This window comes from Narcine bancroftii, chromosome 1, assembly GCF_036971445.1.
Source record: "Narcine bancroftii isolate sNarBan1 chromosome 1, sNarBan1.hap1, whole genome shotgun sequence".
Classification (NCBI taxonomy): domain Eukaryota; kingdom Metazoa; phylum Chordata; class Chondrichthyes; order Torpediniformes; family Narcinidae; genus Narcine; species Narcine bancroftii.
Window position 1 is genome coordinate 149130732 of NC_091469.1, and position 144179 is coordinate 149274910.

At 45.3% G+C, this 144179-nt stretch overlaps 1 protein-coding gene, 1 long non-coding RNA gene and 1 pseudogene across 7 annotated transcripts; 2 read left to right on the forward strand and 1 right to left on the reverse strand.

The window, feature by feature from the left end:
- Positions 1-48078: 48078 nt before the first annotated feature.
- mfap3l (microfibril associated protein 3 like) lies at positions 48079-106513 on the reverse strand. Of its 5 annotated transcripts, none has more exons than XM_069941365.1 (5): positions 106138-106513; positions 99963-100076; positions 99463-99534; positions 93079-93480; positions 48079-49458 (listed from the first exon to the last, which is right to left on the reverse strand). In XM_069941365.1, the coding sequence occupies exons 4-5, from the start codon at positions 93341-93343 to the stop codon at positions 48539-48541; spliced, it is 1185 nt and encodes a 394-aa protein (XP_069797466.1). In that variant the 5' UTR covers positions 93344-93480; positions 99463-99534; positions 99963-100076; positions 106138-106513; the 3' UTR covers positions 48079-48538. The 5 variants fall into 5 exon arrangements, with proteins under 5 accessions (XP_069797466.1, XP_069797473.1, XP_069797458.1 ...); XM_069941372.1 differs by lacking the exon at positions 99963-100076 and adding an exon at positions 104285-104335; XM_069941357.1 differs by lacking the exon at positions 99963-100076.
- On the forward strand, positions 54206-69454 carry LOC138764933 (uncharacterized). Of its 2 annotated transcripts, none has more exons than XR_011358370.1 (5): positions 54206-54932; positions 56212-56418; positions 59423-59588; positions 66069-66263; positions 66451-69454. It is a non-coding gene; the product is annotated as an uncharacterized lncRNA (long non-coding RNA). The 2 variants fall into 2 exon arrangements; XR_011358371.1 differs by having other exon boundaries at positions 54206-54717.
- A 19045-nt stretch (positions 106514-125558) lies between the features above and the next one.
- LOC138751793 (protein regulator of cytokinesis 1 pseudogene) lies at positions 125559-126461 on the forward strand (annotated as a pseudogene).
- Positions 126462-144179: the final 17718 nt, after the last annotated feature.

Below are 144179 nucleotides of genomic sequence, written 5' to 3' on the forward strand. Positions count from 1 at the left end.
CAGATCATGTGACCCACTTATTGAAAAGACAGTACATAGTTTTCTCAGGAGACCATTTTAAGAAGGCAACACAAGAGTAAAGAGTTCTTTGACCTCCTCCAGCTCCTATTGTCTATTGTGTGATTATAGACAAATTGACAGATTTCCTCCTGTTAGTTATTGAAGAATGAGAAGATAACTTCGTGACCAAAAAGAGTGAAGGTCACTTTTTGTCCGAATGACCCATAAAAAAGGTTCTATTTGCAGAAGAAATACTGTGCTTGGATGGTAACCAGAGTGAGAGTTCCTTGAGTTCGACTGACCCACAAAATGAATTCTAGAAGCTTCGTGAGCATCACTTGCTTCGCATCCCCTACGCCACCTGAACAAGGGTTTTATGAGTTAATCAACATTCTGTCACTCACTTCATGAACTACTCATTTCATCTAAGGCCTGGTTGTCTGATCCATCTAAATCCTAAATGTCGCATTCATCTGAGGCCTGAGTGTCGCATCAATTTCAAACCCATGTGTGATCACTGAATTTCCAAAACTGAACTTTGAACTGCTTTCTGAGAATTGGGCCTTGAGCTGTAGAGACTTGGAGTATTCCACACACACCAGTATATTCGTGCATATCTGGGGTTTAAATGAGATAAGAGTAGATAGATTTTGTTAAGTTTAGGTAAGTGTAAATAAATTGGATGAGTTATAACGTTGTTAATTAATAATTTAAAATATTAGTTTAAATATAACACCATCTGGGCTCATTTTTATCGCTGCTGTCATGCACGTAATACTGCTCCTTTGTCTTCTAACTGACCAAGACTATATTCCATCTCTGCGATCTCTAACCAGACACTGCCTTTTGCTTTCTACTTAAAGGTTCAAAGATTCCTTTTATTGCCACGTAATAATACACTAAAAATGTAATACACGTGACATACTTCAATTTTTTCTGCCATAAGGCAAGCAAAGAGCTGCCATGGGCATTGCCCGGCGCCCCTAACAATACAAGAAAGGTCCATATTAATGGACCAGTTGAATTGCAAGGAGAGAGAGAGAGAGAGGCACTCATAGGTTGGGGATAAGAGTTTAAAAAGGAGCATTTGCAGGGCTCGGCGCTTTAGCAGATGAATCGAATCATGATTCATTAGCAGGAACAAATAAAAGTAAAGCAGGCACAAGCAGAGTGGCCATTGTTGGAGTAGCCAGTGTGTGAGTGGTCCAGTGTGTGAGTGGTCCAATGTGTGAGTGGCCCAGTGTGTGAGTGGCCCAGTGTGTGAGTGGTCCAGTGTGTGAGTGGTCCAGTGTGTGAGTGGTCCAATGTGTGAGAGGTCTAATGTGTGAGTGGCCTAGTGTGTGAGTGGCCCAGTGTGTAAGTGGCCCAGTGTGTGAGTAGCCCAGTGTGAGTGGCCCTGTGTAGGAGTAGAGAGTTAGAGGCTTTGGCTCAAGAGGCTTTGGCAAGCAGAGGCTTCGGATATGCAACAAAGTACAGACAAGGTCAGGCCAAGATCTTTTCATAGCAACCCAGAGTAGGTAATGGAGATGGCAGCTATGGCAATGGAATGCATGTGGGAAATCTGGGATAGCATAAGTGTCCCTGATGACTACACCTGCAAGAGGTGCATCCAGCTGCAGCTCCTTACAGAGCATGTTAGGAAACTGGAGGTGAAGCTGAATGAACTCTGGATCATTCGGGAGGCAGAGGGGGTGATAAATAGAAGCTATAACGAAACAGTTGCACACTAGAGGCAAGAGGGATATAAATGAGTGACTGTTAGGAGAGGGAAGGGGAATAAGCAGTCAGTGCAGAGCACCCCAGTGCCATTCGCCTCTGCAATAAGTATATAGTTTTGGATGCTGTTTGGGGACGGGGATGATTGACCAGGGACAAGTCGAGTGATCAGGCCTCGAGCACAGAGCAGAGTCTGGCCCTTTGGCTGAGAAGGGAAGGAGAAAGGAGAGCTCTAGTGATTGGGGATTCGATAGGGGTACAGACAAGAGGTTCTGTGAACAAGATCAAGACTCCTGGATGGTATGTTGCCAGGGTCAGGAATGTCTCAGATCATGGATAGGAATAGGGATGAGATCCTGAAGATGGAATATAGGGAATTTGGATGGAAGCTAAAAAGCAGGTCCTCAGAGGTGCTGCCTTGTTTAGTAGGGGGATGTTGAGCGCGTTGAAAGAACCAAAGACTTGTTGATCCAAACCAAGGCTTTTACTAACTAGAAGACTGGAGCATATCACATGTAGGTCAACCAGTCCAGAATGACCTGGTCTGGCTCGGAGCAATCCTTGAAGACCTGCCAGTAGGTGTGGCTACGCTCTCAGCCAATCACAGTAATCCTACACTACCATCTGTACACATTGGTGAGAGAATCTGTACTATCACAGGGGATGGGAACTAGATTGAGAGGGCAGTGAATAGGGCCGATGATAGATACACTGTGCAGCGAGATTGTGAGGGAGGATAGGCAGTCATTAGGGCAGAAGTGCAAATGTAAGATTAACGATTTAACTTGGGGTCCCTTGGAAACAAAGTTGATAAGGGTGATGAATACAGCACTGAAGGTCTTATATTTAAATATCTGCAGTATACAAAATAAGGTTAAGGACTGAGTAGGCTGGATGACATTGTGGCCATCACTGAGTCATGGTTGAACGAAGACCACAGCTGGGATCTAAATATCCGTGGACACTTAGTGTATCAGATACTTAGTGTATCAGATACTTAGTGTATCAGATACTTAGTGTATCAGATACTTAGTGTATCAGATACTTAGTGTATCCGCGGACACTTAGTGGATCAGAAGGACAGGAAGGTAGGCAAAGGGCGTGGGATGGTTCTGCTGGTTAAAAATGGCATTTAATTTTTGGAGAGAGGAGACATGGGATATGAAGATAGAGAATTCAAGGCCTTCACTGATCACAAGCCACTGATCTTCACCTTCCAAAATGTATCGGACCCGTGGTCAGCCCAACAACAGGCACTTGGCCTACGTGTCCGAATTTACCATGAACATACAGCACATCACGGGGAAATGCAATGTGGTAGCCAATGCTCTATCATGCCATGCAATCGAGTAGGTGCACGCCCTGTCCAAAGGGGTCGATTACATGGCTCTTGCCAAAACACAGCAGCAGGACCCGGAGATCCCCGGCCTCAGGTTGGAAGAGTCCCCGTCGGCCCAGATAACTTGCCACTGCTGTGCGACGTCTCTATCGGCAGCCCCCTACGTCCTGGCTGCGTGGAAGCGCCAGGTTTTCAACGCCATCCACAACCTGGCACACCCCACAATCTGCGCCACAGTCAAATTAGTGACTAGAAGATTTGTCTGGCATGACCTATGTAGACAGGTCAGCCCAGTGGGCCAAGAACTACAAAATGCAGATTCACACAGACTTTTGAACCAGTGTTGCGCCGGTTCAGCCACGTACACATCAACATAGTGGGGCTGTTACCCGTTTCCCAAGGGTATGAGCTACTTCTTGACCAAAGGTGACCGCTCCACAAGGTAGCCGGAAGCGATCCCGCTGGCTGATACAACCACAGAAACCTGCACCAGGGCACGCATTGACATATGGGCATCCAGATTCAGGGTCACAGACCACCTAACCTCGGACAGGGGGGGCACAATTCACCTCTGAGTCTGGACAGCACTGGCTAAATTTTTTGGGGACACAGCTCCACCACACCGTGTCGTATCACCCTCAGGCCAATGGGTTGGTGGAGTAGTTTCACAGGCACCTCAAGGCAGCCTGATGGCCCAGCTCAAGCGTCCCATCTAGATAGGCAAACTCCCTTGGGTCCTGTTGGGAATTTGTACCGCGCCAAAGGAGAACTTTAATGCCTCGGCAGCGGAGATAGTCTACAGTGCACCTTTGATCATTCCCGGGGAGTTCCTGGCCCCTGATAAATGCCTGGAAGACCCGCAGCAACCCTCGAGAACCTGCGGCGAAAATTGGGGTCCCTGGTCCCGTGGCAACCCCCACCACACAGCCAGTCCAAACATCACATCCCCAGGGACTTAAAGACTTGTCAGTATGTATTTGTGTGAAGAGGTGAACAATGGCCAAAGGAGTTGGGAGTCTTTGTGCAGGATACCTTAAAGGTTAACCTTCAGGTTGAGTCGATGGTGAAGAAGACAGATGCAATGTTGGCATTCATATCTAGAGGAATATGATATTAAAGCAGGGATGTGATGTTGAAACTTTATAAAGCACTGCTGAGGCCTCACTTATTTAAGAAAGGATTGGAGAGGGTTCAGAAAAGATTCACAAGAATGATTCCTGGAATGAAGGGATTATGAGGAATGTTTGACGGCTCTTGGTCTGTACTCCTTGGAGTTCAGAAGAATGAGGGGGGACTTCATAGAAATATTTCAAATGTTGAAAAGCCTGGTAAGAGTAGATGCGGCAAAGATGTTTCCTATGATGGGGGAAGAATTGGACAAGAGGGCACAACTTCAGGGTTGAAGGGTTCCTATTTAAAACAGAGATGCAGAAGAATTTATTTAGTCAGAGAATGGTGAATCTCTGGAATTTGCTACCACGGGTGGTTATGGAGACTGTCATATTTTAAGGCAGGGATTGCTACATTCCAGGATACAGGAGTTCGTGCTGAGGGAACGCACTGAGGCTTGGCTCAGCCAACATGTCTTTATGGGGAAGGAGTGGAGTCCTTCTGCTATTGGGGATTGAGGGGTATGACCGAGGGGAAGTCCCTCTAACAATGGAGGGGGGTGGGGGGCGAAATGACAAGGAAAGTGACAAATGGAGAGTGACAGAAATGTATGGATATGACACTTAGGGTGTAAATAATTTATCATGAATAAAGTTTATTTTTGGGAAAAAAAGATTAATTGCTGGCTCAGCCTGTGAAACCCAGATCGCTTGAATGAATAATAGATCTCAGGAACTGATTCTATTAATGCTTGTGATGTGTCCTAGTTGTCATTACCAGGCATGTTGTGAAGGTGCTGAACTCGTTCATGAAATGCCCTCACCAGCGATGTCCAGGTTCCCCGCCACTCACACGGTCTGATCAACACATTCCGTCATCCCTGACTGTAAATTACAAAGGCGGTGTACTTGTTTACCTTCTCACTGGCACCAGAGGGCTGTTTCACCAGGCGGGGCTGATTGTCAGACCAGTTTTCTCCGGTGTTGTTGCACAAATTAACCAAAATGTGTGGAGGTTTGGCTCTGAATACGGATCCCAGTAGTTGTAGATTCAGGCCTATTCCTGCTGAACCCCAGGAGAGAGCAGGAACAAAGCCTGTAGAATAACATGGTCGGGAAGGGAATCTTGTCACACCAGACCCTGGGGTGAGAGAGCAAGACCTCCAATTATTCATTCTCAATATCGCTGGAGCTTTTTCTCTGTTCAAGTGTCATCTGATTCCCTTTTCAAAGTCTTGGAGCATAGAACATAGAAGCACAGTACAGGCCCTTCAGCCCACAATGTTGTGCAAGCCCATATAAACCTACTTAACATACAAAGCTTTCCCTACCTCACTCTCTATTTTTCTTGCATCTACATCTTGAATTTAAGACTGATTTAAATGTCCCTATAGTTTCAGCTTCCATTGCTACCCTTGGCAATGCATTCCAGACACCCACCATTCTCTGTGTAAAAAACATACCCCTGACACTCCCCTAAACATTCCTCCCCTCACCTGGTACAGATGTCCTCTGGTGTTTTCTTTTGGATTAAGTACCATCTGTCTTTCAAGTTTCTGATCACAACAACTCACTACGAGATAAGTTAACCAGGAACATCTGCGGACACTGGGGTTGAGGGCAATGCCCAAATGTACAGGAGCTGTTTAGCTTCTCCAGTACATTTCTGTATTGCCCCACATGATAAAGCTCTGTTCTCTTTGCTGACTATTGTAAATCTGCTCCATTTGGTTACAAAGCAGTTGGGAGGAACCACTTCTCCCTGCCTGTGGGTGCAGGTCAGTGGGACCAGGCTGAAGAATAGGGTGACCGGATTAGTGTAGCGGTTAGCACAACGCTCCTACAGGGGTCCGAATTGGGCGCTGTCCGTAAGGGGTTTGCACTTTCTCCCTGTCTCCACTTGGGTTTCCGCCGGGTGCTCCGGTTTCTTCCCACCCTTCAAATAAAAAACGTACGTGGATTGTAAGTTAATTGGTGTATCTTGTGGACATGGGCCGACGTTACCACGATAGTGGGTTGTTTAAAGGAAGGAGATGAGTCAGCGTACAGGATGGCGATTGAAAATGGGCTGTACATCTGATAGTTAAGCGCAGACTAGAAGTGCTGAGTGGCCGGTTGTAGTCCACCAAGCCACCCAAGAGCAGCTGGAGGGAGCAAATACTGTCAAACATTCAAACTCCACACAGACAGCTGAACCAGATCTCTGACGCTATGTGAGGCAACGGTTCATCTGGCTTGTTGTGAAATAAGTTGAGATCTTTCGGCCCCAATCCCTCTCATCATGCACCGTACAGGATGTAACTGCCTCACTGCCAGCGACAGCTGATGTGGGCCTTGATACTCCATCCTCCAATGTATATTGATAGGATTCTCCGTGTTGCTGCTTGCAAAAGGACTGGAGGCGAATCTCACATTTATACATACACGCACACACATGTATACATATACGTACACACATGCATACATACATGAACACACATGCATACACGCACACACACATGTATACATATAGGTACACACATGCATACACACACATGTATACATACATGCACACAGATGCATACATACATGCACACACATGAATACATAAACACACATATATATATACATACATGTGCACACATGTATACATACACACACATATACATACACGCACTCAAATGCATACATAGACACACACACATATATACATACACACACACATGCATACATACATGCACACACATGCATACATACACACACATGCATAGATACATGCACACACATGCATACATACATGCACACACATACATACATACACGCACACACATGTATACATACATGCACATGTATGTATACATACACATACGTATATGCATACATACATGCACACACATGCATACATACATGCACACACATGGATACATACACACATGCATACATACATGCACACACATGGATACAAACATACACACACATGCATACATACACACATGCATGTATACATACACGCACACACATGCATACATACATGCACGCACATGCATACATACACACACATGCATGTATACATACACACACATGCATACATACACGCAAACACATGCATACATATACACACATGCATACATACATGCACACACATGGATACGAACACACACACATGCATACATAGACACACATACATATATACATACATGCACACACATGCATACATACATGCACACACATGCATACATACACGCACACACATGCATAGATACATGCACACACATGAATACATACACACATGCATGTATACATACACGCACACACATGCATACATACACGCACACACATGGATACAAACACGCACACACATGCATACACACATGCATGTATACATACACACACACATGCATACATACACGCAAACACATGCATACATATACACACATGCATGCATACATGCACACACATGGATACGAACACACACACATGCATACATAGACACACATACATATATACATACATGCACACACATGCATACATACATGCACACACATGCATACATACACGCACACACATGCATACATACACGCACACACATGGATACAAACACGCACACACATGCATACACACACATGCATGTATACATACACACACATGCATACATACACGCAAACACATGCATACATATACACACATGCATACATACACACATGTATACATACACACACATGCATGCATACATGCACACACATGAATACATACATTAACACACATGCATACAAACACGCACACACATGCATATATACCCACACATGCATACATACATGTGCACACATGCATACAAACACGCACACACATGCATACATACACACACACATGCATACATACATGCTCACACATCCATACATACACACACATGTATACATACAGGCACACACATGCATACATACACACACATGCATACATACATGCACACATGTGAATACATACACACACATGCATACATACATGCATACACATGCATACAAACACACACACATGCATATATACATGCACACACATGCATACAAACACGCACACACATGTATACATACACACATGCATACCTACATGCACACACATGAATACATACACACACATGCATACATACACACACACACTTGTATACATACACACACATGCATATATACATACACACACATGCATAGATACATGCACACACATAGATACAAACACACACACATGTATACATACACACACACATGCATACATACACTTGCATACATACATGTGCACACATGCATACATACACGCACACACATGCGTACATACACTCACACACATGCATACGTACATGCACACACATGCATACATACACGCACATACATGAATACATACACACACATTCATACATACACGCACACATTCATACATACATGCACACACATGTATACATACACACACTCACATGCATACGTACACACACATTTGCATGCATACACGTACACCTTTTCATACATACACGCACACACATGCATACATACACGCACACACATGTATACATACATGCACACACATGTATACATACACACAAATGCATACATACACATGCACATGCATACACGCACACACATGCATACATACATGCACACACATGCATATACACACACTTGCATACATACACACACATGCATACATACACACACATGCATACATACACGCACACACATGCATACATACATGCACACACATGTATACATACACACACACTTACATACATACAAGCACACATATGCATACATACACGCACACACATGCATTCATACACACACATGCATACAAACACACACACACATGCATACATACACACATAGATACATACATGCACACACATGGATATATACATGCACACAATTGTATACATACACGTACACACATGCATACATACACGCACACACATGTATACATACACGCACACATGTATACATACACACACACATTTGCAAATACATACACATACTCACACACACACTCACCAACACACATATATACACATTCATACAGTGTGTGTGTGTGTGTGTGTGTGTGTGTGTGTGTGTGTGTGTGTGTGTGTGTTTGTGTGTGTGTGGGTGCATGCGTTGTATATGGAGAAGGCCGTGTACTGTGTCTGTGTGCGTGCATATGCTTGTCTTGTGTGTGCGCATGAGTGTGTGTCGCTCCGTGGAGATAAACTCCAGGTTAATCTCTGTTTAAATAAATCATTTTTAAATCCTCTCTTCTCCAGTCAAAGAATATACTGGACAATGAAGATTTTGCTTCCTGAACATATTTGGGTATATTATATGGATTTTGGGCTGCTGATCACAAAAATCACCTTAATAATTTCCTATCATGTACTGTTTTTTTAGATATAACCTATATTTGTGATTTGTTATCATACTTTTTTTTAATTTTTTTTACTTTTCACACTATGAACCATACTGACCAAAATACACACAAAAATTTCCTTCTTGAATATACACAGTGTCATTTTCTCCCCTTTTTCCCCCCTCCCTCCTTCACCCCCCCTCCCCACCCACTCAACGTTCAACCTATATGATACATTAAACCCATTAAACAATGTCATCACACAATGAAAACAAACAAGTAATTTGTGCCATCTCCTTTTACACACTGGGTCAGTTCATTTCGTCTTCTTCTCCTTCTGTCATTTTAGGGGGTGGAGGTCCACGGTAGGACTTCTCTGTTGTGTTCCATGTACGGTTCCCAAATTTGTTCAAATACTGTGATATTATTTCTTAAATTATATGTTATTTTTTCCAATGGAATACATTTATTCATTTCTATGTACCATTGCTGTTTTCTCAGGCTCTCTTCTAATTTCCAGGTTGACATATTTTAAGTCCACTTCAATCATACAAAACCATGAAGCGCAACATGTCATTGAAAATTCATTTTCTGCATTCGCACTTGGGCTTCTTCCCTGCTGATCTTGGTGCAGTCAGTGACGAACATGATGAAAGGTTTCACCAGGACATTGTGACCATGGAAAAGCGATATCAGGGCAACTGGAATCCATCAAAGCCGGCCGCCTATTGCTTGACACTGACATGAGAGGCATCAGATGCCGAGTACAAACGAAAATCAGCGGCAAAACATTTTTAGGCTCGAGTTTGGCAGGGCCTGAGGCCATGTTGGAGTGGCCATGGGGCACGGAATTAAAGTAGTTGGCCACTGGGAGGCTTCTGCTGGAGCTCTAGTTTAAAGGGAGCTCCCTGACAACTTGGAACATTCAGACAGCAGGAATGAGATGAGCCAGCCAATACAGCAGGTGTACAAAGTAAAAAGACACTGTATTCCACAGGGAGCCTTGTTCTGCGGATAGGTGACGCATAACCTGCCTGGTTCTGAGGCAACAACCCCCTGCGAGTGTAGCCACTTACCTATCTTGGGAACGGGTGAAGACACTCAATGGCATAAGCATACCTTGCGATATTATCAGCTCATGGCTCTTCCTACTTGGATGACCTCAGTTTCAGTGGTAGAGTGGTGGTTGCATTTTTGCACTCATACTCCAGAGTCATCGAATCATACATCACGGAAACAGGCCCTTCGGTCCAATAGGCCCATGCCAACCAAAATGTCCCACCCTCGATAGTCCCATCTGCCTGGTTATGACCCATATCCCTCTACATCAGTGGTTCTCATCCTTTTTCTTTCCACTCACATCCCACTTTAAGTAATCCTTATGCCATTGGTGCTCTGTGATTAGGAAGGGATTGCTTAAGGTATCCGACCTGGCTAGGGACACAACCCTTTAAGGCCCAGACAATAGGTGTGGCTTAGCTCTCAGCCAATCGCTGTAAGCACAGTCTAGATACAGTAACTATATCCACTATGTACATTGGTGATAGACCTGTACTATCACAGGACCTAATTGTTCCTGAAATATTTTGCTTGAGAAAAATTGTCATTGGCCCATTTCCTTTGGAGTTATGAAACTGTGCACATAACGAGTCAATTAGGGATGATTAAAACAGTATTTTTCTTTCCACCCACATCCCACGTTAAGCAATCCATTACTAATCACAGAACACCGATGGCAGAGAGAATACTGAAAGTGGTATGTGAATGAAAAAAGGTTGAAAATCACTGTTCAACACCCATCTGATCCATGTATCCGCCCCACCTCAGTTGCGCTCTCTTCTCCCTCCAAGGTGCGATTTTCAAAATACAATGAGAAAGGCATTTAATTCAAGAGGAATGGAATATAAATGCAGCCATGTGATGTTGAGACGTTAAACACAAAAGTCCGCAGACTCTGTGATTGAAGCAAAAACTCAGTAGGCCAAACAGAGTACTTTATTATACCTAAGATATCTTGGTGAAAGGCTAAAGCCTGAAAAGCAGGTTTTGTCTGGAAGGCTGGCGGCAAAACTCTGCATGTCAAACTGCATGAGTTTTTCAAGCTTTGTTGGGACCAAGGAAAACTGCCTCAGGACCTTCGTGATGCCACCATCATCACCCTGTACAAAAACAAAGGCGAGAAATCAGACTGCTCAAACTACAGGGGAATCACACTGCTCTCCATTGCAGGCAAAATCTTCGCTAGGATTCTCCTAAATAGAATAATACCTAGTGTCGCCGAGAATATTCTCCCAGAATCACAGTGCGGCTTTCGCGCAAACAGAGGAACTACTGACATGGTCTTTGCCCTCAGACAGCTCCAAGAAAAGTGCAGAGAACAAAACAAAGGACTCTACATCACCTTTGTTGACCTCACCAAAGCCTTCGACACCGTGAGCAGGAAAGGGCTTTGGCAAATACTAGAGCGCATCGGATGCCCCCCAAAGTTCCTCAACATGGTTATCCAACTGCACGAAAACCAACAAGGTCGGGTCAGATACAGCAATGAGCTCTCTGAACCCTTCTCCATTAACAATGGCGTGAAGCAAGGCTGTGTTCTCGCACCAACCCTCTTTTCAATCTTCTTCAGCATGATGCTGAACCAAGCCATGAAAGACCTCAACAATGAAAACGCTGTTTACATCCGGTACCGCACGGATGGCAGTCTCTTCAATCTGAGGTGCCTGCAAGCTCACACCAAGACACAAGAGAAACTTGTCCGTGAACTACTCTTTGCAGACGATGGCGCTTTAGTTGCCCATTCAGAGCCAGCTCTTCAGCGCTTGACGTCCTGTTTTGCGGAAACTACCAAAATGTTTGGCCTGGAAGTCAGCCTGAAGAAAACTGAGGTCCTCCATCAGCCAGCTCCCCACCATGACTACCAGCCCCCCCACATCTCCATCGGGCACACAAAACTCAAAACGGTCAACCAGTTTACCTATCTCGGCTGCACCATATCATCAGATGCAAGGATCGACAATGAGATAGACAACAGACTCGCCAAGGCTACACAAAAGAGTCTGGAAAAACAACCAACTGAAAAACCTCACAAAGATAAGCGTATACAGAGCCGTTGTCATACCCACACTCCTGTTCGGCTCCGAATCATGGGTCCTCTACCGGCATCACCTACGGCTCCTAGAACGCTTCCACCAGCGTTGTCTCCGCTCCATCCTCAACATCCATTGGAGCGCTTTCATCCCTAACGTCAAAGTACTCGAGATGGCAGAGGCCGACAGCATCGAGTCCATGCTGCTGAAGATCCAGCTGCGCTGGGTGGGTCACGTCTCCAGAATGGAGGACCATCGCCTTCCCAAGATCGTGTTATATGGCGAGCTCTCCACTGGCCACCGTGACAGAGGTGCACCAAAGGACTGACTAAAGAAATCTCTTGGTGCCTGCCACATTGACCACCGCCAGTGGGTTGATATCGCCTCAAACCATGCATCTTGGCGCCTCACAGTTCGGCGGGCAGCAACCTCCTTTGAAAAGGACCGCAGAGCCCACCTCACTGACAAAAGACAAAGGAGGAAAAACCCAACACCCAACCCCAACCAACCAATTTTCCCCTGCAACCGCTGCAACCGTGTCTGCCTGTCCCGCATCGGACTTGTCAGCCACAAACGAGCCTGCAGCTGACGTGGACATTTATCCCCTCCATAAATCTTCGTCCGCGAAGCCAAGTCAAAGAAGACAGGTGCTCCCTTACTTACAATGGTACGACTTACAGTTTTTCAAACTTATGGTTCTACAATAGCGAAACTGTCGTTAGTTATTTTTATGTAATTCCTCTCAAATAAATTCTCGGTAACCTCCTTGGTCAATCACTTTTTTTTAACTCAGTTGTAATGCTTGCAGGGACTGATACAGCGCAGTCGGGAGAGAGCGGGGCAGCGGGATCAGTGTGAGGACAGATACAGACCTGTTGGGAGAGAGGGGGGCAGCGGGATCAGTGTGGGGACAGATACAGCCCTGTTGGGAGAGAGCGGGGCAGTGGGATCAGTGTGGGGACTGATTGAGCCCTGTTGGGAGAGAGCATGGCAGTGGGATCAGTGTGGTGACTGATACAGCGCTGTTGGGAGAGAGCATGGCAGCTGGATCAGTGTGGGGACTGATACTGCGCTGTCGGGAGAGAGCATGGCAGTGGGATTAGAGTGGGCAATGATACAGCGCTGTTGGAAGAGAGCGGGGCAGTGTGATCAGTGTGGGGACTGATACAGCCCTGTAGGGAGAGAGCATGGCAGTGGGATGTGGGGACTGATACAGCAGTGTCGGGAAAGAGCGGGGAAGTGGGATCAGTGTGGGGACTGATACAGCCCTGTAGGGAGAGAGCATGGCAGTGGGATGTGGGGACTGATACAGTGGTGTCGGGAAAGAGCGGGGCAGTGGGATCAGTGTGGCGACTGATACAGTGCTGTTGGGAGAGAGTGGGGCAGTGGGATCAATGTGGGGACTGAAACAGCCCTGTTGGCAGAGAGCATTGCAGCGGGATACGTGTGGGGACTGATACTGGGCTGTTGGGAGAGAGCGTGGCAGTGGGATCAGTGTGGGGATGGATACAGCACTGTTGAGAGAGATCGGGATCAGTGTGGGGTCTGATACAGCGCTGTTGGGAGAGAGCGAAGCAGTGGGATCAGTGTGGAGACTGATACAGCGCTGTTGGGAGAGAGCATTGCAGTGGGATACGTGTGGGGACTGATACTATGCTGTTGGGAGAGAGCGGGGGTGTGGGATCACTGTGGGGACTGAAACAGCCCTGTTGGGAGAGAGCATTGCAGCGGGATATGTGTGGGGACTGATACTGCACTGTTGGGAGAGAGCGGGGCAGTGGGATCAGTGTCGAGACTGATACAGCGCTGTTTGGAGAGAGCGGGGCGGTCGGATCAGTGTGGGGACTGATACAGCAATGTCGGTAGAGAGTGAGGCAGTGAGATCAGTATGGTGACTAATACAGCGCTGTTGGGAGAGAGGTGGCAGCGGGATCAGTGTGGTGACTAGTACAGCGTTGTCAGTGTTATACAAGGCATACCTGTCTTTTTTTTTAACTTACAATGGGTTTGCTGGAACACAAGTTGAGGAGCACCTGTATAAAGCACCCGTGTTTGACCTGCTGAGTTTCTCCAGCATTTTTTTCTTTACTTCATTTGCAGTATTGTGGGCAGTTTAGGGCTCTTCATTTAAGAAAGGATGAACTGACGTTGGCGAGGGTTCAGAGGAGGCTCGGAAGGATAATTCCAGGAATGAAAGGGTCATCATTTGAGAAGCATTTGACAGCTCTTGACCTGTACTTGTTGAAATTTCAGGGAATGTGGGGGGGTTGGGGCGGTGGGGGGGTGTTGGAATCTCACTGAAGCATTACAAATGTTGAAAGGCATGGGCAGAAAATTCCGAAAGGTTGTTTCCAATGTTGGGAGAGTAAGGCAAGAGCTCACAATTTCAGGATTGAAGAGCATCCACTTAAAACAGAGATGTGGAAAAATTTCTTCAGCCAGAGGGTGGTAAGTCTTGTGGAATTTATTGCCACAGGCAATTGTGGAGGCCGGGTCATTGGGGGCATTTACAGCAAAGATTGTTAGGCTCTTGATTAGCCAGGGGGTCAAAGATTATGGAGAGAAGGCCAGGCAGAGGGGCTGAGTGGGAAAATGGATCTGCTCATGGTGAGGCAGACTCGATAACTATTTCTGCTCCTCTGTCTTATGGTCTAATCTGCTGGAGAACTCGACGGATTGAATGGGAGAGGAAGAGGAGTTGGGATCTGAAACATTGACCATTCCACTGTTCAACCAGCTGAGTTGCTAAGTTTTAATTTTAGACATACAACACGGTAACAGGCCCTTCCAGCCCACAACCCTCTGCCACCCAATTATACCCAACTGACCTCCAGCCCTCAGTTCATTTTGAAGGGGGGAGGAAACTGGAGCCCCTGGAGGAAGCCCACACAGACACGGGGGAGAACGTACAAATTCCTTATAGACGGTGCCGGATTTGAACCCCAGCCCTGATCGCTGGAGCTAACCGTGCCACCCCCGAGTTCCTCCAGCAGACTGGATTTTTCTGCTCCAGAATTCCATACTCTTCTGGCTCGAGTTATTTTCTTCAATGCATAATTGCTCTACACTTAGCTACTCTTTCATAACCTTTAATTAATCAGCAGGTAGCGGAGTTGTGGAAGGAAGTCAAAGCAGCCACTCATTGTAAAGGTTAGGGATGTGTTTGTTGGTCTCCCAGCGGGCAATCAAGAGAAATGCCCGCTTAAGCAGTGGAAAGCCCCGTGGCCAGCTAATCAGGAGAAATTGGGTGCAAATAAATAAAAGCCTCCTTCACGGTTAACCCATTGAGTTTTTTTAAATTTTTAAATTTTTCACACTATGAACCATACTGACCAAAATACACACAAACATTTCCCTCTTGAATAAACATAGTGTCATTTTCTCCCCTTTTCCCCCTCCCTTCCCTCCCTCCTTCCCACCCCCCTCCCTACCCACTAAACGTTCAACATATCTGATACATTAAACCCATTAAACAATGTCATCACACAATGAAAATAATCAAGAAATTTGTGTCTTCTTTTACACACTGGGTCAGTTCATTTCGTCTTCTTCTCCTTCTGTCATTTTAGGCGGTGGAGGTCCGCGGTAGGCCCTCTCTGTTGTGTTCCATGTACGGTTCCCAAATTTGTTTGAATACTGTGATGTTATTTCTTAAATGATATGTTATTTTTTCCAATGAAATACATTTATTCATTTCCATGTACCATTGCTGTATTCTCAGGCTCTCTTCTGATTTCCAGCTTGACATTATACATTTTTTTGCTAATAAATCTTTTTTGTGCTTCATCAAGTTTGAGGCCAAATTCTTTACTTCTCATATTACTTAAAAGAAAGATCTCTGGATTTTTTGGGATGTTGCTTTTTGTGATTTTATTTAATACCTGATTTAGATCTTCCCAAAACTTTTCCACTTTCTCACATGCCCAAATTGCATGTACTGTTGTTCCCATTTCCTTCTTACAGCGAAAGCATCTGTCTGATACTGTTGGGTCCCATTTATTTAACTTTTGGGGCGTGATATATAGCCTGTGTAACCAATTTTTGCAGAAACTGCCAAAATGTTTGGCCTGGAAGTCAGCCTGAAGAAAACTGAGGTCCTCCATCAGCCAGCTCCCCACCAGGACTACCAGCCCCTCCACATCTCCATTGGGCACACTGAACTCAAAACGGTCAACCAGTTTACCTATCTCGGCTGCACCATTTCATCGGATGCAAGGATTGACAACGAGATAGACAACAGACTCGCCAAGGCAAATAGCGCCTTTGGAAGACTACACAAAAGAGTCTGGAAAAACAACCAACTGAAAAACCTCACAAAGATTAGCGTATACAGAGCCGTTGTCATACCCACACTCCTGTTCGGCTCCGAATCATGGGTCCTCTACCGGCATCACCTACGGCTCCTAGAACGCTTCTACCAGCGCTGTCTCGCTCCATCCTCAACATTCATTGGAGCGACTTCATCACCAACATCGAAGTACTCAAGATGGCAGAGGCTGACAGCATCGAATCCACGCTGTTGAAGATCAAACAGCGCTGGGTAGGTCACGTCTCCAGAATGGAGGGCCATCTCCTTCCCAAAATCGTGTTATATGGCGAGCTCTCCACTGGCCACCGAGACAGAGGTGCACCAAAGAAGAAGTACAAGGACTGCTTAAAGAAATCTCTTGGTGCCTGCCACATTGACCACCGCCAGTGGGCTGATATCGCCTCAAACCGTGCATCTTGACGCCTCACAGTTTGGCGGGCAGCAACCTCCTTTGAAGAAGACCGCAGAGTCCACCTCACTGACAAAAGACAAAGGTGGAAAAACCCAACACCCAACCCCAACCAACCAATTTTCCCTTACAACCGCTGCAACCGTGTCTGCCTGTCCCGCATCGGACTTGTCAGCCACAAACGAGCCTGCAGCAGACGTGGACATTATCCCTCCATAAATCTTCATCTGCGAAGCCAAGCCAAAGAAGAAAAGAAAAGAACCAATTATATTGTATTATGCGTAACCTCGTGTTTATTATATTTCTCATAGTTCCGGAGCATAGCTTTTCCCATGTTTCATTCTTTATGTTTAGATCTTGTTCCCACTTTTGTTTGGGTTTACAGCTTCATTGAGTTTTGAAATGCAGATTGTGAGAGGGTGCAGCTAGCATAAGAGCCGACACGTAGATGGTATTCCATACTCAGGATCCTGTACCAAATCCCGATCCACAGGCTTTGGCCTAATATATAGGCGAATGTTGTACCATTCGTGTGATATGAATTCTTTTGCTCGATCTCTCATCAGGAAGGAGCAACAGCGACTTCATTTCCTGAGAAGACTGAAGCGGGCAAGGCTACCGGCCACCATTATGTCAACCTTCTCCAGGAGCTCTATCGAGAGCGTTCTGGCCGGTTTCATCGCAGTGTGGGACGGCTGCTGCAGAGAAATAGATCAGAGGCTAATCCACAGAACCATAAGACTGCCAGAGAGAGGATCACTGGAGTCTCCCTCCCCGCTTCGGCATGATCTACCGCAATCGTTGTCTGAAGAGGGCGCAGAAAATCACTGAGGGCCCCTTCCACCCTGCGCACAGCATCTTTCAGCTGCTTTCGTCAGGGAAGAGCTGCAGGAGCTATCAGAGCCAGCACCACCAGTCTGAGGATCAGTTTCTTCCCATGGGCAGTGAGAATGCCAAATTGTTAAAGGAACCGCTCACTCACTGACCATCCAAGACTCTCATATTCACAAAGGTATGCTCCGCTTTACGAAGATGGAGTGTTCCTGAGAAACCGTTCGTAAACCGAAGAGCTATTGACTACTCTTGGAGGCAATTTTTATAAAAGGAAAATCCCATGCCCATTATAATTTCTTTGTAAAAGCGAACATGGATTTCTTCATATAAGTGAATTTTCGTAATGTGAGTGTTCGTAAAGTGGGGTTTATCTGTACTTGTCCTGCATATGTCCACAGACATTTTCAACCTCTCAGTGCTCCAGTCAAAGTTTCCCACCTGCTTCAAAAAGGCATCAATCATCCCGGTAGTTGAGAAGAGTCATGTGATCTGCCTCAGTGACTACCGCCCAGTCGCACTAACTTCTACTGTGATGAAATGCTTTGAGAGGCCGGTCATGGCCAAAATTAATGCATACTTAAGCAAAGATCTGAACACACTACATTTCACCCATCGTCACAATCATTCCACAGCAGATGCAATATCGTTGGCTCTCCACTCAGCTCTGGATCACCTCGTAAACAGCATCTCATACATACGGCTGCTCTTCATCGTCTACAGCTCGTTCTTCAATTCTATTACTCCTTTAGTGTTGGTCAAGAAGCTACAAACTCTTGGCCTCTGCACGCCCGCCCCTTGCAACTGGATCCTTGACTTTCTCGGTGGAAGTCCACAGTCAGTACGAATTAAAAACAGCATCTCCTCCTCACTGATTATCAACCCAGGCGCACCCCAAGGATGCGTGCTTAGCCCACTGCTCTACTCATTATACACCCCCGACTGTGTGGCCAGGCACAATTCCAATGCCATCTACAAGATTGCTGTCCATATCACAAACGGCAATGATGAAGTGACCAGGAGGGAGAAAGATCAGCTCGTTGAGCAGAATCACGTCAGCAAACTTGCGCTCAATGTTAGCAAAACCAAAGCGATGATAGTGGACTTTAGAAGGAAGTCAGAGCAACACCAACCCAATCCTCATCGAGGGATGAGTACTGGACAGGGTCAAGAACTTCAAATTTCTGGGGGGGGTGGTCACCATCTCCAAGGATCTGGCCTGGAGCCTCCACATTGATGCAATCACAGGAAGGCTTGCCAGCAGTTATACTTTGTGAAGTGCTTGAGGAGATTCAGTATACCACAGAAGAGTCTCGAAAACTTCCACAGGTGTACAATGGAGAGTATCCCCACTATTCACATCATTGTCTGGTGTGGAGGCGCCAACTCTCAGGACAAGAAAAAAAAATTCAGTGGGTTGTTAATCACAGGCACCAGACTTCACTCTATTGAGGACCTCTACCAAAGGTGGTGTCTTAAAAAAGCAGCCTCTATCCTCAAAGACCCCCACTCCGCTACCATCGGGAAGGAGCTACAGGAACCAAAAGGCGAGCACTCAGCGGCACAAGGACAGCTTCTTCCCCGCTGTCATCAGATTCCTGAATGATCAGTGAACAAAAGACACTGCCTGACTTTTCATGCAACACTCTTTTAATTTTTTTATATATATTATTTTTGTAAGATGATTCATAATATGAATGTTTGCACTGTGATCCTGCCACAAAACAGAATTTTGTGACTTGGTCATGACAATAAATTCTAATTCCAATTCTCATTCTGATTCCTATGAATTGTTTGTCTCTATGCGTGTTATGTTTGGTTGTGTGTTTGCATGTTTTGAACCGAGGACCAGAGAACACCATTTTGTCAGGTTGTATTTAAGCGATCAGATGACAATAAACTTGACTTGACTTATGCATGAAGATGAAAGAGTTTATTGTCATATACATAAATACAGTGTATAAATGGACTGAAATCTTGCTTGACACAGCTACACAGATATGTTAAATATACTAATAATTATGGCTTGGCTTCGCAAACGAAGATTTAGGGAGGGGGCTGTCCACGTCTGGTACAGGCTCGGAAAAGGCTGACAAGGCCAATATGGGGACAGATGTGCCCGGCCACAGCAGCTGCAAGGGAAATTCTGTTCTGAGTTTGGTCGTTTCTTCCTCCGTCTCCTTTTGTCCCCAGGGCCAGCCCTTGGTGCGTTCTCGAAGAGGGTGACAGACTGGTGAATGTTGTGTCGCCAGGCTGCATGATCGGAGGCAAGAGCAAACCACTGGCCATGGTCAACATGATAGGCACCAAGGGATTTCTTCAAAGAGTCTTTGTCCCTGTTATTCAGAGCCCCTCTGTCATGGTGGCCAGTGGAGAGTTCACCATACAGCGCATTCTTGGATAAATGATGATCTTCCATCCTAGAGTGTAGCTGTGTCTTCATCAGCATGGCCTAGATGCTGGTAACCTCTGTGATTGTACAGATTCTATCACCAACGTGTATAGGTATAGATGGTAGTGTAGGATGACTGTGATTGGCTGAGAGCGTAGCCACACCTACTGGCAGGTCTTAAAGGATTGCTCCTGGCCAGGCCAGGTCATTCTGGACTGGTCGACCTACTTGTGATATGCTCCAGTCTTTTAGTTAATAAAAGCCTTGGTTTGGATCAACAAGTCTTTGGTTCTTTCGATGCACTCTACAACCTCTGCCTGTTCACGTACTTCAATGTGGGTGACAAAGCCACTCCAGTGGATGTTGAGTATGGTGCAGAGGGAGCGCTGCTGGAAGCACTCAAGGAGTTGTAAGTAGTGACACATGACTGGGAGGCGTTCAGGAGGGTGGTCAGTGCAACGGCTCTGTGCTCATTGATCTTTGTGCCTTTCTTCAGATGCTTGTTGTTCCAGATTCTTTTGTACAACCTGCCAAATGCACTGCTTGCCTTCGCCAGTCTGTTGTCAACCTCTTTATCGATCTTGGCATCTGACGGGATGGTGCACCCCAGGCAACTGAACTGGTGGACTGTTTTCCCTCAGTCTCGCTAATGGCACCATGGGGAGGGTGGTACTCATCCTGAGGTGTGGGCCGATGAAGTATTTCTGTCTTCTTCAAGCTGACTTCCAGTCCGAAAAGCTCTGCAGCCTTCGCAAAGCAGGATGTTATATGCTGCAAGGCTGTCTCTGTATAGTTGGCGAAGAGTAGCTCTCGAATGAGTTGCTCCATTGGCTTGATATGGAACTGTAGTGGCCTCAGATTGAACAGGCTGCGGTACTGGATGTAGACACTGTCCTCATCATCAAGGTCTTCTATGGCCCTTTGGCGCATTATGGTGAAGAAGATGGTGAAGAGACTTGGCACGAGGATGCAGCCTTGCTTTACCCCCATTGCCTATTGGAAAGGGCTCTGAGAGGTTGTTGTTGCATCTTACTTGGCCATGCAGAGCTTCGTGTAGCTGGATGCCTACGCTGAGGAACTTTGGGGGGCATTCCGGTCATTCCATGATTTGCCACCAGCCTTTCGTGCTCACAGTGTCGAATGCTTTGGTAAGGTCGACAAATGTCAAGTACAGTCCCTTGTTCTGTTCCCTACACTTCTCGGAGCTGGCTGAGAACAAATACCATGTTGATGGTGTTCCTGTTGGCTCTGAAGCTGCACCGACTCTCTGGGCGGTGTTCTTCTACAATGAAGAGGACCAGTCTGCTCAAGATTACTTTTGCGAGAATATTTTGTGAGGGAGCGCAGTTATCCCCCGGTAGTTGGTGATGTCGGAATTTTTTTCCCTTGTTCTTGTACAGGGTGATGATGGCTACATCATGGAGGTCCTGAGGTAGTTTGCCTTGTTCACAGCAGCTGAAAAAGAACTCATGGAATTAAATTACCATGTGAGAGTAGAAGGTTAATGAATATAAAAGGATAGATACATATTCAGAAAAACATTTGAGGGAACTCAGCAGGTCTCGCAGGGTCCATTGGAGGTAAAGGTATATTACCGACATTTTGGGCCAGAGCCCTTCATCAAGGTTCTTACTGCAATCACCAAGTCTGTAGACTTTAGCGTTCCACCCAATAAATATTCAGACTTGCGGTTAGGGCAGAAAAAAAATGTGATGCCATAGTGGTGCAAAAAGATCTTTAGTGGTCTTGGAGTAATGTTCTGCTTAAGGAGCCTTATATCTGTTGGATAAAAGGTGTTCTTAAACCCAGAGGCATCAAACTTCAGGTCTGAAAGCAGCAGCGGGAAGACATCATAACCAGGTGAATGGGGTTTCTTTGTGACAATGGCTGCTTTCTTGAGTCAGCACCTCAGGCACATATTTTTAATGGGCAGGAGGTCATATTTTGAAGGAAGGTTGGACATTGATAAGCAGGCCAACATTTCTCTCCCAAATGATTAATCCATTGCCACTTGCAGGATCTTGCTGTGTTCAAATTGGCTGCTGGTTTTCCCACATTGCAAAAGCGACTGCTCTTCTTTTTGTGCCGAGAGTTCTAGAAACATCCTATGTAATGCACAAAGCTCTCCATGAAATGCAAATCTATTCTTCTTGTTATACAAGCAAGGTTGATAGAGATAGGGCTTTTCTCTTTGGAGCAATGATGAGAGGTGACTTAATTAGGGGGGGGGGGGTGGTATATAAGATTATGAGGGGCTTAGATAGGGAGAACAGCCAGCACATTTTGCCTGGGGGGTGACAATGGTAAATACCAGAAGTATTTGTTTAAGGTAGAGGTTCTCAACCTTTCTTCCACTCACATAGCACCTTAAGTAACCCCTTACTAACCACAGAGCTCCTATGGCAGAGGTATTCTGTGGTTAGTGTGGGATTATTTAAGTTGGGATGTGAGTGGAAAAAAAAGGTTGAGAAAACACTGGTTTAAGGTGAGTGGAGGAAAGTTTAAGGAAGATATTGGGCACTACCAGTTGCCCCAATTATCACAGACTGGGGGTCCAAGCTAGGGAAGTGCAGGGAAGGGAGAGGTGGCCCGACCTTTATGGCCTGGGTCCCAGGGGAGGAGTCCAGGTGAGAGTGTCATCAAGGGGCGGGCCAGCCCGAGCCTTTACTGGCCAATTAGTACATACAATTCATATCATTACAGGAGACATTAGAGGTAAGTTTTTTACACAGAGAGTGGTGGGTGACAGAATTCATTGTCGGGGTCAGGACAGCATTGTGGGCTGAAGGGCTTGGTGTTCTATGTTCTAAATTATCTATCTATCTATCTATCTATCTATCTATCTATCTATCTATCTTTTATGTTTAGTATCCCTTTGGTTATGGGGTGATTTAATGTACACCATTGTAGTTGGGTTTTTTTAATAAAGTACCTTCTTGGCTGCAGCAAATAAGAATTTCAATGAATATGTTCAATGTACTTCTGCATATGACAATAAACTCATCATCCTGATGAGGTTGTTCTTTGGTGGAGAAGACAAATGAGCAGAGAAGTCATATAAGAACTATATAAAATACTGTTATGTCAAGTACATAGTACTAGTCAACATATACAGGATAGTTCTGGAATGGGCATGGAGGAGTTTATCTTGGAGGAGAATTTTAGCCTCGTGGAGATGAGGAAGGAGCATTGAGGGGAAATTTAACTGAGGTATTAAAAAAATTATGAGGAACCTCAGCAGGATTTGATTGTTTTTATTTATCGATCTAGCTATCTATCAATTTGGGGATCTGGACGTCATCGAGCCCAGCATTTATTACCCATCTCTAATTGCTTTTTTGAACTGCTGTTGTCCTCCAGGTGAAGATACTCCAATAGTGCTGTTGGGGTGGAAATTTCAGTATTTAGATCCAAAAACAATGAAGTATCAGGGATGTATTTCCAAATCAGAATAGTGATCAACTTGCAGGAGGGAGAGGGGGTTAGACGTGGTGTTGCCAGGTGTTAAAAACACAGTAAATGCTGGAGAAAATCAGCTGGTCTTGCAGAATCCATAGGAGGTTCAAGTCTGAGTCCTTCCTCAAAATGTGAGTGAAAAAAGATGGGAGAGAAAGGGGGAGGAATGGGAGGGGGAGGAGTCCAGACCAACAGACAAAAGGTATTAATTGGATATGATAAGAGGAAAGGTGAGAATTGATTTTAGCTCTGTGAAAAGAGACAGAGGGAAAAGGGAAGAGATGGGGAGAGACTGAGCTGGGGGTAAGGCGATGGGCAAGAAAAGAGGATGGGGGGGTTTCATGGAAGGTGGAGAAGTCGAGGTTAATGCCAGCAGGTTGGAGGGTACCCAGTCAGAAGATGAGGTGTTTTTCCTCCAATTTGTGGGTGGTCTCAGTCTGGCAGTGCATGAGATCATGGACAGACATGTTACTCTGTTCCCGGGTATTGACAACCTTTGTCTTCCTATGGGCTGAAATCACAGTTTTGAGAGTTGCTGTAGTCCAGACAATTAACTGCAGTGAAATTTGATGATTGGTACACCCTCTGACTTGCCCTTGTATTGAAGTCTATTGCCGTAAAATTGCGTTGGGTGGACTTTGTTTTCTGCAGTCATGGTAACCTAAAGCTGGAATCATCTTGCTTCTGTTTCAACAAAGCAACCATGTAACATGAACTAGAGGTCAATGAGTGCTAAAACTATTCCAGTCGGGCTCAGAAATAGTCACATGTGGCGGTCAAGCATTTAACACCTTCCTCTGTAACCCTTCCAACCTCCACCCCCCCACCCTCCGCCATGGGAGTGAGTTCCAATTATGATCACTGTACACAAACATTCCACATTGCTTTAGCTTTCCTCAGGGGACAGGGAGCTGAATGAGAGAGTAAAATAGGCTGCACTGGATCAGCCATCTGTTACACCTCGCTCTCCATCTCTGTTGACGTGAGTGTTGGGAGGAGTGCCATATCAGGTATCTGATATTACTTGAACCATAAAACACCACAGCACAAAAACAGCTCACCTCATCTATTCGGCCGACCTAGTCTTCAGTAAACTATTATTGGTGCCTTGTCCCATCGTCCTCCACCCAGACCAGCTCTCCCATCCATGCCTCTATCCAAATTTCTCTTAAATATGGGAAGCGAAATTACATCGACCACCTTCACTGGCTGCACCCTCTCATCACCCTCTGAGTGAAGAAGTTCCCCTTCAACATTTCACCTTTCACACTTAACCCATGTTCTCTAGCATTTGTCTCCCCCAACCTCAAAGGGAAAAACCTGCTTACATTTATGCAATCTCTACCCTTCATAATTATGTATACCTCTATGAAATCCCCCTCATTCTCCAACACTCCACAATATAAAGTTCTAACTTAATTAACGTTTCCCTGTAACTTAACTCCTCAAGTCCCAAAATGATCCTTGTAAATCTTCTCTGCACTCTTTCAATCCTTCTTGCAGGTAGATGAACACAATATCCCAAATTTACCCTCATCAATGTCTTACTCAATTTCAAATCCTGTACTCAATACTTTGATTTATGAAGGCCAATGTGCCAAAACTCACTTAACAAAACCCTGTCTTCCTGTTTTGACGCTTTCATGGAATTATCTATCTGTATTCCCATATCGCTCTTTTCTCCTGCACTTCGCAATTCCCTACCGCCTATTCTTTCCAACTTCCTGGTTTATCCTCTCGGAGTGTAACAGCTCCCACGTGCCCGCATTAAATTCCATATGGCATTTTGCAGCCCATTTTTCCAGGGGGTCCAGGTCCCACTACAAGCTTTGAAAGTCTTCCTCATTGGCTACTATGTCCCCAATCACCAAACTTGCTGATCCAATTTACCACTATCATCCAGATCATTGATATAGATGGCAAACAACAATGGACCCTGTACCGATCCCTGAGGCCCACCACTAGTTACAGGTTTCCAGACAGAGAGGCAATCATCTACTACCCCTCTCAGGCTTTTCCCACAAAGCTAATATTTAATCCAATTCATTTCCTCATCCTGAATACTGAGCGACTGAATTTTCTTGACCAACCTTCCCTGGGAGGCCTTGTCAAAGGAGTGACAATCTGCATCAAATGAAAAAAAGAGATGGTCAATGTTCCAGTCTGGAACCCTTCATTGCTTTTTCTCCCCTGATGCTGCTCGGCCCATGGAGTTCCCTTGCAGATTGTTATTGCTCCAGATTGAGCAAAGAAGAGTGACTTAATAAAGGTCTCCAGGGTGATGGGAAATAAGGGATGGGAGTACCCAACATCAGAGGACATCTGTACAAAGTGAAAGGAAGAAGGTTTAAGGAGCTGTGGGTGCCTTGCCAGTGGAGGCTGAAACATTAGGGACATTTAAGAGACTCTTAGACAGGCACATAATAAAAGAAAAATAAAGGGTTATGAGGTAGAGGGTTTAGATTTTCTTTTGGTAGGTATATATGGTTTTGGTAGGTGTATATATGGGCTGGCACAGCATTGTGGGCCAAAGGGCCTGCACTGTGCTGCAATGTTCTATATCAAAATGTGCTGGCATAGATGATTCAGAATGAGGCAATGATCCCTGCTGTGTGTGAGTCGCTGCCTGAACAGACCCAAAACCATATTTAATTTTCTGCAGTCAGAGGGCATTTGGCCTGCAGCTTAACTGAACTAGCTATACGGATTTATATTCCCACTTGAATTTTCTTGCTCTGTGTGGCTGTTTTTAAATTGAGGACTCATGTGTGTGCCAAGGTTGTCAATCTACACAGTCAGCATTTTCAGTCAAGTGGTAAACAAATCAACCAGGGGGAATCTTCACACACAACCTTCTGGGGTCAGTGCATATAGCAACCAGGGTGATTTTCCACCCTCCCCCACGACAGATTAGCATGACTCGTCCTCAACACCAGTGTCATTTGCTGCTGTCACCACTCCGACATAAGATAACTTAGCTAATAATACACAAAGCCACGAACAATCCAATGGCTGAACATAAATCCTATCTACGCTCAACAGGGAAGTCTACAGATGCTGAGGTTGAGCGCAACACACTCGAGCGGAACTCAGCAGATCACGCAGCATTTATAGGAAGTAAAAGGTAACCAATGTTTCATGCTTTGGAACAGCCCAGGACCGAAATGTTGGTTACCCTTCACTTCCTGTGGGTGTTGAGTTTCTCCAGCACATTTGTCTGCTGTATTCGATTTATGTTTGTACTGACAATAACCACACCAGCGGTGCGAGTATAAGACAGCTTTAATAAACTAATATGTACACTAAGAGGTCTTGTCTCTCTGCAAGATGAACCTGGAAGGCTAGACTGTAGCTCTGGACTGCTTTATAGACAAGGTCACTGGGATGACCCCTGGTGACCTAGTAGTGTAATTACATATCACCACAATGTTCAACTTGATGTTTCCATACATCATTTCAAACTGGCTCAGCAAAGTGTTATTATCAGTTAATAATCCAAAATGCTTTATCATCCAGAAGGAATGGGCTGATGCGACATTTTGCACATAAGGAGCAGTAGTATTTATAACCTGCAGGAGGATTCCTAGAAAGCTGCACTAGCTTCTCTGAGGGCTAGAAAGGAATCTTTGCTTTTTAACACATGACTATCTGACAAAATACAGCTGCAACACACATAGAACAGAGCAAGACGCATCCTATCGATTCTGTACTGACTCTTTCCAGTGTAATCCAGTGAATGCTGTTGACCATAATTCTCTACAAATGTCACCTTCTTATTGCATTCCAGCTCCAGTTGCCTTTATCACCCCTTCCCAGCATACATAACCCATCTTTCTCCACCTCACCCCACTGTTTAGTGTGGCAACGGTTAGTGTGGCACAGTGGTTTTCAAACTTTTTCTCTCCATTCGCATGCCTCTTTAAGTAATCCTTATGCCAAGGATTGTAAGGGATTGCTTAAAGTGGAATTTGAGTGGGGAAAAAAAGGTTGAGAACCACTACTTTAGATTCAATGGTGACTGAAATATTTTGCTTGAGAAAAATTGTCATTAGCCCATTTCCTTTGGAGTTATGAAACTGTGCACATAACGAGTCAATTAGGTACGATTAAAGCAGTGGTTTTCAACCTTTATCTTTCCACTCACATACCCTCTGCCATATATGCTCTGTGATCAGTAAGGGATTGCTTAAGGTGGGGAGAAAAAATTTGAAAACCACTGGTGTAGCAGTGAGCACATCTATTACAGAGCAAGTGGCCAAGGTTCGAATCCGCTGCTGACTGCAAAGGTGTTTGTGCATTCTCCCCATTTAAATTTTTTTAAAATTTAATAGCACCGTAATAGGTCCTTCTGGCCCACGCGCTCAAGCCCACCAAATACACCAATTCACCTACAACCCTCGGTACATTTTGAAGGGTGGGAGGAAAATGGAGCACCCAGAGGAAACCCACGCAGACACATGGGGAGAACATACAAACTCTTTGCAGACAGCGCTGGATTTAAACCTGGGTCTCTGGCGCTGTAACAATGTTGCATTAAGATAAGAATAATGATTATCAGTTTATTGTCATACACATTGTACACTGTACAGATGCACCAAAATTCTTGCTGCAATCAAACAGATACTTGTAAAGGAAAACTACAAGAGTAAGCGAATAGAATTAAATTAAAAGAGATAAACGCATAATTATAGATGGATGGGAAGACATATAGATAGATAGAGAGATAGCTAGAGAGATAGATAGATAAATAGATGTGTAGATAGATAGATAGATAGTTAGATAGTTAGATAGATAGATAGATAGATAGATAGATAGATAGATAGAAAGACAAATAGTTGGATAGATGGATGCCATTGGTTACATCAAAATGGCAGGACTTTGAGCCCATTAAATGTCTGCTGATTCTCAGGTACATATTTGCCATCATATATCTTTGGCTTGGCTTCGCGGACGAAGATTTATGGAGGGGGTAAAAAGTCCACGTCAGCTGCAGGCTCGTTTGTGGCTGACCAGTCCGATGCGGGACAGGCAGACACGATTGCAACGGTTGCAAGGGAAAATTGGTTGGTTGGGGTTGGGTGTTGGGTTTTTCCTCCTTTGCCTTTTGTCAGTGAGGTGGGCTCTGCGGTCTTCTTCCAAGGAGGCTGCTGCCCGCCAAACTGTGAGGCGCCAAGATGCACGGTTTGAGGCGTTATCAGCCCACTGGCGGTGGTCAATGTGGCAGGCACCAAGAGATTTCTTTAGGCAGTCCTTGTACCTTTTCTTTGGTGCACCTCTGTCACGGTGGCCAGTGGAGAGCTCGCCATATAATACGATCTTGGGAAGGCGATGGTCCTCCATTCTGGAGACGTGACCCATCCAGCGCAGCTGGATCTTCAGCAGCGTGGACTCGATGCTGTCGACCTCTGCCATGTCGAGTACCTCGACGTTAGGGGTGTGAGCGCTCCAATGGATGTTGAGGATGGAGCGGAGACAACGCTGGTGGAAGCGTTCTAGGAGCCGTAGGTGGTGCCGGTAGAGGACCCATGATTCGGAGCCGAACAGGAGTGTGGGTATGACAAAGGCTCTGTATACGCTTATCTTTGTGAGGTTTTTCAGTTGGTTGTTTTTCCAGACTCTTTTGTGTAGTCTTCCAAAGGCGCTATTTGCCTTGGCGAGTCTGTTGTCTATCTCATTGTCGATCCTTGCATCTGATGAAATGGTGCAGCCGAGATAGGTAAACTGGTTGACCGTTTTGAGTTTTGTGTGCCCGATGGAGATGTGGGGGGGCTGGTAGTCATGGTGGGGAGCTGGCTGATGGAGGACCTCAGTTTTCTTCAGGCTGACTTCCAGGCCAAACATTTTGGCAGTTTCCGCAAAGCAGGACGTCAAGCGCTGAAGAGCTGGCTCTGAATGGGCAACTAAAGCGGCATCATCTGCAAAGAGTAGTTCACGGACAAGTTTCTCTTGTGTCTTGGTGTGAGCTTGCAGGCGCCTCAGATTGAAGAGACTGCCATCCGTGCGGTACCGGATGTAAACAGCGTCTTCATTGTTGGGGTCTTTCATGGCTTGGTTCAGCATCATGCTGAAGAAGATTGAAAAGAGGGTTGGTGCGAGAACACAGCCTTGCTTCACGCCATTGTTAATGGAGAAGGGTTCAGAGAGCTCATTGCTGTATCTGACCCGACCTTGTTGGTTTTCATGCAGTTGGATAATCATGTTGAGGAACTTTGGGGGACATCCGATGCGCTCTAGTATTTGCCAAAGCCCTTTCCTGCTCACGGTGTCGAAGGCTTTGGTGAGGTCAACAAAGGTGATGTAGAGTCCTTTGTTTTGTTCTCTGCACTTTTCTTGGAGCTGTCTGAGGGCAAAGACCATGTCAGTGGTTCCTCTGTTTGCGCGAAAGCCGCACTGTGATTCTGGGAGAATATTCTCAGCGACACTAGGTATTATTCTATTTAGTAGAATCCTAGCGAAGATTTTGCCTGCAATGGAGAGCAACGTGATTCCCCTGTAGTTTGAGCAGTCTGATTTCTCACCTTTGTTTTTGTACAGGGTGATGATGGTGGCATCACGAAGATCCTGAGGCAGTTTACCTTGGTCCATACTGACTACCATACTGCAATCCACTGAAGAGGTACTGGGCTTCTCCTCCAGGAAAAACAAGGACTGGTTTGACGAAAACAGCCAGGAAATCCAGGAGCTGCTGGCAAAGAAGCGAGCTGCCCACCAGGCTCACCTTACAAAGCCGTCCTGTCCAGAGAAGAAACAAGCCTTCCGTCGCGCATGCAGCCATCTTCAGCGCAAACTCCGGGAGATCCAAAATGAGTGGTGGACTAGCCTCGCCAAACGAACACAGCTCAGCGCGGACATTGGCGACTTCAGGGGTTTCTACGAGGCTCTAAAGGCTGTGTACGGCCCCTCACCCCAAGTCCAAAGCCCGCTGCGCAGCTCAGACGGCAAAGTCCTCCTCAGCGACAAGATCTCCATCCTCAACCGATGGTCAGAACACTTCCAATCTCTTTTCAGTGCCAACCGCTCAGTCCAAGATTCCGCCCTGCTCCAGCTCCCTCAACAGCCCCTAAGGCTAGAGCTGGATGAGGTTCCCACCCTGGATGAGACATATAAGGCAATCGAACAACTGAAAAGTGGCAAAGCAGCAGGTATGGATGGAATCCCCCCAGAAGCCTGGAAGGCTGGCGGCAAAACTCTGCATGCCAAACTGCATGAGTTTTTCAAGCTTTGTTGGGACCAAGGTAAACTGCCATCATATATAACCATACAACAATTACAGTAAGGAAACAGGCCATCTCGGCCCCTCTAGTCCATACCAATCTAGTCCCACTTACCTGCATTCTGTCCATAACCTTCCTATCCCTTCCCATCCATGCACCTATCCAACTTTTCTTTAAATGACAAAATTAACCCTGCTGCAATCAACTCTTCTGGAAGGCCATTCCACTCAGCCACCACTCTCTGAGTGAAGAAGTTCCCTCTCATGTTACTTCTAAACTTTTGCCCCCTAACCCTTAACTCATGACCCCTCGTTCCAATCTCACCTACCCTCAAAGGGAAGAGTCTATTCACATCTACTCTATCTATCCCCCTCATAATTTTATAAACCTCAATCAAATCCCCCCCTCAACCTTCTACACTCCAATGAATAAAGACCCAGTCTACTCAATCTTTCTTTGTATTCTAGATACTGCAATCCAGGCAACATATTAATAAATCTTCTCTGCACTCTCTCTACCTTATTGACATCCTTCCTATAAATTGGGGACCAGAACTGCACGCAGTATTCCAAACTTGGTCTCACCAATGCATTGAATAGTCTCAACATCACCTCCCAGCTCCTGTATTCTACACTTTGATTTATAAAGGCCAGCATACTTCTTCACCACCCTATCTACATGAGATTCCACTTTCAAAGAACGATGAACAGTTATTCCAAGATCTCTCTGCTCCTCTGCATTCCTCAATGTCCTCTCCTTCACTGTATACGTCCTGTTTTGATTATTCTTCCCAAAATGAGGCACTTTACAGTTATCTACATTAAACTCCGTCTGCCATCTCTCAGCCCACTCTTCTAAGCGTCCAAATCCCTCTGCAGTCTCCGAAAACCACTACTCCCCCTATTTTTGTATCATCTGCATATTTACTAATTCAATTTACCACTCCATCATCCAATCATTAATGTAAATGACAAACAACAAGGGACCCAATATCGATCCCTGAGGCACACCGCTCATCACCGCCCTCCATCCTGGCAGACAGTTATCTACCACAACTCTATGGCATTTACCTTCTAGCCACTGTTGAACCCATTTGACTATCTCAACATTAATACCTGGCTCCTGAACCTTCCTTACCAATCTTCTATGTGGAACCTTATCAAGGGCCTTACTGAAATTCATATAGACTACACCTACTGCTCTACATCAACCTTCCTAGTCACCTCCTCAAAAAATTCACCAAATTTGTCAAGCATGACCTTCCCCGCACAAACCCATGTTAAGTGTTCCTGATCAGTCCCTGCCCCTCTAGATACTTATACATATTATCTCTAAAAATACTTTCCATTAGTTTACCAACCACCGACATCAAACTTACAGGCCTATAATTGCTGGGCCTACAGCTGGAGCCCTTTTTATACAGAAGAACCATGTTTGCGATATGCCAATCCTGCAGCGCCATGCCCCCCTCTAGTGACTGTTGAAAAATCTGTCAGAGCCTCCGTTATTTCCTCCCTGACTTCCCTCAAGGTCCCGGGGAAAATCCTGTTGGGACCCGGAGACTTATCCACTTTTATATGCCTCAAAAGTTCCAACACCCCCCCCTTTCCTAATCCATACATTTTCCGTAATCACCCCTTTTGCTTCTCTTATCCTGCACAATTCCATATCCTTTTCCCTTGTGAATATCGAAGAGAGAACTCATTAAGTATCTCCCCCAGTTGTCCGCACTGATTCTCTAAGGGACCAATTTAATCCTTCACTCTCCTTTTGCTATTTAAATATTTGTTAAAAAACCCTTTGGATTTACATTCACCCTGTTCGGCATAGCCACCTCGTACCTTCTTTTCACTTTCCTAATTTATTTCTTAAGCTTCTTTTTACAATCTATGTATTTTCCAAGCATCTCATCTATACCTTGTTTCTTATATTTAATTCTTATATTTAATTTGAATCAAATTTCTAAGCTCCCTCGAAATCCATGGCTCCCTCGAATTTTTGGCTCTGCCTTCTTTCCTAACAGGAACATAAAGATTCTGCACCCTCAAAATCTCACCTTTAAATGCCCTCCAATTCTCCTCTACCTCCTTCTCAAAAAACAAATCAGCCCAAACCGCTCTCTGAAAATCCCTTCTCATCTCTTCAAATCTGGCTTTCCCCCACTCAAAAACCTTCATCGTCAAGACCAGACCTATCCCTTTCCATAATTATATTGAAATATTGAAACTAATGGTACCATGATCACTGGATATGAAGGGCTCCCCAACACACACCTCAGTCACTTGCCTTATCTCATTTCCTAACAGTAGATCCAACATTGCCCCTTCTCTAGTGGGTACCTCAACATATTGCTGCAAAAAGCTATCCTGCACACAATTTTCAAATTCTAATCCATCCAGTCCCTTCACAGAATCTGTTTCCCAATCTATATTAGGAAAATTAAAATCCCTCACGAACACAATCCTGTGGTTATTACAAATCTCTGCTATTTCCTTACACATATGCTTCTCTATTTCTCACTCCCCACTAGGTGGTCTATAATACACCCCTATAATTGTAATCTCACCTTTTCCATTTTGTAATTCCACCCATACCGCCTCCCTTGACGAGCCCTCCAATCTATCTCACATCAGCACCGCTGTTATATTTCCTGACAAGCAATGCTACACCACCCCCTCTTACCCGTCCAATTTTATCACACCTGAAGCAGCAAAATCCCGGAATATTTAGCTGCCAGTCACAACCCTCCTGCAGCCAAGTCTCACTAATGCCAAGTGTCTATCCACACCTTCAACTCATCCACCTTCCTTACAATATTCCTAGCATTAAAGTACATGCATTTCGGAGATTTCCCACATCTTTCCCTCTGTTTGTCCCCATCTTTACTGTCAACTCCATTATTTATTACCATCATTCCCCCACCATTACTGCACCGATCATTTTCCTTCTCAATCACCTGTTTTTCCACCCCCAAACTTTGTCTACAAGCCTTCTCTATTTGCGGACAAACCTTCTCTTTGTTATTCTCCTTTATATGGACCCCTTCACCCAACCATACTAGTTTAAAGCCTCCTTAGTTGCCCTAGCAAATGCCCCCTCCAGGTGTTGGGTATGTTGGGGGAGACCCAGATAGTCATGGGTAGAATGTGCAAACTCCACAGGGCCACCACCAGAAGCCAGGATTGAACCGGAGTCATTGGGGCGATGAGGCAGCAACTCCACTAACTGCACTGCGGATAAGTCGATGTTTGCCTGGACTCGGTGTACTGAAGGATCTGCTTTGAGATGTAGCTCTCCATGACTCTGCACACCGATAAATCTTCTTCCCACGGATGCCACATTCTCTCCAAAGCACAGTCATCAAACTAGTTCTTATTTCTTTTAATCAGCTTCAGCAAGTTGCACTCTTTAGATCAATCATTCTCAACCTTATTTTTTGGCTATGCCTTCCCCCCTCCCCCCACAACTCCCAGGACTCTGCTCAGTGTTTATGGGCCCCCCTTCCCTGTGATGCCATCAAGTTTTGGTTTCTTCCTTACTCCTCTCCTCCCGACTACATAAAAAGCATGAAAGGGCAGCATGGTCAGCGTAACGGTAAACACAACACTGTTTACAAAGCCAGCGAATTAGTTTCGAAACCCTACCCATCTGTAAGGACTTTGTACATTCTCCCCATGTCTGCATGGGTTCCCCAGGGGCTCCGGTTTCCTCCCACCCTTCAGAACGTTCTGGAAGTGTAAGTCAATTGGGTGTATATTGGGCAGCATGGGCTCATGGGCAGAAAAGGCCTGTTACCATGCTGTATGTCTAAATATTTGTTGTGATATGACCACGAGCCTACTGCAGGAGGCGATCCCTGTACCTGCAGAAGGACCACCTGGGACCTTACTCCACCTGGATGGCTGTCAATCAGCCGACCCGAATATAAGCCTGAGTCGGCCCCTCCTGAGCCAGTCACTCGGGAGCCACCAGAGCTGAAACTGGTGTGTACAGACTTTTAGCAGAATAAAGCCTGTAGTACAGTCTTTTGTGCTTTGTGTCTTCTTGCTGTTACCACAGCACCCGTCACTATTTTAAATGCAGTTATGTTATTACATGAAGTGAAAAGAAAACAAGTCTTTTACTTAAATGTGCTATGGCCTCTAGGCCCACGTTGAGAATGGAGGTGGAAGGGTGTGTCGTATTCATTAATCCAATGCAACAAGAGGCATGCATCAACAGGTACTTGTCAGGACAGATCTGCAGCTGTTATTCAGTCCTATCTGTCAATCTTTATTTATTCTGAGTAATCCTGTTTTTTCTCTCTCTTTCAGGCCAAACTATAAAAAAAAACTCTGGCAGGGAAGAGAGAAACACTCAGGCATTTGACATTTTCCCAGGAAACCACAGGCCTGAGATCCGGCAGACTAGGGTTTCTTCTCAGTCATCCTCCAAGTTCTCTACTTTCCCCTTGCTCATTCCCTGGTTTAATTGCTCTGCCATTGCCTGGGGGATCCCCTCCCGAAGACTTACCACCTCTCCTGCAATTCAGAAGAAACGACTTCAGCCAATGAGGATGTGGGATTGGCTAACACGGAGCAGTGGAGGCAAATAGTAGCTATGCTCACAGCACAGAACATCAAGAATTGCAGCACAGTGCAGGCCTTTCAGCCCACAATGTGGTGCCGACTTATGTAAACCTACTCCACATCAATCTAACTCTACCACGTGCCTGTCCAAGAATCTTTTCAATGTCCCTATTGCACTAGCCTCCATTGCCACCCCCCAGCAATGCATTCCCGGCACCCACCACTCTCTGTGTAAAAAAAAACCATCTCCCTCACTTTAAACCGATGTCCTCTGTTGTTTGCTTTTGTCAAGGAATGTCTGAGTGGGGGATAAATCATGGGACAGAATGGTAAGGCTGAATGGCCTTTTTTAATGTGAATCTCACTACTTCTGCTTCCTCCTTTAAGATACTCCTTAAAGTCATTCGTGGGGCCACAGGCATTTTTTTTACCCCCATAGCTCTCCTGTTTTAACCTTTAAAAAGATTCCGCAATGTTCAAAATGCAATATAAATGTACACAGTTGCTGGTAAATCCACTCCAGGTGAGGTATGATAGATTAGAAAGATAGTTAGCAGGGGACCACAGTAAACAATGAGCTGAAGTGTCCTCCTTCAATAACGCGAGGATACATGGAAACGTTGAGCCTTCGCATTGGAGGGCATAGTGTTTAACACTGGCTTTGTCAGAGGTATCCGCATTCCATGAACAAATAAATAAACAAAATTTCTCTATTCTTTGTATAATGAAGAACTTATTGAGGTCACCACTAAAGAGCCCAGATCTAATTTTAGCCTGCTTTGATCCAATCTACCAACCCCCTCTCCTCCCTCCCCCATCCTGCCAGAGGGAGTATTTCTTATTTATCTACAAGCCCAGCCGATGAAAACTCTCCTCATAATTTAACCCTTTTGCCAATGGTTTAGAATCAGAAACAGAATTTATTGTCACGAACAAGTCCTGAAATTCGGTGCTTTGCGGCAGCTTCATAGAGCAAACCTTCATACTAAAACCATCTTACAACATTACTATAAAAATAACAATACGAGTGCACGAAAAATAAGGCCGTGTCTTTGGTTCATTGATTAATCAGGAATCTGATGGCAGCGGGAAAGAAACTGTCCCTGTGCCACTGAGTGCTCGTCTTTAGGCTCCTGTACCTTTTTCCCCGATGGTAGCAGGGTGACAAGGACATGGCCTGGGGGGTGGGGGTCTTTGAGGATAGAGGCTGCTTTTTTAAGACACCGCCTCATGTCGATATCCTTGATGGAGTGAAGTCTGGTGCCTGTGATGTCGCAGGCCGAATTAACAACCTTCTGGAGTTTATTCTTGTCCTGAGAGTTGGTGCCTCCATCCCAGGCAGTGATGCAACCAGCCAAAATGCTCTCCACACTACACCTGTAGAAGTCTACAAGAGTCTTCGGTGACATTCTGAACTATCTCAGACACCTTGCAAAGTATAGCTGCTGGTAAACCTTCTTTGTGATTGCATCAACAAGATGGCTCCAGGACAGATCCTTGGAGATGTTGACACCCAGAAATTTGAAGTTCTTGACCCTTCTACTACTGAGCCCTCGGTGATGACTGGGTTGGTGTTGCCGTGAATTCCTTCTAAAGTCCACAATCATCTCCTTAGTTTTGCTAACAGTGAGCACAAGGTTGTTAGTGTGACACCACTCAACGAGCTGATCTATCTCCCTCCTGGACGCTTCCTCATTGTCTTTTGTGATTCTGCCGACAACTGTGGTGTCATCAGTGAACTTGTAGATCGCATTGGAATTGTGCCTGGCCACACAAGTCATGAGTGGGCTAAGCACACATCCTTGGGGTGCACCTGTGTTGATAATCAGTGAGGAGAAGTTGTTTCCAATTCATACTGACTGCAGTCTTCCAATGAGAAAGTCAAGGATCCAGTTGCAGAGGTCTAGAGTTTGTAGCTTCTTGACCAGCACTGGTCAGATATTGCATCTGATGTAGAGCGATTTTGACGATAGGTGAATTGCAGTAGGTCTAGATCTTTGCATAGGTACGTGTTAATTCTGGCCATGACCAGCCTTTCAAAGAATTTCATCACAGTAGAAGTTAGTGCTACTGAGCAGTAGTCATTCAGGCAGCCCACACTACTCGTTAGGGTACCAGGATGATTGATGCCCTTATGAAGCAGATGGGACCGAACCTCTGACTGCAGTAGTGAGAGGTTCAAAATATCCATGAACACTCCAGCTAGGTTGGTTGGTGCATATTTTCAGTACCTTGCCAGGTACTCCGTCAGGGCTTAATACTTTGCAAGGGTTCACCCTCTTGAATGATGTCCTGACGTCGCCCCCCAGAGACAGCTATCACAGGATCGTCCTCAGAGACAGATATCACAAGGCTGTGGGAATGGCTGGCGGGGGGTGGGGGGGGGGGGTGTTGGTTTAATAAAATCAGGAAAGGAATAGGTAAAGTAGAAGCAGGGAGTTTGTTTCCACTGGCAAGTGAGAGTGGAACTCAGGGACAGAGCCTCGGGATTCAGGGAGGTAGATTTAAATGAGATGAGGAGGAACTGCTACTCCCAGAGAGTATTGAATCTCTGCGCAAGGAAGCTGTAGAGGCTGCTTCATTAAAAAAAATATTTGCAGCCGGGTAGAAGCAGATTCTGGCCATTAAAACCCATCCTGCCCAATTACACTCAACTTAACCTACAACCCCCATACATTTTGAAGGGTGGGAGGAAACCATAGTAAACCCATGCAGACTCCTCCCAGACAGCTCATAACCATTTTAAAGGTATTTAAAACACAGAGGGGCAGATTTTTGAAGAATAGGGTTATGGAGAATGGGTAGAAAAGTGGAGCTAAGTTCAAGGCCAGAACAGCAGAGCAGTATTGAGAGGCCAAATGGCCTTCCCCTGCTCCTATTTCTGAAGGGTCCCAACTGCACTGAAGAACCTCCCTTCCTCCCTGGGGCTGAGCAAGCAACACCTAAACTCTCATGTGCAAGATGTTTGCATCGGAAGAGTGGGCACAGCTCCAGACACAAACACTGTTGGCTTTTATAAGCGGCACAGAGAACAAGACCACTTCTGTCAGTGTGGAGGCAACGCGGTGCTCCCACTCTGTGACGACGAGAAGACTTGCAAACGATACGCCTGCACCTTTTTTTGAATGTGCTCAGAAATGACCTTCTCCACTTCATCCCTCCTCGACCCCTCCACCCCCCCCACCCCACCTCCCCCCCACCCCACCTCCCCCCCACCCCACCTCCCCCCCCACACTAACTGATTGATCCACATTGGTGGAGAAATCGGATAAAGCTAACATTCCTATCGTCCAGATGGCAAGTACAAGCAACAGAGATGAGCTATCTTCCAATGTGTGGGAGTTGCAGGTAGAACTGCTGCCAAAAGAGGTTGCTTTCACTTTGAGGGGCATGAAGCCAGTTTTCTGCACAGTGAACTCTTGTTAAACGTGGTGCTTTTCGTTGGGAAGTGAAAGGAATATTCCGGAATTTTACTAACCATGCAACACGACTGCAGCAAAGGTGGTCTCCTGCTTGGAATCTCCTGAATTAAGCCTTTCATAAATCCAGACAGTAATGTGTCATTACATCATGTAAAGGGGAAGTCACCCTCTTTATGTTTTAAACAGGAAAGTCTGCAGATGCCTGTGCAATGCACGTAAGTGCTGGAGGATTAGAGGAAGCAAAGTTATTCGGGTTTTTGTTTAAAATTTAGACATACAGCAGAGCAACAGCTCCTTTCGGCCCACGATCCCGTGCTACCAAATTTACCTACGATCTCCACTATGTTTTTTGAAGGGTGGGAGGAAACCCACGCAGAGACGAGGAGAACGTACAAACTCCTTACAGTGTGGGATTAGAACCCCAGACACGATCGCTGACACCATGCCGCCCAAACCTTTACGACATAGAACATAGAACACTACAGCACAGTACAGGCCCTTCAGCCCTCAATGTTGTGCAGACCCATATATTCCTTAAAAAAATGACTAGACCCTCCCACTATATTCCAGGCACCCAAAATTCTTTGTGTAAAAAACTTACCCCTGATGTCTCCTCTAAACATCACTTTGTACACATGCCCTCTGGTATTTGTTATTCCTGCCCTGGGAAGCAGGCACTGCCTGTCCACCCTATCTATGCCTCTCATAATCTTGTAGACATCTATTAAGTCTCCTCTCATCCTTTCACGCTCCACAGAGAAAAGTCCCAGCTCTGCTAACCTTGTCGCATAAGACTTTTTTTCCAATCCAGGTAACATCCTGGCAAATCTCCTCTGCATCCCCTTCTTAGCTTCCATATTTCTCCCGCACTTTTGTGTATCACTTTGTTTGTGCATCCCTCCAAGTCAGAAGGTTGTGGCTTCTGTGGAAGCCCTCCTGTGGATCCCTCCCAATGCTCGCTCCCAACACAAGGCACATGGGAGCCCTACTTTGTTGGAAAAAAGTTAAACTATAAAAGAACCTTCAGAACTAATTCAATGAAAAGCAGCAAATTTTCCCTTTGTCGTTTGGGCCAGTAGTTATCCATTAGCCAGAGGACACATGTTTAAGGAAAGGGTAGGAAAGTTTATGGAAGGTGTCAAAGTCTTTTTTTGGTCTCTAACTCAATCAGTGGTTCTCAATCTTTTTCTTTCCACTCACATCTTTCTTTCTTTGGCTTGGCTTCGCGGATGAAGATTTATGGAGGGGTAATGTCCACGTCAGCTGCAGGCTCGTTTGTGGCTGACAAGTCCGATGCGGGACAGGCAGACACGGTTGCAGCGGTTGCAAGGGAAAATTGGTTGGTTGGGGTTGGGTGTTGGGTTTTTCCTCCTTTGTCTTTTGTCAGTGAGGTGGGCTCTGCGGTCTTCTTCAAAGGAGGTTGTTGCCCGCCGAACTGTGAGGCGCCAAGATGCACGGTTTGAGGCGATATCAGCCCACTGGCAGTGGTCAATGTGGCAGGCACCAAGAGATTTCTTTAGGCAGTCCTTTGGTGCACCTCTGTCTCGGTGACCAGTGGAGAGCTCGCTATATAACATGATCTTGGGAAGGCAATGGTCCTCCATTCTGGAGACGTGACCTACCCAGCAAAGTTTGATCTTCAGCAGTGTGATTCGATGCTGTCAGCCTTTGCCATCTCGAGTACTTCGATGTTGGAGATGAAGTCGCTCCAATGAATGTTGAAGATGGAGCGGAGACAACGCTGGTGGAAGCGTTCTAGGAGCCGTAGGTGATGCCGGTAGAGGACCCATGATTCGGAGCTGAACAGGAGTGTGGGTATGACAACGGCTCTGTATACGTTAATCTTTGTGAGGTTTTTCAGTTGATTGTTTTTCCAGACTCTTTTGTGTAGATCAGACTGCTCAAACTACAGGGGAATCACACTGCTTTCCATTGCAAGCAAAATCTTCGCTAGGATTCTCCTAAATACAATAATACCTAGTGTCGCTGAAAATGTTCTCCTAGAATCACAGTGCAGCTTTCGCGCAAACAGAGGAACTACTGACATGGTCTTTGCCCTCAGACAGCTCCAAGAAAAGTGCAGAGAACAAAACAAAGGACTCTACATCACCTTTGTTGACCTCACCAAAGCCTTCGACTCCGTGAGTAGGAAAGGACTTTGGCAAATACTAGAGGGCCTCGGATGCCCCCCAAAGTTCCTCAACATGGTTATCCAACTGCACGAAAACCAGCAAGGTCGGGTCAGATACAGCATTGAGCTCTCTGAACCCTTTTCCATTAACAATGGTGTGAAGCAAGGCTGCGTTCTCGCACCAACCCTCTTTTCAATCTTCTTCAGCATGATGCTGAACCAAGCCATGAAAGACCTCAACAATGAAGACGTTGTTTACATCCAGTACCACACGGATGGCAGTCTCTTCAATCTGAGGCGTCTGCAAGCTCACACCAAGACACAAGAGCAACTTGTCCGTGAACTACTCTTTGCAGACGATGCCGCTTTAGTTGCCATTCAGAGCCAGCTCTTCAGCGCTTGACGTCCTGTTTTGCAGTAACTGTCAAAATGTTTGGCCTGGAAGTCAGCCTGAAGAAAACTGACGTCCTCCATCAGCCAGCTCCCCTCCATGACTACCAGCCTCCCCACATCTCCATCGGGCACACAAAACTCAAAACGGTCTATCAGTTTACCTATCTCGGCTGCACCATTTCATCGGATGCAAGGATCGACAATGAGATAGACAACAGACTCGCCAAGGCAAATAGCGCCTTTGGAAGACTACACCAAAGAGTCCACTCACATACCACTTTAAGTAATCCCTATGTCATCAATGCTCTGTGATTAGTAAGAGATCGCTTAAGGTGGTCTGTGGGTGGGAGGGGAAGGTTGAAAATCACTGCTCTAGACCCAATTGTGACTGAAATATTTTGCTTGTGAAAAATTGTCATTGGCCCATTTCCTTTGGAGTTCTGAAACCGTGCAACTCTGGTGACGTTAAAGAAAGAGGTTGTCATCTGGAAAACCCTGAAGGTGCAAGTTTCTTCGGCAAGACACTGAAGTGGCTGATCAGAAGGGATCAGTTGTGGGTGTCCAATGAGCAACAAATCCCTCGCTGAAAACTGACCAGAACCTTCCTGAGCGGTAACCATTTACCTTTCAAGCACAAAAGCCTGGTGAACTTCATAAATGTTAAATTCTGTGCACAGAATAAGAATTGGCTGCAACCAGTCAACTTGGAGGAGTGAGAAGTGAGATTGGACTGTGAATTAAAGAATTTTTCTGAATTTACACAGACATTACATACATGTGCACTTAGAATTAGAAGGGGGTTAAATTAGGTTAAGTTAATAGTAACAAGTTAAAGTTTGATCTTGTTTTCATGTTTAAAAATAATTAAAAGTAACTTTATTTAAATAGCCATTTGTCTTGGTGAATTTCTATTGCTGCTGGGTTTTGGGGTACTCTGGGCCCATAACATCAGGAGTTTGTGGAAGTTTGGTATGACTAAGAGATGGTAAACTCTGAATTCAAACCACCTGCTGCCTTGCAGGTTTTGCCTCTTCAGGCAAAGGCGAGGAGAAGGGAACTCTGACTTCAAATCCCCGGGCTCGGCTACAACAGCCCGCTGTGCCCCCTCTATCTTGACAACTTGTGGCAGGGCATTTTACTTACGTTACCATGAGTGAAAGGCGCAGGTTGCACCTTTGAACAGCAAATCTGTCAAGGACTCCCACCACCCAGGCCCTGCCCTCTTCACACTGCTACGATCAGGAAAATGGACCAGGAGCCTGAAGACAAACACCCAGTGGCACAGCTGTCAGTACCTGGAAAGGGCCCCAGCTATGGGCAAATAGCACATCAGTCTGGCAGCAGGGGCTGGCAGCTGTGACAGAGCGTGGGAAACAGTTTCCCTAGCGGTCTGCAGCAGCAAAATCAGTGGGCGAAGGATCCATAAGGACAACGGCCAGTGAGCATGGTCTTGAAACAGACCACTGCAGGGCAATCCCGCGTCACTCTGGCTGTCGTGCCTCGCACTCCGGCAAGCTCAGTGGCATGGGACCCAGAGGGAAGCGTTTTTCCTGGGCAAGCACTCGCCTCCAAGTCCTTGCCCCGGCACACGGTGCCTAAAGCTGAAAAGCTACAAGGCACCGTGTTCATCTTCGCTTGCGAAGGGATGGGCCATGGATGGCATTGGAAACCCTGTCGTGTGGTGGAAAGTGTGCTGTCAGGCTGCATCACGGTCTGGTATGGGGACACCAATACCCCTGAATGTAAAGCCCAGCAAAAGGAAGTGGATGCAGTCCAGGACATCAGAGGCAAGCTCCTTCCCACCATCGAGAACATCTTCAGGGAACGCTGCTGCTGGAGAGTAACAGCAATCATCAAGGATCTACACCACCCAGCACATGCTCGGTTCTCACTGCTACCATCAGGAAAGAGGTATAGGGGCCACAAGGCTCACACCACCAGGTTCAGGAACAGCTGTTACCCCTTCACCATCAGACTCCTCAACGACAAACTCAATCAGGGACTCATTTAAAGATTCTTGCACTTTATTGTGTTTTTTTCCCCTCCCTGTATTACACAGACAGCTATTTACATTAGTTTATTTGTTTACGTGTTTATGCTGTGTACAGTATTTTTTTTTTGCCCTACCATTAAATGCCTCACCCACTGGAAAAAGAATCTCAGGGTTGTATGTGATGTCATGTATGTACTCTGACAATAAATCTGAAATCTGAAACTGAGCTAACTTATTATTTGTTCAAATTGCCATATATTTGCTCAATGAAATAAGTCGTCTAACGTCCAATTGTTTTACTATGAAAAAATGCGCAAATAGATCTAATTTCTTGGCATATGTTTTGCAAGAGTGTGTGAATTCTAGGGATGATCAACACCCAAGATTGGCTTGTATACAACCCAGTGATCTGAACCAATGAGGCCCAATGAGGGATAGAACAAGATTGGAAACACGTGAACAATGTTGAGAAGATTTATGGGTCTTTTTTTTCCCCAGAATCCTCATGTTTCGGATGGATTTTTACCAGCATCCAGAACATTTATTGTCACTTATACCGACGCCAGCTTTCTATAAATCAAAAAACCCATGGAAGCTATAAATAGGAAACTAAAACAGAAAATTCTTAAACTCTCAGTAATGCAAGTATTGTCTGTGGGTCCAGATAACATTAATGTTTTGGGTCTATGATTTTCCTTCAGAACTGGGAAATGTGATCTACCCAGAAGACTGAGGCAGGCAAGGTTCCCGGCCACCATCCTGTTAACTTTGTACAGGACTCGACTGAGAGCATCCTGGCTGGCTGCATCACAGCGAGGTAGGGTTCCTGCAGAGCAGTGGATCAGAGGTCAATCCGCAGGACCAAAAGGATGGCAGAGAGGATCACTGGGATCTCCCTCCCCCCCCCCCCCCCCACCCAACCCATCGATATAATCAACAGGGATTGCTGTGTGTGAAATCAGTGAGGACCCCTAACCCCCACACACAGCATCTTCTTGCTACTCCTGTCAGGTTGCAGTAGAAACAGCCATGACCACCAAGCTAAGAAAGTGCTTCCTCCCATTAGTAGTGAGGCTGAGGAACTGCTCATGCAAACCCTCCATGACTCAACTATTTATTTAACAAAAATATTTATTTATTTTAATATTTGTATATACATACCGTGCATATGCATCATTTGTCTGTATGTGTTTTATGTCTGCATGTGTGTTTGCACTGTGTTGCACTGAGGACCAAAGAACACTGTTTTGTCAAGGTTGTACTTGTGCAATTGGATTGTAATAAACTTAAACTTGAATAAAGAAGACAGGGAATTGGGAACAGAGGGGATATCTATATAACAGGATGGAGCTGTAACCTGCAACCGAGGAATCCCAAATATTTATGTGTGTGTGTACACACATATCTATATGTATCTCTCTATATATGTGTGTCTTTATATAGATATGTTTGTGTGTGTAATATGTATATATATATATATATATATATATATAAAAAACTGTATATGTGTGTGTGTTTGTGTGTGTGTGTATATATATATATATATATATATATATATATATAGAAATATATATGTTTGTGTGTGTGTAATATGGCGAGCTCTCCACTGGCCACCAAGACAGAGGTGCACCAAAGAAGAGGTACAAGGACTGCTTAAAGAAATCTCTTGGTGCCTGCCACATTGACCACCGCCAGTGGGCTGATCTCGCCTCAAACCGTGCATCTTGGCACCTCACAGTTCGGCGGGCAGCAACCTCCTTTGAAGAAGACCGCAGAGCCCACCTCACTGACAAAAGACAAAGGAGGAAAAACCCAACACCCAACCCCAACCAACCAATTTTCCCTTGCCACCGCTGCAACCGTGCCTGCCTGTCCCGCATCGGACTTGTCAGTCACCAACGAGCCTGCAGCTGACGTGGACATTACCCCTCCATAAATCTTCGTTCGCGAAGCCAAGCCAAAGAAGATGTTTGTGTGTGTAATATATATATCTATATATGTCTGTAAATGTCTGTATACGTGTGTGTTTGTGTGTGTAAATTATATTTGTATGTATATATATATATATATATATATATATCTTTTTCTTTCTTTTTTCTTATATATATATATATATATATATATGCTATCTTTATTTGCTGTGTATTGTGTGTGTACCAGGGTTCAGAGAAGCACTGTTTCAGATGACTTTAAACCTGAATATGATGAAGATGGAAACTGGAATCAACAGATTGGTGGTCTGTTACTGGGTGAAGAGGGCCGGCAAACAGATATTAAACTGCTGTTAACAAAGTGAATCCATGAAAGATATGATTTGGACAGTGCTTGACAAGCTGAATGCTGAACAGGAGAGTCTGTAAAGAAAAGGTTTAATTTCAGTTGAAGGGGTCAAACGTTTAGGTCTGAAATGAGGAAACCCTTCACCAGTGACTGTTTATTCTCGACTGCAACAAATTTGTCCAGAATGATCGTCTTCAGTTATGACTTCCTCAGTATACGAATATTTGCATGCCTTTATGCTTTGAGTGGGGAGTCCAATACCAAACAACAGCACCTGAGAAACCAATCACCACACTGCTCCATTTCACTTAAGGGGTGGACTTTGCAAATATGCAGAACCTTTCCGACAAGGCTCTGTGGAAGGTACACTGACCGGTTGTATTATGTTCTGATTTGGCAACTCGAATGCCCAGGAACGCAGAAGGCAGGAGAAAGTGACACATGCCAAGTGCATCACAGGCAATGTCCTCCGAAGACCCACACTGGGTACAGGGAACCGGGAGTGTGTGTTGAAGTCCCTGTCTGTTGAATGAGCACACATGTGTGACTGCGTACAGTATAGGCAGCCACTGGTATTCGTGTCCAATCCGAGTCCGGTGTGAATGTCTATATAGTGTTTAGTTATATAGTAATAGGGTATTGCTTGACGTTCTCCCGTTTGTCTCCTGTGTGTTCATTAATGTTACCTGTGATTGTAGCTCTTGTATCCAGACTCGTCTCTCTGTGAACTCACCGAACCTAATATTCTTCCAAACACAATACACCTGAACCATGACTCCACTCCAAGGCCACCAAGGATCCATCTGCACCCACTGAAACAGCATAATTTCTGCAAGTGTGAATATTTCTCCATGTCCTTTTATACAGTAAAACCCCTGGTATCCAGCAACTATGGGGTTTGGTAGATGTCGGATAAGTAAATTTTCAAGTTGCTTAAGACTGTGTGTTGTAATGATTGGCAAAATAATAGCAAAATCGTGCCAATTTGAAACTTCCGGATGTTTTAACTATTTATTTTCAGCAATTTTTTTTTCTCGGGTTGCTTGAATTCCAGATAAATGGGGTTTTACTGTATTTACTTTTTTTAATCTTCTGGTGCAATCTGTTAATATATACTTATTAGTACATTGTACATACCTTGGTAGCTGCAGCAAGAATTTCTCTGCATCTTTTCATCAGACTCAACGTCGTGTTTGTCCCAACATCGTGGGCTGAAGGGCCGGTACTGTTCTCTAGCGTTCTATGTTCACGTAGACGACAATAAACTTTCTCATCATCTCAATCTCAATGTAGCTTATATCATGAATACTTACTTGGTTTCTTGACTCGTGGTTTATAATGACTGGGGATATAGAGTACATTGCAGCAAACACCTCTGAGACAGAAAGTTATCTGATCAAAGAGAAGCTCAAGAGACTTCACAGGTCAAGGGAGCCTCCGTAGGGGAGAAATGTGCAGTACACAAAAGTACTGGAGAAACTCAGCAGATCACGCCCCATCCGTGAGGGAGCAAAAGGTTGTCGAGGTTTCGGGCCTGAGCCTGAATGAAAAGGTGGGGTGGGGTGAAGGCAGAAGGGGGAGGAACGCAAGCCAGCGGGTGTGAGGTAAGAGGTGGATACAGGTGGGTTGATAGAAGGGAGAGAAGTGAAAGGAGGGAGGGAAGGGGGTGGGGAGCGGGAGGGAAAGAGACAGAAGGCAAGAGAAAGAGAGAGAGAATGGGGGAAGGATTAACATAAATTGGAGAAGTCAATAGAGAGCTCTCTGACTGCTAAAACGGAATATCAGGTGTGGCGAGAGGGCCTCTACTTCCAGTTCACGGACAGACATGTCGGTATGGATTAAAAGTGAAGGCGGTGCTCAACGAAATGGTCTCCCCATCCAAGTCTGGTCTCCCCGATGTAGAGGAGGACGCATCAGGAGCAGGAGATGACCCATCCAGGGGTCCTTCCTCATCCAGGTGCAGGAGTGCCACCAAAAAAAAACCTTCACCTTCCCTTCAGTTGACTTTACTGTGGTGCAGAATACTGGACAGAATAAAGTGGAGAGATGTTGTGCATTTCCAACATTTTCTTGGGGCCTAAGAGCTGAGACACTTGTGCATAAATATTTATTGTATTTGGTAAATTTACCTCAATGAATACTAAACTTCTATCAACCCGTCTACAATCCAGCAGGAAGCATATAGTGTGACAATTTAACATTAAGTCTGACCAACCAAGTGTGGGACAGTGAGCTAAAATTGACAGATTAAATAGTTCTGAGGACGGTTACATAAGGTGACATTTACCGAGAAGTGCTTTATAGAAAATAACATTGTGGAAGGTTACATCTTCTTGCCAAAAAAAATTAAATTTTTTTTTAAACAAATAAACTATTTAAATGTGATGTCAATCAAGACCAAATTAATCCGAAGCAACAGAATTTGAAACAAAACATGCCTTATTACATTTGCTTCTCTTCTGCAATGATCTTCGTGTAAAGTTTTTTTTGTTAAGATGGTATCGGCTGTAGACCGTCATTCGGGTAAGGGGTGGTCAGACCTCTTGTCCACTATACATGGCTCTCGTACAAAACCCGGGAAGGTTTCCCAATCACGGGTGGCAGAGAGTGCGTGCTGCTTTCTGTCAGCGCCACTGTGATGTGATCACTCTTGACGGCGGTGGGCGGGACCACCTCGCTGGCACTCTCTGTCAGGCCGGGTTCAGAGTTTGTGTCCGCAGCCCCTGGCATTGCCTCTAATTCCTTGGCATCCTCTTCAGGCTGGTGGCTGGTTCCTTGCTGGGGAAGCCTCCCCTCGCTAGTCAAGGGGTGGACAGATACCTTAATTGCAATCTGCCGGGGCTGCTCATGCAAGGATGCATCGTCCGAGTCCCCTGCTGACGAGTTACTACGCTTTATGGAATTTGGTACAGTGTACACTTCATCTTGAGTGTCTTGTCTTGCTGGTGCATCTCCTACATAGATATGGCTTGGCTCATCCATGCCCACAACCTCCAGCATCTCCTCCATAAAAATCTTGCAGTTCATGATGAGTGGGGGAAGAGGCACACTTCTGGCGAGCTCCTCTATATATCGGGCAAACTCCATGGTCTTAAACTGGGTGACCTTCGCCAGCTCCAGGGTTTTTGCTGAGGTGATGATGGGAATCCGCTTCGCGATCTCGAAGGCCTTTTGCAGTTTCTCGGCCCCTTCTGTCCTGAAAAACTCATTGATGGCTTTCTCCGTCTTCTTTAGGTGACTATTCATCATACACAGACGGGTAATGTTCAAGACCATCACAATGGTGAAGGCCACAAGGGAAACAATCATGTAGTAGATGCCCATATCCCCTGAGGTGAAGGTGACTCGAAGAGTCACCGTGTAGTTGATACTGCCGTAAGGGTTCGAAGCCACGCAGGTGTACTTCCCTCGGTCCTCAAATGTCACTGTGGTGATATTTAGCAAACCACTCTCCGATATCCAGCACTTACCTGGAGAGACAACACAGGAAATCTTTGGAAACAATCGAGCAGATTAATGAAGGCAATTAAAAACAAGGTATATCTCATGCTAATCTTTCTTTTTTAATGTTCATAAATCCCATCCCTGCCAACAATTTGAAAGGTATTTAGAGGGATATGGGCAGGATGCAGGCAAGCTGGTCAGCATGGGTAAGTAGGGCTGAAGGGCCTGCTTCCTTGCTGTAGAACTCCATGGCTCCAGGAAATGCTTCAGCAGGTCAATGATAATAGTATGCTATAATCACATTACCAGGTCCTCCGCCCATCTAGCCTGTGCTGAACGATTACCCTGCCCAGTAAAAACACAATGTTGGAGAAACTCAGCAGGTCAAAAGCACACAGTACTTCATAAAGCATTAATAATGATACAACCTTATGTGAGGTCATGTATCTTTACCTTTGATATTTTAACATCTTAAGATTCTTCTGTTAGAAGAATTTAGACAGGTACATGGATGGGAAGGGTATGGAGGGCTACGGACTGGGTGCAGGTCAGTGGATCTAGGTAGAAAAATGATTCAGCACAGGCTGGAAGAGCCGAATGGACCTGTTTCTGTGCTGTAATGCTGTAATGTTCCATGGTTCCATATAAAGTGCACTGTTTGACCTGCTGAGCTCCTCCAGCATTGTGTTTCATATTTTACTCTCGATTTTTCTGTCCAGACCTATTGCCTCCATATCCATCCATCCGTTTACCTGTCCAAGTGCTTCTTAAACATCAAAACTGCACTCACATTCACCGGCTCCGCTGGCAGCTCGTTCCACGCTCTCTGCGTGAAGTTCCTCCCCTAAACATCTCACTTTCCAAACTCAACCCATGTCCCCTAGTTCTTGTCTCACCTAACCTCAGTGGAAAAAAACCTAATGCATTTACTCTATGTATACTCCTCATAATCTTGTAGACTGTGATCGGACAGATTCTATCACCAATGTGTACAGATGGTCGTGTAGGATGACTGTGATTGGCTGAGAGTGTAGCCACACCTACTGGCAGGTCTTAAAGGATTGCTCTTAGCCAGGCCAGGTCATTCTGGACTGGTTGACCTACTTGTGATATGCTCCAGTCTTTTAGTTAATCAAAGCCTTGGTTGGATCAACAAGTCTTTGGTTCTTTCAACGTGCATTACATATACCTCAATCAAAACTTCCCTCATTCTCCTAGACTCCAGGGAATAAAGTCCTAACAAGTCTTTTTGCAAAGTTAGCAGAGCTAGGACTGTTCTCTTTGGTGCACAGAAGGATGAGACGAGGCCTACAAGATTATGAGAGGCAGAGATAGGGTGGACAGCCAGAAGTGAAGGAAGGGAAGTTTCGGGGAGACACCAGGGGTAAGTTGTTTTGACACAGAGTTGTGGGTTGCCAGGGATGGTGATGGAGGATGAAACTTTAGGGCCATTTAAGAGACTCAGGCACATGGATGGAAGAAAAATAGAGGGTTACGGGGTAAGGTAGGTTTAGTACCTTTTTTTTAAACAATATATGGGTTGACACAACATCGAGGGCTGAGGAGCCTGTGCTGTGCTGTAGTGTTTTATGTTCTAATCAGGGTGTCGAATGATGGAACAGAACGATTAAATTTTGCATTTTATATTTGACATACAGCACGGCAACAGACCCTACTGGCCCATGACCCCATGCTGCTCAAAGACCCCCATTAACCTACAATCCCCATTCGTTTACGTAGGGCGGGAGGAAACAGAAGCACCTGGAGGAATTCCACGCAGGCATGCAAACTCCTTACAGACAGTGCCGGATTTGAAATAGGGTCACTGGCACTGTAAAGGCGTTGCGCTAACCGCTAAGCTAACTATGCTAAATGTGACCTGTTTAAAATATTAGGACCACATCTGGATTATTGGGTAGAGTTCCTGTTACCTTATCACAGGAAGGATGAGATTGCACTAGACAGGGCAATGACAATGGTGTCAACAAGCTTGATTGAGTATATAAAGAAAAATTAGCTGGGAGATTGTTTTCTTTGGGGAGAAAAACAGGAAGAGAAGAAATATATCCTATATGCTATCATATGGGACGATCCGAAACATAAACATTTCTTCTTAAAATCAGGGGACCTCCTATATGCCTGGCATAAAATACTTGACAGTGAAGTCTCAACACTGCTGCCATCTTCCAGGGCTCCATGTGTCTGGTCTGGCCGCCATCGGCTCTGTACAGGCTTTAAACAGCAGGCTACAGGAGCCAACAGTGGTTTATTTTAAAATACGTATCCAAATAAAATTTAAACCTTTAAATGGTTATTTGTAAATAAAATATTGTGATTCATTTTTAACAGCATCCACTGGTCAGCAGTAAGAGCCATGTCTTGGTAGGATGGGATGGGGATTGGGGGAGGGGTTGGTGGTGGTAAGTTGTCATCTTATAGAAAGGGTATCATTCAAAACAAACATTTTGAGTGGAAATTCCAGGGTCGTCTTATACAGGGTTTCCTACGCAACAGCATATATGGTAATCGCCATAAAGTCATACAGCTTGGAGACAGGCCCTTCAACCCACAATCCCAGTGTATCATTTATACTAATGCCATTTCACAGGGCTCAATCTGAATCCACTTGTGCCTTGGTGATTCAGCTGATGGTCTAGATGCCACCTAAATGTGAGAGCCTCAAACTTCATCACCCCCTTTGCAGTATGCTCCAATTCCAACCTCCCCCTGGGTGAAAAACTCCACTTAACCACTTCGCCATAACCTATGCCCTGCAGTTTTGCACAATGCATATATAAAGGTGGGTGTGGTGGAACCTCGTACTGGGCTGGGCAGACTGGCCCACCTTCTGTACCTGTAGCTCCACCCCAGTAGAGACTGCGCGCCCTAGTCACCTTGCTCACCTGAGGTATGCTGAGATTTTTTTTGATTAATAAAGCCTTTGACTGCTTGCCTTGTGTCTGCGAGTGGTCATTGATCACGCTACAGTGGATAAAGTTACAAAACCCCGTGCTGTCCGTAAGGAGTTTGTATGTTCTCCCCATGTCTGCGTGGGTTTTTTCTGGGAGCTCCGGTTTCCTCCCACCGTTCAAAAAGTAGTGGGGGTATAGGTTAATGGGGTGAAAATTGGGCAGCACGGACTTATGGGCCAAAATGGCCTGTTACTGAGCTGCATGTGTAAATTTAAAACCCTGTTCCCTCCCTGGAGCATAGAAGAAAGAGGAGAGATTTGCTAGAGGTATACAAAATTATGAGAGTAAATGTAAGAAGGTTTTTTCACTGAGGTTGAGTGAGACAAAAACCAGAGGACATGGGTCAAGGTGAAAGGGGAAATGTTTATAAGGAACATTCGGGGGAACCTCTTCACTCAAAGAGTGTTGAGAGTGTGGAATGAGCTCCCAGCTGAAGGACTCCATTTTGACATTTATGAAAAATGTGGATAGGTACATGAATGGGATGGGTACAGAGAGATATGGTCCAGGTGCAAGTCAACGGAATAACAGAATAATAGTTTGGCACAGACTAGAAGGGTCAAAGGATCTGTTTCTATGCTGCAGTGTCCTCTGGTTGTATTGTTATTTCCTCTGATTTAACAGGCAGAAGAACTTGAAGGGAATCTTTATTCCACCAAATTCTGGTGAGGGTGAAGAACTCACTGCTTGAAGATCTGGGGAGTCTGAAACAAAGTTAGACATACAGGCCTTTCCAGCCACCCAAATGCCCCAATCCCTGTACTATTTTGAAAAGTGGGAGGAAACAGGAGCACCCAGAGGAATCCCATGCAGACACGGGGAGAAGATACAAACTCCTGACAGAGCAGGATTCGAACCCAAGTGGCTCGCGCTGCAACGGCGTTGCACTAACCGCTACGCTAACCAGGCCGCCCCAAACTTGTTAAGGACACTCGTTGAATAAAGGAGTGGTTGGGATGCAGTCATCTCAGGGCTTTCGATCAAGAACCGATTAGTGGGATTGACTGAGTTATGGCTTCATTGTCTGACAGGAACTGAATGGCATAAACAACACCAATTCTACGATTCTGTCCAAAAATGGACCAGTTTGGGATATCCCTAGTAATGCACTCAAACTCTGCAAACCTCTGTTTAAGAATATAACCAAAGAGATGATTATGGACTTCAGGGGATCAAGAATCAGCACTCATCGAGAGCTTCAAATTCATGGGTGTCAACATGTCCGAGGATCTGTCCTGGAGCATCCAATCTTGAAGAAGGCCCACCAGCAGCTATACTTTGTGAGGTCTTTGAGGAGATCCATTATGTCACCGAAGACTGTCATAAACTTCTCCTTTCTGGCTGGCTGCATCACTGTCTGGTAGAGCGGTGCTAACGTTCGGGGCAAGATAAAGCTCTCCAGAGAGTAGTTAACTCAGCCTGTGACATCACGGGCACCAGACTTCACTCCATTGAGAGACGGTATCTTAAGAAAGCAGCCTCTACCCTCAAGGACCCCCACCACCCAGACCAAGCCCTCTTCGTTCTGCTGCCATTGAGAAAAAGGCACAGGAGCCTGAAGACGAGCCCTCAGTGGCACAAGGACAGCTCCTTCCCCTCTGTAATCAGATTCTTGAATGAACAATGAAATAAAGGCACTGCCTTAATTTGACTTGTCATATATTATTTTTATTTAATTTTGTACGGTGGTTTATAAAAATGTTTGCCCTGTAAAACATCAAATTTCGTGATTTGTTTGTGACAATAAATTCTGATTCTGATTCATGATTTATTTATAATCGTTGAACAGCACAGTACAGGAACAGACCCTTTGGCCCATGTGTCTGTGCCAAGCATGGTGTTGTAGCGGGCTGCACCGATCCACAAGTGAACTGGGTCACAGAGGTGCAGGCTCACACTTGCTGACGTCACAATGGTCCCAGGGGTGGGGATCATGGAGGTCGTGCTGATAAGCTCTCAGAGAGGTCCAGTAAAATGAGTTGGTTGGTTCAGCTCACACACAGCTTCTGTGTGGTTTTCTTTCGCTCGCTGCACAGGCCCACCGACCACAATGTCCAAACCAAATGAAAAACTGCTGCTGGTCCTTGACAGTTATCCTTCCATCATATTCATGTGTCTATCAAGAAGCTTCCTTAAGTGCTACTATTGCATCTGCTTTCACCACTGCTCCAGACATCCCGTTCCAGGAACCCATCACTCTCTGTGTAAAACATTTGTCCCTTCAACTTCTTCCTTCTCAACTTCGACACGTCCTCCAATGTGTAAGAGGAGACTTAATAGAGGTCTAACAAGATTCTGAGAGGCACAGATAAGGTAGAGAGCCAGCACCTTTTTCCCAGGGAAACACCAGGGGACATCTGTACAAAGGGAGATAAGTTTAGGGGAGACCACAGGCATAAGTTTTTTTTTACACAGGGAGTTGAGGGTGCCTGGAATGCCTTACCAGGGGTGGTGGTGGAGGCTGGAATTTTAGGGGCATTTAAGAGAATCTTAGGCACATGGATGAAAGAAAACTAGAGCGTCATGAGGTAGGAAGGGTTTAGTATTTTTGGTTGGAATATATAGGTTGGCACAACATCGAGGGTTGAAGGGCCTGTACTACGGTGAATTATTCTATGTTGTGCTCCTACTCTGGGGAAAAGGTTCAGACTGCCGACCCAATCAATACACATGTCATGATTTTATTTAACAGTATTGATTAACAGTATTAAAATATTCACAAGATCACCAGATAAAGGAACAGAAGTAGGCCATTTGGCCCATCGAGTCTTCTCCGCAGCTCCACCCTGCACTAAACAGTTCTGGTTCCAAGTTCCTGCCTTTTCCCCATATCCCTTGATATCCTGACCAATTAAATACCTGTTAATCTCCCCCTTAAACTCCCCCAATGATCGCGCCTCCACAGCTGTATGAGGCAGAAAATTCCATGACTCTCTGGCTAAAGAAATTTCTCATCTCTTATTTTAAATGGGTACCTTCTAAGACCGTGCATTCACCCACCAAGGGAAACATCCTATTCACATCTACTCTGTCCAATCCTTTCAGCATTCGATAGGTTTCTATATTGTCTGATGTACACCCAAGATTGTGTTTAACTTGAGTTTAACAGGACAATGAACTGGACACTGAAGTAACTTTCAGTGAAATATAAATAGTCCCATAAAATTTCTCTGTAACTTTCAAATTATAGTGGCCTTTATTTAAAGGTACAGTCGCTTGTGATTATAGTCCGAGACTTGCAGCTCAGACATTCTATTCAAACCATCCCATGCCAAGCTGTACAATTAAATTCAATGAATCTGGGTAATTGAGGCCTATGAACTGCTGGGTTGTTGAAATAACAACTAGTGTTCCTCAGGGAGGGGACACGGCTGCTTGTTTAAAATAAATGCTCAGTCCTTTCCAGCCCCTTTGCTGAATGCATTCACCATTGTAACATGGGAATGGCAGGCAGCTAATTCACGAACAGCAAGATTCCACAAACAGCAGTATGATCATCTGGATCTAGATAAACTACCAAGTCTCAGCTGCCTTTCTCTCATCGACGGTACTTATGTTTGGACAAGCATTCAATTGAAATCCGTAAAGTTTCCCCCTCCCCCAGTCTCTCTCTTTCTCTACCCCTCTGTCTCCCTTCCTCCAGTTCCCCATCTCCTTCCCTTATCTCTCATATCAGAGAGCTACCCTTCTCTCCCAATCGCAGCTTCTTCATCCTTTCTACATCCTGTTAGCCTGCGTTCCTCCCCCTACCTCCAGTCCTCCTCCTGCCATTTTATTCTGGTGTCTGCACGTTTTTCCACATTCCAGACGACAGGTTCAGGCCTGAAATGTCGACCACCTTTTACTTCCTACGGACACTGCAGGACCGGCTGAGAGGAGTTAAATAAGAAAGTCTGCAGAATCTGGGGATGAGTGCAATGTTGGAGAAACTCACCAGGTCACGCAGCATCCACAGGAGGTAAAGGGTAACCACCTTTTCCGGCCTGACTCTACATCGGGGATAAGTGAAAGCAGGTGGGTGCCTGAATTAAAAAGTGGGGGAACTGGGGAAGAGGAGAGGAGGGAGGAAAGGGTGGGGGGGTGGGGGGGGGGAGAGTAACAGAAAAGGCTAAAAGGTCAGTGGTTATCTAGGTGGATACAAATGGAAGGGTAGAAGATAAAAAAAAACATGATGGTTGAAGGTAGCTCTCTGATAGTCTGTGAGGAATTGGAGGAAAGGAGACAGAGAGAGGAGAGGGGTTAATGGAAACTGGACAAGTCAAGGTTAATGCCATCTGGTTGGAGAGTGCCCAGACCAGACCGAACAGGTGCTGTTCCTCCAATTTGTGGGTAGCCTCGGTTTGGCCATACACGAGGCCATGGACAGACATGTTGGCCCTGGAATAGGGTGCGGAATTAAAACTGTTGGCCACTGGGAGGTTTTATTTTTGCTCCAGGTTCTGGCCTCTGTTATCTCTAGTGTCTCCATCATTAAGAGGACTGACTGTTTGAAGTAGGTTTGATTTCTTTGGGGCAGAGGTTATGAAGTCTAGACATCTGAACAGAAATTCCCTTATCCAGTTCTCCTTGTCCAGTTTTGCGGAACGTTACACACAGTAACTCATGGAGCATCGAGGGTAATGCCTCTGCTTGTATTGGCCGCATTATTCAGCTGTCACTGAAGCACCAACACAGCCACTAATGCAAGAGATAATTCTCTAAGTCATGTGATAATTCCTTGAAGTGACTGATCTCCAGCATCACTGATGCCCAAGGCAGCCCTCAGTCCTGGAGGACAATGTTTTGGACTGCAGTGGTCAACTCCAAGTGGCCTGCTATGATTCAGGAGCCCTACTCTGGCCTCGCTGTCTTTGCCACACTTGTTGGAGACGAAGGCAAGGAAGTATAGTATCTTCCAGCCTCTGTTTCCTCATCCCAGCCCTTCTCTTCACCTCTTCCAACATCCCCATGAGTGGTCAGCCCATATAGAGGACCAGGCCATCAGGGCTTATCCCCCAGTCATCTCCTATTGATGTTTACCATCTTCACACCCTATTGGCCACGGTCCTCTTTGTCACACTGAACATACTTTGGAGTATGCTCTCAACCATTCAACGAATTGGCTAACCCAAGAGGAAAGACATTAAGACAATAATGAATGGAAGATGATGAGATTAGGTGGGAGGGTGTGCTGCAATGACCCCATTTTGGTCTCTGCAGGTGGATATAATTGATCCAGTGAAAAAGCTTTGTTTTATGTGCATTCAGGCAAGTTGACCTGCCCTTCAGTACAGCAGGAAGTACACGAAAAAGAGGGTAGAACAATTGTAATGCCCTTCCATGAAGGATGTGCCTTGCAAAATACCATTATCATGACTGATAAAATGGTGAGTGGCCAAAAACCCAGCAAATGAAGTTTAATGTGGTAAAGTGTGAGGTCATATATTTCAGATGAATCAAAAAGCAGACTGTTAACTAATTGGAAAGACTCTTCAAATGAGTAGAGGGATCTCAGAATTCTTATACCTAAATTGCAAAAGGCAAGACTGGAACACAAATGTTATATGGGCATTATTTCAGAATCGGGATTTATTGTCATAAACCTGTCACAAAATTTGCTGTTTTGCGGCAGAATTACAGTGCAAATGTTGCTATAGTTTACGTTTTAAAATAAATAGTGTAAAAGAAGATAAAGTGTGGTCATGTCCATTCAGAAATCTGTGGGCGGAGGGGAAGAAGCTGTTCTGGTGCTGCCAGGTGCTCACCTTCAGGCTCCTGTACCCCCTTTCCGATGGTAGCATTGAGAAGAGGGCAAGACTTGGGTGGAGATAGAGGCTGCTTTCTTCAGACTTCTTATTGAAGGATGTCGGAATTTAGAGATGGGGGAGTATCGCCACAATCCTTCCAGATGTCGGTGAGGCTGATTTAGGGTACCGTTTTCATCCCGTTATTTAAAACAAGATCTATTCGCATTGAATGAGGCCCAGAAGAGATTGGCACTAATTCCTGAGATGACAGGGTTGTCCTATCACAACACGACCCAGATTTGAATCTGGTGCTGTCTATAAGGAGTTTGAACATTCTCCCATGTATGTGTGGGTTTCCTCTGGGTGCTCCGGTATCCTCCCACCTTTCAAAGACGCACAGGGGTTGTAGGTTAGAGTATTTAGGTGGCACGGGCTCATGGGCTGGAAGTTTGAAACATTGGGGAATCGAAGACTTTGAGAAACAAGCACATAAGAGAAGTTGAAGCCAGAAGTAGATAGGAGAGGGATAGATGGAATAAATGCAAGGAGGCTTCTTCCACTGAGATTAGGAGAGACCAGACAAGAGGACATGGGTTAAGTGGGAAAGGTTAAATGTTTAAAGGGAGTAATAGGAGGAGAATGGTGAGAGTGTGGAACGAGATGCCAGCTGAAGTGGTGAATGTGGACTCAATCTTGACATTTAAGACATTTAGATCAGTACATGAATGGAAGGGACATGGAGGACTATGGTCTAGGTGCAGGTCAATATGACAAGGCAGAATAATAGTTTGGCACAGAATAGTTGGGCCGAATGGGGCTGTTTCTCTGCTGTACTGTTCTATGGTTCCAGTTCAGGCCTGATCATGTTGAAGGTTGGAGGGAACACGTGCTTCTTTTTTCTGGTGCCCAATCACCACAGGGGAGTCTACCAAGGATTTATGGTTTGGCATGCTCATCCTGATGATCGATCTAAACCAGTGGTTCTCAATATTTTCTTTCTACTCACATTCCACCTTAAGTAATCCCTTACAGAGCACCCATGGCATAGGTCCTCGGTACTCTGTGCTTAGTAAGGGATTACTTAAGGTGGTATGTGAGTGGGGCAAAAAAAAGTTGAGAAACACTGCTCTAAATTCTTTACAGGAATGAGACAGTCAGGCCCTGGAAGTGTTCCTTGGTGAGGGGAGGCAGCACAGTATCAGCATCATAGAGCTTCTCCCTGAAGAGGACCTGGCCCAGTTGTGCCTCATCTCTGGGATGGGCATGGTTGACCACCTTTCCATTGGTTCCAGCGTGAACAGGCCGTGGATGAGTTGAAGCCATGTGATAGCAACCATTGGAAGATCTCGGCACCTGACTTGTGTCCTGTGGGGGGTTCTCATGTAGCTCGTGGTGGATGACTCTGTCTTTGGACTGTCAGATTTCTTCAGGACTGCCCAAGATCACAAGAAACCAAAGGTAAAGGTTCCATTATTGGAACGTAATACTACATTTAGAATGTAACGTACATGAAATTCTTTAACTATGTCTACTGTAAGGAAGACAAAGAGTCGCCACTTTGTCCAGCGCCCCTCACAGAGATGAAGCCCCAGCAAGGGACAAACTCACAGCTCCTGGTTTACAAGGCCAGTGCTCTAACCACTGAGCTATCGGCACCTCTGACAAATTACACAGAGACAAAGCCTTCACACAAGTTCAAGTTCAAGTTTATTATCATCCGATGGCACAAGTACAACCTGACGGAGCAGCGTTCTCTGATTCTCAGTGCAAAACATGCAGGCAGCCAGACATAACACACAGAGACAAACAATATATATATATATATATATATATATATACACACACATATGCAGGACAAATACACATAAAGAAGAATAAATAATTAAATATTGTTTAGTAAATATTAGAGTCTCAGATGGTTAGTATAAGGACTTTCTTTGGTTGTTCAGCATTCTCACTGCCCACGGGAAGAAGCTGTTTTTCAGCCTGGTGTTGCAGGGTCTGATACTTCTCTATCTCTTCCCCGAAGGGAGAGTAGTTAAAAGATGCTGTGTGCAGGGTGGAAGGGGTCCTTAATGATTTTGCGTGCCCGCCTCAGACAATGATCTGGGAGATCACGTCGATGGGAGGGAGGGAGGGAGACTCTCCGCCACTATTATGGTCCTGTGGATTGACCTCCCATCCATTTCTCTGCAGCAACCACAACACATTATGATACAGCTGGCCAGGACGCTTTCAATAGAGCTCCTGTAGAAGGTTGACTTAATGGTGTCTGGTAGCCTTGCCCCCTTCAGTCTACTCAAAAAAGTGCAGTCACTGTAGGCCCTTCCTGACAAGTGATAGGATTTTGTGTGTCCACGATAGGCCACTTTGTTAAATGAACTCCAAGGAACTTGGTGTTGTCTACTCTCTCCACTAGAGTTACTGATGTGTAGTGGAGGGTGGCGGTTCCTGGTCCTCCTGAAGTCCACAATTATCTCGTTTGTCTTGTCCACATTGAGACTCAGGTTGTTATTCTCACACCATATAATGAGATATCCCACCTCTTCTCTGTGGTGCGAATCATTGTTGATGCTGATGAGGCCGACTCCGGTTGTGTCATCTGCAAATAGATGACTGTTGGAGCTGGATCTTACCATTCAGTCGTGGGTCAGTAGCGTGAACAGGGGCGAGATGCACCTGTGGTCAGCGTGATGGTGCTCAATGTTCAGCCACCAACCCGGACAGATTGTGGTCTTTCCGCGAGCAAGTCCAGAATCCAGTTAAATAGAGGGGTGTTGAATCCCAGCGAGGACAGCTTTTCCACCAATCTCTGGGGGATGGTAGTATTCAATGCTAACTGAAGTTCAAACCAACCTCTCCTCCAGCTATACATCCTACTGTCTCAGGGAAGGGTTTCTCAACTGACAGTTGAGATGTAGAACCACTATGTTAAAAGTACCAGTTAAAACGTTGGCTTTTGCACGGCACTTCAAAGCTATCCAAAGCACAAAAGCAAAAGAAACTGGGAAAGTTACAAGCATAGACAGGGCAGCACTCTGAAAAGGGAGCAGAAATAATTTATCAGACAAGATTTGGGAGCAGAATTCGGCCATTCAGTCCAGTGAATCTGCTCTGCCATTCAAACTACAGTTGGCTGACAGCAAAAGGAAGTAGCAACGCTGGCTTCCCAATCCATACCAAAGGACCCATCCCACCCCTGTCACATACTCCTCTTCCCACCCACTCCACCCACCGCAAACCCATTCCATTGGGCAGGAGATACAATAAGCTTGAAAATGGGTTGAAGGGCAGCTTTTTCCTCCTGCTGTCATCAGACTCTTAAATGGTCCACTTATAGGCAAAGGGTGCACTGTTTTATCGGTATTTTTCCCAGCAGCCACAAACCAATGGAAAGCTGTGGGAGTTCACTGACCACAAAGGTCTGTTTAATGCAATTGTAGCAGCAAGTGTATTTCAGAATAAATACTTCAGACTTCTGAATGTCTTGGAATCAATTACCTAACAAGATTCAGGTTTCTGTAAATAGTCAAGGTAAAACAATCCGGACTAATTCCATCTTTTCAAACAAAATTAAAATCACCAAATTAAAATCAGAAAGGATTTTTTTTTTGGTCCCTGAAATCTCCTTCTTCTGCCGCTGTTGCAAGGGCATAAACAGATTAAGTGTGTCACAGGGCAATGCAGCAAAATTATGAGAAGGCGCGCTGGGTGAAGGAGCAGTGGGAATGGTCTGCTACTGCGCGCACACACACGGAGCTCCTGATTGAAGTCAGGCCAATTTGGGAAGCAGCCAAGTTACAACAAGCCACTTTCCCACCAGGCGAGAGAGAACTGAACTGGCAATTTGCACAGAGGGCCTTTTCCCGACTCAGGACACCCAAAGGTTTTGGAATCCGGCTGATGAGTGCTGGCTGCTGTTAATTATGCAAAGCACAAACCAGAGGTGGCCTTGTGCCAAGCGGTGTTCAGCTGGGTGAGGACGATGACACTCAATAATTATGCAGCTCCACAAAACTCTCGTGAGGCCACACCTGGAGTATTGTGTTCTGATCTGGGCGCCTCATTACAGCTCTTTGTCATTTATACAAATGATTTGGATGAAGGCACCAAAGGTGCTGTTGCTAAATTTATAGATGACACAAAGTTCGGTCAGAAAGTGAGTTGGGAAGAAAAGGGTTAGAATAGTGGTCTTCAATCTTTTCTTTCTGCTCACATTTCACCTTAAGTAATCCCTTACTAACCACAGAGCACCTATGACATCCTAAGGGATTGCTTAAGGTGGTATGTGAATAGGGAAAAAAAGATTGTGTTCATTTGGGTTAGAAGATAGAACATAACAGCACAATACACGCCCTTTGCCCCACGACGATGTGCCAACCTACTCCACAACAACCTTATTTTTCTCTACCTCACACCCATAACCCTCAATTTTTCATACAACTTTATGCCTACCTGCGAGGTTTTTTTTAGTACCACCCCCTTCAATGCATTCCAGGTTACCCGTCACTCTCTGAGCAAAATCCTGACCTCGGACATCTCCCCTAAACTTTCCTCTTAATCACCTTAAACATATGTCCTTTGGTGTTTCCTATTGTTGCCCCAGGAAGAAGGTGCTTCCCCCAACCCAAGCCCCTCATAATCTTGTATATCTCAATTACGTCATCTCTCATTCATCATTGCACTGAAGAGAAAACTCCTGCTCTGTCAAGCTTACTTTATAAGACATGTCAACACCCTGGTACATCTCCACTGCACCCTCTCTAAAGCATCTACTGTACATCCTAAATGATGGCTGATCTAGCCATGGACTAGATAAGCTTACCTGCTTATTCTCTGTCAACATTAATTCCTTTATAATTCAAAAATCGAAATCATTGTGTTAAGGCTGCTCCACGGGCATAGAATTCCACAGATTCACTACTCTCTGGGAGAAGCAGTTCCACCTAAACTCATACCCCCCACCCCCCCAAATCTTGAGGCTGTGCTCTCTCCTTGTCATCTTGCCTGTCAGAGAAAACAACCTCCCTGCTTCTATTATATGCTCTGTTTCTTTGGCTTGGCTTCGCGGACGAAGATTTATGGAGGGGTAAATGTCCACGTCAGCTGCAGGTTCGTTTGCGGCTGACAAGTCCGATGCGGGACAGGCAGACACGGTTGCAGCGGTTGCAGGGGAAAATGGGTTGGTTGTGGTTGGGTGTTGGGTTTTTCCTCCTTTGTCTTTTGTCAGTGAGGTGGGCTCTGCGGTCTTCTTCAAAGGAGGTTGCTGCCCGCCGAACGGTGAGGCGCCAAGATGCACGGTTGGAGGCGATATCAGCCCACTGGCAGTGGTCAATGTGGTAGGCACCAAGAGATTTCTTTAGGCAGTCCTTGTACCTCTTCTTTGGTGCACCTCTGACACGATGGCCAGTGGAGAGCTCGCCATATAACACAATCTTGGGAAGGCAATGGTCCTCCATTCTGGAGACGTGACCTACCCAGTGCAGTTGGATCTTCAGCAGCGTGGATTTGATGCTGTCGGCCACTGCCATCTCGAGTACTTCGATGTTAGGGATGAAGTCGCTCCAATGAATATTGAGGATGGAGCGGAGACAACGCTGGTGGAAGCGATCTAGGTGATGCCGGTAGAGGACCCATGATTCGGAGCAGAACAGGAGTGTGGGTATGACAACGGCTCTGTATACGCTAATCTTTGTGAGGTTTTTCAGTTGGTTGTTTTTCCAGGCTCATATGAGGAATGCTTGACAGATCTTGGCCTATATTCACTGGAATTAGGAGAATGGGGGATTGGGGGGGGGGGGGTGGGGGGGGGGGGCTTGGTGGAATCTCATTGAAACATTTCAAATGTTGAAAGGCATGGATAGAGTAGATGTAGAAAAGTTGTTCCCCATGATGGCTCAACTGCAGGATTGAAGGGAGTTCTCTAAGTGCAGAAATGTTTTGGAATTCCTTCAGCCAGAGGGCGGAAAATCTGTGGAATTTGTTGCCACAGGCGATTGTCACTGGGTGTACCTAAGGCCACGGCATCTGACCTACATGTATTAGCTTTTATTTCACTTATGGCCAGGAGGGCGGCGATGCTCAGAGGGACGGACATTACCCCCGTGTAATCACGCTCAATGGCTATGTGATGTCATGTCATGTTGAAACTTAGAGAAGGTTAGATGCTCAATTTCCAATTTGAATGTAAATTTTCAAACATCGTGGGGACCCTTTTTGAATTATTTCCATAATCTTTGATTTGATATGAATTTAGAGGTGTTGATTAAGAAGGTATTTTATTACTTGGATTAAGAAATTCCTTTTTCCTCTTTTTGCCAAACAACTTCTTTCTTGGTAGTGGGTTTAGATTTTCTTTTTTTATATAATAAAATAACAAAATATTAGTATAATATGATCTTTCATTTGAGAACGTGGGGTACCTTGGATGTAATGCTATGATTTAAACTTTGTGTATATATATTTTTCTTTTTTTTTTACTTTTAGCATGTATCCTATTTTTCAAAGTGGAATTTAAGTTTTAATGTCAATAAAAATATTGAAAAAGGTATATCCAAGGCTCTTGATTAGCCAGGGCATCGAAGATTATGGAGAAAAGGCCGGGCAGTCGGGCTGAGTGGGAAAATGGATCAGCTCATGATTAAATGGCAGAGCAGACTCGATGGGCTGAACAGCCTATTTCTGCTCCTATATCTTATGGCATCTAATGAAGTAGAACCTGGGCTAAGAAGAGAAGGTTCAAGGGGAAACTAATTGGTTCATTCCACAAAAGGGACAGGAAAAAAAATAATGGGCCAAACAAACTCCTCCCCACCGCATTGATAACTTTTAACCCTCCCCACTTCATTCTCTGCACAAAGAGCTTTTCAAATGTCTTCATTCAATGCCAATACTGACTGGTTGAGAGGGCTCTGACAACTGGGTAGTTTTAGAAATCTTGACATGTTTCCTGATAGATAAATTGTGCATTTAGCTGCATCCTTGTGATGTTTAAGTTCCAGGGAAGAACTGCATCGTTGGCATCTGGGCCATCAGCAAGGAATGTGTTTCCAAAAGTACCGATGCACTTCACAAAACATTTCACATTAGCCACATTCCATTCTATTTCCTATTCTTGGCAACATTTCCTTCCCAACATTTAATTTAAAGCATAAATGGGTTATACAGCACTAGATAAGTACACAAGAAATGAGCAGGAGTCGGCCATCTGGCCTGTTGCACCTGTTCTACCATTTAATAAGGTCGTGGCTGATCTGGCTGTGGACTGAGCTCCACCTACCTCCCTTTTCCCTATAACCCTAATACCCCCACAGTGGAGTTTCTACTTCAAGTTCAGGTTTATTGACACATATGCCTAGTGAGACAGGTTGTTTTGTGAGCAGACTGGTCAGATATCTCAGACATAGTGCAAGGCACAGCACCAAAGTGGAGAGTTACAGAGGGAGGTCAGTTGGTTCGATCAAAGGCCAAGTTGCTATTTTCTGGTTCATTCAGGAGTCTGATAACAGCAGAAAATAATTTGTCCTTGAATCAGATGGTGCATAATTTCAAACTCATTAATTTATTTAAAAATTAAATTTAGAGATACAGAGTGGAGGCAGGCCCTTCCACCCCCACGCCCCCACCTCCCAAATACACCCATCTGATCAATTAACTGTGTCTTTGGAATGTTGGAGGAACCCAGAGCATGTGGAGGAAAGCCACAGAGACTGGGGAGAACATGATACACTCCTTACAGACCGCTTCGGATTTGAACCCGGGTCGCTGGCGCTGTAACAGCGCTGTGCAAACCGCTATGCTAACTGTCCCTGACAGGAGTGGGGTGGAGAAATGAGCGAGGCCAAGGTTTGGATGAGCCTTTTAATTGGTGAGGGAGCAGAAGTTACAGAAATGGATCCAAAAGGTTCCTATTAACCATGTCCTTTTCCCGCTCTACAGGCCTCTCGGCCCATTGGCCCAACACTCAATCAAGTTCAGAAGGTCCAGCCACGATCCCATTCTGAGATGTTTGGACAAGGTGGATGCGAAAGAAACTTCTCTCTTGGTGGGGAGACACTGAAATCAGATCATGATAAAGCTATTCAGGGACAAATGAGAAGAAGAATAAATAGAAAGCTATGAGGTTTTTTTTGGGTAGGTATATATGGGTTGGCACTGCATCTTGAGTCACTGGAGTTCCCTGTCCAGAGGGATGAGGAGGTTGAGTCAAGGGGGTGGGGAGGGAATGGATCAGTTTAAATTTTCAGACCCTACTCTATATCATACGTTCTTGCATCTTTAAAAATACATCTTTTATCATTTTTTCTCAACTTTTTTCCAGACTGCTTTTCATGTAAAAATGTTCGCCGCCTCATTCCCGATGGAAACTGCAGACGGTTTTGAAGACCCCCCTCCCAAGAGTCAGTGTTCTATTTTAGTCCCAGGCCTTTTATCCAACATGGAGCACAGAAGAATACAGCACAGGGACAGGCCCTGCAGGTCATGTATCTGCCCTGAACATGATGCCAAATTCAACTGTTTCCATCCATCTGCACATGATTTTAAATTCTGGGGAGTCACTATTTCGGTGGATCTTTCCTGGTCCCAACACACCAATGGTGTCATAAGGAAAGTACATCAGTGCTTCCACTTCCTTAGGAGTTTACAAAGGTTTGGTAATGACACTAGGAACCCTGGCAAATTTCTACAGAGGGGTGGTGGAAAGTGTGCTGACCGACTGCATCATGGTATGGTATGGGAACACCAATGCACCTGAGCGTAAAGCTCTCCAAAAGGGAGTGGACACAGCCCAGGACATCATAAGCAAAACCTTCCCCACTACTGAGTACATCTACAGGGAACGCTGCCATCAGAGAGCAGAAGTCATCGTTAAAGACCCTCACTATCCAATACACACTCTGTTTTTGCGGCTGCCATCAGTGAAGAAGTATCGGTGCCGCAAGACCCGCACCACCAGGTTCAGGAACAGCTGCTCCCCCTCCACCATCAGACTCCTCAACAACAAATTTAATCAGGGACTCATTTACGGACGCTTACTTGTGCACTTTATTGATTTTCTTTTTGTTCTCTCTGTATTGCACAGTCAGTTTGTTTACATTTGTTATATGTTTACAGTTCTTTGTTTACATGTTTACGCTGTGTAGTTTATTTTTTGCACTACCAATTAGTGGTAATTCTGTTGTGCCTGCTGGAAAAAGGAAACTCAGGGTTGCAGTTTGCAGTTAGAAATAGCATGAATTTATGCACGTTATTGAAAATCCTCTTTGTAACATTAGTGAAGGTAATCTGAATCTTATGAGCCATATCCCTCCATTCCCTGTATCTTCATGCACCCGTCTAAATGCTTCTTAAACATCACTTTCATATCTCAGTCAAATTTATTGTACAACTACAACCCAAAATACAATGTTCTCCAGTCCTCAGTGCAAAACACCCAGACATAACACACATAGAGACCAACACTACATATGCAGGAGAAGTATTCATGCATACAAATAAAGAGATAAGTATGAGAGTCTCGGATGGTCAGTGCGAGTAGTTCCTTTGGTCGTACAGCATTCTAGCTGCCCGTGGGAAGAAGCTGTTCCTCAGCCCTTCAGGTGCTGGCTCTGATCCTCCTGTATCTCTTCCCCGATGGGAGCAGCTGAAAGATGCTGAGTGCGGAGTGGAAGGGGTCCTCAATGATTTTGCTTACCATCTTCAGACAATGATCCCAGTAGATCACAGCGATGTTGGGGAGGATGGTGGTGAGGGAGACTCCAGTGATCCTCTCTGCCACTCTTATGGTCCTGTGGGTTGTCCTCCGATCCATTTCTTTTGCAGCAACTGTACCCCACCACGATGCAGCCGGCCGGGACACTCTCAATAGAGCTCCTGCAGAAGGTTGACATGACGGCAGCCGGTAGCCTTGCCCACCTCAGACTTCTCAGGAAGTGCCTTCCTGACAAATAAGGAGATGTTGTGTGTCCACGATAGGTCACACTAAGGATCGACTTCACCCACCTCCCTTGTGAGTGCATTGCAGGCACCCAACGCACAATGTGTTACAAAAAACTAGCCCACACATCTCCTGTAAATTTTGCCCCTCTCACCTAAATGTTATGCCCTCTTGCATTTTATATTTGCATCATAGAGAAAGACTCCCTATCCTGTCCATATTTCTCATAATCTTATATCGGGTTTCCCCTTAGCCTCTGATGGTCCAGAGGAAACAATCTAAGTTTGTCCAATCTCTCCCCATCATACTCCCCATACTAGGCACATCCTCTTCTGCACCCTCTCCAAAGCCTCCACATCTTTCCTGTTACGCAGTGACCAAAGTACTGCTCATATGTCCTAGCTGAAAATTAACTTCCCAGTTATTATACACTGATGAAGGCAAGCATGCCATCTGCCTTCTTTACCCTTCTCTTCTTGCAGTGACCTGTGGGCATATACCCCTACAAAGGATCCTGCTATTGACTGTGTACTTCCCCCTTACATTTGATCTCCCAAAGTGCAACTCCTCACATTTGTCAGATTAAACTCTATGTTCTCTTTCTCCCTCATTTCTCCAATTAATCTACAACCTGCTATATCTTCTGACAACCTTCTCAGTGTCAGTACCAAACCCTGTGGAACACTACTAATCACAGAGCTCCAGAAAGAGAACTCCCGGCCACTGCTACCCTCTCTGCCTTCTATTGATAACCCAATTTTGAATCTAAATTACAATCCATCTTTCGCGGCTCCCATCAGGAAAGAGGCAGAGGGGCCACAAGACTCGCACCACCAGGTTCAGGAACAGCTGCTACCCCTCCACCATCAGACTCCTCAACTTTTTTTTTAATTCTCTCAGTATAGCACAGTCAGTTTGTTTACCTTTGTTATCTTTTGTAGTTCTTTATTTGGTTACATGTTTGTGCTGTGTACAGATGTTTGAATTGCTCTACCAGTAAGTGGTAATTTTGCTTTGCCCACAGAAAAAAGAATCTCAGAGTTGTAATGAATGTACTTTGATAATAAATCTGAAAATCATGTGTCTTAATCTTCTGAATCAATCTATCGTAAGGGACATTGTCCAATGCTTGTTAACAATGCAACAACATCCTACCCTCAACAATCATCTGTATCACCTTCTCAATCATGTAAAATCCATAGGACCGAGGAGCAGAAATCGTCGATTCAGCCCAATGAGTCTGACTCGCTATTCAATCATTAGCTCATTCAGATATGACTTACCCTACGCAAAGCTATGTTAATTATCCATAAGTCTCTGCCTTTCCAAATGCAAGTAGATCCCATCCCTAAGAATCTTCTCCAAGAATTTCCCATGCACTGATTAAAAAGGCTCAGCTGGTTTGTATCTACTGGCCTTAAACAATGGCTATTTTCCAGTCCTTGAGTGACCCCTCATGACTTATCCACCTTAATGTACTTCAAGAAACCCCACACCTCCTCCTTTTGATATCAATACCAGCTTCTTTTTTTTTTAATTTTTTATTTTTCCACACCATAAACCACATTAACCATGATACATACTTTTTCCTTTTCAAATATATACAGTGCCATTTTCTCCCCCCCTCTCCTCCCATCCCACCCTCCCTACCTCCCCCCTCTCGTCCATTTAAAGTACAAAGTCTAAGATACATTAAACCCGTCAAACAATGTTGTCACTCAATAAAAATAAACAAGAAATTCCACTGAGTCAATTCTTTTCATTTCCTTCTCCTTTCGTTAATTTCGGTAGTGATTGTCCCCGGTAGGTTTTCTCTATTGTGTTTCATGTAAGGCTCCCATATTTGTTGATGTCACTCCTCATTGGTGGGGGACCATGACATGGTCATTGCTTTCTTAAAACAGTGCCTCTTGTCGATGTTCTCAATGGAGTGAAGACTGATGCCCGAGATGTCACACATGGAGTCAGCAACCCTCTGGAGTTTTTTCCTGTCCTGCGGGTTGGCATCTCTGTACCAGTGATGCATCCAGCCAGAATGCACTCCACAGTACACCTGTAGAGGTTTTTGTGAGTCTTCGGTGACATCTTATCGAACTCCTCACAAAGTATAGCCACTGGCGAGCCTTCTTCGTGATTGTATTGACATAGAGGGTCCAGGACAGATCACTGGAGAAGTTTACACCAGGAATTTGATGTTTTTATTTTAAATTTAGACATAGAGCACGGTAACAGGCCCTTTCAGTCTACGAGCCCATGCCACCCAATTTACCGACAAACCCTGGTTTATTTGGAACGGTGGGAGGAAATCTGATCCCCCGGGGAAAACCCATGCAGACATGGGGAGAATATACCAACTCCTTACAGACAGCGTGGGATTCGAACCCCAGTCCCAATTGCTGGCGCAGTAACAGTGTTGCACTAACCATGCCACCCCTAGAGTTCTTGGCCCTCTCCACTGATGAACCTTCAATGAGAACTGGTTCGTGTTCTCCTGAAGTCCATAATCATCTCCTTGGATTTGCTAACAAGGTTGTTGATGTGACACTGCTCAATGAACTGATCTATCTCCCTTCTCCACGCTTCCTCATTACCATCTGCAATTCTGCCGACAACCGTGGTTCACGGACAAATTTATAGATAGTATTGGGATTGTGCCCAGCCCACACAGTCATGGGTGTAAGGGCACGATCCATTTACAAGAATTTACATTCGCAGTCCATTTACAAGGATGTTGCCAGGGCTTGAAGAACTGAGTTTCATGGAAAGGTTGAATCGGTGAAGAGTTTATTCCTTGGATTGTAGAAGGAAGAGGGGATATTTGATAGAGGCATGCAACATTTTGAGGGGTGTAGACAGAGTAAATGCAAACAGGCTTTTTCCACTGAGATTAGGTGAGACAAGACCTAGGAGAATGGGTTAAGAGTGAAAGGTGAACTTTAGAAATGGGGAAAACATCTTATTAAGAAGGATGGGAGACGACCCTACAGGGATGGTGGCCACGGCAGCCGACCAATGAGGGGCTCGGCAGCTGCAAGGCGGTTGGCGACTTGCGGTCAAAGGAGCGACATAGGCTGTGTGCTGCTGGAATGAAGACGATCACTGGGGTCTCCCTCCACGCCCCGCACCCCACCAATGCGATTTACCGGGATCATTGTCTCAACATCAGTGAGGACCCCTACCACCCCCGCACGCAGCATCTTCCAGCTACTCCTGTCGGGAAAGGGAGTACCAGAGCCAGCACCACCAGGCTGTGGAACAGCTTCTTCCCACGGGCAGTGAGAATGCTGAAATAATGATGAACGGCTCAAACAAACACTCCGCAACTCCAATACTCATTTAACAAATAAAATTTAGTTATTTTAATATCTGTACATATGTACAGGGCATATGCATCACTTGTCTGTATGTGTGTTGTGTCTGTATGTATGTTTGCAGGGTTTTGAAACGAGGACTGGAGAACACCATTTCATCAGATTGTACTTGTACCATCAGATGCCTAATAAACTTGAACTTGTGACAGAATATATAAAAATATTTTTGGGAGATAAATTGGGAAAAGTTAGATTCCCTCTGGGAGTGAAGGACCTGCTAAGATTGAGCTGTTGGTCAAGTGCTCTTGGTCCTCTTTTCGTAACTCCCACATTTTTGCCCAGTTCTTTTTGTCTGTGATCTTTTTCTTTAACCGCTCCGATTCAGTCATTGCCAACAATAACACAGGACTCTCTTCAATCTTGATTCAAATTCAAGGCTCCTTTTATTGTCATGTGATAATACATAAAAATGTACTATACATGATTTACTTCAACCTTTGCCTGCTGTAAGGCGAACAAAGAGTCGCCGTGAACATTGCCCGGTGCCCCTAAGAGAAGGAGAAGCAAGAGAGTCCCTTCAGAGTCACTGAGTGCCTGTGGATACGCCTCCAGCGCTCCCGCGGCCTCTGCAGCCGCACAGACTCCTGTTCAAACCATCAGCAGCACGAGCTCCAGGTCTAAGCCTCAGGTACGATCGGGAAGCCTTCAGTACCCGAGGACCTTCGGGAGCCCTTTTTGCCCTCAGCACCTTCTTGAAGCCCGGTTCCAAAACCTGGTTCCCCTGAGCCAGTCTCCAGAAGTCCGCAGCCTGTGTGTGTCATTCAACCGCCGAGCCCCTCACCAGCCCGCTGCCGTGGTCACCTTTCCTGTAGGGTCGTTTCCCAAGCTTCTTAAAAGGGGGAGTCGTCTCCATTTCTGGTGCTCTGCACTACTATCCCCGGAGTCTGTGACCCCTTATAGCACAAGCATGGCTATCTTAGGCACAGACTTCTGTGCTTGCAAGGTTTAAAAAAAACACTGCTGTCTCCTTTAAAGACTCTACTGAGCCATGTCCAGGCAGTAGGGTCCTGTGGAGCAGCGCTATGTGTCCGCTCCCCACTCTCCCTCATCCACATCTGTGGCAGCATTGCCATTACAGTAGCCCCAGCAATGCCACCAGTTGACCCTAAACATGTCCTTCCACTGATGCTGTCTGACCTTCTGAGTTCTTCCAGCATTCTGCCTATGGGTCTAGCAACTGCAGTCTCCATCCTGTTGAAGGACATTCATAACTCTTGCTCGCCTCATAAGAAATTATGCTTTCTAAGGTCTCCCTGTGTACTTACAAGAGTGGCCTCATACATCATGGTGAAAAGTGCTTACAGAACAAATTTTTCTGTATCACTGTTGATTAGGACAGGAACCGTGTGACTGCTTCAATTTGCTATATCAGGAGCTTCAGCTTGCAAGATCAAGGTCAAGAACAATTCAGCTTGTATATTTAATTATTGGACCTTTTCTTTAAAACAAACAATATCACAAAAGCCCAATCGAAGTGAAGCGCTGGCACAGTGATATTGCTGAGGGAGATTGAATCAGAGAGTATAATATGCTGACAGATCTATACATGGACAAAAGGTCAAATCCTCAGTGTCCCTGACTAAAGTTGATAGATGCACCACAGAAAGCCTCCTGCCTGAATCCATCACTGCGTGGTACGGGAACTGCTCTCCCAAGACGGCAAGTAAATGCAGAGAGTTGTGAACGTGGCTCAGGCCATCACCCAACCAGCCTCCGTAACCTCCTGTGGACGCTGCGAGACCTGCTGAGCTCCCCCCAGCGTTTTTGAGCTTTTACCACCGACTCCGTCTACACCTCCCACTTGCCTCAGGTCAGCAGCCAACGTAGAAAAGGAGGCATCCCACTCCAGTCACACTCTCTTCTTCCTCCTCCTGTCTCGTAGATGATAAGCAGGTTCGCAAGGGAGTTGGCGAGGGTTCAAAGGAGGTTCACTAGAATGATTCTGGGAATGAAAGCGTTATCGTGTGAGGAGCATTTTGACAGCTCTTGGCCTGTATTCGTTTGAATTTGGGATAATGGGGGGGAGGGAGGGGGGAATCTCATTAAAATATTTAGAATGTGGAAATGCATGGACAGAGTAGATATGGTTGGAGTGTCAAGGACAAGACGTCACAACTTTAACATTGAAGGACGTCTGCTTAGAACAGAAATCCAGAGGAATTTCTTCAGCCAGAGGGTGGTAAATCTGTGGAATTTGATGCCACAGCAGTTGTGGAGGCCAGGTCATTGGGTATATTTAAGGCAGAGATTGATAGGTTCTTGATTAGCCAGGGGATCAAAGGTTATAGGGAGAAGGCCAAGCACAGGAAGTGGGGCTGATTGGGAAAACGGATCAGCTCGTGATTAAATGATGGGGTAGACTCGATGGGCTGAATAGTCTATTTCTGCTCCTCTGTCTTATGGAAAACACAAACCTCTAGATTCAACGAATTGTTTTTCTTGCTCTGAGGCTTGAACAAAAGGAAAGATGTCCGTAAGATTGCAGATAAGATTTAAAGGATGTTCCCTGACTTAAAGGACTGAGTTAAGGGCCAAGGTTAAACAGGTTAGGACTTTATTCCCTGGAGCACAGCAGAATGAGGGGATATTTGATAGAGGTGTACAAAATGATGAGCGGTGCAGATAGAGTAAATGCAAGCAGGCTTTTTCCATTGAGGTTGGGTGAGACAAGAACGAGAGGACGTGGGTGAAAGGGGAAATGTTTAAAGGGAGCATGAGGAGGGACGTCTTCACACTGAGAGTGGTGGGAGTGTGGAACGAGCTGCCAGCTAAAGTGGTGAACACGGGCTCAACTTTGACTTAAAATTTTTGATAGGTACATGGATGGGAGAGATATGGAGGGCTCTGTTCCAGTTGCAGGTTAATGAGACAAGGCAGAATAATAATTTGGCACAGATGAGATGAGCCAAAGGGCTTGGTTCTGCACTGTGGTGTTCCATAGAGGTACTCCCCGACAACGTCCATGTTCTGGTCGTATGTCTAAATGGACGTATGTCGAAATTGCCCTACCTGTGATACTGAAGAGTACAACGATAGATTTCCTTCCGTTCTCTATCTCAAAATCCTTCTCATTCTCTCTGTTGCTGCGGACCCTGAGCACCTTGCACTCTTCAGGCCTCTAAAATCTGTCTGACCATCAGAATATTGAGCAAAAGAATCAGAAAAAAAACGAGACACGATGAGTTAAAATGCGGTGAAATATCTCAACATGGCGGCCATGGAGGCCAGCTCGCGCAAGAGGTTGGCAACCATCCAACATGGCCACCGAGGCCAGCTCGTGCGAGAGGTTGGCAACCATCCAACATGGCAGCCAGCTCGTGTGAGAGGTTGGCAACCATCCAACATGGCAGCCACCAAGGCCAGCTCTCGCAAGAGGTTGGCAACCATCCAACATGGCGGCCACCAAGGCCAGCTCTCGCAAGAGGTTGGCCACTGCAGCCAACCCAACCCCCAACAAGAGGCATTATTTTCCAATAGGTAGGCCTAACTTTCACCGTGATTACATGCTTTATATTTTTTATTTATTTTTTAACAATTTCGGTTGTATGTGTGGATTGACGCAAGTCACATAGGTCGCAAGTCAGGCAGTACCTGTAGTTCTAGGGTTCTAACTGCATCTCCGTAAGTTCAATTCAATTTCAAGTGGCTTTCCTTAAAAATGTGCAGAAAACTCTGAGATTGCTTTAATCCAAAGCCATGAGGGCAGCACGGTTAATGTAGAGGTTAGCGTCACGCTGTTACAGCGCCAGAGACTGAAGTTCAAATCCAGCGCTGTCTGTAAGGAGTTTGGGCGTCCTCCACGTCTCTCTGGGGGTTTCTTCTAGGAGCTTCAGTTTCCTCCCACCCTTCAAAACATACCGGGATTGTAAGTAGTTGAACAGCACGGGCTCGTGAGCTGAAAGCTCGTCTATGTCTAAATTTAAATTTTAAAAATTAGAAACATGGGACAAGGAACTAGAAGAAAGGTGGGAACATTGCATAATTAAAAGATTTATGGAAATATTTTCCAAACTTTATTAGTGATTCTTAAGATCAAATTAGAACCATGACCTTTAATTGCTTTATTTGTTTTTTTCTCAAGAGGACATACCCTTGACTTCAATCCAAAAGAGAATCTTAGCTTTTACCTCGCTGATAGCTAGACGAGCAATTCTAATGAAATGGAAAGGTGACTCTTCTCCTACCCATACCCAATGGTTACATGACATGAAAGGTTGAGAACCATTGAGTTAAGCAAACAATTATAGGTATGTTTCTGATTTACAATATATGTGTGATAAGTATATGATATTACCTGTTTCATTATGTTATTAACTAATGGACCATGTACATCGGGATTTATCTATTAAACTTTAATAAAAATATTTTAAAAAGAAAGAAAAGACTTCGATTGCAGTTTTGGTTCCTTTTTGAATTGTGCTTTTTGTAGTAGGTTTGTGTGCAGATCAGTAGATTCAGCCAAAGCTGTTGAATGTGCAAAGCGTGACATTCAGATTTCTCGGCCAAGTGGTTGAGTCAATGGGAGTGGCATCCAAGAGCGCTGGAGAATTTCATCAATCAAATGTAATCGGGAGAGCAGCAATCTTCAGAGGGTTGGAGCAGAGTGCAAGGTTGAAGCTCATGTTGAAAGTGCAACGCACCAACGTGCTGGAGAAACTCAGCATCCATGGGAAGTAAAGTGTAACCTGTAGCGGTGTTAAGGTGGCACCACAAGTTCCAGAAGGCATCAAACCAGCCATGTGACATCAGTGTGTGATGACGTCAGGGCGTGTCATGCGCTTATTTCAGGCTTTAAAAGGGTTGCGCAGATTTGAAGAGTAAATCCCGTTTGATGCACTCTAAAAACGCCTTGTGTGATTATTTAATTGGTGACCCCGACGAGTCCAAGAACGTACTTTTGGACAAACATGGACTCTGCAGCTGTCGGTGTGAAGCTGTCATCTTTCTGGGCAGCTGAGCCTGAACTGTGGTTCCAACAGGCTGAAGCACAATTTCACCTTCTCAAAGTCGAGTCGGACACTGCTCATTATTACCATCTCGTCAGCGCCCTGGACCAGACCGTCGCTAAGAGGGTCTGAGACTTCCCACAGGATCCACAACGTACCAGCAAGTATGACACTTTAAAAGCACTTTCATTACAGGTATACGGTATGTCCCGTAGGGAAATGGCAACCAAGCTACTGCATCTCAATGGGTTGGTAGACCACGCCCCTTCAAATTTAATGGATGAATTGCGGTTCCTGGCATCTGGCAAAAGTCCCAAAGTGCTACTCGAGCAGCTCCTTTTTAGAACAAATGCCAGATGATATTAGGCTCCAGTTATCCAAGTGCTCATTTAAAGACCCAAGGGCAGTAGTGGTGGAGCCAGACATTCAATGGCTGACGAAAGGAAAGGCAAGTCTGCACAACCAACCCCTCCGATATTGACCCCCTTGCCACACTCTAGCGCTCTTAGCTCATCACTCCCTACAAACATCGAAGAAGTGATAAGGAGGGGTAGCTCTCCAAATGAAGAAGGAAGGTGTGAGGAGCTGGAGAAAAACAGATACAGAAGAATAGGGAAAGAGAGAGACATGAGGGGGAGATTTGAGAGAAACTGGAGAAGTCGATGCTCATGTTAACTATATGGAGAGCACCCATATGGAATAGACGTTGCTGTTCCTCCAATTTTTGGGATGTATTGGTTTACCAGTGCAGGAGCCCAAGGATAGACATATCAGTGGGGGGGGGGGGGGGGGGGGAATGGTGTGTAGAATTAAATTGGTTGGCTATTGGGAGATCCCTGTTATTGCAGCAAAAAAAAAACCGAAGGTGCTCAATGAAATGATCTCCCTGAAAATATTAGTGCCCCTTGCTGCCTGGGGAGTTAACTGCTCCATGAGGTCTGCCAACACAACATAGACCTTTGCTGTAATCCAAAAACAAAACATCTGCAGATGCTGGATGTACTCGTGAAAGGGCATCAACCTGAAACATTAACTCCGTTTCCCTCTCCACAGATACTGCCTGAACTGCTGAGTGTTTCCAGCGAGTCCTGCCCTGACATTCCGATAACTTTCCACTTACATTTTCATTGGGCTAAATGATCCCTCGTGTGCCTTTTCATACGTCCTGGCCTCCCTGCCCCATTGCAAACTTTCCTTTTCGCTCTCCCCTCACCTTCCCATCTCCTTCGAAACTCAATTCAAGTTCCACCTTTTAATGATAAATTCTCTTCAGCGACTGGCTGAGTATTCAAAACCTGCAGAGGAATTTCTTAAGCCAGAGAGGGGTGAACCTCTGGAATTTGCTACCACAGAGCAGCTGTAGAAGCCAGACTGTTGGGTCTGTTTAAGGCAAAGATCGAGAGGAGTCTGAATAGTCGGGGTATCAAAGGTTATAGGGAGAAGGCAGGGGACTGGGGTTGAGTGGGAGAATGGATCAGCTCAAGATGGAATGGCGAGGTAGACTTGATGGGCCAAACAGCTCCTCTATTTTATGGTCGCAGAATATTTTCTGTTACAGAGAACATAAAACATCACGGCACAGTACAGGCCCTTCAGCCCTCGACGTTGTGTAAACCTACACCACAGCAATCTAATTCACAGTTGAATTTTAGAGCCCCATCTCGCGGGGCTGAAGGTAGGAAAACCATCAACCCCCCAAGACCCAGTGGAAATTTGAAACTTACTCTCGCAAGTTCATCTCAAATATTTGGTGACTAAATATCATTGGGTCACGTCGGGCTCTGTCACAGAGCTCTGCTGTTCCTGTCGCTTTGAAGGAAGGCCTGAGGCCTGTGTGGAGAATGGGTGGAGGGTGTTTTTGACCCTTTTTTGATAAGCAAGAAAAACCAGTAGAGGTTAAAATAGAAATTGATAACATAGGAGGGAGGAAATCGGAAGGTTTCATATATAAATGGGAATTAAAATTATTATTTGGGGAGGGGTAAAATTATTATTTTGAATAATGTAAATAACCAAATTGGAATGAATACTCAAGTTTTGAATACTGAGTTTTGAATACTCAGCCAGTCGCTGAAGAGAATTTATCATACGTAAAATGCCTTTGATACAAAATCAACTTATTCCATTTTCAATGGATAATCAATTTTTAACTATTTGGTCTCAGAAAGGAATTAGATAAATAGAAGGAAGGAATTTAATGTCATTTGAACAATTAAAAATTAAATACAGAATTACACATTTTTTTGCTATTATCAAATGTGGGCTTAATTAAGAGAGAAACTGGGTTCAACAACGCTGTTACCAAAATGTGGTGATGTAGAAATGTTGATACGCAGTAGATATATCAAGAAATTTATTTCTGCTATGTACACTTTATTGCAGAAGGGGACTCCTAAAGAGGGGATACACAGGTCCAGACAGACCTAAATACTAAAATTGACGAATCAAATTGGTCAGACTTGTGCTGAGATAGTATGACAAATCCTATAAATGTTATAGATTAGTTCTATACAGGTGCCAAACCTTTTATCCGGATCGTCGGGACCAGACACCTGATGTTGTTCAGAATCTTACGGATTTCGGAATCATTTTGATCGTACAGCGATTCCACAAGGTGTTCTCCAACGTCTATAGTAGCTCAGTATAGAATACTTTGCTACAGTTTACTTCCTACGGCCTGGTGCATGATCTGCTGAGTTTCTCCAGCACATTTGCATGTTGCACTCGACCCCAGCACCTGCAGACCTTTTTCTTTAACTCCCACATCTCCTTCCTCAATTAATTTCAAGTTACTGCCAAAAGGGTCTGGGTGCAGAGAAGATCGACCAAGATGTTACCTGGATTGGAAAATATGTCATTTGACCCAAGGTTAGCAGAGCTGGGACTTTGCTCTTTGCAGCGAAAGGATGAGAGCTGACCTCACGGAGGTCTACAGGATTATAAGAGGCATATTTGAGGCAGACAGCCAGCACCTTTTTACCCAGGGTGGGAGTAACAAACACGAGGGGACATCTGTACAAAGCAAAGGGAGCAAAGTTTGGGGAGACATCAGGGGTAAGTTGTGTTTTTTTTACACAGAAAGTTGTGGGTTCATTGTCAAGGATGTTGGTGGAAGCTGGACCAATAGGGGCATTTAAGAGACTCATTGACAGGCACATGGATGAAAGAAAAATCAAGAGATATGAAGTAGGGAGAGTTTAGGGTTTTTTTTTTGGTAGGTATACAAGGGTTGGCACAACATTATGGGCTGAAAGGCCTGTACTGGGCTGCAATGTTTCTATATTCAGGTCAGGTCACTCATCAGAGTGCTACTGGTACCACGTAACCCAGTACTACTTGTCTCATGGTCAGGTGGTTGCCGACTAAACCCGCTCCCCCACCAGGCTTGCCTGGTGCGGAGGGTGGCTAAACACCCTGAAGGATGAAAAACAAGACCTGTCAAAGGGCAGACGAACCCTCTTGTAGGGTCAACGGCCACCTAGCCAACACGTGCCGCGAAGCGCGGAAAGGGCATCCCCTGCATCAAAGCTTGGTCTGGCCATTCACTGCCACAGAACTACCCCCAGCTGCCTTGGACCTCACCATGCCGCTGGATCCAGGAGGGGTGGTCAAGAGGGCGGGTCTGGACCTGTGCAACCCAGCTCACCCACATCCATTCACGCAACACTGTTCCCACCTGAGGAGTAGGGTTATCCGCAAATCGAACCCCACAAACTGACTGAAAGGAACCACCATCATCCTATGGGATGGAGAGATGTCCTAAATCAAGCAGAGGATGATTAAATATGTTTGTCACTTTTGAACTCTGTGGTGGTACTTTACAGCTATATATAAATAGCTATTTCATCATTAATTACAGGCATTATAATGTGCCTACTGTGTCCAGATATTAAATGGCCTATAATTGCACTGTCTCTTTCTGTAAACAACACAATTACATTGGACAGTGTCTTCTCCATTGGCATGCATCCATGCACAATATAGTCCTGAGACATAATGATTTCAGTCTCAGCCATCTTTATCTCTCCTCCTATTATATGTCCAACACTTTGCTTCTCTTCAGTTTCGCTAAGTTGTCCAAAATTTTTACTGATTATAATTGTGTTTGTTGCACTCTCCACTTTGGCGTTTGCTTACCTTAGTTGGCTCTAAGTCATGGTTAAGTGAATAAGGCTGCTCCTCCGTCTTTCTAATCACCGCAATAGTCATTCGTGCTGCCTTTAGAGATCTCCACATAAGCACTCTAAGCTTCCTCCCCACCCCCGGATTACTGATCACGTCTCAAAGATTAAATTCCCTCCAGCTCTGCCTATAGCAGAAGGTTTTCTCCTCATGTGCAACCGCATGACCAATTTTAATATCATCTGCAACAAAGGCTCCGTCCAAACCAATGATCTATACAACAGAACACAAGGAGATGAGAAATGAGCCCTGTGAAACCCCCGCCAGTAAAAGCCTTCAAAAAAACCGTCAAACCTAACCCTCTATTTCCTTCGGCAGCCTTGGATCCAATTGGCCACGCTCCCTTGGATTCCGTGGGCTTTTACATTTTGACCGTGTTGAACCTTTATCCCAGGGCGACAGTTGCAAACATTAGAGGATGTCTGTTTAAGGTGCACGGAGAAATGTTAAGGGGAGTTGTCAGCGGCACTGTTCCCTCTAAGCTGTGCGTGTGTGCGTCCACATGCATGTTTTGCCACCAGTGCACAAAGGAAATTAATATAACCATATAACCGTTTACAGCACGGAAACAGGCCATGTCGGCCCTTTGAGACCACACTGGTTCACTAGAATAACTCCACTAGCTCAACCCTCCTGCTTTCCACCCATAATCCTCCAACCCCCTCACCCCCATGTACACATTCAACCTTCTCTTAAATGACAGAAGGGACCCTGCCACAACTATCTCTTTTGGAAGATCATTCCATTCTGTTACCACACTCTGAATGAAAAAGCCACCTCTAATATTTCTCCTAAAGTGTTGCCCCCTTACCCTTAACTCATGGCCTCTTGTTCCAACCTCCCCTGCCCTCAGGGGAAAGAGTCTGTTTATGTCTAGTCTATCTATTCCTTTCATAATTTTAAATACCTCTATCAAGTCCCCTCTCAGTCGTCTACATTCCAATGAATAAAGTTCCAGTCTCCTTAATCACTCTCTGTAATCCAGATGCCAGGCAACATCCTTGTAAACCTTCTCTGCACTTTCTCCACCTTATCTATATCCTTTCTATAATTTGGAGACCAGAACTGAGCAGAGTACTCCAAACCTGGCCTCACCAATGCCTTAAACAGCTGTAGCATCAGCTCCCAGCTCCTATACTCTATACTATGATTTATGAAGGCCAGCATACCATATGCCTTCTTAATCACCCTGACTACATGGGAATCCACCTTCAGTGAACTCTGTACCATAACCCCCAGGTCCCTCTGCTCCTCTGTGAGCCTCAGTGCCCTCCTCTTAACTGCATATGTCCTATTTTGGTTATTTTTACCAAAATGCAACACCTTGCACTTGTCTACATTGAATTCCATCTGCTGTCTTTCAGCCCACTCAAGCAAACCAAATCCTTCTGTAATCCAATAAAACCTTCCTCACTATCCATCACTCCCACTATTTTTGTATCATCTGCATAGTTGCTTACCCAGTTAACCACACCCTCCTCTAAATCATTAATATAAATGATAAACAACAAGGGACCCAGCACCGATCCCTGAGACACCCTGCTTATCACTGGCCTCCAACCTGACATTACAGTTGTCCACCACGACTCTCTGCTGTCTATCTTCCAGCCACCTCTGAACCCATGTCACAATCTCTCTACTAATTCCTAGTGACTGAACCTTCTTTATTAACATTCCATACGGAACCTTATCAAAAGCCTTACTAAAATCCAAATAGATCACATCCACTGCTCTACCTTCATCCACCTTTTTTGTCACTTCCTCAAAAAACTCAAAGGTTCGTCAAACATGACTTTCCTTTTACAAACCCATGCTGAGTGCCCCTAATCAATCCCTGCCTATCCAGATATGCGTGTATACTATCTTGAAGAATACCCTCCATAACCTTCCCCACCACCGAAGTCAAACTTACTGGCCAATAATTACTTGGCCTACACCTAATGCCTTTTTTAAACAATGGAACTATATTTGCAACCTCCTCCTTCAGTGATCTTTGAAAAATCACTGTCAGTGCCCCTGCTATTTGCTCCCTGACCTCCCTTAAAGTCTTGGGAAAAATCCCATCAAGACCAGGAGACTTATCCACCTTAATTGACTCTAGAAGCTCTAAAACCCTCGCTTTCCTAATCCCTATCCTCTCCATAAACTAAGGCCTTTACCTCTCTTATCTCGTCCCTTTTCCTCATGAATACAGATGAGAAAAAAATTGTTCAATATTTCTCCTATCTCATACGGTTCCATACATAGTTCACCAGTCCCATCATCCAGTGGACCTATTCTATCCTTAACCCTCCTTTTACTGTTCACCTATCTGTAAAAACCCTTAGGATTCACCTTTCCCTTATTAGCTATGGACCCCACATACCTTTTTGCCTCTCTAATTTCCCTCTTAAGGTTCTTCCTGCAATCTAAGTAACGACCATACATCTCCTCAATCCCTTGTTTTTTATATTTAGTATAGGCCTCCCTCTTGTCCCGAACTTCTTAATTTCATCAGAAAACCATGGATCCCTTGAACCTTTAGTCTTCCCTTTCGGCCTAACTGGAACATAAAGATCCTGTACTCTCAAAATCCCACCCCTAAATGCCCCCCAAATTTCCTCTGCATCCTTTCCGGCAAAAAGATCAGCCCACACAACTCTCTGCAAATCCCCTTTCATTTCTCCAAATCTGGCCTTCCCCCACTCGAAGACCTTCAACCTCGGACCCAACGTATCCCTTTCCATCATTAAGCTAAAGCTAATGGACTGTGATCACTGGATCTGAAGTTCTCTCCAAAGCTCACCTCCGTCACCTGCCCCATTTCACTTCCAAATGACAGATCTAACACTGCTCCCCTTCTAGTTGGTGTCTCAACATATTGCTGCAAAAAACAATCCTGAACACAATGCATAAATACTAAGCCATCCTGCCCTTTTACTGACTGCATTTCCCAATCTGTTTTGGAAAATTGAAATCCCCAACGAACACCACCCTATAATGTGTGCACATTATAAGGTTAGTTTCCTAAAACAATGTAGTAATCAATAATTATACTCAGTGAAAATAATCTCTTAGCTATTTAAAGTGGTATGTAAGTGGAAAGAAAATGGTTGTGAACCACTGTGTTAACTAGTTAATCAGGTTTTCAAATACCACATTTACACATAACTAATTGATTATTGATCAGCCATGAGAGATAGGCTATCCCAAGATTATCTTAAAACAATTTCAAGTTTACATTTGCACAAGCATTCAGTGTGCACATACTTTTGTCATGGCAAAATATTTTTGCCAAGCATAAGATTTTTGTGTACACTGACTACTAAAGATTAGAAAAAATATTGCTGAGAGGTCTTTTTTTATAAAACAGAGAGCAGTGGGTGCCTGAAATGCATTGCCAGGGAGGTGGTGGAGGCTGATATTCAAAATAAAACTTTTAGATAGGTACAGGGATGTAAGAGAAATACAGGTTAATGGACGTGAGATATAGTGATTGTTGTGGGTACAGCATCATGGGCCGAAGACCCTGGACGGTGCTGTAATGTTCCATGTTCTAAAAGGATTACTAAAATCCAATTGACGACATCAACTATACTGTTCCAGATGTTCCTCTTTTAAACATTCCACCAATTAATCAGACTAAATGCACCCGTGTCAAATCACTGACTGTTCCTGATTAATCCAAGCCTTTCTAAGCGAAGGCTGTTTTGCCTCTAAGAGTTTATTTCAATCATTCATCTACTGCTGAAAAACTAACTAGCTGGTAATCAATGCACAAAAGTGCGGGAGAAACTCGACAGGTCACGCAATATCTATGCAGAGTTAACTGCTGAGTTTCTCCCGCATTTTTGTGTATCGCACTATAATCCCAGCATCTGCAGACTTTTTTTACTTCGCATAGTGTTTTTTTTAGATACAGCACGGTAACAGGTTCCTCTGGCCCACGAGCCTGTACTGCCCAAATACACCTACAAACCCCGTTCATTTTTTGGAAGGTCGGAGGAAACTGGGGAGCCCGGAGGAAAACCTCGCGGAGACAGGAAGAACGAACAAACTCCCAACGGACGGTGCCAGATTGGTTTACCCCTCCCCCAATTTTTTTATCTCTACAACACTAACACCTCTCCTGCAACCAGGGAAGATTGAAAGATTAGAACAGTAAATGCTGGAAAATCTCAACGGATCAGACAGCATCTGAGGGAACAGGAGAAAAATACCAAGTCTGTGGTTCTATGGTCCTTCATCAGCATCTTTCTTCAGGATCCCAGATCCTAATCCCTCAGCGTGACCTGCTGAGTTTTTCCAACATTTTCTGCTTTTGATTTAGATTTCAGCCTTCACATGTTTTAATTTCAACAAGTGGAAAATAATAGCTTTCCCAATTTCAACCTTTGCTTCTTTTTGGAACCTGGATTTTATTTCACGCATCAGACACAGTTAAAGCATCACTGTTACAGCACCAGGTTCAAATCCGGCACAGTCTCTAGGGAGTTTTTACCTTCTCCCTGTGTCTGCGTGGGATTCCTCCAGATGCTCTGGCTTTTCTCTCTTCCCCCCACACCCCCACCCCCATCAAAATGTACAGGAGTTATAGGTTATTGGGGTATTTGGGTGACACGAGCTCATGAGCCGGAAGGGCCTGTTACCGTGTCCTTGTCGACCAGGTTGGCGATCCAAGCTTGTCCCATTTGCCTGCATTTGGCTCATATCCCCCTCAACCTTTCCTGTCCATGTGCATGTCTAAATGGCATTTCAATACCACCTCTACCACTTCCTCTGACTGCTCCCTCCATATAACCACGTTTCTCTTCTTCCCCCCACCCCCCCAAACCTGCATCCACCTATCACCTGCCAGTCTGTGCTCTTCCTCCTTCCCCCCCTCCCACCCCCACCCCATCATTCAGGTAACTGTCCGATTTTTGGCACACCTGAAGAAACGCCGACTCCTTATTGCTTTTCATGGATGCTACGTGATCTACCTGAGTCCTTCCAGCATTTATGTCAAGTCAAGTTCATTTATCATCTGATTGTACAAGTAAGCAGCGTTCTCCGGTCCTCGGTAAAACACACGCAGACACACAACTAGACATAACCCACATAAAGGCAAACAATACACACGCAGGACAAGTATTCATGTATAGAAATAAATAAATATATATTGCTTGGTGCATATGAGAGTCTCAGAGGGTCAGTGTGAACTTTTGGTCGTTCAGCATTCTCACTGCCTGTGGGAAAAGCTGTTCCTCGGCCTGGTGGTGCTGGCTCTGATCCTCTTGTATCTGTTTTCTGACGGGAGCAGCTGAAAGATGCTTTGTGCGGGGTGGAAAGGCTCCTCAATGATTTTGCACGCCCACTGCAGACAACAATCCTGGTAGACCATGTAGATGGTAGGGAGGGAGATCACAGTGATCCTCTCTGCTACTCTTATGGTCCTGTGGATTGACCTGCGTATTAGTCAGCCCCACCAACAAGGTGGATCTGTCAGTTAATGTGTTACGCAATATAATTTTTTTTCAATCTCGGCACACAGCACGGTAACAGGCCCTTCCCGTCCATTAGCCCGTGTCAAATGCACCAATTAGCCAACAAACCCAAAAGATTTTGGAGGGTGGGAGGAAACCAGAGCATCCAGAGGAAATCCACGCACACATGGGGAGGAGGTACAAACTTCTTACCAACTCTCCAGATTTGAACCCGGGTCACTGGCACTGTAACAGCATGGTGTCAACTGCTACTCTAACCACCCTAAATATCCTGCACTATTTCAACAGGTCACAAAACCTGTTCTTACAAGTTACCTCACACACCAGAACCTCACACGGGTCAATTCTTATGTGCATTATATCTTGCAAACTGAGCCTACACCATGAAAAGACAGATTAGCTTGTTTGCGGCTGATCTAAACAGGCTTTGGATGATGTCAACATTTGGCTTACAAATAAGAAAAGCTTTAGACAACTGACTATCCCTTGGTTCCTTCTTTTGATGAGAGATATGATGTTACCAAAGCCTCAAAAAAAATCACTGAGCTTCTTTAGACATGTTTCCTGATTGGATAATTAAGTGCTTCACCCAATTAATTTTTAATCGATCTATTTTAAGCAGGGGAAGTATTGAAGATAAGAACAGTGGTCTAGCTCGGATCTCCAACAGTGCTAGTTCTAACTTGCCATGGGATAGTCGGGGAGACGAGTTGAAGGCAACATGGGCACTGATGTACAGAGAGAACATAGCTTCAGGTTCCAGAGAGTAAACACTCCCGATGACCCAAACTGGGCCAACAATGTTTCAGCAAAAGTCAAGAAAGTAAAATTACGAGCTGGATAAAGTAAATGCAAGCAAGTTTCCCCCCCATCCCCCCCCCCCCCCCCACCCTGAAGTTGTTGAGACAAGAACGAGAGGACATGGGTTCAGGGTGAAAAGTGAAATGTTTAAAGGGAACACTGTATCTTCCGATCTCTCACGTCCCGCACTCTGATGCATCCAGAAAGGACGCTTTCAAGATGCAACTGCAGAATGAGTTGCAGGACAGGCCAAGCTTCCTTAGTCTTCCAAGTAAACGGGGGACTGAAGTGCCTTCAATAGAACCGTAGAGCACTTCAGAAATGGGCCCTTCGTCCCATCTAGTCCATGCCAAAAGCCTGTACTTGGACCAAAGCCCTCCATACTGCTTCCATCCATGTACCTATCCAAATTTTTCTGAAGTGTCAAAGTTGACCTCGCATTCACCACTTCAGCTGGAAGCACATTCCACCCTCCTGCCACTCTCTGCGTAAAGTAGTCCAGTCCCCACCATTGACAGAGAAATGTTGGAAGCAGCATCTTCCAGTGTCATTAACAATAAGACAATGGGATGACTGCAACCTGCATGGAACTACTTGAAAATGTCGTGGAAGTGATTCATTTGGAAGTTGCAGAAAGGAATTAGATAAATCATTTAAAGACTCCAGGTCAATGGGCAAACAAAAAGGTGAGAGGATTATTTGTTCAGGAAACAAGAATTTGTTCATTGATAGAAGGAAGATCAGAAAAAAAATCATTCAATTAATTTGAGGGGGGGGGTGGTGGAGGGTGGATCTCACGACTGCAAGGGTCATGAAAACCGGTACCACTCAAATATTTGAAGAGCCATGACCTACAATGCTAAAATTGAGGTTCGTCTAAAGAACATCTTTGGCTGGAATGAACATAATGGGCCAAATGGTCACCTTCTGAACCATTAGTTTCTGTGGTTATATGGTTATACATGATTCTAAATCTTACAAAGAGCTAGCACAGGTAAGATGAGCCAAAATGTCATCCTGCATCAATCTAAACTGATAAACCCTCTGTGCATCTGAACTTTCAGACATCTTTAGATTTGCAGTTAATATGCAGCTGTGGATAGAGTAGGACAGTGGATTGGGGGTTAGCATGGAAGAGGTGGACCCTCTCAACCGGTGGGTCAAACATGGCTTCTCACATGTTTCCAGAGCAGGACTGGCAATGGGGATGTCGAGCAGGATGGCAGCGTGGTCCCTGATGCGGACTTCCTGGGGAAGGGAAACAACCTTTCATGTGGGGTGGCCTTGGTGCCGTTGCACAGGAGGGATCTGATTGCATGGAGTGCTTCAGAGAGGACCTCACCAGTAGGAGTCAGGCAGGCCTTTAGACCTCAGGGCTAGGAGGATGGCCTTCCAGACAGTGGGATTCTCCCTCTCCACCTGGCCGTTCCCTTGAGGATTGTAGCTGATGGTCCTACTCGTGGCAAAACATCTGGCCAGCAGATATTGGCACAGCTCATCACTCATGATGAATATAGCAAGGGTAGCTGTACAGGGTGAAGAGGTTGCACTTGGTTTTAATAACAGTGGCAGTCATGTCCGGGCAGGGAACTGCAAAGGAGAAACGCGAATACTCATCAATGATGTTGAGGAAATACACATGGTTGTTCAAAGAGGGCAGGGCCCCCTTGAAATCCATGCTCAGGCACTCAAAGGGGAGAGTGGCCTTAATCAGGTGCAACATGCCGACTGGTAGAAGTGTGGTTTGCATTCCACACAAACCTGGCAGTTTCTGGTCATCGTCCTGATGTCCTCAACTGAATAGGGAGGCTGTGGGCTTTGACCAAATGAAAGAACCTGGTGACCCTGGGGTGGCAGAGGTTGTTGTGGAGGGCTTGTAAATTGTCATCGGCCCACTGGCACACATCCCTCGGGACAGGGCAACCAAAGCCTTGTTGAGCTTTCTAGGCCAGTACAAGATATGATGGTTGTAGGTAGAGAGTTTGATTTTCTTCAGAATCTTATTGTTCTTGATTTTACCCCACTGCTTGTTATTGAACATGAAAGTGACTGCACTTTGGTCAGTTAGTAGGGGAAATAAATTTGCTGGCAAGATAGTGCCTCCAGTGCTGGCCTGGGCCTCCTTCTCGATGGAGGAGCGCCGGATCTCGGGGTCTTAGAGGGTGTGGGAGAAAAATGCTATGGGCCTGCCCGCCTGGTTAAGTGTGGCGGCCAGGGCAAAGTCGGACGCATCACTCTCCACCTGCAAGAGAATGGATTCATCCTCAGCAGGCATTGCGGCCTTGGCAATATCGCCTTTGATGTGGCTGAAGGCCTCAAGGGGCTCTGCCAACAGGAGAAAGGAGGTGGCTTTTACCAAGGGTGAGGCCTTATCCACCTAGTTGGGGACCAACTGGGCATAATAGGAAAAAAAACCCAGTGGTTTTTTCAAGGCCTTGAGGCTGTAGAGAAGTGGGAGGTCCAACAGGGTGCACATGTGGTTAGGATGGGGGCCAATTACTCCATTCTCCACAACTCAGCCGAGTATAGCCAGGCGTGATGTGCAGAATACACATTTATCTCATTGTAGGTGAGGTTAAGGTTTTTGGCTGTCTAGAGGAATTGGTGTCATGGTCCTGCAGATCATGGCTGCAGATAGAGACATTGTCGAGGTAGGGGAATATGGCCAGCAGCCTGCACTCATCCACCATTCAGTCCATTTCCCTCTGGAAGATGGAGACTCCATTAGTGACCCCCAAAGAGGACCCTCTGAAAATGGTAGAGGCGGCCATCTGCCTTGAACGTGGTGTACTGGCAGTCCTTCAGGCAGAGAGGGAGCAAGTGAAATGCCAACTTTAAGTCAATGGTGGAAAATACCCCATATCGGGTGATTTAGTTTACCATGTCAGCTGTGTGGGAGAGGGGGTGGTGGTAAGCGTCCAGTTACATCATCCTGTTAATTGTCTAACTGTGGTCGATAACCATTCGGTGTTTTTCCCCATTCTTAACCACCACTACCTGAGCTCTTCAGGGGCTGGTACTGGGTTTGATGGTCCCCTTAGTCAAGAGCTATCTCACCTCTGATTTGATAAAGGCCCTGACCCCAGCCCTGTATCACCTTTCCTTGGTGGCGATGGGCTTACAGTCAGGGGCGACAGAGGTGGGGGTGGGGAATCCGGAGGGTGGAGAGCCCGCAGGTCATGCGCTGAGGGCGGATCGCAGGTTGCTGTTTGGATGCGTTCGGAGTGGAGGGTTGGCAGTTTAAAAACTGTTGGTTGTAGACCGTAAGGGGGTATGGGGCCTGTTATATTCCATGGTGAGGCTCTTAAGGTGGCACTGAAAGTCCAACCCCAGTAGTATAGGCGCAGAGTTGTTGCATCACAAGGAGTTTAAAGTTCTTGTACTCTGCGCCACGCACGGTCAGCATAACTACACAGCTGTCAAACATCCCAGCCAAGTGGGACTTAGAGGCCATGAAGACTCTGTAACTCTCTGGTTTCACCGTGAGGGAGTAACCCTGCACCGTATCGGGATGGATGAAACTTTCTGTGCTCCCACTATCAAACAGGCAGCCCGTCTTGCACCCATTTGCCTCTATGTCCATCAATGCCCTGGCGAACTGATGAGGGCTGCTTTGGTCGAGCATGAGTGAAGCCAGAGAAGTGTCACTATCTGGTCCACTACACTGGCTCGTACCATGGCACGCACGCATTGCTGTTATTGTTCATCAGAAGTGACGTCATTCAAGATGGCGGCGGCCCCCACTGCCTGCATGTGGCATTACTTGGGTTAAAAGGTTACTTGGATTTGTATACCTACACGTTGTGCCCCATTTTCCCGCAGCTGGAACAGACCACATCCTTTGCCAGCAGTACTTCCTGGACCGCTTCTGCTGGACGTAGAAATAGAACTTTGGGTGCTTGCTGGCGGTAGCGACGGTGTTGTAGTCAAGTCAGAACGTTGGGCGGCCTGCGATCCTGCATCCCAAGATGGTGGCACCCGCATTCCCCACACAGCAGCCACGTTATCAGTTGAGAAAGAGTCCATATTGCAGATGGATATTTCCAGAGTTTTAGCTGATTCGATGGTTTTCGGCAGCTTCATCTCACCCTGTTCTATCAGTCGCTGGCAAACGTAATCGGATCTGATGCCTGCTACACCGGTATCTCGGATCAGCTCCTCCATGTTCTCTTCCACTGATACAGCCTTGCAGCTGCAGGCCCAAGGTCTCACAGGACCTGAAGGAAATCATCGATTAACTCCCTGAGTTGCTGCTTACAGGTGGCTAAGACATGCCTGGTTTAGACTCCATTCACCTGGGCCAGGTACTGGCATTTCAGAATGTCCATTGCTTCGGTGAATGTCTCGCAGTCTCTGACCATCGGGTAAACGCGATGCCCGACCCGTGAGAACAGTAAGTGCAGCTTGCCTGCATCGGATTGGACGATCACGGTGGAGGCCTACAGAAACTTGTTGAAGCGGCGTAGCCAGAGTTTGAACTTGTTGGATGTTTCTGGTGATTGCGGGTCGATCTCCAATCTCTCTAGTCTAAGCAACTTGTCCATTCCAAAACAATTATGGTAATAAAATTGATGCATTATCAATAACTCCAAAGACAAGAAATTTCCTGACTGATAGGCTTTTGTTACCATAAGCAGAAGGCAAATCTCACGTTGCTGACTTGAGCTTGTTCTGGAGGAGGGGTTATGGCGTTGCTGCCTTTATTAGGGGAATCAAGTGGGAGGAGTTACTGGTACAATCAGCAAGGGGGTGGGCCAGTCGTACATGTACAAACAGCATTAACAGTGGTTCCTCCCCAATGTCTAATGTAAAATTTATAGTTACTAATCACAGAGCACCTATGGCATAGAGAATACTTAAGGTAATATGTGAGTGGAAAGTAAAAGTTTGAAAACCACTGGACTCTAGAACATCAATTCGGCCACCCTGAAGTTAAAGCCTTGTTTTCTTTTCACCTCACGTAGCATAAATATTTTTAATGTTTTTTTATGTGGTCAGTCAGAGGGAAGAAACCAAAATTTGACTGCTTCTCAAGGAAGGGTGTCCATAAGGTGTGAAGTGATGCATTATGGAAGATAAAACTTGAAGGCAGAGTACACAATTAAATGCCAGGATTCTTAAATCAAGTGGAAGATCAGAGAAACTTTGGGGTCCAAAGAGATACATAGATCTCTCAAAGTAGGTTGATAGGGTAGCCTTTATTAGTTCAGGGCAGTGGTTTCCAAACTGCCCCCCTAAACTCACATTTAACTTTAAGCAATCCCTATGCCATAAGTGCTCTGTGATTAGTAAGATATTGCTTAAGACGGTATGTGAGTGGGAAGGGAAGGGTGAGAACCACTGCTCTAGACCCAATTGTTACTGGAATATTTTGCTTGAGAAAAATTGTCACTGGCCCATTTTCTTTGGAGTTATGAAACCGTGCACATAACGAGTCAATTAGGGATGATTTAAAACAGTGGCTTCAAACATTTTCTTTCCAATCACATACCACTTTAAATAATCCCTTACTAATCACAGAGCACTTATGGTACAGGGAATACTTAAGGTGTCATGTGAGTTTAGTGGGGCATTGGTTAAGGGGATTCAATTCCGGAGTTGCAAAGTAATGTTTACCGCTCTATAAAAGTCTGGTTAGACCACACTTGGAATATTGTGTTCAGTTCTGGTCACCTCGTGACAGGATGTGAAATCTTTGGAAAGGGTGCAGGGGAGATTTACCAGGATCTTACCTGGATTGGAGAACGTGTCTCATGAGGCTGGATTAACAGACCAAGGGCTTTTCTCTTTGAAGCAAAGAAGGATAAGAGGTGACATAATACAAGATTATGAGAGGCATGGATAAGGTGGACAGCCAGCACCTGTTCCTGTTTCTTTGGGTGAGACTAGCAAGCACTAGAGGACATCTGTAAAAGATGAGGGAAGGAATATTTAGGGAAGTTGTCAGGGTAAGTTTACACAGAGAGTAGTGGGTGCCTGAAATGCATTGCCAGCAGTGATGGTGGAGGCTGATATGAGAGGGACATTTGAAAGGATTCTTAGACAGGCACATGGATACAAGAAAAATAGACAGTTACGGGTGTGAGGTAGGTTAGGTTTAGTTTGTTGAGTAGTTTTGAATAGGTTGGCACGACATCATGGGCCGAAGGATCTGTACTGTTCTATGTTTTATCCCCGTGAGGATACGCTCGCTAAACACTGAGTAAAAAGTGCTTCACATTCTTACGTGCTTGGGTTTGAACTTACCAGCCTCCAGATTCAGTAGCTGCCCATTGGAGTTGTACCACTGAACTTGCGGCGGTGGGTCACCACTCACATTGCAGCCAATGCTTACACTGAACCCCTCTTTGGCTATGAGGTAGTCCATCTGGGACGTAATAAAAGGCACCCGTCCGGCCATCTGCTCCGTCCCATCACCAACGGTGCGGTTTGCGTCCTGGCCGAGGGCGCTCAGCAGGTAGCCAGACGTCAGCAGGAGAAAGCAGCATCGTAGGTTGACTGGCGCAGACATCTTGCCTGCCAAGTCGCCGCTGACCACCTAGTCTTTAATTGTGTGCTCAGGGGTCGTCACTCCCATATTAAGACATAAACAGTGATATTTCTTGGTATGCAGCTGTATTTTTCAAGTTTCATTGAAGATGGCGCAACCTAGAAATCAAAATGAAGGTTCAAACTTCAAGCTTCAGTTTACAGTCACGTAATAATAAGTCAGAATGTTACTGTAGACACGCGATACACTTCAACTTTTGTCTATCGTAAGGCAAACAAAAAGTTGCCATGAGCATTGCCCAGTGCCCGAACAACAGAAGAAAGAGAAGCAAGGGTCCCTTCCGAGGCACTGAGGGTGCTTAAGGTGGTTAGGAGATACAAATGGACTTTTAATAAAGGTCTACAAGACTATGAGGCATAGATAGGACGGACAGCCAGCACCTTTCTCCCAGGGCAACAACAGCAATACCAGAGGACATCTGCATAAGGTGAGGGGAGGAGAGTTTAGGGGAGAAGTCCAGGGCAAATGTTTTACCCACAGAGGTCCGGGTGGCTGGAATCCATTGCTAGGGGTAGAGGTGGGGACTGGACCAATTGGGACATTTAAAAGACTTAGGCTCATAGACGCAAGAAAAAATAGATGGTTATGGGTGTGAGAAATGGAAGGTTTAGACTGTTGAGTAGGTTAATAGAGGGCAGCTCAGCATTAAAGGCTGAAGGGCCTGTAATGTGCTGTAATTGTGGTGGTACACCACTGGCCTACTGCAGGGGGAAACCTCTGTACCTGCAGGAGAGTAAGGGGACAGGACAATACCTGGCCGGCTGTCAGTCAGTCGGCCTGAATGGATCAAGCCCCACCTGGTCAATCAACCTCCGTTATATAAGCCTGTGCCAGCCTCCCGAGGCCTCACTCAGAGTTGTTGCAGCTACAGCCGGCCTGGCTCTGTGGAGGTTTTTATGGATTAAAGCCTGTTGTTCAGTCTTTACCTTGTGTGTGTCTGATTCTGTCTAACAGGGCATCACAGTAATATTAAAATAAAAACACAATGCTGGAGAAACTCACCAGGTCAAGCAAAGATAAAGATACATAAACATTCCGGGATTGAGCCCTTCATCAAGGTATGAAAAATTGTAGCCAGGTGCCCAAACAAAAGGGGGGGGGAGGGACGGCAGGTAAAGAGAAGGGAGGGGGCATACCAGCAAGCAGGGCGAGGAGGGATGGCTCTGCGAATGGGGAGGGAAGGGGGTGAAAAGAAGGGAAAGGGTAAAGGAAGGGATTGAGAACAGAGAGTAGGCTGGCAGAAACCGAAGGTCGATGTTAATGCTGTCCGATTGAAGAGTACCCAGACAGAAAATTGTTGTTGCTCCAAATTACAGACGGTCTTGGTGGAACAGTGCATGAGGCCATGGACAGACACGTCAGCATGGGAGTGTGGCGCAGAATTGAAGTGTTTGTCCACTGGGAGATCCCTGTCACTGATGCAGACAGAGGGAGCGTGCTCAGCGAAGCATTTGAAGAAGCGTTTGACGGCTCTAGGCCTGTACCCACTGGTGTTTAGAAGGATGATGGGGGATCTCATGGAAACCTACAGAATATTAAAAGGGCTGAAGTGGATGTGGGGAGGGAGCGTCTAGGTCCAGAAGGTGGAGGTCCTGTGGACAAAGACAGCTCCGGAGGTCAAGTCATTGGATAGATTTAAAGCAGAGGTTGATAGGTTCTTGATTAATAAGACTGTGAAAGGTTAAAAGCAGGAAGAAAGAAAATGGGGTTGAGAGGAAAAATACACCAGCTACGATTCAAATGGCAAAATGGCCTAATCCTGCTCCTGCATTTTATGGACTCGTAGCCAAACGTGGGTGTGGTGATATGTAATTATACCACTAGGACACCAGGGATCATCCCAGTGACCTTGTCTATAAAGCAGTCCAGAGCTACAGTCTAGCCTTCCAGGTTCGTCTTGCAAAGAGACAAGACCTCTTAGTGTACATATTAGTTTATTAAAGCTGTCTTATACTCGCACCGCTGGTGTGGTTATTGTCAGTACAGTGAGTAAGCGGGATAGGCCCCTTGGTTGTCATTGACAAGTTGGGTGGAAGGGCCTGTTTCTGTGCTGTACACATCTATGACTATTGAAATGTTTCCTGGGCTCAGGAATGAAAGGAATGCCGACAAACTGGAGAAGCTGCCATTGCCGATCTTAATTCGGAGAAGATGGTTAGAATAGGTGTGATTAAAACCAGAAAGTGTTTGTGCGGAGTTGTAAAGAACAACTGTTTTTAATCAATATACAGCATAACCTGTGCATGGATTTTACATCTCTTGCTCTGCAGGCATTGAGTGACAGATTGTTCTGACTGACAGGAAGTAGATGGAGATTCATAAGCCCCTTTCTCATTGTGAAACCACTAAATTGGCGGTTCAACCAACTGTTTTAAAAGACCAGCAGCGCCGTTCACACTGGATCAATGCTAAACGGTTCTCTGGGCCCTTACACATTTACCACCCAGAGCAGTGGGGCGGCTATCCTCCAGCGGTAACATCCTACATACCCCCTTCCCCGGTCACACCGGGTGAGCCAGTATACTGATTCAAAACAAACCGGTGATGATACTACCTCCCGAGGCGGTTAATCCTCGCAGCTATTTGACCCCTGCATGCCGGTTCACGAGTGTTCACACTGCCATGTTAACCGGTAAATTGGCAGTTAATTACTGGGTGCCAGTGTGAAAGGGGCTTCTATAATTTCAGAGTTATTACATCACTGAAGGCTATTCAGCCCATTGAGGCCATGCCTTTCAGACCCATTCCCCCGTCTCTTTCCAAACAGCCATGCATGCCATACGCCTCCATGTGGCTTAATGAAGGCCCAAAATGATTCAGTGCTCCAGTATGTTCCAGATCACTTTTGCATTAAAAATATATCCTTCACCATTGTCCTGCACTTGTGGCATTAATTGTCATTCTATCCATCCTCTCTCCACCCATCATGATTAGCCACACTGTACAATCTCCTTTCGATCATCTCTGCACCCAAAGACCAGCCTCCCCAAGTTTCCCTCTAAAATCCCTCACACCAGAACCCATTCTGGTCACCAGCACCCTTCAAGAGGTTATTGGTTAAGTACTTGAAGAGAGTAAAATTGCAGGGAAGGGGAACAATGCAAGTGAATGGGGCTAACCAAAAGAACCAGTGCACAAACATTTCCAGGTCTATTATGATTCTCTGGCACATGGAATTAGAAATTAATAAAAAGAAACAGCGGGAACTCAGCAAGTCTGGCAGCATCCATGGGTGGAAAGAGTCAATGCTCTGAGTCAGGACCCCCTCGTTGTGTCTGATATAACTCTTGTTATATCAAGGGTGAGAGGTGGGGGAGAGAGCGGACAAAAGTTAAGGAGTGGCCAGAAGGAGATAGGACAAAAGTGGGAGACCTGGAGAAGGAGAGCATGTCGAAGGAACCAAAGACGTTGATCCAAGCCAAGGCTTTTATTAACTAAAAGACTGGAGCATATCACATGTAGTCCAGAATTACCTGGTCTGGCTAGGAGCAATCCTTTAAGACCTGCCAGTAGGTGTGGCTACGGTCTCAGCCAATCACAGTCATCCTACACTACAATCTGTACATATACACATTGGTGATAGAATCTGTACTATCACAGAGACCTTTCCCACCATCTCTCCAATACCCAACCACCTATTCGCCCCTTCCAGGCTTCTTCCCCTCCCCCTTCTCTCCATCTTCTTGTGATATGCAGTAAAACTCCTGGTATCTGGAAGTCCAGCAACTGGCTAATCGAGGAAAATAAATTTTAAAAATAAAAATATAGAAGAATAAAATAATAGGTAAAAAATTTACATTTAAAATTGTAAAAGTAAATGTTCTCTGAAGTAACACAAATCCCTTTGGTGAAGATGGGAAAAAAATATTCAGCCAGTAGAGTGCCTTGGTTGTGTGAAACAGCAATGGTGTCGTCCAGGATGAAGATCTGGTTGATGCTGCTCGCCGTTGGAGTGTCTCTCTTAAAGTGTCTCCTTATCTGGGGAGGAGTCACGTGATGGAGTAGTGGCCGGTAGGATAAAACCAGCCCTCTCCAGAAAAGAAGAAAAAAAGTTAAGAAAAGACAATAAATATAAAATATAAGAAATAAAAGATAAAGTTGCAGAGAAGAGAAAGAAGATGGCACCAAAGAAGGAAAAAGTAAAAACAACGGGAAAAAAAGAAGAAAAGACACCGGAAAAAAAGAAGAAGGCCTTACCTGCACGAAGGAACAGGGAGCCGTGGTGGCGAAGAGCGCCCGATCTCCGAGGGTGGTGTCGGCCCTGCGGAGTCGCGACTCCCCGACCGGTGGACTGCAAAAATGGCTCTCTGAGCCAAACAAAAGTGCGCAAATGCGCATGCACGAGGAGTCGGGCATGAGCAGTGCGCAATCTAAGGTAAAGGAAAACACCGACAGGAGGGGGGCTCAGCCGAGGAGCGGGCAACCGCGGCGCGACCAGCTGAGGGACGCCCGACACCAGGGTTCCCAGCTGGAAGATGAGGAAAGCGGCAGGAGAGGGGGTGAAGTACCAGGTGAGAAAGAAAGTCGACGGGGTGAACGGCAAGAGGAGCGCAGCAAGAAGCTCGACAGATGAGCAGCTCAGGAGAGGACCAACAACAAGAGGCCCACCAAGAAGAGGCCCAATAAAGTGAGACAAGCTACTCATCAGGAAAATCAGAAGAGATACGGATACAAAGAAAAAAAGAAGACACAAACCCAGGTACAGACACAAAAGAAGAGGAAGAAGACCAAGATCTTCACAGAGAAATAGAAGGTAAAACTGATGGACAGAATATAGATAAAGCTTTTTTTGAAGAACAAATGAGAACATTAAAAGAATGGTTGTCATTAGAATTTAGTGCAATTAAAAGAAAAATGAAAAGAACAGAAGTTAAAAAGCAAAGATTAGAACTGGTCATGACAGAAATAGGGAAAAGAGTAGAAAATGTGGAAGAACGAGAAATGGCTGTAGAAATGGAAGTAAACGACTAAAACTAGCTCCAAAACCACAGGCACATCAAAAACCATTTAGTAAAATTTTTGAGATATACGACAAGAGAAAATATACTGGAAGGGGCAAGGAATAAAATTAGAGAAGACAATAAACCATTGGAATACAAGGGTCAAAAAATATTTTTTTACCCAGACATAAGTTTTGAACTCTTAAAGAAGAGGAAGGAGTTTAATACAGCAAAATCGATCCTATGAAAAAAAGGCTATAAATTCATGTTCAGACTTCCAGCTGTGCTTAAAATATTTATATCCAGGGAGCAAAACAGACTGTTGTCAGATCTGGAGGAAGCACAAAAGATGCAATAAGAATGAAGAACAGCAATAAAGTATATATAAAGATGTAAAAACAATGTATATGTAAAGAATTAAAGAAGGGAAAGAGAAGAGAAGGAAGGAAGTAAGGGGGAAAAAAAAGGAGAACTTTGTTATATGTGTAAAAATAAAGTGTTTTCTGGGGGACTTGGGTGGGGAGAGAATAACCGTCATTGCGAGCAGGATCGCAATCCAAATGGAAAGGGGAGTTGTGGTTGCCCGGCAAGCGATAAGGGGCAACTCAGAGGGGTGGGGGGGGAGTTATTTGGGGTTAAGGTAATATTGGATGTGGGAGTTGTTGGAGTATTTTATGTTTTAAATATTTTGTCATACATTGAGTTTTAAAAGGGAAAACTGAGAGATGAAAATGGGGAAAAAGGGGATGGTGGTGGTGAGGAAGCGGAAATGAGGTGTCAACAGGATATGAGACGGCCACGTTGAACTATATAACTATAAACATTAACGGAATACATAACCAAATTAAAAGGAAGAGGCTATTAAATTTACTGAAAAAAATTAAAAAATAGATATAGCATTTGTGCAAGAAACGCATCTAACTGAAGTGGAACATAACAAATTAAAGAGAGACTGGGTAGAACACGTAGCGGCAGCATCATATAATTCAAAAGCTAGAGGTGTAGCGATATTAATTAATAAAATGTACCACAAAAAAAAAGTGCCTCCTTATCCCTGTTTAGTAAGAATCACCCCAGTCAGAGGCTTTATCTGTAAACTTGGGGGAGAGGGGGTTAATTATCTATAATGTTCTTATTCACCTTTGGGGTGGCTCCTTAGAGGGGGAGGAACCTGCAGTTGCTGCAACGGTTAAATGTTTTCAAATAATGTGTCTGAAAAATAAAGTAAAATGTTTTAAGTTTTATATATTCATGCAAGAGAATTTGTTCAGACTAAGTACAGTGTAGAATCTTTTAAACTTTTTATTCTTAATGCAGGTGTATTAGTTAGGCATCGTAAGAGTGAGTCTCAAGCAACTGGAAAGTACACTTATCCGGCATCTACCAGTCCGCATAGGTGCCAGATACCAGGGATTTTACTGCACAATATCACTCCTTCATACTTTTAGTCTTAATTAAAGGATCCCAACCAGCAACGTTAGCTGCCCATTCCTCTCCACGGATCCCACCAAGTCCCTCCAGATCTTCTCTCTTTGCTTTCTCATGATTTCAGCATCTGCAGTTTCTCACATAAAATCCGCCATCAGGTTCAGAACTGGAGACCAACAGGCACAGTATATTTTTTAAAGCAAAATCTGTACCCAAGTCTTCCAATAATTAGAGGCCAATGAGTTGAAGAGGGAGACGAAGCCTTCATTACTGCGGTAATCATACTTCTAAGCTGATCCACTGGCCGTAGAGTGTTCTGGGACATCCTGGAAAGTATACGAAAGGCACAATAGAAAAACAAGGCTTCCTTTCCTGTCTTTCAACTTCATTAAAATTTTTGCTTCATTATGCAACAAGTCAGCTAGTGTACCGTCAAAATGGAATTAAATATGTGAGGGCTTTAAAGTTATAACATATACAAGCTACTATAGTGTTGTGTTATTTCATCGATTAAAAATAGATAATTAGCGGCCACTAAATTTAATTTTTTTATTTTAAATTTTAAACTTTTACATTTTAAAATTTAGATATACAGCACAGTAACGGGCCCTTATGGCCCACAAGCCTGTGCCACCCAAATACCCCAATTTAACATAGGGTTCTATCTAAAAATATATATTGATATAGGGGCAGCACGGGTGGTGTAGAGGTTAGCGCGACGCCTTTACAGCGCCAGCGATCGGGACCGGGACTCAAATCTCTTTAAGGAGTTTGTACGTTCTCCCTGGGTCCGTGTAGGTCTTCTCCAGGGGCTCCAGTTTCCTCCCACTGTTCAAAAAGTACCGGGGATGTCAGTTAATTGAGTGTAAATTGGAGGGCACAGACCCGTGGACCAAAATGGCCTGTAACTGCACTGTATGTCTAAATTTAAAATGTGTATAGAGAGAGAGAGAGAGTGTGTACAGGTTCTTTGGCCCACACTGTCGTGATGAACTCTATAAACCTACTAAAAAAATATCTACACCTTCCCCATCTCATCAACGTGCCTGTTTAAGAGTCTCTTAAATGTCCCTATTGTTCCGGCCTCCGCCACCATTCCTGGCAACGCATTTCAGGCAACCACTACTCTTAGTGTAAAATAAAACTTATCTCTGATGTCTGCCTTAAACATTCCTCCCCTCACTTTGTATAGATTTCCTCTGATGTTTGTAAATCTAGCCCCGGGATAAAGGTGCTGACTATCCACCCTCTCATAATCTTGTAGACCTCATCCAATCAGATCTCCTCACAACTTTGTGTATTCCCAGCTTCTTCTCATCCCATCCACGTAACTAACGTTCCTTATCCTTGGACTCTTTCTGGTGAAACTTTGCTCATCCCTTTCCAAACCCTTTCATTATTTGTCTGCCTTTTGTATGTCTTGTGGTGATACGGCGATCTCTGTACCTGCAAGAAGACCCCCTAGGGGGCTGACTCCACCTGGCCAGCTGTCAATCAGCCAGCCTGAATACAGACCCGTGGCAGTGTCTCCTGAGCCAGTCACACAGGAGCCACCGAAGCATGAACTGGCGTTCAGACTTTTATCTGAATAAAGCCTGTTGTACAGTCCTTGAGTTTTGTGCTTGCTGCTACCACAGCACATCACATGTCTAACATTCTTTTTAAATTAATTTTTAAACACCCCCCCCACCTCCCATTTTGAAGGGTGGGAAAAATCCAAAGCTCCCAGAATAAATCCATGCAGACACGGGGAGAACATACAAACTCCTTACAGACAGAGCCGAATTTGAAGCCAGATCGCTGGTGCTGGAATAGTGCCGCACTAACTGCTATGCTGACCAGGCCGCCCTGTTTTTAATTTGTTGTTTTGCGGCAGTTGGACCGTGCCAAACAGGGCGCAAAATTAGTAGAAAATTTTGTAAATACAAGATTTAAAAATAATTCATAACTAGTGCAAAAAAGAGAAAAGGTGAGGTAGTATCTGTGGATCAGTATCCATTCAGAAATCTGATGGCAGAGGGTAAGAAGCAGGTTTTATCATGTTGAGTGGGTGTATCTTCGGGCTCCTGTGCCTCCTTCCTGATGGTAGCAGTGAGAAGAGGGTGGTGAGGGTCCTTGAGGATAGAAGCTGCTTTCTTGAGGCACAATCTATAAAGATGTCTTTAATAGAGTGAAGGGTGGTACCCAAGATGGCGCTGGCCGAGTTCACGACCCTCTGTTACTATAATAAACACTATATTTATTGAAGGCATTATACACTGGCACAGAACCACAGAGAACTGCTGTACAGAAGGAAACCATTTGGCTTGTCGATCTTTACAGGCTCTATACAACGGTCATCCATTTAACCTACATCCCCTGCACCTTTCTCCTCAACCTGTTTTTTTATTTACCTTTTCAACACTTGCCCAGCTGTCCTTAGAAGGCAACATGGAACCCACTTCCAATAATTGAGTGCCTTTTCTGGGTCTGCTGCAAGATCCTCTCAGTGGCCAACCTCTTCAATTCCACACATCATTGCTCGCAAACTGGAGGTACAACATTATATTCCGTCTTGGCAGTCACCAACCAGACAGCATCAATATCAACTTCTCCACTTCACATTCACCCCCTACCCCAGTCTCTCTCTCTCTCGCTCCCTCTTTCTTAGCCCTCTGCCCCCTGTCACTTCTCAGTTTTTCTCTTCTACTCTCCCGCCTGTATTCACCTTATCAGCTCGCTCTTACCTGTGAGCCTGTGTTCCTCCCACTTCCATATCCCCAATCCTCCCCGCCCCACCCCCCCCCAATATTTTTATTCAGGCACCTGCCTGTTTCTCTGCACAGTTGAAGATGAGCTCAGAACTGAAACGTTAATTTCCTTTTACTTCCTAAGGATGCTGCTTGACCTGCAGAGCTTCTCCAACGCTTTTGTTGCTTGCTCTACATCTGCAGATATTCTTGTTTACGCCCATCCATTAATCTTCCTGGGCATCCATTCTATTTCTTCTGCCAGTCACCTTCAATATACGTCTCCTTATCCATGGCCCATCGGCCAATGGGAAAAGTTTCTCTTGGCACTTTAAAATAGTTGGCATAGAACATTACAGCATGGTATCAGACCACAATGTTGTGACGGCCTATATTATTTTTAAAAAAGCCTTCCCTACCTCATAACCCTCTATTTCCCTTGAATCTATATACCTGTCTAAGAGTCTCTGCCCCTATCGTCCCAGCCTCCACAATCACCCCTGGTAATGCATTCCAGGGACCCACAACTCTCTGGTGTTTGCTAGTCTCAACCCGGGAAAAAAAAGGTGTTGGCTGTCCACCTTATCTATGCCCCTCATAATCTTGTGGATCTCGTTCTAACAGATCTCCTCACAACTTTGTCTATTCCCAGCTTTTCATCCTATCCACGTAACCAAAGTTCTTTATTCATACTATCTGGTGAACCTTTTGTTGACCCTCTCCAAACCCTTGACCTCTTTCATTATTTGTCTCTCTTTTATATTTATTGTCTCTTTTTAATTCAATTACTGTATGTGAATGATTGGAGTTATTTTACAAAGTACCTGTTCGTTGCAGTCAGTAAAAATGTCAGTGTCCCTGCAAATTCTATATGTGGCAATATATTTATTATCTTTTCAAATGTGGCACTGGACACTAGGGCACTGTTCTCCGGTTACAGTCGAACCAATGTTTTACAAAGGATCATCCTGACTCCCTTTGCCGTCTGTATCTCTATTTATAAAGTGTAGGATTCTATCATCTGTTTAAATAGTTTCTCCAGCTGCTCTGCCATTTTCAATGAACTGTGTATATACATCTCTATGGCAACCTATCAAAATCTTGCCCTCAAATTTAAATTGCTTTTTTTCAATTTTCCTGCTTAAATGTAATAGCAGATTTCTCAGCATTGATTTTTCAGATGCCAGCTAATTTTTTGGTTAAAAAATCTGTGCATGCTAGAAATCTGAAATATTTTAAATTGCCAGAAGAACTCAGCGGGTGGAAGGATGAACAGAGTAAACTTCCCTCCCCTGCATGTTCTCCATTTGCCTCACCTGCTGCTTCGGAGAGGTAGCTAACATAATGGAGGACCCATCACACACTGGATGCACTCTCTTCTCCCTGATAGGATCAGGGTGAAACTATGCAGCAAAAATCTTAAAGACAGTTTCTTCCCTGCAGCCATCAAGCTCCTGAATGGACCCCATACCATGCTAAGCAAGAGAATGTGCAGATGCTGGGGTCTTGTGCACCACACAGAAGTGCTGGAGAAACTCAGCAAGTCACACAGCATCTATAGGAAGTAAAATCAATCAACGTTTCAGGCCTGAGCCCTTTGTCAAGAATCTGGTAAAACAGGTAGATGTCGAATAAAAAAGTGGAGGGAGGGAAGAGGAAGAGAGGGGAGGAGAGAGGAAGGCAAAGTGGGAGGGTCCTACACGGATGCAAAGCATTCATTTAGCATCTGCCCTCATCCCCTCGGATGATTTATTTTTCGGCAATTTGGACTACCCATGTTCCCATGTTAATCCATTTGGCCTCACCCTATCAAAGGTATTCCTTTTGTTCTTCTAAGCTCCTGCACACCTTTGTTACTGAAAAAGAAGCATGAAAGGTGATCTAATTCAAATAAATAAAATCCTAAAAAGATTAGATGTTGCAATGGTTTCACTAGTGGGGGGGGTGGGTCCTCAAACAAGGGGAAGTAATTCATTTAAAACTAACATTTCTTTTCACACTGGGTGATGACTCTATGGAACTCCCTGTTCTGGCAGGTGGAAGAAACTGGATTACTAGAAATACTTAATTTAATTCTATGCAATTAAATTTAATATTTAATTAAATATTTGATTTTTTGGATGGATCTTGGAGTAGAGGGGTACAGAGGAATGGCACAGGAGAGCTGTGATCAGCGTTGGGGTCCTATTCATTTTGAGGCTTGCTCAAAGGGTCTGATGGCCAACTCCTGCTCCCAATTTCTTGTGTGCTTGTGAAAACTAATTTGCTTTCTCCCATTTTGTTGAAGGATCTCAGGTCTGAACGATTATTCTCCTCAGATGTTGCCTGACTCGCTGAATCTTTCCAACACCTTCGGTTTTTATTTCAGATGTCCATCATCTGCAGGTATTTTATTGAACGTCCCTTTTTTTTCTCCAATTTCCCCCCCCCCAGCCACTCCTTTCACTGTTTAAGTGCCTATAGAATCATATTAGATTTTGGGGCATACGTTTGATACGTAGAAATGCTAAACATTGGCAAGATTAAAGCCATATCTCATAAGGTGGCATACTTCGTGTCATGCTATTACAGCGTCAATGACTAGGGTTCGAATCCCACGCTGTCTGTAAGGAATGAGTATGATCTCCCTGTGTCAGCATGGGTTTCCTCCCACACTTCAAAGACATATGGGGGTTGTAGGTTAATTGGGGTATTTGGGCGACACAGACTGGTGAGCCGAAAGGGCCTCATACCGTGCTGTATGTCTACATTTAAAATTTAAATTTAATACCTTTAAAAATGTAAGATATTCAAATGAAATATGTGAATAGGTGTTTTTCAATTTTAAATGCAGACATACAACACGGTAACAGGCTCTTCCGGCCCCCAATTGCACCCAATTAACCGACCAACCCCGTACATTTTGGGTGGGGGGAGGAAACCCAGCAGGTTCTTCCGGGGGACAATGTACTCTAAACTCCTCACGGTGCCACATTCAAACCCAGCACAGTCTAGAAGGGCAGAAGGATTGCTGGCATATTCTCTGGTTCTAACCGTGCCACCCCAAATGGTGAGAGGAGGTGGAATGCTGTGGGCTGCTCTGGGCTCCCAGCTGTTGGATGGGCATCAGTCCTTTGGAAGGGGTGCAGAGAAGAGCCACTGGATAGATATGGGCTTGAGGTATAACATAATAAATTGGACCTTCATTCTCCAGGAAGGTGAGGAGTGATCTTTATAGGTTAGAGGGGCATGGATAATCTTTGGTTTTCTAGGCTGGGCATCACTAGAACAGGAGGGGATGGGGGTCATCAGGTGAAGGGCAGGAGATTCAGGTAGGGGAGCAACTTTTTGCCACTCGGAAGGTGCAACGAGCTGGAGAGGCAGGTCCCACTGACGACGTCTGGACAGAGCCAAGGAGAGCGAGCGCAGGGCCAAATGGAACGAACCCAAGGAGGCGAACTTGGGACGAGGGGGTCCGACTCGCGATTGAATGTGGTCAAGTCGCGATGCTATTGCACTGGCGAGACCCTTTAAAGGCGCCGCGCGTTTGAAGTTGTTGCAATAGGGTGACATGTCGGGACTCTCGGAGGGGACACGGCTCTTGCACACGCTCGGTCACATTGCGATGCTCCCCGCTCTGTCACGTTGAGGGGAGCCAGGTATCGAGTGTTTGACTCACCAGATGATCGGTGTCATGGATTTAGCCCACCACTTTGTCCTCTCCCACACTGGTCTTTGCAGATGCCAGTTTCCAGGGGCTGCTCCCAGTTTCCCTTCCAAGGCACTTGTTAACAAGCATTTGCTATTTTTTTCCAAAATGAGAAGACATCCTCGGGTTTCGTAACTCTCTCTCTCTCTGGGTCCGTGCACCACTTTCCTCATTTGCAGCGATTTGCTTGTTTTGCATTGAAGCCACCCCTCCCCTCCATTCCCCTTGCCCTTCTGCCCCGAGCGCCCAGCAGCTTCCAGCCGGCCGCGGAGCGCCAGGTCCGCCGGCCCCGGGTTCTGCAAGGTGACTGACGGCTCAGGAGAGCCGCGGCGCTGACGGCATAAGTCAGCCCGGACGCCCGGGACGCTGTGTACAATCATCGCCACCTTCAGCGGGCGAGCCCACGAGCAGGCCGCCCTGCACCCTGGATGGCGTAAGTGCGCGCTGCACGCCGCGGCGCCCAGCCCCCTCCGCCCAGGCATAGGAATAATGTAATCAACGTCCCCAGTCCCGACGTCTTACTTAACTTAAACTTAACTCTAAATTAACCCCTCTATTCACAAACTTTGTGTGTGTGTGTGTGTGTGTGTGGGGTAAAACCAAGACCAATTTTAATAACTTCTTACTTAACTCTAAATTAACCCCTCTATTCACAAACTTTGTGTGTGTGTGTGTGTGTGTGTGTGTGGTAAAACCAAGACCAATACAGATTAATCTCAGAAATAATAATTGTTATTATTAATTATTAATAATTAATAACTTCTTACTTAACTTAAACTTAACTCTAAATTAACCCCTCTATTCACAAACTTTGTGTGTGTGTGTGTGTGTGTGTGTGTGTGTGTGTGTGTGTGTGTGTGTGTGGTAAAACCAAGACCAATACAGATCAATCTCAGAAATAATAATTGTTATTATTAATTATTAATAATTAATAACTTCTTACTTAACTTAAACTTAACTCTAAATTAACCCCTCTATTCACAAACTTTTTGTGTGTGTGTGTGTGTGTGTGTGTGGTAAAACCAAGACCATTACGGATCAATCTCAGAAATAGTCATTGTTATTATTAATAATTAATAATTAATAACTTCTTACTTAACTTTAACTTAACTCTAAATTAACCCCTCTATTCACAAACTTTGTGTGTGTGTGTGTGTGTGTGTGTGTGTGTGTGTGTGTGTGTTTGTGTGTGTGTGTGACCCTGTGTCCAAACCCACAAAAACTACTAAGAAATATATATTTTACAACTAAAGATTTTAAGTTTAAAGATTAATATTAGCACAAATCTGTCACAACTTCCCACAAAGTGGGTAACTTTTATTCACCCCCACCAGGGAATTTTGAATGAATGATTCAAAAGCAAGATAGAATTCTTTTCACCATTTAGGAGACGTGGCTGTCACTGGTAAAGCCATCCAGTTGCTCTTAAACTTCCTGTCCTTTCCAGCCATGAAACAAAGCTGAAGGCATCCAAGTCACCCTCTTCGGCCACTGGTTCCAAAGCTATCATGGACCTGTCAGCTTGCAACATCCTTTGAGAGCCCAGCATGCCATCAGCACCCCCCACGTTTCCTAGTACCTGGTTCCCTGGTCTCCTCAACATCGGAGAGACTGGTCGCAGACTAGGAGATCGCTTTGTTAAGCACCTCAGCTCTATCCGCCGCAATAGCATGGTCACCCATTTCAATTCTTCATCCTATTCCATTGCCGATATGTCTGTCCACGGTCTCATGTTCTGCCAGACCACCCATAAATTGGATGAACAACAACTCAACTTCTGATTGGGCACCCTCCAATGGATGGCATTACTATTGACCTCGGCTTCCCCCATTGTCTCTCCATTCCATGTCTCCTTTCGCACAGACATGATAAATTCTACCTAATCCCTTATCAGATCCAATTAACATCTTTTGTTAATCTGAGTTCTTCCCCCATTGTTTAAATTCTGAGACTTTCTGATATAATATGCTTCTGCTGGCCTGAAATGTTGGCATTAGATCTTTGTCTCCTATAAACGCTGAAAAGACCAGCTGAGTTCCTCCAGCATTTTGGTGTTTTTACTTCAATCACAGCATCCACAGCCTATCGTGTTTCTCCAAGAAGCCGGTCTCCAGCAGCCCACACCCTGGTGTAACGCTTCACTTGTGAATCTGCAGGGGTTGTCTACTGCATCCGGTGCTCCTGTTGTGGCCTCATCTACATCAGAGAGACATGGCGCAGTCTGGGAGATCACATCATTGAGCACCTTCTCTCTATCCTTCTCTGGATTCTGGGCAGGTCCTGGCAGATTGGAAGACAGCAAATGTCACGCCACTTTTTAAAAGACAGGTAACTATCGGCTAGTTTGCTTAACGTCTGTAGTTGGGAAAATGCTCGAAGCTGTCATTAAGGATAACATAGCGAGGCATTTAGAACAGAGGGGTTCCATCAGGCAGACACAGCATGGATTCAGAAAGGGCAAATCTTGTTTGACAAACTTGCTGGAGTTCTTTGAGGATATAATGGGTGCGGTAGATAGTGTGGAACAGGTTGATGTTGCATATTTGGATTTCCAGAAAGCGTTTGATAAGGTGCCGGACAATAGACTTATCAATAAGATACAGATAAATGGAGTTGGGGGAAGTATATTGGCATGGATTGAAGATTGGTTAACTGACACCCATTGGGATTAATGGGTGTTTTTCTGAATGGCGGAAGTGGGGTGCCGCAGGGTTCAGTGCTGGACCCGCAGCTGTTCACCATTTATATTGATGATTTGAAAGAGGGGACAGAGTGCCGTGTAGCCAAGTTTGCGGATGATATTAAGCTGAATGAAAAAGCAAATTGTATAGAAGATATGGAGAGGCTGCAGAAGGATATAGTTGTTAGGTGAGTGGCCAAAGGTCTGGCAGGTGTAATACAAGGTTAGTAAATGCGAGGTCTTCCACTTTGGCAGGAAAAATAGAAGAGAAGATTATTATTTAAATGGTGAGAAACTGCAGCATGCAATAGTACAGAAGGATTTGGGAGGGCTTGTGCATGAATCACAAAAAGTTGGGTTGCAGGTGCAACAAGTTTTAAGAAGGCAAATGGAATGTTATCGCTAGAGGAATTGTATTCAAGAGCAGGGAGGTCATGCTACAACCGTACAAAGTACTGGTGAGGCCACACCTGGAGTACTGTGTGCAGTTCTGGTCTCCATACTTGAGGAAGGATATACTGGCCTTGGAGGCAGTCCAGAGGAGGTTCATCAGGTTGATCCTGGAGATGAGGGGGTTGACCTACGAGGAGAGACTATATCGTCTGGGATTATACTCACTCAAATTCAGAAAAATGAGGGGAGATCTTATAGAAAAATATAAAAGGATGAAAGGGATAGATAAGATAGAGGCAGGAAAATTGTTTTCACTGGTGGGAGAGACCAGAACTAGGGGACACATCGTCAAGATTCAGGGGAGTAGATTTATAACGGAGATGAGGAAAAACTGCTTTTCCCAGAGAGTAGTGAATCTGTGGAATTCTCTGCCCAGGGAAACATTAAACATATTTAAGGTTCAGTTAGATTTTTTACATAAAAAAAGGAATTAAGGGATATGGGGAAAAGGCCATTATCAGATCAGCCATGATCTCATTGAATGGCGGAGCAGGCTCGATGGGCCGGATGGCCTTCTCCTGCTCCTATTTCTTATATTCTTATGTATCCACTGTTATAGGGGAGATCTTTCAGAGGCCAACTATTTTAAATCCACACACCATTCCCATGTCTATCCATGGTCTCATGCATTGCCAAACTGAGGCTACTCGCAATTACTACACCTAATATTCCATCTGAGCACATCCAACCAGATGCAGTAAATGCAGGATAATTTTGACATTCAAGGAAAATTTGGACAGGTACATGGACAGGAGAGGTATGGAAGGATATGGTCCAAGTGCAGGTCAGAGGGACTAGGCAGAAAAACTTCATAAAAACACGTTGTCAATACTGGTGCAAGTCAGTCGGTGTCGCAGCATCCATAGGAGGTAAAGATAGATGAGCCCTGAGCCCTTCTTCAACATCTATGGACACTGCAAGACCGGATGAGTTCCTCCTACATTTACTGTGTGTTTTTTACTACAATCAGTGTCTGCAGACTTTTGTGTTTCACTCCAGAAACAGAGATCAGCACAGACTAGAAGGGGCAAAGGGCCCCTTTCTATGCTCTGGAGTTTTATGGTTCAATGGCGGCCAACCTCCAATTTCCTTTAAAGCCCTCACCCTGATCTCGCTTTCCCTATCCTTCTGTCTTCTTTCCTCCTTTCCCCTTCCCCTTCCCTTCCTTCTCCATGCAGAGAGTTATCCTCTCATCCTATCACCTCAGCTTTTTTCTCTTCTACCCCTCCCACCTGTATCTATGTCTGATCTGTCAGCCTGTACTCCTTCACCTGCCCCTTCCTCCCTCCCCCCCTCCCTATCCCCACCTTTTTATTCAGGCACCTCCTTGCTTTTGGCTCATACCCTGATGAAGGGCTCAGGCCCGAAATGACCAGCTGGTGAGGTTGGCCTGTTAACAGTTTGTCGAGGGGTGGGGACAGGTGGGGTGGTGGGGGTGTGTGGTGCTGGTACATTATTGATGACAACAGTGGCCAACAATAGGGGGTGCTCACCTGCAGGTTCCGGGACCCCTAAGGTTGAAGGTCCTGATTGAGACCATGTCTCATGCCCCTCAGGGTAGGTGACCTAGGCATACTGGGGGTTATCATGGAAAAGGTGGACCATTTCAACCAGCAGGCCGCTTTTAGATTGCCTGATGTGCTTCTGTAGTAGGACTGTTCCAGGGAAGGTAAGCCAGGTGGGCAGTGTAGTCCCTGACACAGATTTCCTAGGGAAAGCAAACATCCGGTCATGAGGTGTGTTGTTGGTGGCTGTACATAAAAGTGACCAGATGGAATGGAATACGTCCTGGAGGACTTCTTGCCATTGGGAGATGAGGAGACCCTGTTACCTCAGTGCCAGAAGGATGGTCTTCCAGACCATGGTGTTCTCCCTTTCCACTTACCTGTCACCCCTAGGGTTGTAGCTGGTGGTCCTGCTCATGGCAATGCCCCTGGCCAGCAGGTATTGCCTCAACTCATCACTCATGAATGATGTCCCTTGGTCACTGTGGATGAAGCAAGGGTACCCAAAGAGTGTAAAGATATTATGGAGGGCCTTGATAACTGTGAGCGTGGTCATATCTGGGCAAGGGATGATGAAGGGGAATTGGGAGTATTTGTCGATGATTGAAAGGAAATAGACATTTTGGTTGGAGGAGAGGATGGGCCCCTTGAAATCACTGCTGAGGCACTCGAAGAGGCTGGTAGCTTTGATCAGGTGTGCCTTGCCGGCTGGTAGAATTGGGGGTTTGTATTCAGCGCAGACCTGGCAGTTTTTAGTCATTGTCCGGACTTCCTCAATGGAGTAAGGTAGATTCCGAGATTTGATAAAATGGAAAAACCTAGTTACTCCGGAGTGGCAAATGGTTATTGTGGAGAGTCTGCAGTCTGTCCATTTGAACACTAGCTCAGGTTCCTCAGGAAAAAGCGCTCGGGAGAGAATGTCATAGTGGACCGTTTGATTCTCCACCTGAGGATCTTATTATTCCTGATTTTGCCCCTTTGCTTAGTATTAAACATGAATGTGACCACTGAACCGTTTCCCGGCGAGGTAGTGTCTCCAGTGGCGTGCTGCCTCCACGATGGCCTGGGCCTCCTTTGACAAAGGAGTGGCCAAATTTAAGGGCCTTGGAGGGTGGGTCTGCTTGCTTGATTGAGCATGGCAGCCAGGGCAAAGTCAGACACATCGCTCTCCACTCTCCTTAACTATGACGATGTCGTCTTTGATACCGTCGAATGCAACTTGGACCTCTCCTGGCAGGGGAAATGTGGTGGCTTTGACCAATGGGCGAATCTTGTCCACAGAGTTGAGAACCTATTGAGCGTAGTATGAGAAGAACCCGGGGTATCTTTGAGGGTATGTGGGAGGGGTAGCTCCATCAGCAGACAGGTGGAATCAAAACAACAGCAATGGGTTTTTATAAATATTTGGCAACACTAATCTGTGTAGATTTGAAAGTGGAGACTTGGTCAAAGTGTGCAGAAATTGCAGCTAATTATGTTTTAAACCCAAACTTTCCAAACTTGGTCAGATTCTGTAAAAAGTACAGATGAGTGAAAACAAAGCTAAGTGTGGGCCAAATGATACCAAAAAGTTTTTGGAATCACCAAACTTTTCAGATATAGAAAAGGTGAAAAATAAAGGAGTTGTGGCTTATTGCTAAAGAGTTCGAAATTACAGAGGTAAAAGGGTCGATGAAAAAGACGGTGATTCAGAAAATTATAGGTAAACACCATGTCAAAGGAATTAATTTTGGGGAGAAAGAGTTAAAACAATTTCTTGAGAGTAGATCTCTTGAACAGCAGTTACAGCTCGAACAGGGTTAATTAGAAAGATGGAGAATGGAGATTGAACTGCTTGTGAAAGCGATGGAGTTCGAAACAAGAAAATTAGAGCGAGAGCAGGCTGAAAGGCGGAGGCAGTTTGAACAAAAGAAGATTGAGCTAGAGTTAGAAGCACATCTTCTTTGGCTTGGCTTCGCGGACGAAGATTTATGGAGGGGGTAAAAAGTCCACGTCAGCTGCAGGCTCGTTTGTGGCTGACAAGTCCGATGCGGGACAGGCAGACACGGTTGCAGCGGCTGCAGGGGAAAATTGGTGGGTTGGGGTTGGGTGTTAGGTTTTTCCTCCTTTGCCTTTTGTCAGTGAGGTGGGCTCTGCGGTCTTCTTCAAAGGAGGTTGCTGCCCGCCGAACTGTGAGGCGCCAAGATGCACGGTTTGAGGCGAGATCAGCCCACTGGCGGTGGTCAACATAGAGCTGAGGAAGCCAAGGGGAAAAAAAAGAACTTGAGAGAGAATTGGGGAAATTCAGTTCAAGTTACAGCTAGTTATGATGTGTTAAATCCAGAGCTTAAAGCCAGGTGAAACTTTCCAGAAGGGACAAAATTCTGCTATGTTTGCAGACAATTATCACAATGTGAAATTTGTGCCTAAAGGGGTAACATTAAATACCAAAATAAGGTAGAAAATAAATCGGGAAAACCTTTTGGTCCATTTTGCAATTATTGTAAGAAAACTGCATACGTGGTAGCTAACTGTTTCTTCCTGAAGCGAAAGAGAGAACAGGTACCAGTAGCACTAGAAGCTTGTATTAAAAGAAAGGGAAGTGAGAAAGAGTTAGAAATTGTTGGTAAAAGTAGGAAGGAATTTAAATCTTTTGTGTCAGGAGATAAGGTCGTCTCTGCAGTGAAGGATCCAATTAAGTTTGAGGATGAAAGGGAAACTTGCCAATGTGCATGTTGGACAAACTGATTTAAAGTTTAAAAATCTCGCCAGTGAAAAAAGTACTGGACAAATGGATTTAAAAGCCTGCGAGATACAGCAGCAGAAAGAAGCAGATGGTCTGATGCAGAAACAAGCAGGCTGTGAGGTAAAGCAAGCAAGCTGTCAGATGCAAGCGGATTGTGAGAGAAAAGAGATAAGCTGTGATAAATCGGCGCGTCACTTTAAATATTTCTTTGTTAAGTCAAGATTCTGATTCTGATTTTAAACTCGAAAGTAGCGACAGGGCACAGCAATTGGAAAAGAATTGGACGGAATCCAGGTCAAAATTAATTTAGAAAAAACAAAGTGAGGAGAGTGATCTTGCTGAAGTTAGAGAGCACACCCTCTCTGGTGAAGAAATTAATTAAGCTGCTTTCAGGTGGCCAGAATACCCAACTGTAAAGCCGCCTATTCTACCCTAACGCAGCCGTCAAGTGGCCACCTGAAAGTGGAGAACCCGGCCAGGAGGAGCACTTACCTAACCCTCCTCCTGCAGATATAAGCCGCTTTCAGGTGGCCACAATGCCCGACGGTAAAGCTGCACATTATACTCCTGTGCGGCTGTCAGGTGGCCATCTGAAACCGGAAAAGCCAGCCAGGAGGCCTACTTACCGAACCCTCCTCCAGGAGGTATAATATCCTGCTCGGAGTCTCGTCTGTTACAGCTGAAAGCGGCCGACTGCCAGGGGGCGGGCTGATTACGTTGTGGTGACGTCCTCAGCCATCGACTCTTGGCGAGATTTTTTGAAAATACAGTAGTTTAGCAGACTCGGGGTGATCAGTGCAGTTTAGTTTTTGCAGCATAATGGCTTCCAGCTGATGGGGACTGTGAGGGATGGTCCCACATATGAAAGAGTGGCCACTGTATTCTCAGCCAGTGGCCATGCCCGCTCAAAGACTCAGGTGGCGACCGAATTGAAAAACCTAAGAAAAAAAATTCATCCCGTGCTGCATCACATTCGCAGGAGGGGCAGGGGAAGAATGGACTGGAAGTACTTCCAGCAATGCCAAACTATCTGGGGGTCCAGCTGCTCAGCTGAACCAATAAACATTGCCAGTGCCATGGAGGGTCCCTCTTCTCAGGATCTCTTCACAGAGGCATCTCAGGCTGCAGGCAGCATTGCAGAGGCACCGGAGATTGAGACCCAGGAGGTGCAGGACTCTGTGGAAGACGCAGGTGGCACAGCCCAGGATGGCACCTAGGACACCAATTCACCACTCGCTGACCGTGGAAGTAGCGAGACGGCACTCGCACCGGTGGACACGGGTATAGTAGCATTAAAGAGGATTTGTTTATTGAGAACTGCATTATTTAAGTACTGATGCACTTTTCATGATTTGACCCTCAGCACCCGGTCCAAGACGCTTGCAAAGGAGCTTCAGAGCACGTTGGCAGCACTGGACTAGGAGGAAGAGGAGAGGGACCGCCAGCCAGCAGAGTTGGCTCTGGAGCAGCAGAGAGAGCTGCTAGCTGAATTGAGGAGCACGAAAAGGCTGTTCAGCGGTGCGAGGGTAACAGGCAACTCCAGGCAGCGACGTGCCTGTCATCCGCGATTGAGCACCTCAGTGCAGCATTGGATAGTGGTCAGTCCTCCACCTTCCAGCGTTTATTTTCCCAAATGGCACCCTGTCAACCCCAGTACCCACACCCCTATGGATCACAGTCCATGTACTTTCCCCCTCATGGTGGACCACAATATCATTCCACACCATCACATAATGGTTGTGGCCACCTGGAGAGATTGGAGATGTTGGGGTGCAGCAGTGTTTCCCCAACACCTCTTCCTCCTCCTCCTCCTCCTCTTCCACACCCTCCTCATTCATTCATCTCATTTATGGAATGAGTTGTGTGTCTGCCTGTATTGTTAATGCTGCCCCCATTCACCAGCCACTCTTAATGGTAAATTGTGTAAAACTCTAAAGCATAAAGTGAATGAGTGGGGGCCAGGTAGTGAAGTTGTAGTTGTTTAAAAAGTTTTTTTCTCCTTTAGTTGTTTACCTGCTGCATGGGGTGGATTTGCACTGTTTTTTCCCCATTCCATGCAACAAAAGCAAGTTTTTTGCACTAAGTTTAATATTTACAGCACGTTATCTACCTCAGGAATATAAGAAAATTTACAGGTGTTGTTGACAAAAAAATTTTTATTAAAGAAAATACATGTTTCATCTACTTTGTCATTGCTCTGATCAAACGATAAGTCTGTATTTGGGGCCAGGCAACTCGTCACAGCCTTTGGGCCAGGGTTGTTTGGGGGGGGGTGGGGGGCGGTGGAAAGCAGTGGTGGGAGTTGGTTTGGTGGGTGTGAGGGACATACCTGCATCGCACGGGCAACCCCTGAGATCCACCCCCCCCCCCCTTACAGGATGGACATAATCGGCAAACATATGATCTGTACTCCAGTGGGTTCGGGATCGTTACTGTCCTGGGTGCTGGGTGCACATTGATCTGCTGAAACCACTTGCCACTTGGGCAAAAAATTCTCCTTGTTGAGTTCACATATATTGTGCAGCACGCAGCAGGCAAACACAACATCTGGGACGAAGGCAGTTGCAACATCAAGACGCTTGGACAGGCATCGGCAGCAGCCTTTTAGGTGGCCAAAGGTATGCTCCACCACTATCCTAGCAGAATTCAGTGCCTTGTTAAATTTTTGCTGGTCTGCATCCAGTACTTGATGCTGTGTGAAGCCCTTCATCAGCCAGGTTCTAAGGAGGTATGCCGCATCTCCCACAAGATGAGCTGGGACCTCCACTCCATCAACATTTCTGGACACCTGTGCAGACAAAAGTGCAGAGATGCCGTTAGTTCACTGACCTGCCCGTTTACCCATGAGGCATGAACAACGTCACTGCAATTAGCGTGTAAGGGTTATCACTCACGTCACGTGCAAAGATGTATCCACCCTGCTCCTCCGTCTTTCTGAACAGAGGGGAGTTGGCAAGCACGTGTGCTTCATGCATGCGGCCAGGCCAACCCACAAACATGTCCAAGAAGCTGCAACATAATGAATAAAGTAGCCTGTACCAGTGAACATGGACAAGCGAGATGCAAAAAAACCAATAAGTCGGGCTGCAACTCACCAGAAATTGTGGTCAACAACTGCCTGCTGAACCATGGAGTGCCACCCTTTGCAATTGTAGTAGGCCGCGGGATCCACGTTGAGGGTGATAATGGGAATATGCGACCCATCGATGGCACCAGCACACATTGGGTAACCCCTTTCCTCAAAGCCATCAATTGTCTCCTGGAGGCATGTTCCACTTGGCAGGGAGATGAAATGCTTACCAAGGATGGCCTTCAAGGCTCCTATTACCTCCCGTACCAGCATACACACAGTGCTGATGCCTATCCCGAAGATGGCACTGATGGATCGATGCTCACAAGGGGGTTGCGTACCACCACAGCGCCATAGCCAGTCGAATTCCCAGGACCAATGGATGCAGCCCATCTGGTCTATGAGGTGCCAGGTGAGGTTCAATGAGTTCCAGCACGAAGATGAAGGTGCCCCGTGTCATACGGAAGTGCCTCCTCCACTCGTCATTATCAAATTTGGTGATGACATTACTCCAGAATGCAGCCCCCTGGGATCTGTTCAACCTCCACAGAGACCAATTTGTAATCACGGCCAGCTGAATGAGATGAAGCATTCTCATCCGCATCCGTCTGCGGCGTCTACATTCCACAAGCCTTTCCACCTCCATCTGCTGCCTGCTGGCCAACAACCTTTGCAGGAATTGTACTCTAATTTCATTTAATGCGCTCTTCCGATCGCATGGAGCTGATAAGACCCTTAACAAATTTCATAACCTCACCAAGGATTTTGCGTATCTCATCATAGACGCACACACAGGCAGACAACATCCCTATAAGCATTTCCCTTCTGTCCTCCATGATCCCGATTCTGTGTATCAGCTGCTATGACATGAGGACAGCGTGGGTGGGACTAGGCAACTGTCCCGAGTAGCCGGCTTTCGAAGCTAGGTGGCTATCAGTCAGCTGACACGTTTAGGTGTCAGAAAGCCGTCCATTCCGTGGCTACCTAAACGTGCCAGCTGAACTCCACTAGCCGCACCTGCAGGTGGGTAATCTTCATCAGAATACCTAAAAGCGGCTATATTCTCTGGCTTGGAGAATCCCCCATTGCAGCTGAAAGCAGCAGTGGGACTACGGACACAGTCCACAGGAGCCGGTGTTCGCTCGGATGCAGCTCTCCTTCAACTGGCACATTCAGGTGACAGAAAGGCATCTTCCCCATGGCCACCTGAACATCCCAGCTGCGCTCCCCCAGCTGCGCCTGCCAGCACATTATCTGCGTCCAAGCACCTGAAAACGGCTTAAAAAAGTGCCAGTGGGTATTATTTTAAAGAATGTATATTGATGAGAAAATGGAGGTCACGTGAGATTATTGCTAATGAAGAATGGGGCAGTGGTTCACCAGGATGTCATTCCCTCGAGCTGATAGAGGTGAGATTAGATGGGCACCTTGGGATAAAGAAAACTACCTACAAAATTACGAAACAATTTTATTCGCCAAATTTAAGAAAAGACGTTAAGAGATTTTGTAAGACCTGTCACAGTTGTTAAGTTGCAGGGAAACCTAATCGAGATCCCACGGTGGCGCCTTTAAAACATATTCCTGTTTTTGGAGAGCCTTCTTCTAAAGTAATTGTGGACTGTGTTGGTCCGATGCCCAAAACAAAAGCTGGAGATGATCCCATTACATGTGCCGTTTCCAGGTTTACAGAAGCAATACCGCTCAGGAACATAAAAGCAAGAACTGTGTTGGGACTCTAGAAAAAGGTTTCAGTTCGTTTGGTCTGCCTAAAGAAATAAAATCAGATCAGGGAAGTAATTTTATGCCAGGTGTATTTCAACAGTTAGTTTATAAATTGGGAGCTAAACAAATTGCACTGTCGACATATCACCCAGAATCTGAGGGAGCTTTGGGGAGGTTCCATTCAACTTTGAAACTATGATGAGGACATTGTCAAGAAAATGAAAAGATTTAGGATAAAATAGTTCATTTACTTTTGTTTGCAGTAAGGGAATTGTTACTTGGACGTGAGGTTAGAGGACCATTAATGCTGTTAAAATGAGGATGTGCAGCTGAATTTGTTAAATTATGCTTCAAAATTTTAAGGATCATTCACAGAAAGTCTGTAAGGAGAATTTAAAAGTGGCTCAAGATAAAATGGAAGTCTGGAATGACAGAAAAGCAAGACAGGGAAGTTTTAAACCAGGAAATAAAGTGTTAATTCTGTGCTCAACAATATCTAATCATCTTAGAGCAAGATTTTCTAGTCTCTCATTGAGATAACATCTAAGGTAAATAATAATAGTTAAAACTCTTCACAAGTTCACAAGTTAAAGGAGCAGACGCAGGCCATTAGGCCCATTGAGTATGTTCTGTGACTCTACACTAAGGTGAACTATGCTCACACCTAATACCAATTTCCAGCCTTTTCCCCACATCCCTTGATACCTTTACTAATGAGGTACTTATCCATTTCCTGTTTAAATACTCCCAATGATCTGGCCTCCACTGCTTTGTGCGGCAGTGAGTTCCACAGATCCACGACCCTCTGACTAAAGAGGTTCTTCCTCCTCTTTGTTCTAATTGGACAACTTCTAATTTTAAGACTATGACCCCTTGTCCTTGATTCACCCATCAAGGGAAACATCTTATCCTCATTCTTTCTGTCAAAGCCTTTCAATATTCGAAATGTCTCTATGAGATCCCCCTTCATTCTCCTATAGTCCAATGAATACAACCCAAGAGCTGACAAACGCTCATCCTAGTAAATCTCCTCTGCACCCTCTCCAGCAACATCATATCCTTTCTAAATAGGGGGCCCAAATCTGTACACAGTTCTCACCAATGCCCCATAGAGTCTCATTAACATCTCTCCACTCTTATACACTATTCCTCTTGAAATGAATGCTAGCATAGCATTCGCCTTCTTCACTACCAATCCCACCTGGGCATTAACTTTTAGATGACTCTGCACAAGGACACCCAGGTTTCTTCGCACCTCCGAGGATTCAATTTTCTCCCCTTCCAGATAGTTCTCTGTCCGTTTATTTCCACTGCCAAAATGTAGAACTGAACATTTCTCAACATTGTACTTCATCTGCCATATTTTTGCCCAATCTCCCAATCTCTCTATATCCTTCTGCAGCTTTACGGTTCCTTCAACACTTCCTGCTCTGCCACCTATCTTAGTGTCATCCGCAAATTTGGGGAACATCTGGCGCTCAGACAGCCCTTGGGCTGCACATGGTGCCCAAGTCGGTTGGAGGATGGAGGCCGTATGGTGACTATATAAGGCTCAATGATGTCACCATGGCCAACCACTACCCTGTGGCCCACATTCAGGACTTTACAGCCATTTGCATGGGACATGCATCTTCTCCAAGATCGACCTGGTCTACGGGTATCACCAGATTCCCGTCCATCCCAGCCATGTTGCCAAGACGGCCCTCATCACCCCATTCGGACTGTTCAACTTCCTGTGAATGTCTTTCAGATTCAAGAACACAGCACAGATCTTCCAGCGGCTCATTGACTCGGTGGAGCGCGGCTTGGATTTCATCATCTATTTAGATTATATCCTGATTGCCGGCCATACACACCAAGAGCATTTGACACACCTGCACCAACTCTGTCGCCGCCTAAGTGTATACAGCCTGGCCATCAACCTTGCGAAGTGCCAGTTCGGGCTGTCAGCCATTGATTTCCTTGGGCACCGCAATGAACGGCATGGAGCAGTTCCCTTGATGGTGAAAGTCAAGGCCAAATGCCAGTTTGCCAGGCCCAGTACAATCAAGGGCCTTCAGGAGTTCAGGGGCATGATCAACTTTTACCACCGATTCCTACGTCAGCAGTCCGAATCATGATGTTCGGCCTGATGTCCAGCAAGGCCAAGGAAATCACCTGGGACACTGAGTCAGCACTGACTTCCAAGCAGGCCAAGGATGTCCTTGCAAACGCCACCTTCCTTGTACACCTGCATGTGGATGTGCCCACAGCCCTCACGGTTGACTCTTCCAACTTAGTAGTCGGCGACATGCTGGAACAAGTAATCAAGGGTCACTCGCATTCTTCAGATGGCATCTGCAACCCCCCCGGAGCTGAAATTCAGCGCCTTTGACAGGGAGCTGCTAGCCCTCTACCTCGCCATCCAGCACTTCTGGTATTTCTTGGAGGGGCGGGAGTTCACAGTCTTCACGGACCACAAACCCCTCACCTTCGCACTTGCCAAAGTGTCAGATCCATGGTCAGCCCAGCAGCCATGCCACCTGTCATACATCTCAGAGTATCCCACCACCACCATCACCATCAAACACATCTCCAGGAAAAGCAACGTCGTGGATGACGCCCACAGCCTGGCGACTGATGCCACTTCCACCCCGCAGGTCACGGGGGCTGCTGGAAGAGGGCTATGAAGTGCACGGTTTGTGAATCGGTAAACCAGTTGGTTCAACTCACCCTCGACTCGGAGTGGTCCTTTTGCTTACTGCGAGGCCTAGTGCAACTACAACACACACATTTATACAATTATATTCGCCAATAGTGGGGCTTAAACTTAGAGGTTATTAGATTTAGAGTCAAGTGAGAACTGTTATGTGATAATATTTTAATAAAATCTATTATTTTGTATTTACCACTGTCTGGTGAATCTCCCATTGCTGCTAGTACTAGCGGGGGGTCGGTTAGTTCATAACACCATGTTGCATGTCTAAATTTTAAAATGTATAAATGTCCGTGATGACTGGTGTACATTTAGTGTGTACATTTGTGGATGATACATTGAATAGTTGACCTCACTGGCAGCAATTATGAGCTACAGAGAGGAGATTGGGAGGCTCGTCAAATGGAGCAAAGTGGACAAGACAAAGGAGACGATTATGGACTTTAGGAGTCTCCACTACACAGTGACGGTTCTGTGGGAGTGAGTGGAAGCTCAGAGTTCCTTGGAGTGCTTGCAATGGACGACCTATCCTGGACTCCCAACACCTCCTCATTAGTACAAAAGTGCAGTATCCCTTACACTTCCTAAGGAGTTTGAGGAGGGTAAGGCTATCGCCCCCCCCCCCCACCCTTCCCCGCCATCTTGACAACCTTTTAGAGGAGCACAACTGAGAGTGTCATGTCTTGCTGCATCATTGTTTGGGACAGCAGCTGCAAAGCATCAGACCAGAAGTCAACACAGGGGATCTTCAAAATAGCCAAGAAGATCACTGGGGTCTCCCGTTCATCTATTGATGACATTCACGGGGAACGTTGCTGAAAGAGGTCTCCAAGAATTATTGAAGAACCTTTCCAACTAGCGTACAGTATCTTTGACCCATCAAGAAAGAGGCACAGGAGCATCAAAATCAGGGCTGCGAGGCTGGGAAATGGCTTCTTCCCACAATATCCTGTAACCGGGCAAATCATCCTAAAATAATTATTTTAAATTATATCTTAATGTATATATGTGATTATCATGTGTGTGTGCCTCGTGGTCTGGAGAAACACGGTTTTGTCTGGTTGTATATGTTCAGTCACATGACAATGAACGTAAGCTCTGTGCTTTGGAGCGCACCTATACCTCGTACTCGCTGCTGCCATCAGGAAAGAAGGTATAGAAGCCACAAGATTCACACCACCGGGTTCAGGAACAGTTGCTCCCCCTCCACCTTCAGACTCCTCAACAACAAACTCAATCAGGGACTCATTTAAGGACTCGTACTTGTGCATTTAAGGATTTATTTTTAATTCCCTCTGTACTACACCGTCAGTTTGGTTACATTTGTTCTCTGTTTACAGTTTTTTATTTGTTTACATCAGTGGTTCTCAATGTTTTTCTTTCCATACACATACCACTTTTAAGTAATCCCTATGCCATTGGTGCTCTGTGATTAGTAAGGGATTGTATAAGGTGGTATGTAGGTGGAAAGAAAACGTTTGAAAACCACTGTTTTAATTGTACCTAATTGACTCGTTATGTGCACAGTTTCATAACTCCAACAATTCGGTCTAGAGCAGTGATTCTCAACCTTCCCTTCTCACTCACATCCCGATGGCATAGGGATCACTTAAAGTGGGATGTGAGTGGAAACAAAAAGGTTGAGAACTATTGGTTTACATGTATACGCTATGCACGACCAGTAAGTGGCCATTCTGCCTCGCCCGCAGGAAAAAGAATCTCAGGGCTGTAGGTGATGTCATGTATGTCCTCTGACAAGAAATCTAAAATCTGAAATCTTGGAGTGAACGTATGGAATGGAGCCTCTGTTCTGTAAGAGAGAGATTATTTTCCCATCATTTGATGTGTCTGACAATGCCAGAATTTATTACCCAATTGATAGCCCTTGAGAAGATGGTAGCGATACACCTTTATGAACCACTGAATTCCTGCAGGGCCTTCAGGTGAGAGTGCCACAATTTAAAGCCCGCAATGATGAACAATGACAATAGTTTCTGATAAAAGGTCCCAATAACATTTTTCCTGCAGAATATTATTCTCCACTTCTTGTCACCAACAACCAAGCTGAAAAATTACTCCCAGGGCGAGTTACAGGTAAAGGTGCAAAAGGACATTCTTTGGTGCAGTGTGCATAGATATTTTAAAAATTGAACAGAGAAATCTGCCACACAGTACAGACCTGCAGCCTACGTTGTTGTGCCGACCTAATAACCTACTCCCATCAACTGCCCTGAATTTTCCCACTGCTTCATCCTCAGTTCCATGTAACTCTGCAAAAGTCTCTTCATCATTGCTTGCCACACATTCCATGCTCCTACCATTCTCTGAAGGCGCTTTCAAGCAGGGAAAACACCCATCTGTAAAGGTGGAGCTTCTTCGCCATTACGCCTACCATTCTGAATGCCATCACGGCTTGCTCCGAGGTGCTGGCTCCAACCCTTCTTGGAGAAGGATAAATCGGCGGTGCGCCGCGCTCCGCCACCTGACCTGAATGTGCAGCTGCTCCAAGTGGCTTGTTAGAGGCGGGCTGATGACACCATTAGCCCGTGACCCACCTCCCCATTCACCCCTCTCCCTCCATTACCCCCTCAAGGCAGGGGCGGTGGGCAGGAGCCATCAGACAGCGGGGGCCGGCAGGAGCTGTTGGGGCAGGTGGGACAGCGGGGTCAGCAGGAGCCATCAGGAGGCAGCCGGTGCGGGCTGTGACAGCCTCATTGGGCCGTTTTAGCCTTTGGGGCTACTCTCTGCGGCTCAAAACGCAGCAGAGCAATGGCCGTCTTCCCTACCCATAATCCCCCGTGAAGCTGGAACTGTTCTGGGAACAGTTATGATTGGTGGCACTACGGCACCAATCCCCCCCACTATCTCAATCGGCTCCAGAGGGCACTACGAGGCACCTCTCGATATGAATGGGACACTGGAGCAGCCTTTTAGGGCTTCTGTCTGAAAGGTAAGTTTTTGATCCGCTCTTGTAGCTGGCCTCCAGGCGGAGTTCTAACATGAAATGGCCTTGTGTGAAAAACCTATCTCTGAAATCATGCCCCCTGTCGTTACTCCCAAACACCTTCAAACTATGCCCCCGCATGTTAACCATTTCAGCCCTAGGGAAAAAAAGCCTCTGGCCATCCACACGATTAATGCCTTGAGTTTATATAGCAAAGCAGTCATGAGGCCAGTGAAACTTCCCAGTAATTATATCCAAATGATGGAACAGCTTCAAGAAAGGGCCAAGAGGACCAGGTTAGAGCTAGATAAAATAGGGGAGAAGGTACCAGAACATATACTTTATAAGTGGGATGAAAAGCTGGTGCAATATAGAAGTTCACCAGTACTGCACCATCTGCTCAACATTTGGAAGAAGATTCACGTAGAAAGGAAAAAAAACAAATTACCAACTACCAAAACTAATATTGACACAAAATCAACTAATCCCTTTCACAATAGATAAACTTTCCTTTCGAGAATGGGAGAGAAAAGGGATCAAAAGAATAGAAAATTGTTTTTTGGGAAATAATTTATTATCTTTTGAACAAATAAAGTTCAAATATGGAATAACTCATGGTACAATGTTTGCATATCACCAACTGAAAACCTACTTAAAGGACAAATTGGGAAGCAGCTTTGAATATGTGATTACAGACACAATGATAATTAAAAGATTTATAATGTTGCTGGAGATAGGCCAAGTGAATTTGAGGTTGATGCACGATCAATAGCTCCAAAGACTAGAAGTTGTGAAGAAACTGATCGGCTTTTATTAACTACAGAATGGAGGTCCATCCATGCTGGTCGACTGTCCTGGACTGAGGAGGGGGCTGTGGCACAGTCGCCTTTATTCAGGGGTTAGTGGGAGGAGTCTCGGGTACTGTCAGCAAAGGGGCGTGTCCTAGCGCATCCAAACAGTGGTTTACCACAGAGGTCAAAGTGAAAATTAGCAGCAAAATGAATAAAGTTGACAAGCTCATCATGGGTACACAAGGCAACACCAAAGTAATCATCAATGTAGTGGAGGAAGAGTTGAGGAGCCTTGTCTGTGAAGTAAAACACAAAAATCTGCAGACCCCATGGTTGAAATAAAAACATAATGCTGGAGAAACTCAGCAGGTCAAACAGTGTAGCAAAGGTAAAAATACATCACCGAAGTTTCAGGCTTAAGCCCTTCGTCAAGTTGTGGAAAAATGTCAGCAGGCGTCCGAACAAAAAAGTGGGGGGAGGTGTAGTCGCAAAGGTAGAGAAGGGAGAGAGGGGACAGCAGCGATCAAGGGCAGGAGGAATGGCTGGGTGAATAGAGAGGGAAGGGAGGGAGGAGAACTGGAAAGGGGAAGGGAAGGAGGCAGAGGAGAGCAGGTTAGCAGAAACTGGAAAAGTTGATGTTAATACCATCTGGCCGGAGAGAGCCCTGTCGGAAAATCAGGAGTTGTTCCTCCAATTTGCGGGTGGTCTTGGTGGGATAGTACATGAGGCCATAGACAGACATGTGAGTATGGGAGTGTGACACAGACTGAAATGGTCGGCTACTGGGAGGTCTGTCACTGGTGTGGATGAAGCAAAAGAGCTCAGTGAAGCGATCTCCCAATCTGCGCCCAGTCTCTCCGATGTAGAGAAGGCCACAAAGGGAGCTCCGGATGCAGTAAATCAGTCCTGCGAATACAATTTACTGCATCTAGTGCTCCCTTTGCCAGGGACAGAATGCCCACAGAAGGGCTGGACAGCCAGGAGCGAGACAGCTGAAGCCGGACGCTGCCAGCCCGGAGGACGGTACACAAAAGTGATGTACTAGCCAGTGAGCCAGTCACCTGCTTCCATGCAGCACTTTCCCATCTTCAGAATATCTGGGGAGAAATTGAAATTCCAGAAGATCAAAGACCACAAAGAACAGACGTGGATAAAAGGCATATTAAGGGCCATTTGGATATGATGATTGCAGAGGAAGAAAATTTAAGGCAGCGGCTGAAAAAGAGCATTGCGGTGTGCCAGAAGGAGCTCCGTGCAGTGCGTCAGGACCTCGGTTTGGATGCATGTCTGCCTGAAGAAGATTGGGACAATGCTGCAGATGGAAAAAGATCTGCGGACACATTTGGAGATCCTTTTGAAGGAGAAGAAAGAGAATATGATGAAATTAAAGTGCCTTAAGGAGGAAGATGAAGAGCTTTGTGATATATTGTGTACAACAGGCTACTTCATTGATTATGATGCTGTCCCCAGCATTGAACAGCTAGATGCATTTCGTCAGCACTTTGCATCACTTAATGAAGAAAAGGAACACAGAAGGGCTGAGTTGGTAGAAACGAAGAAATAAAATCAGTTTGTGCATGGATGAACTCAATCAACTGCCTGACACTATCTGTGAGAGATATATTGTGTGTGAGCCATTTTGTCTATCCATTGAGAATATTATAGGCCTGAAAACATTACTTCAACAGCTTGAGATGAGCTCAGAATGAAGCAAAGTGCTCAGAGCTGAGAAGTCAAATAATTCACCTGTGGGACTGGATGAAGATTTCTGATGAAAGACAAAGGCTTCGAAGCCGTTCAGCTGGAGTCTTCGGAAATGAATTATGGGAAATTAAGACAGTTACGAAGAAACAAAGAATTTGTTGTCTTCAGTGCTCTTGAGAACAGGTGAGATGAACTTTAAAATCTTCAAGGAAATGAGCAAAGAAATGGGAGAACACATGAGAAGGAAGGATAAAGCTGAGGAAAAAGAGAGGGGATTTGAGCGAAGGAAACGGCAGCGAGAGGAACAAGATAAGGCAAGTCAAGAACAGGAAAGGGAGATACGGCGAGAACAAGAGGAAAAGGTTGACAGGAAACTTTGAAAAACTTGGATAACAGGGAATCTAAGCGAGATTCACTTGAAGAAGGAAAGCTTCAAGAACACAAGATGGAGATAACCATTTGCAATTCACCACATTGTCGAGAAGGATCAAGGTGAGGAAGATAATTCTTTGGCAATTAAACCTCCTCCACAAACCTCCAAAAAAGTTGAAAAGTGTTCTTCATCCCTGAGAAGATCCAAGAGAGAAGGACACCCTCCAGTACATTTAAAAGACTAAGACCAAGACCAAGACCAAGGCTTTATTCAGTACATCGCAAAGACTATGGGCAGTGAAATAAAGACTTTGCATGTTTCCAGTTAATACATTTTAAGTTGGGTAGCATGGAGTCCATAGTTACCATGATTACTGGAAGTTATGCCTAAATTCTCTGTAGTGTTAACATAGTTAACAGTAGCCTGGTGAACTTTATAAATGTTAAATTCTGTGCACAGTATAAGGATTGCCTGCAACCAATGAACTTGGAGGAATGAGAAGTGAGATTGGACTGTGAACCAAAAAACTTTTCTGAACTTACACACACATTACAGACACATGCGCTTAGGATTAGAAGGGGGTTAAGTTAGGTTAAGTAAGTCAATAGTGATAAGTTAAAGTTTGATTCTATTTTCATGTTTAAAGATAATTAAAAGCAACTTCTGTTTAAGTAACCATTTGTCTTGGTGAATATCTATTGCTGCAAGGTTTTGGGGTCTTATGGGCTCATAACATTACTGACTTACCCACAGGTGGGGCATTGTTTTGGGTGCATGTTGAGTGCCACATCATTTCCAAATGAATGTCTCTCCTTTTTGTTGTTTCCTTTATCTCATATTTTTTTGAACATAATTTGATCATGGTCACCGAATCTTGCGGTGATCCAAAATTGCATGTTCTTGCTTTTAGTTTTAAGTTGGTTAAGGAAGTATTGAAGCTCTCTCCCTGCAGCTGTGTGCACGAGCAGAATGCGTACCTCTCGAACGTTTCATTTTGCTTTGGTGAACAGTGTTCGTCAAACATCTCGACAACCTTGTGGAACTTGCCCTGGTCAGCTGCCTTGGCAAAAACAAATGTGTTGAAAACCTCTAGTGCAGTGGCTCTCAACCTTTTCTCATTCTACTCATGTACCACTTTATCTGTGATTAGTGAGGGATTGCTTAAGGTGGGATGTGGGTGGAAAGAAAATGTTTGAAAACCACTTTTTTTAATCACCCCTAATTGGCTCGTTATGTGCAGGGTTTCATAACTCCAAAGGAAATGGGCCAATGGCAATTTTTCTCAAGCAAAATATTTCAGTTACAATTGGGTCCAGAGCAGCGATTCTCAACCTTCCCTTCCCAGTAATTATTTGCTAACCGTAGACCACCTGTGGCATAGGGATTACTTAAGGTGGGATACGAGTGGGAAGAAAAAAAACTTTAAATCCACTGCCCTGAACCTTTCCTGTCCACCTCTTTAAAATGCACTAATTGTGACCGCCTCTGTTGCTTTTTCAGGTTGAACATTCCGTACACCCACCACACAGTGTGAAAAGGGTACCCTTTTAAATCACCTTCAATCTATATCCCCTATTCTCAGATACCCCTTACCTGGGGAAAAGACTGTCACCTTTCACATAATCTGTGTCCCCTCATGCTTTTATATACACCGCGATAATGTCACCCCTCAGCCTCTAGTAATCCAGAAAAGAAAAACTCCCAGCCTATCCAGCCTCTTAACTCAAGCCCTCCAGTCCCACTAAAATCTTTCAAGCCTTTACTGCACCCTTTTTGTAATATATATGCACCAAAATTTTGCCTTGCTGCAGCAAGGTACTTTACCAAGTACTTTGGTAAAACAGAGCTCCAATGGGAGACATTGATTTACTTCAATGCAGAAAGAGAACAAATATAAAAGATAGAAAGATAATAAAACTAGATAACCCTCAGGGACATCGGACCAGCACAGGGCTCAGTGGCTGGAGGACCCATGCAGATGCAGGCTGAGGGCAACTTGCGGTTATAGGCTGAGGGCGACTTGAGGTTGTCGGACCCACACAGGCTGAGACTTGCTGGAGACTGGCTCAAAGGAACCAGGGATCATAAGAAGGATTCGAGAGGGTGCTGAGGGCAAGAAAGGCTCCCGAAGAACTTCTGGCGCTGGAGGCTTCCCGATCATATCGAAGGTTTGGACCTGGAGCTCAGGTCGACAGTGTTTGAACTGGAGCATGTGAGGCTGAAGGGGCTGCGGGAGAGCTGAAGATGAATCCAGATACTCAGTCCTGAAGGTCTACAAAATTAAGAGAGGTGGGGCAGCCAGGGCTTGTTTCCCAGGGTAGCTATAGCAAACACCAGAGGACATGTGTACTCTCCCCCTTCTCCCCACCATCGATGTGATCTGCCGCGATCGTTGTCTGTAGAGGGCGCGCAAAATCATTGAGGACCCCTTCCACCCTGCACAGCTGCTGCCGTCAGTGAAGAGATACAGGAGGATCAGAGCCAGCGCCACCAGGCTGAGGAACAGCTTCTTCCCACGGGCAGTGAGAATGCTGAACGACCAAAGAAACTGCTCGCACTACCCATCCGAGTCTCTCATTTGTACAAAACAATATTTATTCATTAGAAGTATACAGCAGTTCTTGTCCTGCATATGTATTATTTGTCTGAATGTGGTGTTATGTCTGGTTGGTTGCCCATGTATTTGCTCTGAGGACCAGAAACCATTGTTTCATCAGGTTGGACTTGTACGATCAGATAACAATAAACTTGATTTGACTTGATACAAAGAGGGAAGTTTAGGGGAGACATCAGGGATACCTTTTTTTGCACAGAGAGTTGTGGGTGCCTGGAATGCCTTCCCAGGGATGGTGGTGGAGGTGTAAAAGAATGTCAAACGTGTATAAGCTGTGTGTGTAAACTAGTGAAGATTTACTAGCCTTGCAGATAAAGAACTATGATTGGGTAATATATGAGCAAGGTTGCATTAATCCAAGGTCTCATGTTACGTCTGAAAACAAATCAACAAGGACATGTCAATTAGACAAGTATAGTATAACAGGATTGAGCAAGATTAGCCTATCTAAAATAGTTGTGATTGTATGTCTAAAGGCACCACAAGGATAGCTGATAATAAAAACAGGAACAAACCAGCTGAAAAAAATATGTAAAACTACATACAGCACCTATCTAAAGGACTACATAAGATGAACTAAAATGCTGTATGAGTTGAGTAAGGCTCAGTGCAGCGATCGAGTGGCACTGTTTACTCATTCTTGGTACCCCTTATTCCCACTAGCGCTGTGCAATCAAGTTGGTTGTATGCTCATCAGTTCAGCTGTTTGTTGTTTTGTTGCAGCATGGGTCGACTTTAACAGAGGCTGAAGCATTAGGGGCAGTGAAGAGACTGCTAGACAGGCACATGGATGGAAGAAAGATAGAGGGATAAGGAGGGTTTAGTACTTCTTTTTAATCAAGGCCCAAAGGGCCTATACCGTGCTGCAGTGTTCTATGTTCTATCTACAGTATATTCTACTATTATTAAGGGTGCCGGGCAATGCTCATGGCGTCTGCTTGTTTGTCTTATGGCAGACAAAAGTTGAAGTATATCATGCATATTACATTTTTATGTACTGTTTCATTACAATAAAAGAAACCTTACCTTGGAAAGTATTCATGGTTAACAGTTAGCGGAAGAGAAAGAGTGGCATTTTAATGGCGTGCTCCTCTCAGCATGTAGCAACATTAGGCTACGTGCTACTCTCTGTGATTATTGAAGCATCATATTGCCACATGGCCTCTGTTCTCTCGCTGGAAGGTCGGCAACTAGTTTCCACAATGCAAGCTTTCCAACAATACCAGATCGTTTACCTGAGCGCCAATGGTCAAGGGGGTTATCCCTTGTCGACGAGCCTGAAACAGAGACAGGGAAGGAGGTATTGGGTCGGCTGCTGGAGTAGAAAAGATAATGAATTAGAGCCAGATTAATTAAATGGACAAAGCAGGCCAAGAGAACCTTATTAAATGTTGTAAAACCTTATTGAAGGATGTACTGTACTCATTGGAATTTAGGAGAGCGAGTGGGGATTTCATTGAAACATTTTGAATGTTGAAAGGCACGGAAAGAGTGGATGTAGAAAGGTTCTTTCCAATGGTGGGAAAGGCTAGGGGCCCCAAGGTTGGCCAACCTTTTAATTTTTAATTTAGACATACAGCACGGTAACAGGCCATTTTGGCCCACGAGTCTGTGCTGCCCGATAACCTGCACTCCCGATACGGACTCATGGGCCAAAATGACCTGTTACCATGCTGTAAGTCTAAATTAAAAATTAAAAAGTTGGCCACCCTGACTCTAGGACAAGAGGGCACAACTTCAGGATTGAAGAGCATCCACTTAGAACACAGATGCAAGAGGAATTTCTTCGGTATCTGTGGAATTTGTTGTCTCAGGCAGTTGTGGAAGCCAGGACATTGGGTGTATTTAAGACAGAGATTGATAGGTTCTTGATTAGCCAGGGCATCAACAGTTATGGGGAGAAGGCCGGGCAGTGGGGCTGAGTGGGGAAAATGGATCAGCTCATGACTGAATGGTGGGGAAGACTCGATGGGCTGAATAGCCTATTTCTGCTCCCAGGTCTTCTGGTCTCATGACACCCATGAACCGACAGTCTAGAGTCGGGGTGCTGGATCCAAGTTACCGTTTGCTTTTTTGCATCAACTATTCCTGTTCTGAGGTTGTAGTGGGTTTAGATACCTCACACTGCCGCTAATTTGCTGTACTTCAGTTTGGCCCTCTCAACATTCTGCGGGCAATGGGACAAGCCAATTGGATTTCTGCCAAGTTAAGGGACTTTGGCAGAACACCAGCATAAATGAAAAGGCAGTGTCAGCCAGAACTAACTTCCCTCAGCTTGATTTAACACTTGCAGAACTGCAGGAAACATCTTCACTAAAAGAGATTGGCAATTAGAAATGCAAACCAAGAACACCATTACCATTTGCTGCCCAAATATCTGTTGTTCTGATGTATGAAGTATAAAGATATTGTTTCTGTGAAGTTCACTTGCAGCCCAACCACTGCAGTACTTTGCTGGTCTTTGCAGTAATTGCAGTACTGTATTCATGAGGCAGGTGGAATTTGCTGCAGTGTTCAAAGTTCAAATGTATTGTCAGTGCACACATGACATCACACACAATCCTGAGATTCTTTTTTCCTGCGGGACAGGCCACATTTCTACCTATTGGTAACTGTAAACTGTATGAAAGAAGAAAGTACAAGAGAGAAATGTAAGCAAACTAACTTTGCAAATACCAAACACAATTGAGTATCAATTAATGCGCAAAAAGTCCTTAAATGAACCTCTGATTGAATTTGTTGTTGTGGAGTCTGATGGTGGAGGGGTAGCAGTTGTTCCTTAACCTGGCGGTACGAGTCTTGTGGCACCGATACCTCTTTCCAGATGGTAGCAGCGAGAACAGAGCGTGCCCTCGGTCCTTGGTGATAGCTGCTGCTCTCCGACGCCAGCGTTCCATGTAGATTTTCTAAATGGCGGGGGTGGTTTTGCCTGTGTCCATTACCTCTTGCAGGGCTCAGAAGTATTGGTGCCCTCAGACCAGGTCGTGATGCAGCTGGTCAGCGCGCTTTCCACGCCATGGGGAGAAGGCCGGGCAATGGGGCTGAGTGGCAACTGCGGAGGGGACCACATTCCAAGGTGAGAGACATGCCTGGCGTACGGCCAGCAATGCCGGAACTGTGGAAGGTGGAACCATCACAGCAGGTGCTGCAGGTCCAGACAGCAAGACGTCAATGCGGACCAGACTAAAGGGAGCCGTCCATCACCCGGAATCGGAGCAGAGATGAAGGGACTCAGACAGCAAATGCCACATCGATGGAGCACCTACAGGAGGAACAGAAGGCACATCCTCCCTATAAAAGAACCTCCCCATTTCAAAACCCAGTCAGACCGATAGACCTTGATGAGCCCAGAATCACAGAGGACTGAGCCACAACCCCAGAGGAAGACATGAGCGACACAGACAGCGCCCCCACAACCGCGAGCGAGAGAGACTCTCTGGACAAGTTGCCTCGAGTCTCCACCTCCAAAGAGGGGCTCTACAAAATGCACGCTGGGCGTGTTTGCAAACCAAACCTGAAGTACCAGGACTGAACTGGGTTGATGTATATATTTTGTATATTTATTATTGGGCTAATAAATGCGGGTACTTAAAGTGGTGTGTGGGAGGGCTGGCTCAAGGGGATGTGGACAGCCGTTGCTATCAGCGTCCTCCTCCCACTGCAATCGCACTGCAGCCTCGGTACCTACAAGGGTGCACTGCACATGTGCTGGTACTGTGAGGTCAATAGAGTGGAGTACTGTGAAGAGTGCAGATGCCGAACTGCAGGCTCTCTCTCCCTGCCATGTTAAGGTGTTTGCTTTATACTTAGTAAAGTTCATTGTTTGGTTCACAGCACCTGCTGGCTCCAGTCATTATCTCAGACACAAAATAATTAACACCGAATCTCCTCAGACCCCTCATAAAATATAGTCACTGGCAAGCCTTCTTTGTGATTGCATCAACATGAAGGCTCTAGGACAGATCCTCGGAGATGTTGACACCCAGATATTTGAAGTTCTTGACCCTCTCCAGTACTGGTCCCTCGATGAGGACTGAGACGTGTTCCCCTGACTTCCTCCTGAAGTCCTCGATCACCTCCTTGGTTTTGCTGGCGTTGAGCGCAAGGTTGCTGTCATTACACCATTCAACGAGCTGATCTATCTCCCTCCTGAGTGCCGCTTGTGAGGATCGTGATTACAGTTAAACAAGAAAGTCTGCAGATGCTGGGGTCATGTGGAGGAGAAGCTCAGTAGGTAACACACCATCCAGAGGAAGTCAAGGGTAGCCAACGTTTCAGGCCTGGGCCCTTCGCCAGGTTTAAACAAAAATAGACAGGTGCCTGAATAAAATGTTGGAGTAAGTGGGAGGAAGGCAGAGGAGGGAGGAAGGGGCAGAGGGAAGAATGTAAGAGGTCATAGGAGGATAGAGGTGAGAGGGGAGGTGGACAAAGCTGAGAAGTGACAGGGAGAGGGTAGCTTTCTGATAGGAGAGGGAAGGGAAAAGGGTGGGAACTGGAGGAATAGAGACAGAGGGATAAGGATAGGAATCCCCTCATCTCAAAATAACCAAACAGGATCTTCCACCCTTCTATGGAGAGCAGCCCTTCTCAAAAACTGAGACATTAATTTCTGCTGCAGTAGTGATGGGCCATGTTGAAGATGCAAGGATAAGCAAGGATATGGACCTTGTACAGGCTGATGCAATGTTCAGCTTGGCTTCATGGTCAGCACAGATATGATGGGCTGAAAGGCTTGCTCTATGTATTTTGCATGTGCTCAAGGCTCTGTCTAGGATTTGAAGTCACATGAGGTTGATCCTGTCCATGTGAATGCTAATTATGAGTAGCTGGACATGGGTCAGGCAGAATCCAGAAATGGTCTGCCAGTGTTTCAGGTGGGGGCCCTCTTTTGAAGTAGCAGAGGGAAGATAACAAGAATAAACAATGTGAGGAAATGGGAGGTGATTGGATACTGGACAGAAAAGGTGGGAGAAGAGGAGCAAGAGAGAGCAATAGGGGAGGTGACCATGGTGGGGCTGGGAGGTTGGAAAGTGAAGTGAGAACGGGGGCAGGTAAAGGAGAGATGGAAACAATGGAAGCAGATTGGGGTGGACGCTATCTAAAACTGTAGAATTCGATCCATCTCTTTGCCTCACGCAATTTAATTATATCCCCCTCCCCTGCCTGCCCCTGCCCCACTTCATTACTTGCCCTCATCCTTTCCCTTTAGTCTTGGTAAAGGAATGTTGACTGACCATTTCTTTCCATGAATGCTGCCAGACCAGCCCCTTCAGTGTTTTCTGGGTTGTGTTCCTCCAGAGAAACATGACTGTCAAACATGAGCTGCTTGTTACAGTCTGATCCTTCCACAAATGGTCTTAATTTAAATTAAGAAATACAGCATGGCAACAGGCCCTATACAGGCCTGCCTCTGTAGGGCCCAGGCCGGTGACACAGGAAGGAAACACTTCCTTTGACCCTCCAAGTCTGCACTAATCATTAACAACCCATTCACACTAATCCTACATTAAACCCATATTTTGATTCCATCAACTCGACACATTTGGCATAGCGGTTAGTGCAATGCCTTTACAGCACCAGCGATCGGGACTGGACCTGGGTTCAAATCCTGCGCTGTCTGGATGGAGTTTGTACATTCTTCCCATGTCTGCTTGGGCTTTCCCCAGGAACTCTCATTTCCTCTCACCCTTCAAAAACATACCAGGGTGTAGGTTAATGGGGTGTAAATTAGGCGGCATGGACTCGTAGGGATGAATTGGCCTGTTAAAGTGCTGTATGTCTAAATTTTTAAAAAACTCCCCCCAGACTCTACCACTCACTTACATACGAGGAGGAATGTACTATGGCCAATTCACCTCGTAACTTGCATCTACTGGGGATGTGGGAGGAAACCTGGAAGAAACCCACATGAGCACAAGGAGAATGTGCAAATTCCATAAAGACAGTGTGCAAAGTCAGGATTAAATCTGGAGCACCGACACGAAGATGGTGCCATCCATGTCTTCATGTCCTTTAGGCAGAAATAGTTTTGTTCTTTTACATGTGTAAAAGTCGAGCTTTTAAGACCAATTTTTAACATTAAATTTATGAGGGCGACTTCTACATGCATATTACTTTTGACCACAGTAAGTACCTGCATCAATTGAGGTGTTGGGAGCTCCGATGGGTGGGCAGACAGCCAGGACTGGGTGGTAAGTCCGCTTTCGAGGTGCCGGGTGCTCTGATGGGTGGGCAGGCAGCTGGGGCTAGTAGGAAAGTCTGTGCTCAAGGTGGCAGGAGCTCAACTGGGCGGGTGGCTGGGGATTAGGTGAGAGTACATGGTCGAGGCGACAGGAGCTCCGATAGCTGGGTGGCCAGGGCCAAAGAATGGGGAGTCAACTTTTACACGTGATATATGGTAAATACCAGATTTTGGGGTGAAAAATAGGGGGTCAATATTTACATTGTGTCGAGCATTACATGAGTATATATGTTTCTTTGGGTTCATATTTCAGGCCTGATTGGATCTATAGCTGTTCACCCTCTCCTTCACTCTGAATCCAACCTTCGTCTCAGGTAATACATTTTACATTTCACCACCAAAGTTGAACTTGATTTACATTCATTCTCAAGATCCGGGTGTTAACTGCAAAGCCAGAATTTAGCACTCATTCCCAATACACCTTGAGCTGCAGTCCTTCAGGGGAAGGGAATCCCACCACATGCTAGTGCCAGGATCTGGACCCAGTGCTGGTGACGGGCCTTACATATACTTCCACTCAGGATAACGTGACTTGGACGGGTGCTGGTGTTCTCATGGAATTCCTGACATCTGGTGCTGATTCTGTGGAGTTTTCACATTCTCTCTGCAAATGAGCGGCTTTCCCCTGGGTGCTCCGGTTTCTCCCGCGTTCCAAAGCTGTGCTGATTAATTGTCCTCCACAAATCGCTCCCATTATGTGAGTGGTGGAGTCTGTGAGGGACTGATGTGAATGTGAGGAGAATAAAATGATCAGTGTAAAAATGGGTGGTTGGGTCTAACACCATGACCAATGAAATATAATCTAAGGAATACAAGGGCAACAGAGAAAGCCCATCTTCTGCAAATAATGAGTAGCAGAAGGAAATTATCAGATCAAGCAACATAGATAGAAATGGTCAGTCAATGTTTCGGGTCAGGACCCTCTAAATGTAATATCGCTGGCTCTCCACTCAGCTCTGGATCACTGAGACAACAGCATCTCGTACATCCGACTGCTCTTCATTGATTACAGCTCAGCCTTCAACATTATTGTTCCCTCAGTGCTGGTCAACAAGCTCCAAATCCTGGGCCTCTGCACCCCACTCTGCAACTGGATCCATACCTTCCTCTTCCATTGGAAGACCACAGTCAGTATGAATTGGAAACAGCATCTCCTCACTGACAATCAACACAGGCTCACTTCAAGGATGCTTGCTTAGCCCACTGCTCTACTCGCTCTATGCCCATGACTGTGACTAGTCACAATTCAAATGCCATCTACAAGTTCGCTGATGACACCACGGTTGTCGGCAGAATCACAGGCGGCAATGAAGAAGCGTACAGGAGGGAGATGGATCAGCTCGTTGAGTGGTGTCGTGACACCAACCTTGCACTCATCGTTAGCAGAACCCAGGAGCTGATTGTGTTGATCACGGACCAGCCCTTGTCGAGGTAAAACACAGGATTCTGTTGACGCCATGTTTAAGTGAGGAGTCAGTACTGGAAAGGGTCAAGAACATCCAATTCCTGGGTGTCAGCATCTCTGACAGGCTTTCCTGGGGCCTGCCTGTTGATGTAGTGGTGAAGAAGGCTCGCCAGCAGCTATGCTTCATGAGGAATTTGAGGAGATTCGGTACGTCACTAAAGACTCCAAAATCTCTACAGGTGTACCATGGAGAGCATTCTGACTGGTTGCATCACTGCCTAGTATGGAGGCTCCAATGCACAAGACAGGAAAAAAAAAACTCCTGAGAGTTGTTACCTTGGCCAGCGACATCATGGGCATCAATCTTCACTCCATCGAGGATATCTACAAGAGGTGATCTTAAAATAGCAGTCTCTACCTTCAAAAACTCCTACCGCCCAGGCCATGCCCTCTTCACTCTGTGTGAGCGCTGCTGTGTGAATAATTCTGACACAAAGTCCACAGACTGTACAACAAGCTTTAATTAGCTTAAACTTGGTCTCAGTATACTCCTGGCTCCACATGTCTGACTATCCCCGAAGGGGCCGGCTCGAGTCTTTATATCGGCCGGGCAGGCAGGTGGGACCAGCCTCCCAGGTTGCCTTCCTGCAGGTGCAATGGTTGACCCTGCAGTAGGCTGGTAGGAGTGCAGCCAGTGTAGTGGTTGTATCAGTGCACTCTGCTACCATCGGGAAGGAGGTACAGGAACATGAAGTCGAACACCCGATGGCACAAGGACAGTTCCTTCCCCTCCGCCATCAGATTTCTGAGTGGACAATGAACCACAGTCTCTTATTTCTTGCGCTAATTATTTATTTTGAAATGTAATTTGTAGCAATATTTGCACTGTATTGCTGCCACTAAACAACATTTTCGTGGAAATAAATCAAGAGCAGTGTGGGAAGGGGAAATGTCAAGAGATGCCAGGTTTTTCAAGGGAGGAAGAAAGGGGGGTGGGAAGGGGGTGGCGGGGGGGGGGGGGGTTGGGAAATAACAAAGCTTTAATAAACAGTCATGACACTGACTATTTCTACAATCCTGCCTGACCTGCTAAACTCCTCATGAGGTAATGTTGCACCACTACCAAACTCTGGTGAGGCCACACTTAGAATATTGCATTCAGTTCTGGTCACCTCATTATGGGAAAGGGTGCAGGAGAGATTTACCAGGATGTTGCTGGATTGGTCTTATGAGACAAGGTGCCAGGGCTTTTCTCTTTGGAGCAAAGAAAGGATGAGAGGTGACTTAATAGGGGTATGGATAGGGTGGACAGGCAGCACCTTTGACCTGGGGAAACAATAGCAAATACCAGAGGACATCTGTTCAAGGTGAGTGGAGGAAAGTTTAGGGGAAGTTTTTAGCACAGAGAGTGGTGGGTGCCTGGGGGGGTGGTGGTGGAGGCTGGTACAATAGGGACATTCAAAAGACTCTCGGATGGATGGATGTAAGAAAACGACGGCTATGGGTGTGAGGTTAGGAAAAATTAGATTATTGAGGAGAAGGTTTACGTCGGTCGGCGCCACATCGCGGGCTGAAGGGCCTGCACTGTTCCATGCTCCAACATCTGCTGCTTTTTGGGTATCTCTAAAATTCATCTGCTCTCCCCTATGCTTTCCTTTTTATGAGAGCTCAGGCAGGATATGGTCTTCGCTGATCCTTTAAGAGATGTCAGGTCTGACAGTTTGGCACACCCACTGTACTGAACGGGAAGGTGCTCAAATCTCTGGAGAGGATGACGCTGCTGTGACACTGCCTCCACGAGACAGACGGCATCATTACAGTTCGATTGATATCAGTGCTGAGGTTCCTTAATAAATCAACACAAACTGTACATGAGTTTAGAATGCAAAATATGTCTTTAATCTGCAATAAACCCTCGTCTTAATGGGTTTCAGGCATGTATGATGAACTGTTGCAGATTAGAGATATATTTTGCATCAGTCTCCAGTTACACATTAGGAAACTCTGGATGTTGTCTGCAGCGGGTGGTGTGGCCAAGATAGCCTTTGATTCCAAAATTAAATTAAATTATAGTTTGAGAAACAGAGTATTTATTTTTCCACAATTTTTATCAGGCAGACGAGCTGGCCAAATCCTCAGTTCCCATCAACTCCACCAACTGAAAGTTGGTCAAATTCAGATCACTTGACTGCTGAGTCAAAATAGTACAAAGGAAATGATGTCCCATGACTTCCAGCTGCTATTAATATCTCTGGATTCCCATTACCCAATACATGCTATTGGAGAAAATAGTTTATACAAGTTTCCGCTGGTAGATAGCTTAAGAGAGAGCATTATAGTCAGAGATTTGTACAGGCCCTTCAGCCCAACACATCTATACCAAACAAGATGGCTCCCTGAACTAGTCAATTTGCCTGGGTTTGGCCCATATCTCTCTAATCCTTTCCTATCTATGTACTTGTCTAAATGTTTTATAAATATCATAATTGTACCCACCTCTGCGGATGGGTGAGGTCTGGGCTTGATGTGGTTCTCAACCATAATTTTATATACATCTATAATGTCAGGAGCCAGGGAAAAAGAATCCCCTACCTATCCAGCCTCTCCTTTTAACTCCAATCCTGATAACATCCTTGTGAATCTATTCTGCCAACACGCAGAAATGCTGGAAGAACTCAGCCGGTATCACAGCGTCCATAGAAGGTCACGACTATCCCTTGAGGTTGGGGATGATGACCTTCGTTCTGTTGATCCACCGAGCGAAGACACCTGTGCGTGTATTTGTTTAACGTGTACTTGGTGTTGCACTCCAAGCACAAGATATTTCACAAATCAACCAACTTTTTCCAAAGGTGAGAAAACCATGATGATTGGAGCTGATGGATTTGTGGCAGCCTTTGTCCGCCTTCACAGCCATTGGGTTCAGACTAACTTCCTCCAACTCTTCCACTGTAAAGGAAATAAAAATATATTAATGGCGTTTTGGGTCTGAACCCTTTTCAAGGTACAAGTTAAAAGCACCCAGGTAAATGATAATACTGCCATGTCTGTAGATCAGTCACTGTGCTCATATCCAGTATATCCGGGATACTGGGATTCCGGAGGATTCTTTATGCTAGCACATTCCAATGGCCATGTTCTGTTACTTTGCATCCTCGATGTATAGAGTTAATAATCTAGGTTTGAAGTTAATCCATTTGTTTTCATTTATCTAAATTCACAACTTGGTGTCAGAAGTGGGATGTCTCTGTTTTCTCATGGTTAATGTTTTTTTTGTCCAGGATTTATTTATTTTTTTGCCAAGGACAACTCAGCCAGACATGCCAGCACAGCTAAACGATGAATATGGCGGATGGATTTCGGAGGCCCGACCCACTTGTGTTTGACGGTAACATCACTGAAAAATGGCAGATCTTTGAACAAGAATATGACATTTTCGTTGCAGCGGTGGACTCTGGCAAGCCAGCCCATACTCAAGCATACATTCCCCTCAATCTAGTGGGACTGCAGGTCATTGAACATGAACTGTCTTTAGCGTACACAGGAGAAGTAAGAGATCTCGGCGAGAGAGAGGACCAATCCTCGTTCCCCGTGGAATCCAAAGAGGATCCTGAATGCCTCAAGAGAAAATTTAGAGAGATGTGTAACCCTCAAACTAACGTTACTATGGAATGTCACAAGTTCAACGTATGAAATCAGAAAACTGGTGAGGCGATTGATTTAAGAATCAAAGCAAAAAGCTGCAATTTTGGAGCTTTTTGGATCTCTGTGAAGAGTTTATTAGAGATGGACTAGTCTGTGCTATTTCTAATGACAATATGAGAAAGGTGCTACTATGTGATAGCGATTTTACATCAACTAAGGCTATCTCTATCTGTCGAATTCATGAGATGACCAAGGAGTAGAACAAAACACTGACTTCTACACAGGACTCAGTCACAAATGTTGATGCAGTCCAGGATCAGTTCATGAGGAAACAACAGTATGAGACAAAAATGAAGAACCAGCCAGAACAAAAAATTGTGACACTGTTTATTGCCAACTGCAATAAATGTGGAGGAGATCATCCAGTTAAAGGAGACCATCCAGCTAAAGGAGACAAATTGTCCTGCTTTTGGCCAACTGGGCTGTGCCTGTAACAAATGGAATAATTTATAAAAATGCTGCAAGTCCAAACAACAGAGCTACAACAGAGCTACAATAGAGCTACAATAGGCAGAGACCTAGGAGAACTCTTCTCCAGTTAGAACCAGACCAAGCCGATAGCGATACAGATGAGGCCCGCTCTGTCGATGATATAACTCTGCAAATGGCTGTTGATTCAACTGATGCACAGATCAAAGAAAATGATGAAGCTTTTTGTCTCTGTGCAAGTTAATGATCCTTCAGTTAAAATGAAAGTTGGCATAGGTGTCAAGGGTAATGTCTTGTCAAAAAAAGGCATTTGAGCAAGAGTGAAGAACAAACAAGAGCATACATTAAATCCACAAGCCTTATTGCATATGGGGGTAGCAAAATCCAAATGGTTAAATTGCAGTGCTACCTAGAGGGATGCCCATACATAATGCCATTTTTCATTGTTCATGAGGATGTTCTGCCACTGCTCGGGCTACGTGAATGCATTCAAATGGGGGCTGGTCTCATTCACTGAAGATAATCTGTCACATCAAATTCAAGCTGAATACAGAGGCCTTTTTTTCTGGTGAGCTTGGAAAACTACCTATTACATGAGACTTGGCACGGAAGTGAGACCAGTTGTTCGTCCTGCACATCACATGCCTGTAGCTATGAAGGACAGAGTCAAAGCTGAGCTAGACAGGATGCAGGAATTGGGTGTCCTCACTCCGGTTTCTGAGCCAACTGATTGGGTATCTTCTATGGTTGCCACCAACAAAAAAGGACAAACAAGAAATCAGAATATGTATCAATCCAAGAGAACTGAACGCTGCTTTGAAAAGGCCTCATCATCCTATGCGTACCGCGGAAGAAGTGGTCACGCAAATGTTAAATGCAAATGTGTTTTTGGTCTAGATGCAAGAAACTCCTTTTGGCAGATTTCACTTGACTACAAATCGTTATTGCTAACTACCTTCAGCACTTGATTTGGTCGCTGCAGATTTCTACGGATGCCATACGGACTCAACTCTGCCAGTGAAGTGTTCCAACTCTTCCCGGAACAGATTTTTGCAGGATATCCTTGTGCAATCATAATCGACGATGTGGAAGAGCACGAGGCCAGCTTGAGAAAGGTGCTCAATCGTGCTGGAGAGGTGAACTTGAAGCTTAATCCCCTCAAGTGCAGCTTCCGGCTGAACCAGATCAGCTACGTTGGTCACTTCTTCATAAGTGAAGGCCTCAAAGCCGACCCCTCCAGTGAAATGCCAGGAGATGTTGCAGCTCTGCAAAGATTCCTGGGGGCGGTCAACTATCTTGGAAAATTTATTCCAGCTTCCAGTCAGCTGACGGCTCCACTATGACAACAACTACACAAGAACAACGAAAGGATATGACATGAGCAGCAGCAAAAATGCTTTTGAAACATTAAAGAAGCACATGTCCTGTCCACCAGTTCTGCCTTATTACGACGTCAGTGAGCCAATGACACTTACCAGAATGGGCTAGGTGCAGCCAATTTGCAGGAAAGAAAACCCGTAGCCTATGCTTTATGAACACTAACTGACACAGAAACCAGATATGCTCAGATCAAAAAGAACCATTGACAGTGGTTTTTGCCTCTTCAAAATTCCATGATTATATTTACAGCAAGCTGGTGACCATAGAAATTAACTACCAGCCCCTGGTCATTATACTGAAGAAGCCCATACATGCAAGACTACAAAGGATGATGTTTAAGACTTCAAAAGTACAGCATCACCCTTGTGTACAAAAGCGGAAAACAAAGGTACCTGGCTGACAGTCTGTCTCGAGCTCCCAGGAGTTCCACAGTTCAGCAAGCTGATGAGGAAGACAACTTTAACACGATGACAGTCAACTATATATCCTCTTCTCGCTTGGAGGAGATGACACAACCCTGCAGACACTCAGGCTCAAAGGGTCGAATGACCTACTCCTGCTCCTATCTTCTATTTTTCTATGTTTCTATGACATCAGGCATGCGAGGCCCAGCAAATAACGTGGTCTTCCACGTGCAGTTCGTCCTTATTTTTCTTTCGGAGACGAAGATGGGGGTCATCATGTAAGGCCAGAGAGCCGTCATTCCTGGGTTACTACAAAAGGAATACATCAGCATTAGGCACAGAGGGAATCCTGGTGCAGAAGCTACTAAATGAAGAGCAAGAGGGCTTAGTTTACTGGCATACGATAAGATTAACCTGCTTCGTGATGTTACCTCAGCAAAGGTCATCACAAATCTCAAGAGACACTTTTCAGTTCCTGGAGCACCACACGCCCCCATATCAGACAACGCCAGACAGTTTACAAGCCAGTGATTCAAGGATTTTGCCATCCAGTGGGACTTTACTCATGTCCCCAGCATCCCAGATTATCCCCAATCTTTTAGGGTTACCTAAAAGAGCTGTCTGCAGCACCAAGCAATCTCACAGAACTGACATGTTCCTCAACCTCCTAGATCTCAGCAACATGCCACAGACACGACGGTAGGGTCTCCTGCACAAACACTAATGTCAAGGCAAACACGCACTATTCTCCCTGTCTCAAGGAAGCTACTTGAACCTCATATGCGTAGGACACAAGAGGTAAGATCTCATCTTCTCACTAAGAGATGGTCACAAAAGTTGTGATGTGACAATCAAGCCAACTATTTCAGCCTTTAACGGAAGGGCAGGTTGTCAGATTGCAAACCCCATAAGGTTACATCCAGACAGGCACGGAAAAGGAGAGTTGCAAGGAGCCCAGATCTTATCTAGTTCACCCAGAAGGAAAGCTATACAGGAAGAATCGCCGACACATTCTACCTGTAGCCAAGCCTGTGCCAGCCCAGGCTAAGTGACACTGACTATCAGGATCCTGGACCTGGGTCAAAAGACTACAACACTCCCACGTGAGTAGGACCAGTAAGGATGGCCACTGAGTGGTTTCAGGTTGAGGTGCCTCCAGCTGAGCCACCCTC

Bases quoted from the DNA above. Each gene is read 5' to 3' on its own strand.
- mfap3l (XM_069941393.1), bottom strand. From the start codon at position 93,343: ATGTCTGCGCCAGTCAACCTACGATGCTGCTTTCTCCTGCTGACGTCT. The intron at 49,459-93,078 runs GTAAGTTCAAAC...TTGTCTCTCCAG, and splicing joins GCTACTGAATCTGGAGGCTG to GTAAGTGCTGGATATCGGAG.